Source organism: Heterodontus francisci, chromosome 11 (genome assembly GCF_036365525.1).
Source record: "Heterodontus francisci isolate sHetFra1 chromosome 11, sHetFra1.hap1, whole genome shotgun sequence".
Classification (NCBI taxonomy): Eukaryota; Metazoa; Chordata; class Chondrichthyes; order Heterodontiformes; family Heterodontidae; genus Heterodontus; species Heterodontus francisci.
The window spans coordinates 111,067,742-111,211,920 of NC_090381.1; the positions used below are offsets into that span (position 1 = coordinate 111,067,742).

General features: G+C 45.1%; 2 protein-coding genes across 5 annotated transcripts in view; both read right to left on the minus strand.

Annotated features, from left to right (window-relative positions):
* Positions 1-5,261: 5,261 nt before the first annotated feature.
* LOC137375466 (AP-2 complex subunit mu) lies at positions 5,262-77,911 on the minus strand. 4 transcript variants are annotated; one of them, XM_068042753.1, is made up of 11 exons: positions 77,817-77,911; positions 59,503-59,621; positions 52,542-52,807; positions 43,758-43,840; positions 39,859-39,994; positions 37,431-37,572; positions 30,202-30,321; positions 28,890-29,025; positions 13,553-13,650; positions 10,138-10,249; positions 5,262-6,606 (listed from the first exon to the last, which is right to left on the minus strand). In XM_068042753.1, the coding sequence occupies exons 2-11, from the start codon at positions 59,574-59,576 to the stop codon at positions 6,472-6,474; spliced, it is 1,302 nt and encodes a 433-aa protein (XP_067898854.1). In that variant the 5' UTR covers positions 59,577-59,621; positions 77,817-77,911; the 3' UTR covers positions 5,262-6,471. The 4 variants fall into 4 exon arrangements, with proteins under 4 accessions (XP_067898854.1, XP_067898855.1, XP_067898857.1 ...); XM_068042754.1 differs by having other exon boundaries at positions 77,813-77,888; XM_068042756.1 differs by lacking the exon at positions 77,817-77,911 and adding an exon at positions 74,037-74,059.
* A 25,702-nt stretch (positions 77,912-103,613) lies between these two features.
* The window catches only part of LOC137375468 (segment polarity protein dishevelled homolog DVL-3), a 154,566-nt gene continuing 114,000 nt past the window's right edge, over positions 103,614-144,179 (minus strand). The window contains exons 7-15 of the mRNA XM_068042757.1: positions 137,265-137,334; positions 134,553-134,692; positions 133,118-133,194; positions 130,484-130,551; positions 123,965-124,114; positions 122,014-122,145; positions 121,332-121,499; positions 119,886-120,104; positions 103,614-105,315 (exon numbers count right to left, since the gene is read on the minus strand). Coding sequence (XP_067898858.1) covers positions 104,867-105,315; positions 119,886-120,104; positions 121,332-121,499; positions 122,014-122,145; positions 123,965-124,114; positions 130,484-130,551; positions 133,118-133,194; positions 134,553-134,692; positions 137,265-137,334 — 1,473 coding nt within the window. The 3' untranslated portion in view covers positions 103,614-104,866. The remainder of the gene's footprint in view (positions 105,316-119,885; positions 120,105-121,331; positions 121,500-122,013; positions 122,146-123,964; positions 124,115-130,483; positions 130,552-133,117; positions 133,195-134,552; positions 134,693-137,264; positions 137,335-144,179) is intronic.

Here is a 144,179-nt window from a genome sequence, read left to right on the forward strand (position 1 = left end):
CCACACACAGATTGCCACTTTGGTCCTGAATGGGCCCTACTCTTTCCCTGGTTATCCTCTTGCCCTTAATATACTTATAAAATGTCTTGGGATTTTCCTTTATCTTGTCTGCCAGTGTTTATTCGTTTCCCCTCTTCACTCTCCTAATTACTTTTTTTTAAAGTAATCCTCCCCAATAGCACAAGCAAATCGCCCCAGAAGGAAATTTGTCACAGCTCCGTTCGGGTGCAACCCGTCCGGCCTGTACAGGTCCCATCACCCCAGGAATCTAAAGCCCTCCTGCACTTCCTTTCCAGCCATGCATTCATCTGCACTATCCTCCTATTTCTATTCTCACTTGCATGTGGTACTGGGAGTAATCCGCGATTACTACTTTTGAGGTCCTGATTGCTAATTTCTTACCTGGCTCACTCACCACTTTCTACAGAATCGCATTTCCCTTGCTACCTATATTGTTGGTACCACTGTCGACCACGACTGCTGGCTCTTCGCCCTCCCCGCTCAGGGTGCTCTGCTGCCTTTCAGTGACATCCTTGACCTTGGCAATTCATCTTTAGAAACTTGACAGTTTTCTCTTCCACAGATGGAATTACGCTGATTGGCTCCATCTCCCTTTATAAAGTTGGTCATTCTTCAATCCACTGGAACTCACCCACCCTCAATATACCTAGAGCCTTAGCATAGGGGTGGAGAATTCAAAAGATTTGCAACACAGAATGAAGAAATTTCTCCATCTCAGTCCTAAATGGCCGAGCCCTCATCCTGAGACTGTGCTGCTAATTCTCAGACGTCCAGCCAGGGGAAACAGTCTCTCAGCAGGTCGAGCTTTCTTTTCAATGTGATCACCTCTCATTCTTCTAAACTTGAGAGTATGGGACCATTCTATTCAATCTCACCTCAGGACAATCCTCTCATCCCAGGCATCAATGGAGTGAACCTTTGTTACATTCCCTCTAAGGCAAGCGTATCCTTTCTTGGGTACAGGGACCCCAATTTCAACACTACTTCAGGTTGGTTCAGCTGAAGCAAAACAAAGACCCAGGACCTGATGATGCATCTGAGAATCCTGAGGGAGATGACAGCGCAAATTGCTGAGGTTCAGGAAAGTGGAGCTCAGGTAGATCATGCATGAGCTTATTGAATGGTTGAGCAGGATCAAGAGCCTATATGGCCTTCTCCTAGTCCTATTTGTGTTAACTTAGCTAAAAAGTTTCTTTGAGGCACAGTGTAATCTGGAGTATAGATGAACAAATCACAAAGTGGCAACAGAGGTTAATAAGGCCATAAAAAAACAAGAGCACTAGAATTCACTTCTAGAGAAATAGAATTGAAGAGCAGTAAAGTTGTTAATCTTATATAGAACCTTGGTTAGATCAGACAGAGGACTACGAACAGTTCTGGTCTCCATATTATAGAACATCGAGGCACTGGAGAAAGTGGAATTTTTTTTTACTAGAACAAAGAACAGTACAGCACAGGAACAGGCCATTCGGCCCTCCAAGCCTGCGCCAATCTTGATGCCTGTCTAAACTAAAACCTTCTGCACTTCCGGGGACCGTATCCCTCTATTCCCATCCTAGTCATGTATTTGTCAAGATGACCCTTAAACGTCGCTATCGTACCTGCTTCTACCACCTCCCACAGCAGCAAGTTCCAAGTACTCACCACCCTCTGTGTAAAGGACTTGCCTCGCACATCCCCTCTAAACTTTGCCCCTCGCACCTTAAACCTATGTCCCCTAGTAACTGACTCTTCCACCCTGGGAAAAAGCTTCTGACTATCCACTCTGTCCATGCCACTCAACTTTGTAAACCTCTATCATGTCACCCCTCCACCTCCGTCGTTCCAGTGAAAACAGTCCGAGTTTATCCAACCTCTCCTCATAGTTAATGCCCTCCAGACCAAGCAACATACTGGTAAACCTCTTCTATACCCTCGCCAAAGCCTCCACGTCCTTCGGGTAGTGTGGCGACCAGAATTACACACAATATTCCAAGTGTGGCCTAACTAAGGTTCTGTACAGCTGCAGCATGACTTGCCAATTTATATACTCTATGCCCTGACCGATGAAGGCAAGCATGCCGTATGCCTTCTTGACTACCTTATTCACCTGCGTTGTCACTTTCAGTGACCTGTGGACACAAACAGCAAAGGTCCCAGCACTGATCCCTACGGAACACCCTAGTCACAGCCCTCCATTCAGAAAAGCACCCTTCCACTGCTACCCTCTGTCTTCTATGACCGAGCCAGTTCTGTATCCATCTTGCCAGCTCACCTCTGATCCCGTGTGACTTCACCTTTTGTACCAGTCTGCCATGAGGGACCTTGTCAAAGGCTTTACTGAAGTCCATATAGACAACATCCACTGCCTTTCCTTCATCAATCATCTTCGTCACTTCCTCAAAAAACTCAATCAAGTTAGTGAGATACGACCTCCCCTTCACAAAACCATGCTGCCCCTCACTAATAAGTTCATTTGTTTCCAAATGGGAGTAAATTCTGTCCCGAAGAATCTTCTCTAATAATTTCCCTACCGGTGATGTAAGGCTCACTGGCCTATAATTTCCTGGATTATCCTTACTACCCTTCTTAAACAAAGGAACATTGACTATCCTCCAGTCCTCTGGGACCTCACCTGTTGCCAATGAGGATTCATAGATTTCTGTCAAGGCCCCAGCAATTTCCTCCCTTGCCTCCCTCATTATTCTGGGGTAGATCCCATCAGGCCCTGGGGACTTACCTACCTTAATGCTTTGCAAAACACCCAACAACAACTCCTTTTTGACAACGATATGACCCAGACTATCTACACTCCCTTCCCTAGACTCATCATCCACCAAGTCCTTCACTTTGGTGAATACTGATGCAAAGTACTCATTTAGTACCTCGCCCATTTCCTCTGGCTCCACACACAGATTCTCTCCTCTGTCCTTCTGTGGGCCAACCCTTTCCTTGGTTACCCTCTTGCTCTTTATATACGTATAAAAAACCTTGGGATTTTCCTTAATCCTGTATGCCAATGACTTTTCATGACCCCTTTTAGCCCTTCTGACTCCTTGCTTATGTTCCTTCCTACTTTCTTTATATTCCTCAAGGGCTTCGTCTGTTCCTAGCCTTCACGAATGCTTCCTTTTTCTTTTTGATTAGGCTCACAATATCCCTCGTTATCCAAGGTTCCTGAAACTTGCCAAACTTATCCTTCTTCCTCACAGGAACATGCCAGTCCTGGATTCCAATCAACTGACGTTTGAAACACTCCCACGTCAGATGTTGATTTACCCTCAAACAGCCGCCCCCAATCTAAATTCTTCAGTTCCTGCCTAATATTGTTATAATTAGCCTTCCCCCAATTTAGCACCTTCACCCGAGGACTACTCTTATCCTTATCCACAAGTACCTTAAAACTTACGGAATTATGGTCACTGTTCCCGAAATGCTCCCCTACTGAGACTTCGACCACTTGGCCGGGCTCATTCCCCAATACCAGGTCCAGTACGGCCCCTTCCCTAGTTGGACTACCTACATATTGTTTCAAGAAGCTCTCCTGGATGCTCCTTACAAATTCTGTTCCATCCAAGCCCCTAGCACTAAGTGAGTCCCAGTCAATATTGGGGAAGTTAAAATCACCCACCACCACAACTCTGTTACCTTTACATCTTTCCAAAATCTGTCTACATACCTGCTCCTCTACCTCCCGCTGGCTGTTGGGAGGCCCGTAGTAAACCCCCAACATCGTGACTGCACCCTTCCTATTCCTGAGCTCCACCCATATTGCCTCGCTGCATGACCCCTCCGAGGTGTCCTCCCGCAGTACAGCTGTGATACTACCCACCTAAAGATTTTATATCCATCAAGAAAGATTGAATAGACTGGCATTCTTTCCTGTAGGAGACGCAGGGTGACCTGATGGAAGTCATTATTAAGGAGTTTGATAGGTTAGACAAAGGCATTCCACTTGAGGGCTAAACAAAACTGGGGCCCATAAATATAACATTCACTAATAAATCCAATAGGCAATTCAGGAAACACCTCTACCAAGGGAGTGGTGAGAATGTGAAGCAGTTAAGGCAACTCGCATAAATTCATTTAATTGGAAGCTAGATAAACACGGTGGGGGGGGGGGGGGGGGGGGGGCGGGCACGGTAAGGTTAGGAGGAGGCTCTTGGGGAGCATGAACACTAGCGTGAACCGGTTAATGTTTCTGTACTGTAAATGCTATACAATTCCATAAGATTGCTAATCTCTCTCAACTATCCTTTGTAAAGATCAAAGCAAAGTATCTGCCATTTTTGATTATCTGGAAATTGACAATCCTCTCCAAGTCTTATCTGACTTAACACCTTTTACTGATATACTTGTAAGATACTTAGGATTTTTTTGACAACTTTTTCCCTCAGACTCCATTTTAGCTTTCTATATCCTATTATTTTCTTACTCCCTTTAGTTTTCATCGCTATGGTCCTTATAGACTCTCAATTTTAATTGATCCCTAACCCATTATCGACCTATGGCAACAATAAAACATGCATTTACATTGCCATTAACATAGGAAAACATCCAGGGTGCTTCACAGCTACATTATTAAATCCAACATCAAGCAATATAAGGAGATATCAGGACTGTTGACCAAAACTTGGATAGAGCTACTTAAGGAGCATCTCACAGGAGTAAAGGTAGAGACAGCGAGGTTTAGGGCAAACAATTAGATCCTTTTTTTTAAAAAAAAAGGAATATACTTCTGTACTTTTGCCCCCTTTTCAAAAGAAAATCTCACCTGTTGCTCGATAGTCCTAATGACAGGAGAAGACAGGATCGAGGCTCTGTTCTGATGCATCCCATAAGTAGCCCACTTGCAACAATAGCCAGTTGAGCAAGATGAGAGGACCATCAGAAATCAAAGGCTTCAGACGGGAAAACACATCCACATTCATTATAGCTTCTTTCACTTTACCAAATCTCCCAAGTTACTTTTAGAGTGTCGGAAATAGGAGAGTTCGCCATTCAATCTGACCATGACTGATCAGCATCTCAACTCAATTTTCCCTCTTCTGCTCCATGTCCCTTGATACCCTTATATAACAAAAATCTCTCCATCATAATCCTGAAGTTCAGATGACTGAAGGGCACTGAAGAGGAAAGTACTGAGGAGGTCTTTGAAAAGTAAAATGAGGCCAAGAGGGTTACTTTAAACTGCAGAGCATAGATTAGAAAATAGAATGAATTCCCAAATTCACATCTTAAAAAAAAAAAATCACAATCTGTACTGATTCTGTATGGTTTATTAAGATTAACTGGACGATCACAAAAGTTGCCAAAGAGCGATCACACCATCAAGCAAAAGGATTTACAGGCGACAGTCTTCCACATTTGTCCTTTTAAGACTTTCCTTCTCTAAAAATGGTGCAGGTTTAGGTCACAGATTGACCAAAATCGCCATGATCACACACACACACAAAGAGCTCAGGCCTGTCAGCAGACCTGTGGAGGAATACGCAACTCTCGTGCTGTAATGTAAAGTTATGTGCACCAACTAGTTCCATGAAGAGAGGGCAAACAAGTGAAAACCAGAGTAACAAATTTAAAAAAAGAGAGAAAATGTAATGGACTGGAAAGGACCACCAATGAATCAACCCTTTTTTAAAAATTGTGTCACTCTGGCTCACTTTGTCCTTCCTGAATAAAGGTCCTGGTCATTACACTTGGGATTAGTTAAGATGTCTGAAGCTTATTATTTTTCGAATGGATAAAGTACATATTGCTCCTCTCAAATCAGCTAACTTCATATAGAAATACCCTTGGGCCATTCCCCAAATACTTCGGATTTTAATCGTTCATGATGTCCTCATTTATGATGCCATCTGCCGAATACACCCCTTGCCCAGTGGTCGTCACTGCAAAAAGTCGCTTGTGATTTCACAAATAAAAGTCAGTGAACTGACACTCTCTCACCATCGCATCAACCAAAGATAAGTAACAACACTTTTGATAACAACCTTTTGGTCACAAGAAATAATTAAAAAAAAGACACTTCGGCAACGCAACCACAGGTTGAAGGACCAGCAGTGCCTCTTGATTGCACAGAACATTCATTACAACATTGCTATCAGTACACAGTTCAATCTCTACCAGGAACGTCCAGTTACATTCTATGTTCTATGAAACTACAATACGCATACATAGTTGGAAAATACATTTTATGAGGTGAATGTGAAGTAGGACATGGAACAGGAACTGCTTTGAACGCTGGGCATCGACAATGGGGGAAGTACAATAAAAATCAACCGAAGTGAGGCAAAAGCAGGATTGTGTGTCAACTGGGTCTCCGTTGTTGGTGGTGTAGCCACAACCTTATAAATGGAGCTACTGCCATCTCCTGGGCAATGTCAAGTGCACGGTGTAGTGACCAACAAGGAGAGAGTGTCCGATGTGTTTCAGTAGGTGCCGCGGGGGGCTGATGAATAAGCCCTGCTCTCAGCATCTGGTCTCGTAGATCCCGCTTCGCCCAATGTACCGGACCCATTTGATCACATCGTGATCGCTGTAGTTCAGCTTTGGCTCAAACACTTTCAGATACCGCACCTTCAGTCCAGATGGAGCAAATGGGACCTGCATAGAGTAACAGGACAGGTTGAATACATAAAACTGGTAGCAGTTAAAAACAGCAAAGCTTATCTTGGCCAGCAAAGCAAGACATTTACATAAGACTGCTGTGACAGCAGAGAGAAATCACCAACACCTTGCAGGAAAATGGCAATATGAAAAAAAAAACAAGGAATATAAAGCGAATAGCAAAAGTTTTTATGAATATATTGAGAAAGAATGGTAAAAGAAAATATGGACCCATTAAAGACAGATGCAGGCAGGAGTCTACAAGGCAACATAACCTTAAAATTAGAGCTTGCTCATTTAGGGGCATGTCTTCACACAAAGGGTAGAGGGAGTCTGGAACACTCTTCCCTCAAAAGAGCCATCAACTGAAAATTTCAACGGATTGTTAGGCAATGGTATCAATGGTTACAGAAGCAAGGCAGGTAGATGTGTTAAGATCAGTCATGGCTGAAATGAATGGCAGAACAGGCTCAAGGGCTGAATGGCTTACTCCTAGTCTTATGAAGCTGTAATAGGCAATAAGGAAACGACAGACTCTGAAATGTGTACTTTTTTAATTCATTTCCTCAAAGTGGAGACACAGGACAAAATCCCAGCAGTACAAGAGAACCTACGCTTTGAGAGAAACAGTGGATTTAATGCAAATTTAAAAGAATATAATGGGAAAAATATGATTTAAGATATACTGGGAATTCTGCTGGGTATTAAGCTTGGACTTCTGTGGCAAGTAACTCATCTCCTGACTCCCCCAAGCCTGTCCACCATTTACAAGGCACAAGTCAGGAGGCTCCCCATTTGCCTGCATGAGTGCAGCTCCACACGCTAGAAATTTGACACCATTCAGGACAAAGCAGCCTGCTCGATTGACACCCCATTCATCACCTTCACCATTCTCCAACACCAATGGCTGCAGTGTGTACCATCTACAAGATGCACTGCAGCAACTCACCAAGGTTCCTTCAACAGCACTTTCCAAACCTGCAACCTCTACCACCTAGAAGGACAAGGGTCACAGAAGCATGGGAACACCAGCACCTGCTAATTCCTCTCCAAGCCACACACCAACCTGACTTGGAACTATATCGCTGTTCCTTCACTGCCACTGGGTCAAAACCCTGGAACTCCCTCCCTAACAGCACTGTGGGTCTACCTAAACCACATGGACTGATGTGGTTTAAAGAAAGCTGCTCACCACCTTCTCAATGGTGATTAGGAATGTGCAATAAATGCTAGCCAGCAACACCCACATCCCATGAAAGAATTAAAAAATCTCCAGGACCTGGTGATTCCCATCCCAGACCATTAAAAAAAGTGAGGAATTTACAGGTGCATTGGTGATAATTTTCCAAAGCTCTCTAGATTTAGAGAACTGTGCCCTTGGATCGGAAAATTGCAAATGTCGCTCCATTATTTAAGGGAAGGAGGGAGAGGGAGATCAAGTGGTTGAGGACTGGATTGGGCTCAACTATGTTGCCTTCACAGAAAGTCTTGATGCCTGCTGCCTCTGCTTTCACACACATTAGAAAACTGATATCTTAAGGATAGGAGGAAAAGAGCGAAAATTTTAAGTTAATAAAACACGTGAGTACTGTGAGGAGCTGCATCTTTACAGTGAAATAGCATAAATTGAACATTCATTTGTACTACAGAATTCACAATTCAATAAAAATTACTTTAGTGCCCTGCAACCAAAACAGAAAGTGCTGGAAATACTCATCAGGTCTGGCAGCATCTGTGGAGAGAGAAGCAGAGTTCAAGTTTCAGGTCTGTGACCTTTCATCAGAACTGGCAACGGTTAGAAAAGAATTAGGTTTTAAGCAAGTGAAGGGGAGGGGGTGGGGTAAGAGAACAAAGGGGAAGGGGTTTGATAGGGCAGGAGAGATTAAATAACAAAGCTGTCCTGGGACAAAGGCAAAGCGTGCGTTAATGCTTGTGGTGAAAGACAAAGCATTAGCCGAAAAACAGTGTAAATAGCGGAATACTGAGCAGCTCTAACATGAACATGAAAAGCAGGCACATGGTTAAAAAAAAATTTTAAAGGCCTGCCAGGCTCTGAAGTTCTGAAGGGTCACTGACCTGAAAAGTTAACTCTGCTTCTCTCTCCACAGATGCTGCTAGACTTGCTGAGTATTTCCAGCATTTCTTGTTTTTATTTCTAAAGTTATTGAACTCCATATTCAGTCCGCAAGGCTGTAGAATGCCTAATCGAAAGATCAGGTGCTGCTCCTCGAGCTTGCCTTGATCACTGGAGCAGGCCAAAGACAGAAATGTTGGCATGAGAGCAGGGGGAAGGGGGGTGGTGAAGTGTTGAAATGGCAAGAAACCGGAAGCTTGGGGTCATTCTTTTGAGCAGAGAGGTGGTGTTCAGCAAAGTGGTCACCCAATCTGCATTTAGAGGAGATCGCATTGTGAGCAGCGAATACTGTATACTAAATTGAAAGTACAAGTAAATCGCTGCTTCACGCGTAAGGAGCGTCTGGGGCCTTGGATATTGACGAGAGTGGAGGTAGAAGGGAAAGCAGTATACACCTCCTGCGATTGCATGGGAAGGAGACAAGGTGTTGGAGGTAATGGAGGAGTGGACCAGGGTGCCGCGGAGGGAACGATCCCTACAGAATGCTGACAGGGGAGGGGAAGACGCGCTTGGTGGTGGCATCACGCTGGAGGTGGCGGAAATGGCAAAAGACGATCTTCTGGATATGGTGGGCTGGAAAGTGAGCACAAGGGGAACTCTGTCGCAGTTCTAGGAGGGGAAGGCGTGAGGGCAGAGGTGCAGGAAATGGGCCAGGCATGGCCGAGGGCCCTGTCAGCACAGTGGGGGGCTGGGGGGATCCTCGGTTGAGGAAAAAGGACATAGAGACGCCGTTTTGGAAGGTTGCATCATCAGAGCAGACACTGAGACAGAGAAACTGGGAGCATGGAATGGAGTCCTTACAGGAGATAGGGTGTGAAGTGTAGTCGAGGTAGCTGTGGGAGTCGGTGGGCTTGTAATGAATATTAGTGGACAGCCTATCCCCAGAGATGGAGACACAGAAGCCGAGGAAGAGAAGTGTCAGAGATGGACCATGTAAAAGGTGAGAGAAGGGTAGAAATTGGAAGCAAAGTTGATTAAGTTTTCCAGTTCGGGGCAGGAGCCGAGAACGACACCGATACAGTCATCAATATTCCGCTATTAACACGCTCTCTCGACTAATGCGGTGTCCATCACCACAAGCATCAACACACGCTTAGTCTTTGTCCCAGGACAGCTGTTATTTTAACCGCTCCTGCCCTCTGCTCTATCAAACACCATCTCCTTTGTTCTCTCCCCCACCCCCTTCCCCTTCATTTGCTTAAAACCCAATTCTTTTCTAACCTTTGCCAGTTCTGATGAAAGGTCACAGATCTGAAATGTTAACTTTGCTTCTCTCCACAGATGCTGCCAGGCATGCTGAGTATTTCCAGCACTTTTTCTTTTTGTTTCAGATTTTCAGCATCTGCAGTATTTTGCTTTTACTTCAGTGCCCTGTAGGCTATAATCATACTTGCCTCAAAGTTCATGGAGATGGGTGGACGAGCCCATTTCTTTTTGTCATTAGTAGGTAGAAGCTCTATCTCGGCACTGATCTGCGATTCCTTCATTCCTGCCATACGTTTTATCCTGCAGGGGGTGTAAGTAGGGGAGGAATTGATAAATGGTAACCTTCTGGTTTCCAAATAACACAACTTATGAGCTACCGCAGCTCATGACGGGGCAATTTACAAAGCGTGCCACCATGTAGAACTATAGCCATCTAACTTCCAGAACACCAAAAAGTACGAATATTCCAGATTTGCTCGCCTTCATCAGCTGAGGCATTGAGTACAAGAGTTGGGACGTCACGTTACAGTTGTACATAATGTTGGTTAGGCTGCATTTGAAGTACTGTGTGCAGTTCTGGTCGCCGCACTGCAGGAAAGATGTGATTAAGCTAGAGAGGGTGCAGAACAGATTCACAAGGATGTTGCCTGGTTTTTTGGAGAGCTTGAGTTATAAAGAGAGATTGGATAGGCTGGGTCCGTTTTCCCTGGAGTGAAGGAGGCTGAGAGGGGACATGATAGAGGTATGTAAATTATGAGGGGCATAGATAGGGTAGATAGCCAGAGTCTGTTTCCCATGGTAGGGGTGACTAAAACTAGAGGGCATAGATTTAAGGTGAGAGGGAGGAGGTTTAAAGGGGATCAAAGGGATACATTTTTCACACAAAGAATAGTGGTTATCTGGAATGAGCTGCCTGAGGTGGTGGCGGAGGCAGGAACAGTAGCAACATTTAAGAGGCAGGTACTTGAATGAGCAAGGCATAGAGGGATATGGAATTAATGCAGGCAGATGGGATTAGTATAGATAGGCATTATGGTCGGCATGGACGCGGTGGGCTGACGGGCCTGTTTCTATGCTGTACGACTATGACTCTATAATGCCCTGGCTTCTAGAGTAGTTCATGGATTGGAAGGTAGCAAAAGTAACCCTGCTATGTGAGGGGCATGGGGAGAGGGGGGAGGGGCAGGATAGGCCACTTAACCTGACATCAGTGGATGTGAAAATGCTAGAATCTTAAGGATGTGACTAGAAGGCACAAAAAAAAAAATCAGTGGGGGGAGGCAGTTGTTTAGTGGTATTGTCACTGGAGCAGTAACCCAGAGACCCAGGGTATTGCTCTGGGGACATGGGTTCGAATCCCACCACAGCAGAAGGTGGAATTTGAATTCAATTAATAAATCTGGAATTAACCTAACTAGTCTAATGATGGCCATGAAACTATTGTCGATTGTTGTAAAAACCCATCTGGTTCACTAACGTCCTTTAGGGAAGGAAATCTGCTGTCCTTACCTGGTCTGGCCTACATGTGACTCCAGACCCATAGCAATGTGGTTGACTCTTACATGTCCTCTGAAATGGCCTTGCAAGCCAGTTAGGGCAATTAGGGATGGGCAATAAATGCTGGCCGAGCAAGCAACACCCACATCCCATGAATGAATAAAAAAAAAAATGAGCCCGCATGGATTTAAGAAAGAAAATCAGGTTTCACAAATCTAAGTTTTTTGAGGATGCAACTAGTATAACAGATAAGGTGGAACCAGTGGACGTAGTGTATTTAGATTTTCAGAAAGCATTCAATAAGCTGTGGTGAGACTGGGAATATTGGTATGTAGAGGGATCTGGGCAACCCTTGTACATGAATCAAACAGTTAACATGCAAGTACAGCAAGCAACTAGAAAAACAAATTGTCCGTTAACATTTATTGTAAAGGTATTGGAGTAGAAAAGTAAAGAAGTCTAACTACATTTGTATAGAGCCTTGATGAGACCACATCAATTATTGTGTACAGTTTTGGAAGGACCTAACTGCCTTACACTGAGCGGCACAAAGATTTGCCAGGATGATTCCTGGGATGAGGAGATGGTACTATGAGGAGTGTGTGTAGACTAGCCCTACATTCCATAGAATATTGAAAAATATAAAATTCTTAAGGGCCTTGACAGGGTACATGCTGGGATATTGTTTCCTCTAGCTCAGAAGTCGAGAACTAGGACGCATAAATCTTAGAATAAGGGGTTAGCCATTTAGAACTGAGATGAGAAATTTCTTTACTCAAATGGTTGTGAACCTTTAGAATTCTCTACTCCAGAAGGCTGTGGATGCTTTGCCATCGAGTATATTCAAGTCAGCAATCGACAGATTTTTGGAATCGCAGGATATGGGGATAGTATAGGAAGGTGTAGCTGAGGTAGATCAGCCACGATCTATCGAATGGCAGACCAAGCCAAATGGCTCATCTCTGCTCCTATTTCTTATGGTCTACATAATACTGTTCCCACGATTCAAGTTACCTTAATATATTAGGCTTGGCAATATAGCTCGTCATTCTAAAAAGGACAAGGGGTAGTTGCTTTGAATACTTCGAGTGTAAACAGTAGAGCTATCACTACATCTGCCAAATACCCAGACTTCAAACTGAATGTTGCTTCATATGATCCAACACTGTCACTGTTCATCTGCAGAAATGTCCGTAGACAGTGTAAGATTCTGCTTCAAACAGCAGCACTAATCTGCATTTAACATTACTTTCATTATACTTGAAGCTCAACCTGTCCACTTAAAAAGATCTTCAAGCATCTTTAAACAATGCACACAAGGATTCAAACCTATTCTCTATGTGTCACAACGATAATCTTAAAAACTTTTGTGAATTGTGTGCTCAGAGGGATTTTAGTGCATTGTGGACACACATCCGTATTAAACAATCCAAGATCATGGGCGAGCTGCACAGCAGAGCCTTTGACTGGATTGCCTACTTGTGCTGAATTTGAGAACAGTTTTGCACAGTAGGTACATGTCCACAAGGAACTGTAACGAGAACTATCTAGTGTTAACTTGACTCCATTAATTCTGTAACAAAGTAACCATGACGGAATATCCATCTGCTGGCCATCAGCATATCCATGAGTCCAGTTACATAAAATCCTTTCTAAATATTTTAAGGATGAACTAGGAGCTGCGGTGTGCTTTGACCTCAATAGCCAGAGTTCAAATGCAGAATGGAATGAAGGTTTCTGGGTGTGCTGGCTATCCAAGGTTCCATGTAAAAATGAACTTGAGAACATTCTCGGTACAGTTCCCAGTGGGCATGCACCCGGAGTCCGAAAGTGCCTCCCAATTCAGCACAGGTAGACAATTCAAAAGGTCCCCAAAATGTAGGAAATTGAAAAATGCTGCACTGGTGCAGTAGAAGTTGCTCTTCTGCTGGACAAGTTTAGAAAGAGCTTGGGTCTACATCTGATCCATGCTATATCTACCTAAACTTGATATTTTCACTGGTTATAATACAAACCTTTTAACTCCTGGTAAGCTATTTTATGACTGCTGCACGACAAGTAAAAAGGCAATATTTTAAGATTTAAAAACAGTTTAAGATCACTTACTTCCAGACAATTGCATTCTCACTAGCCTTGTACTTGGCTTTCCCTTTCATGCAGATGACCTGCACTCCACTGGTGTTGAGTGGGGTTGGAATACGCACCTGCAGGATAGAGCAGAACTTCTTAGCATAGTAAACCCAGTGAGTTGGTGGGTGAGGAGAAATGATTATGTATTCCCAGTCATGGACTACCTTGGCTAGAATCGATTTGATACTCAAACTCAATATCAACTTCATCTGTCACGATTCAAGACCCATCTTTGGTTTCTTTACTTATCCTGTTGCCATGTCCTTTTGTCCGGCACCAAATTAATCATTTAATTTCTCCTGCCTTCCACCCATCACAGACCATCCGTTTGATTCCCTCCCCGTGCCCCCCACCCCCATCTTTCTTGCCTCCGTATTTGCTTAAAACTAGTTACATCTCTAACTTCTTCCAACTTTGACAAAAGGTCATCGACCCAAAATGTTTACTTTTTCTCTCCACAGATGCTGTCTGGCCTGCTGAGCATTTCTGGCATTTTCTGTTTTAGTTTCAAGGACAGAGATGTTGGGGAATGTGATCTTTCCACACTCAGTACAGACTTGGATCCATCATATCAGGACTGCATTTGCAACCAGTAGTAATTCATTGAGACACCCGATTTAGTAGTAAAAATGGGAAAGCAAAACTGCAATTTAGTAAAGGAAAAAAGTGATCTTAACATCAAAAACACTGGAAATACAAGGCCAGTTAGTACCTGTAAAGTCACTGACATTTCAGCTGTGTAATATTCATTGGAGCTTCAGAGTTTCTTCAGTTCTGTGAAGTGACAAACCTGAGCCCTCAGACCCTGCCTTTCCTACTTACAGAAACTGAATGACCTATGCATTTCTAGCATTTTGCTTTTATTGTAGAGTTGAAGATTAGATGGACTAAAGACAGGTGGAACCGGCCGTGACTGCAGGCTGATGACAGGTACAGGACGTTTTGCACTGCACCTCCTGTTAAACCTACTGGAATACAGCCCGCCTATTGTCAAGTATTAATGAAAGACCATAACAAAGGGCTAAGTCCTATAGAACAACACAGCTGAGAGAGAGGAGGTACAAGTGAGTACAAGGTCAAGTCTGGGTCTTAGTGGCCTGGAAATTGTATGAGGGCAGGAAAGAATGCAGTAGCACCAGCTAATCTGGAGCTCGGACACGGAGAGCGGACCTGTGCGAGAAGGGCAGCGGGAGATAAAAACGTGGGGCAGGGAGGGAGACCCAGCACACGGAGAGCGGACCTGCGTGAGAAGGGCAGAAGCGGCAGGAAATAAAAACCGGCCACAGAGAGGGAGGCCCAGCACACCGAGCGTGGACCTGTGAGAGAAGGGCAGCAGGAGATAAAAACGTGCGGCAGAGAGCCCCTTCTACCTGTTTCTACGTGTCAGAGCCGAAGCGTGGCGTCACAGAAAAACAGCTAAGTGATTGGTGGGCATCTCTTCCGTGTCTCTTTTGATTGGTCAAGTGGTTTAAATCAAGAGATGTTTTTACAGCTGAAAAGTACAGTTAAGAAATTCACTTTTAAAATATTTAACATCCAAATTAATTAATTAAATAGAAGAGATGGCTAGGCAGGCGATGTGTTGCAGCTGTAGTATGTGGGTGCTAGTGGACGCCAGTGCGATCCACGGTGACCACATTTGCAGCAAGTGTTGGCTGCTCGAGGAACTTCGGCTCAGAGTTGATGAGCTGGAGTCCGAGCTGCGGACACTGCGACGCATCAGGGAGGGGGAGAGTTACCTGGACACCGTTTCAGGAGACAGTCACACCCCTTAGATTAATTACATCAAATTTGGACCGTGGTCAGGGATAGGAGGGTGTGACAGCGAGTGAGGCAGGTATGGGGATCCAGAATTTAGCTTTGAAGGAGTCTCAGCCAGTGCCCTTATCCAATAAGTACAAGGTTCTTCCTCCTGGTGTGGACGAGGGCACAGACTGCAGGGAGAATGAGTGAACTGACCACAGCACCGTGGTTCAGAGCGCCATTCAAGTGGGGGGGGGGAGAAACAAGAAATGTAGAAGTAACAGGGAATAGCATAGATAGGCGAATAGACGCTGTTCTCTGCAGTAAAGACAGGGAGTCCCGAAGGCTGTGTTGCCTACCTGGTGCCAAGGTAAAGGACATCTCCTCTGAGCTGGAGAGGAACTTGGAGTGGGAGGGGAAGGATTCAGTTGTCGTGGTCCACGTAGCTACCAACGACATAGGTAGGACTAGGCAACAGGTTCTGCTGAGGGTCTATGAGCAGCTCGGGGCTGAATTAAAAAGCAGAACCTCAAAGGTAATAATCTCCAGATTACTACCTGAGCCACGTGCAAATTGGAGTAGGGCAAATATGATTAGAGGTAAACGCGTGGCTCAAAGATGGGTGTGGGAGAAATGGGTTCCGAATCATGGGGCACTGGCACCAATACTGGTGAAGGAGAGCTGTTCCATTGGGACAGGCTTCATTTGAACCATGCAGGGACCAGTGTCCTGGTGAATCGTATAACTAGGGTTGTAGATAGAACTTTAAACTAGGGTTGGGGGGTTGGGGGGTTGGGGGGGGGGGGGGGGAGGGGGGGGGGGGCGTGGAAAGAGAAGGGTTCAATTGAAGGGAAGTTTTAAAAAATCAAAAACAAGAGTGCAGAGGTGTAGGGTAGTGAAGAGGCAAACGGTAATCAAAGTACGACAGGAAGGGGCAGAAAATATAAGCAGCAGAGTACAGCATAAATTAGAAACAGAATGAGTAATAATGGTTAAAAAATCAAAGCTTAAGGCTCTTTATTGAATGCATGCAGCATTTGTAACAAGATAGATGAGTTGATGGCACAATTAGAAATAAATGAATATGACCTGTTAGTTATTACAGAGACGTGGTTGAAGGGTGACCAAGTCTGGGGAATCAATATTCAAGGGTATTCAACATTCTGGAAAAATAGGCAAAATGGAAAAGGAGGTGGGGTAGCTTTGTTAACAAAAGGAAGGTATCAGTGCGGTGGTGAGTAGTGACATAGGTTAACTAGATCGTGATGTGGAATCAGCTTGGGTGGAAATAAGGAATAGCAAGGGGAAGAAGTCTCAGGTGGGAGTCATCGAGAGCCCTCGAAGAATTGCCTCACTGTCGAACAAAGTATAAATCGGGAAATAACAGAGGCGTGTAAAAAGGGCGCTACAATTGTCATGGGTGATTTTAATCTGCATATTGACTGGATAAATCATTTGGCAGAGGTAACATGGAAGACGAATTTGTAGAGTACATCAGGGATTGTTACTTACAGCATTACTTTGAAGAATCTACCCAGGAACAGGCTATTTTAGATCTAGTAATGTGTAATGAGGTAGGATTAATAAGAGATATCGAAGTTAAGGATCCTCTAGGGGGTAGCGATCACAACATGGTAGAATTTCAAATTCAGTTTGAGGGTGAGCAACTCTGTTCTCAAACCAGTGCCCTCAACTTAAACAAGGGTAATTACAGAGGTATGAAGACAGTTGTATAAAGCAGGCTGGGAAAACAGACTCAAGGAGGTCAGTGGATGAGCATTGGCAGATATTTTATAACTTCAAAGATTTATCCCAGTCAAAAAGGACTTGATGAGAAGGATGAACCACCCATGGTTAACAAAGGCGGTCAAGGAGAGTATCCAATCAAAAACTAAGGCATACAAAGCAGTGAAAACTAGCGGTACGCCAGAGGATTGAGAATTTTTTTTTAGGAACCAGCAACGGATGACTAAAAAGCTAATAAAGAGTGAGAAAATTGATGAAAGTAAATTGGCAAGAAATATAAAAACAAACAGCAAGAGCTTCTACAGGTATATAAAAAGAGTAGTTAAAGTGAGCATGGGACCCTTGGAGGATGCGACTGGAGAATTGATAATGGGGAACAGGGAAACAGCAGATAATTTAAACCAATAATTTGCACCAGTCTTCACGGTGGAGGACACAATAAACATCCCACAGATACCAGATAAGCAAGGAGCTAATGGGAGGAAAGATCTTGTAACAGTCTCTATGACGAGGGACAAAGTATTTGACAAACCAATGGGACTAAAGGCAGACAAGTCGCCAGGATCTGATGGTCTGCATCCAAGGGTTTTAAAGGAAGTGTCTGCAGAGATAGTGGAGGCATTGGTCAAAATATTCCAGAACTCACTGGAGTCTGGGAGGGTCCCAGCGGAATGGAAAACCACTAACATGATGCCCCTGTTCAAGAAGGAAGGGAGACAAAAAGCAGGAAACAAGAGGCCAGTCAGCCTAACATCGGTTGTTGGGAAAATACTAGAGTTCATTATTAAGGAAGAGATAGCAGGACATTTAGAAAAGCTCAACGCAATCAAACAGAGTCAACACGGTTGTGTGAAAGGGAAATCATGTTTGACTAATTTGCTCGAGTTCTTTGAGGATATAAATAAGCAGAGTTGATAAAGGGGAACCAGTAGATGCAAGGTATTTGGATTTCCAGAAGGCATTCAATAAGGTGCCACATAAAAGATTATTGCACAAGATAGGAGCTCCCGGTTTTGGGGGTAATGTATTAGCGTGGATTGAGGATTGGTTAACTCACAGAAGACAGAGAGTCAGGATTAATGGGTCTCTTTCAGGTTGGAAAGACAAAACTAGTGGAGTGCCACAAGGATCAGTCCTAGGGCCTCAATTATTTACTATCTATAGTAATGACTTGGAGGGGCAGAGTGTAATATATCCAAATTTGATTATACAAAAATAGGCGGCAGCGCATGTTGTGATGAGGACATAAGGAATCTGCAAGGAGATATGGATAGGTTGAGTGAATGGGCAAAAACTTGGCAGATGGAGTTTAATGTAGGAAAGTGTGAGGCCATTTTCAAACTTTGGAAGAATCAAAAGGCAGATTATTTAAATGGAGATAGATTTCAAAAAAGTGCAGCACAGAGGGATCTGGGTGTTCTTGTGCATGTAACACAAAAACTTAGCCTGCAGGTGCGGCAAATAATTAAGAAGGCAAATGGAATTTTAGCCTTTATTGTTAAGGGTTTGGAGTTTGAAAATAGGGAGGTCTTGTTACAACTGTACAGCGTGTTGGTGAGGCCACACCTGGCGCACTGTGTACAGTTTTGGTCCTCGTACTTAAGAAAGGATATACTGGCTTTGAAGACAGTTCAAAAGAGATTCACTAGGCTGATTCCTGGGATAAAGGGTTGACTTATCAAGAACAGCTAAACAGATTAGGCCTTTATTCATTAGCATTTAGAAGAATGAGGCGTGATCTTATTGAAACGTACAAGATTCTGAGGGGGCTTGACAGGGTAGATGTTGAGATGATGTTTCCACTAGTGGGGGAAACTTGAAATAGTGGACATAGCTACAGAATAAGGGGACACTCATTTAAAACTGAGATGCGAAGGAAATTCTTCTCTGAGGGTAGTGAATGTCTGGAATTCTCTACCCCAGTGTGTTGTGGAGGCTAGATCACAAAGTATTTAAAGAGGTAGATAGATTTTTGAAATATCGGGGAGTTGAGGGCTATGAGGAGCTGGCATGAAAGAGGAGTTGAGGTCTGGGGCAGATCAGCCAGGATATTAAATGGCAAGGCAGGCTTGAGGGGCCAAATGGCCTACTCCTGCTCCTATTTCTTAGGTTCTTATGACATGCTGGGAAAGTAGTAGTTCAGATTTGGAGTGGGCATATGTGATTTCAACAGAGCTTAATAAAAATTACCATGGAGTTTGTTTGATGGATCTATGCTTTCTACCCCTCTTATCCAAACCCCCCCTTGGCATCAAGCCTCCCTATCTCTGCAACCTCCCCCAGCCCTACAACCCTCCAAGATCTCTATGCTCCTTCAATTCTGGCCTCTTGCACTCTCTCAATTATCAGCACATTTCCACTAGCAGCCATGCTTTCAACTGTCTCAGCCCTAAGCTCTGGAATTCCCTCATTAAATCTCTCCCCCTCTCTCATTCTTTAAGGTGCTCATTAAAACTTACCTCTTTGACCAACTTGAGAGTCATATGGCACAACAGTTCCTTATGTGACTTGGTGTCAAATTTGTTTGACAATGTTCTGGTGAAGAGCGTGCTGTATAAAATGTAGGTGATTGTTATTATAATTGGTGGTATTTGACTCAGTGTCTGGACTAGTCACTTGGAGAATTTTAACGCAATTGTTTCACGGAATATACTTCACAACGTTCAAAACATTTTCTCAGTTTGATGTCCATTACCAACATGGACACAACCTCCCCCCTCCAACCCCATGGGCACCCAGATCAGAGATAAGTGGAATCAATTAAAATAAATTAAAAATCCTTCCAACATTCTTGCTACAAAAAGTTCATAATGTAGACACTGCAAAGTACTGAAGTTATATATAGTCTCCAAATTTCCCAAGTCCCAATACTTCAGGACAAATACCCTCAAGTATACAAGGAATGCATGGGTCCTTCAACAAAACCCAAGGCACATTTGACATCTCCAAGCTTTCCAGTAGCAATTTCCAAGTGGTTCCAGTATTAAAACAATATCGAACAGCTCTTTTCACTGCCAGCCCAATTCATGCACAAGTCAAGATGAGACTCCTGTGTGAATCCCAGAAACTAATACAAGAGGCTGCCACTGGGTCTGTCATGTTGGACCCGAGCTATCGTGCCAGATACCATTTCCCTGCAGGGATGGTCAGGTGAAATCTTCTTAACCATCACCGTTCTTCACTGTCACTGGGTCAAAATCCTGGAATTCCCTCCCTAACAGCACTGTGGGTGCACCTATACCAGATGGACTGCAACGGCTCACCACCACCTTCTCAAGGGCAATTGGGGATGGGCAACAAATGCTGGCCTTGCCAGCCATGCTCACATCCCAAGAAAGGATAAAAAAAAACAAAGTGACAATACTTTAAAAGTAATTCACCGGATTTGAAAAACTTTACAATATCTTGAGTTGTGAAAGACACTAAAATACACATCAGCCTCTCTTTACAGTCACAGTCATTTACAGCACGGAAGGAGGCCATTTGGCCCAATTATCTATGCTGGCTCTCTACAGAGCTATCACAGCACAGCAGTCAAGATTTTAGCTTCCTTTATGTAACCAGACTTGCTTCATCACCTCCATCTTAGCACTGTCCAATCTGAAGCCCTTATTAAAATGTAATAATTTTTCTTACTAGCCTTTCTCAAACTGGAAACTATACTGGCAGAGGAAGCTCTTTGCTCTGTCCAAAATGTTTTTCCCCTTTTATATATTTTTACCAGTAATAATGGTACTTACTGGAAGAGTTTCAGAACAGCTGGCTCCAGCACTAATTCCACAGCTGCCCAATCTCCCAATCCGCCAACATTAAATCAACAAATATTTTAAGAAATTGCAGCTATTCATAAATAGAACTGTTTGCATATGAAATAATGCAGCTGGTAGCAAGGTGGCTGCTTCAGCTCAAGCAGGAAACCGAGCTATTAAGTGACAAGTATTGTTAGAGACTAACAGAATTGTCACTTAAACCTCAATTTCCTGCTTCAGCCCAGGGGCCAACCTTTCTCTTCACCTGCTGCACTCCGCAGACTTGCTGCTCTGTTCCAAGCACCTCTAGGCCCCCAGGTACTGCTTGCTTGGCTGTGCAACACTGACAAAGCTCGGATGCAGTGTGGCTCCCAGTTTCTCACCCTCTGGCCAACGAGGCACGGTTAGCCTCACTTCCACATAATAGGTGGAAGTGACCCACTAAAACAAGAACTATATGTGTCCTCTTCAGTGTGTAAATACCAACCCTCCACGGCAGCACACTGTGAGCAACAGCAGTCCCAGACTCACGTCAGCTGCAGTGATGGGACATTAGGATTGTGACCCTCAGGAAAGTGCTAGTAATAGAATTACATAGAACTTAGTGAACACAAACAGTGCATTCGCCCAACAGGTCTATGCCAGTGTTACGCAGGCCTCCTCCCACCCTACTTCATTGTATCCCATCGACATAACCACTTACTCCTTTGTCCTTCATATACTTATCTAGCTTCCCCTTACATACATCTATTCTAGTTGCCTTGACTACTCCTTCTGGTAAAGAGGTTGCTCTGAACTGTCCCCCTCATATTTACAATCCTTGTTTTGGACTCCCCTACAAGTGGAAACATCTCTACATCTACCTTATCAAACTCTCAATTTATAGACCTCAATCAGGTCACCCTCAGTCTTTTTCCGAGAGAAAAAGAACCTCAGCCTTTACAGTAAAGCTAGAGCTTTTGTTTAAATTCAAACATATTGAATAACATTTCACTCTCTCTCACTGGGACCTTTTAAATACTTGTAATGCTTGGCCAGGATGTGTGTCTGTTATTCAGGATAAACGGATTGTGTTTTCTCTGTTCTGACAGCCCCGAGCGCTCAGTACAGTAATCATCGTCTTTGGATCCTGAACAAAAACTTCATCCAAACATCTTGATTGCAGAAGATTTAATAAAGATTGAACCTAAAAAGGGGTATTTTTCCTCCCAGAGCTGTTCACAAATATTTGGCCACTTGTTATTTGTAATTGAACGCAGGAAGGAAGCTTGCACCGGATTGATATTAGAAAAAGACTTGTATTTATCTAGCATCTTTCACGGCCTCAGGACATCCCAAAACACTTTACAGCCAATGATGTACTTTTGAAATGTAGTCACTGTTGTGATGTGCAAAGTGTGGCAGCCAATTTTCACACTGCAAGCTCCCAAAAACAGCAATGTAATAATGATCAAATAATCTGTGCGATGCTGATTTTGAGGGACAAACATTGGCCAGGACATCAGGGATAATTCCCCTATTCTCCTTTGAAATAATACCATGGGATCCTATACATCCACAGGGGTCAAATGGGGCTTCGGTTTATTGTCTTATCTGAAAGATGGCACTTCTGACAGAAGTGTCAGCTTTGATTTTTGGGCTCAAATCCTCAAGTAGGATTTGAACTCACAACTTTCTGACTCAGAGGTGATTATGCTACCAACTGAGTCATGGCAGACATTATAGATTTTGTAGTTGTCCTCCTTTAGTAGCTTTGGTGCTTACAACATATATCAAGGCACACTATGTGGAATTTAAATAGATGAGCAGCATAAACAAGTCATGGGGAGCACTTTTATATTGGGAAATTAGTGCTGCCTTCAACTTAACACACTATTAAACAAATGCTAGATTATACTCAGCAGATGCTTTCATCTATTCTGGAGCAAGACCAGCAAACTATTGGACAGGTAGGTATCAATAGATCAAGGGCAGTAATACAGGATAGGTCCCTCATTCAACCTGGTTATTAAAACCCCAACCTACAGACTATTTGAATACTAGCACAAGACACTGATGCGTTTTTTTGTAAAGCTGTTTGGCAACGAGATAAAAAATGCTACAAGCTGCTGATTAATTGAGTATCACTGACTGCTCAAAATAATGAACTGTACTTAGACCAGATCACAAGATGCAAATGGGCGAGGCAATCCATTCACCATCTAGAAACAACCTGCAGTCTCCCTCAATACAATGCTCAACGGTTTCATAAAGCACCTCCCTTACCTTTCCACTGCACTAGCGAATCAATGAGTGTAAAGCATTTCCTGATATCAGCTCTAGATTTACTTTTTGCCATTTTGAGCCTGTCTCCTCGTCTTAGGTCATGGTCTAAATTGAAATAATGCACCAGGTTTTCCAATTCATTGGTTTAAATATATATATATAATCTACATTTTAAAAAAAATATTTATATCTATCTGTCTTGCCTTTATCAAAAAAATCCCAAGGCATCAGAAGACATTTGGCAACATAAATGCTGAAGCTCTCAACTGAACCAAAAGCAAAAGATGCAGTGACCGTCCAACAATGACATTCATCCAAGCTCCATACTTCTGAGGATCACAAGATCAGGTTCCCCCCACTACAATGAGGGCTGGGAGAAGGGAGGGAGAGAAGACAAACAAGGAGGGAGAAGGGCACAGACTGAAATGCAACAGCAGCTATTCAACTCCTCAAATGGTACCACTTCCTGCCTCAGACACCATTCAGGGCATTGCAAGACTTGAAACTGGACAGACATGTTGGGGGTAGGTGACACTGACACAGCCCACATGGAGAGAAAAACAGGACAAACCAGCAATCTTTAGACTTTGAAGAACCTAAAAATGAATCAGAAGAAATGGGATAAAAAAATTTGAAATCTGAAATTGAAAAAAATGTAAACATGCAATAGGTGTGAATTCTATATTACATGTTCAATTGCAAGCAGAGGGTGGGCATTAACTTGGGTTCACTTGTGCTCCTATAAATAGGAACAGACTGAAACAGTGGTGGCGGTGCTTGGAGGTGCACGTTTGAGATATGTAGCTCTGTAAATAAAAGCTTACAGAAGTGTATAAAGATTAGTATCCTTCACGGCCTGGCTTTGGAGAATAGAGCAATAGGTCAGCCAGCATCTGCAGACAGAAAAACAGACTGCAGATTTAGATGGAGATCCTTTGTCAGGAATATGCTGACAAAAGGATTTATACTCAAAACACTAACCCGAACATCTGCCAGCAGATTTGCTGTGTATTTCCAGCATTATCACTTTTTAAAACAGGAAATCAGATTGGGCTTGAGAACCCATGTGTTGCCAGTTGTATATTTAATCAAAAACACAAGACTGAGCTTCTGGACACGTTTTACTTTCATGCAAGCAGCACATCCGAGGATGAATCCAAACAGAGCTTAGCGTTGTAAAAACTGGCAAGTGTCAAACTATCTGGCTCCATAAAACAGAAGTATAAACTTTCTGTAATGGGAGCTCTCGAGGAAAATGAAATGTAGTAAGCAGCTCACTGCAGGATCTGGATTTTAAGAAAAATACTTTTTCAGATTAGTCCTGCTGTTTCGCCCAACACTGACCATCAAATATAAAAACAGAAAACACTGGAAATAGTCAGCAGGTCCAGCAGCAACTTGTGGAGACAGAAAGAGTTAACGTTTCAGGTCTGTGACCGTTCATCAGAATTTGGCAATCAGAAATGCAATAGGTTCTGAGCAAGTGAAAGTGACCAGCAAATGATGCATAAAAAACGAGCTTCAACTGCCTCTACTTAATCCCAACACAACGTCCTCCAAACCACCTGCCAAGACATTTTCCTTTCCAAATGTACATGCTGTTTGAGACTTCCTCAGTGGCTCAGCTGGTTAAGTCAGAAAGTAAACTGAGCCACGCACTAGACGATCTCAACTGGGTGGTACACAATCCCTCAACAGTGCCATGATTCATGCTCCTAGTTAATAGCCCGGTGAACATCTGTGGATGCTGGATATGAACAGGATTAGACTCAGCTGTGGTACACCCCCAGAAAACCGCCTGCCAGCACTTACCGCTCAGACCTGAAATGGCCACTGGGATGATGTACTGGGACAATACCCCATTGAGAAATCCATGTTTTCAAGAGTGGAGTGGGAGGAAATGAAATTGGTAGCAAAAATGATGATGGGAGGGAGAAGATGGCCAATGCAAATGGAGCAAAAATATCTAATGCCCTTACCTGGTCTGGTCTACCTGTGACTCCAGACTCCCAGCAATGTGGTTGACTCTTAACTGCCCTCTGAAATGACCTAGTAAGCCACTCAACTGTCAAGGGTAATTAAGGATGGGCAACAAATGCTGGCCTTGCCAGTGATGCCCACATCCCATGCAAGAAATTTAAAAATCTTGAGTTGCACTGGGCATGTCATTCACACTGCAAAATTAAGGCACATGTGCACCAGTAATTAATGTACTACTCAAAAGAGTCAGGAAATATCGAGATGACTTAACTAAAAGATGTTGCTATGGAAACAGTGAAGTGGCCTATAATCTGCATCATTTGATTCGCCTTTAACAGCTAAAATTTTACCTTTAGCTTTTTATCATTACTTTGGCATAAAGTGAATGGGCGAAGGGCTTCTGCTGGTCATTAACCTCAAAGGAATGCACTAATCACCCACTGTAGAATGGACCACTGTGAGTATGCTGCTCAACTGTTTAAATTACACCTATTGTACATCTTCATTTTTCATGCCATTAAATTTAATCCCAATTTTAGCTGGTGGTTGCCACTGCTTGCCACACCAGCTGCAGCGATTATCTGAATTCTTTAAGGTGATCATGCCAAATTGTAGTCCCCTGGTAATACAGACCTCCAAGGCAAAGGAATTCAGTCATAGATCATAGAATCATACAGTACAGCAGGAGGCCATTTAGTCCATCATGCCTGTGCCAGCTCTTTGAAAGAGCTACATTTAGTCCCACACCACGAGTCTCTGCATAGCTCTAAACTTTTCCCTTTCAAGTACTTACTCAATTTCCTTTTGAAAGTTATTGAATCTGCTTCCACCACTCTTTCAGGTAGCGCATTCCAGATCACAACTCACTGCGTAAACAAAATTTTCATCTCTTCCCCACCTCCCATCCCCCCACCCCCGCAGTTCTTTTGCCAATTACCTTAAATGTGTGTCCTCTGGTTACGGACCTTCCTGCTAGTGAAAACAGTTTTTCAATTACTTTTTCAAAACCCCTCAATTTGAGAAACGCCAAGCTCCCCATAACCTTCTTTGCTCGGAGGAGAACAATCCCAGCTTCTCTAATCTCGCCACATAACCAAAGTCCCTCAGGCTTGGTACCATTCTGGTAAATAGCCCTATTCGTACTTATTTATTGGTTTGTTCCATTTGAATTTCAAAGCCCCGGAGGTTTAGAAAGACTTGTTTTTAGCACTGTTAACGCGCCAGTGGATGCATCTTAAATCGGAACACTGAGATAAGCAACTTAAGATATAAAAATTAAAGAGAAACATGCATATTTTGAATGCAATTAAACTTTGCATGCAACCCGAAAACTCCACAGATTGCACTTATACCCTCCATGAAGCCAAAACATTAGACATCCATATCTTAGTTTTAAAAGAAGTAAACTGGGATTATTTTAGCAGCAAGTCCCCTCAATAATCAGTAGAGCTGGAGAAGGGTGCTCATATTCAGATAACTGTAAACCTCTGTCTTCTTGTCTGATACTGGAAGTACTGAAACATTATGGTGCCTTAAGAAAGTGAGATAGCAAGTATTAAGATTACTTAGCTGCAACAGATAACCTAATTAATGCCAATTTTGACCCTTACTGACTTTTAAACATATTTTTCAGTAGATATCACTGGACAAGGGCCAACAAGAGTAATAGCCAATTCTTTGCTGCCTCATCCATGGAGGCTCAGAACGTTAGTGACTGCGAGTCAAGCGATTCAGTTACAGCAAGCAGCACAGCTATGCTCATGTCTAAAACACCCACCCACCCAACCCTCGGATCCAAGCATGCATACACACCCTGAGCATGCATGCAAGATCTAAGCATCAGAAACTCAGTAATCCAGGAAGTAGGGTAACAATGGCAAAACATGGCAATTATTCAAAATGCAATTAGATGGGAGAGTAAAAGCACTAGAGGAATGAGCTTCAATGTGATGAATGGCATCTTCTCATGCTGATCTTATAGGTGAAGCTGATCACACAATAAACTAAAGAACAGCATTTGGGGCAGCAATACAGAAGTTTACTTAGCGTGCAAAGCATGTACAATCTGGCTTCAGTCTGTGAACCCAGGCAGCTGCCAAGAAATAGAAACTGTCTGCAGCTCCTTCCCAACATATGCTGATTCCCAACATATGGAACCAATAACGTTTATGGAGACTGAGCGAAATCAAAATGTCGCGATTTGCCAAGAATGCTAGACATTCAGAATCAAAGAGTGCGGCTAGGATTATTATAGCGAGGTCCTGACTCACTTCTCGATTAAGATTAATAACCAATAGAAAATCAGCTCTTCAACTCAGACACAATTAATACAGCTTTCCTGAAACACTTTATCCTGCAGCAAATCTAACACATCACACAACTGATCTTTGCTATGAACCCCTCAAAACTGTGACATACTGGCAAAATTACCCTATGACCAAATCAAGTGCCCCCTTCGACAGAGGGCTAAAAGTACTGCGTAAAAAAATTCTTACCTCCCCTCTGGCTCTATTGCCAATCACCTTAAATCTGCATCCTCTAATTACGGAGTTGTCTGCCATTGGAAACAGTTTCTCCTTATTTACTCTATCAAAACCCCTCATGATTTTGTGCACCTCTATTAAATCTCTCCTTAACCTTCTCTGCTCTCAGGACAGCAATTGCAACTTCTACAGTCTCTCATCACAAAACTGAAGTTGCACATCCCTAGTACCATTCTGGTAGATCTCCTTTGCACCCTCTCCAAGAACTTGATACCCTTCCAAAGGGATGGTGTTCATTAGGTCAAGTAACATTGGCAGGAATACTGGAAAAATGCTCCATTATGAATTATAACGAAGAGGAGAAATACTTGCATTTGTTTAACACTTTTCAGGACACCCCAAAGGGCGTCACAAACAAAATACTTTTGAAGAGTAGCAGCCCTTGTTCTGTAGGCAAATACGGCAGCTAATTTGCAACAGCAAAGTCCCACAACAGCAAAGAGATTATGACCAGTTATGGTACTGGGCTTGGCTCAATGGTAGCACTCTCACTTGAGCTGGAATGTTGTCTTTTCAAGCCCCACTCCAGAAACTTGAGCACATAATCCAAGCTGACACTCCAGTGAGAGAGTGCTGCAGTGTCAGAGGTCCCTCTCTCGGATGAAACGTTAAACCTATGCCCTGTCGGCCTTCTCAGACAAATGTAAAAGATACCATGACACTATTTAAAGAGCAGCAGCGCTCCCCCAGTGTACCAGCCAATATCTATCCCTCACTGAAGATAATCTAGTTTTTTTTTTTCATTGTTGTTTGTGGGAACATTGTGCGCAAACTGGATGCTGCTTTTCCTACAAGTGACCACAATTCAAAAGCATGTCACTAGATGTAAAGTGCTTTGTCAAATCCTGTGGTTGTGAAAGGCACAGTATAAGTGCAACTTATTTTGTTATTTGTTCTGGTGGCACGATTGAGGGACAAACATTGGCCAGGATACGGAGATCTTTTACAACAGACTGAACGGGCAGAAAAGATAGGGCCTCAGATTAACATTACATCTGGGGGTTGGCGCTTCTTACAATGCAGTACTCCTGTCACAACTATCAGCCTAAATTGTGCACTCAGGTCTTGTACTGGGGTTTGAATGCACAACCTTTTGACTAAGGAAGTGTGTCAACATTGCAGGAAAATGAAAAATGGTCAAACCTTGCCTGGATTGACAGAGTGAGCTATATCTATTATACTGTACTTTTGAGAGATCAATACCTAGTTGCCCAGAGCTTGTAAGGAAGTGCACAAAGATGCTAAGGAAACAGGAGAAAACAGTAAAGCGGTTTAGAAATACTTCACCTCAATCTTCTGAGCCAGCAGGGATGGTTTGAAGTTCGATTTAATCACAACTTTCACTTCAAGTTTAGTGCGACCTACTTCTCTTACCAATGGGATCACACGGAATGGCAGGATGATATCTTTAGTGGTTCGGTACCTGAAGAAAACAATTCAATCTTTTGCAAACAGACCAAAATAAATGAACACTGTTTTCTCCTCTCGACCCTGCTCTCAAAGGTTTAGAGGCATGTGTTATTCAAATCACAGAGGCTTGAAGCCAACACAAATTTTCTTGCTCCATTTCCAAATCATCATGTGTGATACCAAACCCTATTTAATGGCCTCATGGGTTACTATCAGCAGAGCAAAGCACTGCTGGTGAAGGTAGATAACGCTGACTGCACATCCAACAAGTCAAACACTTTCAATCACTGCCAGTGAAGGCAGTAACTAGAGTGACTCAACAGATGGTTAGATACAGTGGGGAATGGTGGGTCTCCATAACAGAGCTAAAATATCACCCTCATCTGTACTTAACCTCATTACTCTGGCTATGGGAGGGCTGAGCCTGATGCATAGACTAATAATGCATTGCTGTCATTGTTATGCAAGGGAGGTTATACATCTTATGCTCATGTCAGAGGGAAAACCTCAATATTGGAACTTACCAACGATATACTGAATACAAAACTGTAATCCCAACTTTGCTAAGCCATGCTGTAATCTTAGATTGCAGACGTAACTATTATTAATTAAAGCCCATCTGATCACCCATATTTTGCTAAACGGAAATGACTGCAGTGTCTATGATTCAGGTTCTTCAGATTAGTATTTAATGCCCAGCCACTTAAATCCTCATTACCTTGTGATGGGCAGTAACTGTATCATAGATGTTAAATGGTGTTAGTTAACGCATCTGTGTCCGACTTCCTCATTGATGGCTCTATTAAGTAGGAGTTAACCAACACTTCAGTATTGAATTCCAATCCCATCGTAATTAATGCTGGCTGGTTAATTAGTAATATCTTTTAGACTGGAGTACATGAGCCAAAGGCAAACTCATTTATGGATCTTAAATCTCTAACTGAATCTTGAGTATGCTGGGAAAAGGGAAAGATTGATCATATATCCTTGAATATAAGTTACTTACTGGAATTTGAAATCCAATATTTTACATAGCAAGTGGGATTTAGCATTCATTTACTATGCAAAAGGCAGTCCAATTCTAGGAATCAGCTGAATAAATGAGACAAAATTGCTTTGGAAATCTGAAGCCAGTCCCCGTGCATGCTTTCACTGCCCCTCTTTGTTCTGCACATTGCTGGGTACTTACCTCATGAGTTCATATTCTCCATCTGGTGGAATGAAACTAATGCTCCTTTCAGATTCAAACTTGCTGAGTCGTACACATTGGTGGAACGTGCAGTCATCAATTGCTATAGACTGTTTACCACTGCAGAATAAAAAGAGGGATCCAGATTTAAAATATAATTTGATTAAAAAATACAGACCAAGTTAAATATCATGAAAGGGAAATCATTTTTGACCAAATTGTTAGGAGCTTTTTTTTTGAGGATGTTACTTGTAGCATAGATAAACGAGAACAAGTGGATGTGGTGTATTTGGATTTTCAGAAGGCTTTTGATAAGATCCCACACTAGTGAACAAAATTAAAGCACATGGGATTGGGGGTAATATACTGGCATGGTTTGAGAACTGGTTAAAAACAGAAAACAGAGTAGGAATAAATGGGTCATACACAGGATGGCGGGCTGCTACTAGCAGGGTATCACATGGATCAGTGCTGGGGCTACAGCTGTTTACAATCGGCATCAATGATTTGGATGGGGGACCAAATGTAATACTTCCAAATTTGCTGATGACAAAACGAGGTGAAAATGCAAGTTGTGAGGAGGATGCAAGGAGGCTTCAAGGGGATTTGGACAGCCTAAATGAGTGGGCAAGATAATGGCAAATGGAATATAATGTGAATAAGTGTGAAGTTAACCACTTTGGTAGAAAAAAAAACAAAGACAGCATATTTCTTAAATGGAGGCACTCTGGGAAGTGATACCCAAAGCGACCTGGGTGTCCTGGTTCATGAGTCACTAAAAGCTAGCACGCAGGTACAGCAAGCAAATAGGAAGGCAAATGGTAAGCTGGCCTTCATCGCAGGGGGTTTGAGTAAAGGAGCAAAGAAGTCTTGCTGCAATTGTATTCAGCCTTGGTGAGATTGCAGCTGGAGTGCTGTGGACAGTTTTGGCCTCCTCATCTAAGGATGGATATATTTGCCATAGAAGGAGTGCAACGGGGGTTCACCTGACTAATCCCTGGGATGGTGGGATTATCTTATGAGGAGCAATTGAGGAAAATGGCCCTGTATTCTCTCGAGGTTCAAAGAATGAGAGGTGATCTTATTGAAACTTAACAAAATTCTTACAGGGCGTGACAGGATGGATGTAGATAGGATGTTTCCCCTGGCTGGTGAGTCCAGAACCAGAGGATATCGTCTCAGAATGAGTGATAGGCCATTTAAAACGGAGATGAGGAGGAATTTCTTCCGAGGGTGGTGAATCTTTGGAATTCTCTACCCCAGAGGGCTGTGGAAACTCCATCATTGAGCACGTTCAAGACAGATATCGACATCAAGGGATAGGGGGATAGGACAGGAAAGTGGTGCTCAGATAGATGATCAGCAATGATCCAACAGAACAGTGAAGCAGGCTCAACATGCTGAATGGTCTACTCCTTTTTGAACAGCGGTAGCAGTGAGAGTGCGAGCCAGGGGGCAGCTGGGAAGGTAAGTTTCAGTATAAAGTACTTACCTAGCGAATCGACGGACGCAGACACGGGGACTGCTGGGTAAGTGAACTTATATATTCGGGCAGTGGCTAAACCCGAAACACTACACTTGTAGTGTCTCCCACCCATCCTCCTCCTCTAACCAAAAAGAAAAAGGACTCTTGTGTGGAGGGTTTGGTAAGGTAAGGTTTTCCTTTATTTTTACTTAATCTCTGTCAATTTAGAGCAGAGGGGATGGAAGCTAGGGCAGTTGCATGCTCCTCTTGCAGGATGTGGGAGGTAAGGGTCACCACTTGTGTCCCTGCTGACTTCACCTGCGAGAAGTGCACCCAACTCCAGCTCTTCACAGACCGCGTTAGGGAACTGGAGCTGGATGAACTTTGGATCATTCAGGCGGCTGAGGGGGTGATAGAGAGCAGTTATAGGGAAGTAGTGACACCTAAGTTACAGGATAAAGGTAGCTGGGTGACCGTCAGGGGAGGGAAAGGGAATAGGCGCACAGTGCAGGGACCCCCTGTGGCCATTCCCCTTAATGATAAGTATACCGTTTTGGATACGGCTGGGGGGGGTGGTGACGGCCTACCATGGGATAGCCACAGCGGCCAGGTCTCTGGCACTGAGCCTGGCTCTGTGGCTCAGAAGGGAAGGGGGGACAATAGGAGAGCGATAGTGATAGGAGATTCAATGGTTAGAGGAACAGACAGGAGATTCTGTGGTCGCGAACGAGACTCCCGGATGGTATGTTGCCTCCCGGATGCCAGGGTCAGGGATGTCTCGGATAGAGTCTACGATATTCTTAAGGGGGAGAGGGAGCAGCCAGAAGTCGTGGTACACATCAGTACCAATGACAAAAGTAGGAAAAGGGATGAGGACCTGAAAAGTGAATATAGGGAGTTAGGTTGGAAGTTAAAAGGCAGGACGAGCAGGATAGTAATCTCAGGATTGATACCGGTGCCACGTGCTAGTGAGGCTAGAAACAGAGACTGAGTGCAGCTGAACACGTGGCTACAGAGCTGGTGTAAGAGGGAGGGCTTCAGATATGTGGATCATTGGGATACCTTCTGGGGAAGGTGGGACCTGTACAAGAAGGACGGGTTGCATCTGAACTGGAAGGGCACCAATATCCTGGGCGGGAGGTTTGCTAGCGCTCTTCGGGAGGGTTTAAACTAGTTTGGCAGGGGGATGGGAACCGGAGCTACGGATCAGTGGATGGGGTAGCTGTTGAACAGGCAGATACAGAGTGCAGAGAGTCTGTGAGGAAGGTTAGACAGTTGACAGGGCAAAGTTGCAGCCAGTATGATGGGTTGAAGTGTGTCTATTTGAACGCAAGAAGTGTCAGGAATAAGGGTGATGACCTTAGAGCATGGATCAGTACTTGGAGCTACGATGTTGTGGCCAGTACGGAGACTTGGATATCACAGGGGCAGGAATGGATGTTGGATGTTCCGGGGTTTAGATGTTTCAAAAGGAATAGGGAGGGAGGTAAAAGAGGTGGGTGAGTGGCATTGCTAATCAGGGATAGTATCACAGCTGCAGAAAGGGAGGTCGTCGAGGAGGGTTTGTCTACTGAGTCATTATGGGTGGAAGTCAGAAACAGGAAAGGAGCAGTCACTTTATTGGGAGTTTTCTATAGACCCCCCAATAGCAACAGAGACACGGAGGAACAGATTGGGAGGCAGATTTTGGAAAGGTGCAGAAGTAATAGGGTTGTTGTCATGGGTGACTTCAACTTCCCCAATATTGATTGGAACCTCCTTAGTGCAAATAGTTTGGATGGAGCAATTTTTGTCAGGTGTGTCCAGGAAGGTTCCCTGATTCAATATGTAGATAGGCCGACTAGAGGGGAGGCTATGTTGGACTTGGTGCTTGGCAACGAACCAGACCAGGTGGCAGATCTCTCGGTGGGAGAGCATTTCGGTGATAGTGATCACAACTCCCTGACCTTTACTATAGTCATGGAGAGGGACAGCAGCAGACGGGATGGGAAAATATTTAATTGGGGGAGGGGAAATTACAATGCTATTAGGCAGGAACTGGGGAGCATAAATTGGAAACAGATGTTCTCAGTGAAATGCACGACAGAAATGTGGAGGTTGTTTAGGGAGCACTTGCTGCAACTGCTGGATAGGTTTGTCCCGATGAGGCAAGGAAGGGATGGTAGGGTGAAGGAACCCTGGATGACAAGAGATGTGGAACAGCTAGTCAAGAGGAAGAAGGAAGCTTACTTAAGGTTGAGGGGGACCTGGTCGTTTGTGAGGACAGCGTGAAACAGGCTGATATGCTCGAACAGGTTGATGTTAAGAGGGAGGATGTGCTGGAAATTTTGAAAGATATGAGGACAGATAAGTCCCTGGGGCCAGACGGGATATACCCAAGGATTTTACGGGAAGCAAGGGAAGAGATTGCCGCGCCTTTGGCGATGATCTTTGCGTCCTCACTGTCCACTGGAGTAGTACATGATTGGAGGGTGGCAAAATGTTATTCCCTTGTTCAGGATAACCCTGGGAATTATAGACCAGTCAGTCTTACGTCAGTAGTGGGCAAATTATTGGAGAGGATTCTGAGAGACAGGATTTATGATTATTTGGAAAAGCATAGTTTGATTAGAGACAGTCAGCATGGCTTTGGAGGGGCAGGTCATGCCTCACAAGCCTTACTGAATTCTTTGAAGATGTGACAAAACACGTTGATGAAGGAAGAGCAGTGGATGTGGTGTACGTGGATTTTAGCAAGGCGTTTGATAAGGTTCCCCATGGTAGGCTCACTCAGAAAATAAGGAGGCATGGGATACAGGGAAAGTTGGCTGTCTGGATACAGAATTGGCTGGCCCATAGAAGACCGAGGGTGGTAGTAGATGGAAAATATTCAGCATGGAGCTCGGTGACCAGTGGTGTTCCGCAGGGATCTGTTCTGGGACCTCTGCTCTTTGTGATTTTTATAAATGACTTGGATGAGGAAGTGGAAGGCTGGGTTAGCAAGTTTGCCGATGTCACGAAGATTGCTGGAGTTGTGGATAGTGTGGAAGGCTGTTGTAGGTTGCAACGGGACATTGACAGGATGCAGAGCTGGGCTGAGAAGTGGCAGATGGAGTTCAACCTGGAAAAGTGTGAAGTGATTCATTTTGGAAGGTCGAATTTGAATGCAGAATACAGGCTTAAAGACAGGATTCTTGGTAGTGTGGAGGAACAGAGGGATCTTGGGGTCCATGTCCATAGATCGCTCAAAGTTGCCACCCAAGTTGATAGGGTTGTTAAGAAGGCGTATGGTGTGTTGGCTTTCATTAACAGGGGGATTGAGTTTAAGAGCCGCGAGGTTATGCTGCAGCTCTTTTAAGCCCTGGTTAGACCACATTTGGAATATTGTGTTCAGTTCTGGTCGCCTCATTATAGGAAGGATGTGGAAGCTTTAGAGAGGGTGCAGAGGAGATTTACCAAGATGCTGCCTGGAGTGGAAGGCATGTCTTACGAAGAAAGGTTGAGGGAGCTAGGGCTTTTCTCATTGGAGAAAAGAAGGATGAGAGGTGACTTGATCGAGGGGTACAAGATGATGAGAGGCATAGATAGAGTGGATAGTCAGAGACTTTTTCCCAGGGTGGAAAGGGCTATCACCAGGGGGCATAATTTTAAGGTGATTGGAGGAAGGTTTCGGGGAGATGTCAGAGGTAGGTTCTTTACACAGAGAGTGGTGGGTGCGTGGAATGCACTGCCAGCAGTGGTAGTAGAAGCAGATACATTAGGGACATTTAAGCGACTCTTGGATAGGTACATGGATGATAGTAGAATGAAGGGTATGTAGGTAGTTTGATTCTAGAGTAGGTTAAAGGTTCGGCACAACATCCTGGGCCGAAGGGCCTGTACTGTGCTGTTCTATGTTCCAGGTTTCTCCCTTTGCACCAAGTGAAAGCCTTACACTGTGGATCTAAAGATGACAAGCTTGTACATAAACTATCTGGGCCACAGTGCAGGCTGTATCCAAACCTCAACCTCAGAATGGATATGTAGCTACTCAATTATTTATTAAGCTTAGTTCCCCTTCTCACCTCCGACCCTACCAGCCTCCATACTCAAGTAGTAGTTCTGATGAAAAGTCATCGATCTGAAACGTTAACTGTTTCTCTCTCCACAGATGCTGCCAGACCTGCTGAGTATTTCCAGCATTATCTGTTTTTATTTCAGATTTCCAACAGCCTTGTTATTTTGCTTTTGTATTGATATATTTGACTTGTTCGATTGCACATTGCTCGATTAATGAGAATCGTGAGCACTTCAACCAATTGAATGAAACTTGAAGGTAAAGTACCTGGAGTCACATCAAACATCCAGTTCCTTTGATCCCCTCTCCACTCAATTCCTATTTGGCCTCCATTCTTTCTGACATTGTCAATGGCTTAAGGCCCACCCATTTTTTTTGAAAGCCATCAAAACCCTCTTCTCTAGAAGAGGAGTTCAACCCATCAATTCCACCCCCCCCCCTTCCACACCTCTAACCTCCATACCCCTGGATGGTTCTCCAACAGATTACTGGCTCTCTCAGAACTAAGTGTTCTAATCCCTTCAGCCTAGCCTTCTGCTCTGCTCGCAGCATTAACTCCCCTACCTAAAGTAGTGAATGACATCCTCTGTGCATTGAACCTCCCTGCCGTCTTTGATGCAGTTAACTACACAGTCCTCTTCAACTGCTGCTCCTCCACTTGGGCTCAATTTTTCTAATACCTTGCATTCGGCCTCCTCCATAAACTGTAACTTGTTTTACTCAGCTATCTACTCGTTCCTGTATTAAATCGTGCTCACCTATCAGTTTTTTCCTCAGTCAACAGCACTGTCTCCCTTCACCCTCATGTAAACAATTTAAAACCTCTCATTTTCAAATGACTCCTAAACTGCTCCAGGTATTCTCCTGTACCTTCAACTCATTTCCACTCATCCCACCACTGGCAGATCTCTGGTCAGACATAGGCTCAAAATTCATCTCATTTCAACTGAGTGAATAAAGGCAAATGTGAACAAAACTAAAGATCTCTCCATCGGTATGCTATCGCCAGGTACTTCAACATGGTTTCTCATGCTGGCTCAGTAGAGGCAGTGAAGGTCACTCAGCTGTCTGCTTAGATACATATGGCAGCAAAGGAATTTCCTATTTTCACAGATAATACCATGATACAGATTAGAGGAATGTTTCAATCTCAGACATTGGAAACTCTCACTGTTTTTACCTCCCCACTAAAGTGCCAAATATACATGATATTGCAGATTTCTGCAATAATGACTGTCCAAGATGTATGCATGAACCATAAGCAACAAAGTGACTTGGCTCCATCTTCAACAAAGCCAAAAAATAAACCTACAGGGGGACAAGTAGTTTTGATTTTTCTTCTTGGCAGAGATGCACAGACCTTGGAAGCAAACTGCTACAGGCACAACTCCTTGGGCTGCTGTTAAACATCCATTAGCCAAGGGATGGCCAAGCTTTTTATCTTCAAAGACCACGTGGATTTGCATATGGAGCCTCCGGGACCACATGTAAAACTTATTAAACATCATATACCATATGCTCCTCATTTTAACAGATTTTGGGTTTCTGATTTAGGATTTATCTACCAATGAAGGAATACTAAGAACAGTCTTTTCAAAACCTCCATACTGTCAAATTTCACACAGGACAAATCAGCCAGCAAAGAGAGAGCTGCCCGTACAAAACTGCCAGGGCTCGATAGTTACACGCAGTTTGGATTATTAGTCAAACGTATTTCTTATTCCTCACCTCTTCGCACTCTCGTCAGCAGTTCCTTTGCCTTGTTTCTCGATAACAATCTTGTCATTCATCCCAAACTTGCACTCCGGCATTCCGCTCAAGTAACTCTTCATTACTACCCTGCCCGAGACATGAGCACTTAGAACCTGACCTGAAACATAACACACACAGGTTTCACAGTGGGAAGCAACACATCCTAATAAAAAAAACCCCACAAAGCTCAGGAGGAGGGGGCGGGGGAGCCGTTACAACAGGTGACATCTTAAAGTACAAAATAGATTAGCTAAAACAATTAGCTAAAATAAAAAAAAAAATACTGGAAACAGTGTGAAGTCTGTGAGCACCTGGGAAAGACCTATTAACATTTCGGATGCAGACCTTTCATCTGAAATTAATCTTCATCCTCTTTTCAACTGAGGAAAATTCCCAGCAAATTTTTCTTAAATTTCATATCTTCAGTTTTTGCAGCTTTTTCTCTTCTCTCTACTGGTCAACACTTTGGTGAATACGTTTTCTAATTTTATGCTTTCAGCACAGGTGATGTGGCTTTAACTGGACCTTGAGCTGAGTTTCAAATCCCCAAATCCAGACCGTCACCAAGATTGCTTTCTTCCACCTCCACATCATTCACCTCAGTTCTCACCACCACTGAAACCTTCATCTATGCTGTTGCTGCCTCTGGGCATAACTCCTCCAGCACTAGACTTGCCAGCCACCCAAGCTCATACGTACACAAGTCCTAATTCATGTAGATCTACACCACACACATCCAGTGCCAATTGCAGCCTTGCTCACTGATCTGTTCTGATGATGGGTACATCACTTGAAATGTTATAACATGCCTTTTCTTTCTACAGTTGCTGACTGGCCTGCTGTGTATTTCCAGCAATATGCATTTATTTAAAACAAGCATCATACTCAAACTAATATAATGGGCTTGATTTGGTATCCTGGCACTTGGTGTGAGCCACATTCAGTAAATGCTATCTGGACAAACTGGGGTAGAAATTAGTACACGTTTCGCCTGTTTTTGGGGCATGAAAAGGTGCAATATATACCAATTTCTGGGTGAGACCCCCACATTGCTCCTCAGTTTGTTTTTGTATAAAGGTGGCCCTGACAGCTGCCTGAAATTAGCTTTGGATCAATTTAAATTCAGTGAAGGATTCTAACTGTGCCCCTCCCACACCCCCAGTCCCGATCTCCCAACCACCAATCCCCAGTCTCTGCTCACTCTCTTTCATCCCAGCCCAACTCTCACTTCTCAGCTCCGCCTCTCTCTCCTGCCTCAGCAGCCGGTTCTATTTCTGGTCACCACTAAGTGAGTGCCAGCAGGATGGGGAAGACACCAATGGTGCGACTTAAAAGGTTCAGTTGTCCTGGGCTGATGGAAGCAGTGGCCAGAAGACTGCACTGCACACCATAGGTTGGCTGAAACTGTTCTGCTGAGTCATGCATTTGACACTGTGATATCGAATAAATTTAGCTGGACCCCCAGCGATACTATAACAGCCGTGGAATTAAGAATGTGCTCTGCCAACTTACAGAACTAACTAAATGTTATGTAGAATAATGTTCTGAGAAAACCTAGTCTTACATCTCTGTATACATATGGAGTAAGGTGCTTCCCTGGAAAACAGTTTAAATGCCAATGAAAACCTTAATTTAATTCATATCAACAAATCAAAGTTCAACATCCTGGGACTTGCAATGAGCAGATCATTCACATCGGACAAGATCAACTTGTATTTAACTCGACTAAATTTACGCAAGATGAATTTAAAAATATTCACTTTTAAAAATCCTTTGAAGCCAACATTGGGGGTGGGGGGGAAAACAGCCCAATGAAAAATATTTTAATTATTTCCAATAGTTTAACTGGTTAAAGAAATTAATAACAGAATCATGCAGATTAGCAAGGTCTGGGTTCAGTTTCCAGCAAATCTGTTGCATATAGCTTGTCTGGCCAATATACATCTCTCAGCAATGTGGTTGCCTCTTAACTGCTTTTTGAAATGGCCTAGCAAGCCATTTGGCTGTCAAGAAGGCTGTTCACCACTGTAACAAGTGTAATTAGGGATGGGCAATAAATGCTGGTCTTGCCTGTGACATCCACAACCCTTGAACGAATAATTTTTAAAAATGCCCTGGACTAGAGGAGAAGCCAACCCCCCTCTGACCACTATCCTGTTGAAATGTGTGCAGGATGGGGTATCAGGCAACAACAGAGTCCAGCTTCTCACAGCCAATAGCTGGTCTACAACAAAGTACAGAGATGTATTCATGAAATATTCCCCAGAAGAATGTCAGTACTTGGGGCTGATGGGGCGGGGGAGAAGGGGGTGTGGTGGTGTGTCAAAATTGACAGATGAATGGGGAAGGAACTACTCAATTTCACCCCTCGACAGTACTGCGGCAGCACCTATTTATTACATACCCTGAGGTGACATTAACAGATTGACACTCTCCAAAACATCCAGGAAAAGCTCATTTCGACGGTACTTGATCCCTTCGCGTCTCCATCCGATCTGTCCAGTTACCTGGCTCGTAATCTGTGACTGTTCTTCCTTAGTCTGGAATAAGGAATATTTGCCTGATCTCAATTCTAAGGGTTAGAACTGAACTCCAATTAAAAAAAATATTTGAAGTGACACCAGGTTACAAACACATTGGCAGAACAGTCAATTGCGATTAAATCAAAGTAACTTGGCTATAAACCCACAGCATAACATTACACTGTACAAGGTCTCAGCACTGACTTTCCCCCACTTCTTTAGAAAACTAGATTCAGAGATAGATAATTCAAGACATTTCCACAGCCAGTTTTAAAGTCCTCTCCCCCAATAAGCAAAGCAGAAGCAGGCAGATTCTCCTACCTGGTGCTATAAATCAGGTCGCCAGTCACAGGTGGAGAAAGAGAAAGTATTACAGCAGGATTAGAACCAGGAGCGCCACACACAGGGTTAACAGGCAAGCAGTCAGTGCACAGAAGAGTTGATTAAAAAAAGGAGAAAACAAGTTAGCTATGAGAGCAGGTGCAACACTGAAAATAAATGACTTGTATTGATACAGCTCTTCATGTCTCTCAAAAGGTCTCAAAGCACTTTGTCTGCAATTAACTACTTTGAAGTACAGTGACTTTTACATAGGCAAATGCAACAGCCCCAGTTACAGCGACATTTAAAGCAAGGATTGCAATTACACTGACAGGCAATGTCCTGTTATATAACTTCTCCAAATTTATTCTAACACTAACAATCCCATAATTTCCATTGCGACTATGTCACTACAAGTTATTAAAGACTCTAGGAAATTGCACCTTCAGAAAAAAGTTAGATTTCTAGTACCAGACCAACGTAGCTGCATTATTTTACTGAATGGCTGCAGAAGATGTATTTTACAAATACATTATATTTTTTAAATCTGGCAAGTATTTAAATAGCGCTGTTGGACTGGAATAAGCTCCCGTTAGATGACACTCTTGCCTTCCTCACTTTTGTTAAAGCAGAAACTGAATCTTCCACTCACTCCACTGATTTAGCATACTTGTGTGAAATGGAGGGAGTATCTGCATCCAGAACCCAATGAAACAGGGTCCCACTCGCCTGTAAAAAGTCAGGCATGATTTCCCACCAAAAGACATATTACTATTGGGATAGAAAAAGGCCAATGGATCAGGCCTGGAGTCCAAAAGGTGCAGCTCCTTCTTTTGAGCCTTTTCTCGCCTGTTTAGCTTTTACATGGTGAAGGGTGATCCCTGCCTCTGACACAGCTGTATTTCCGTCAATGTGGTTGCTCACTCAGTTAAAATTCCCTGTTGCAGGGTTAGGAAAATCTATTGATCTCCACATTGCATGAGCATGGAATTTGTCCTGCAGTACCAGTAACAGTTTGTCCCTGGAACCATGGCAGGAATTCCCTTTGGGCTTGGCCATTTCTTAAAACCTTCAGTAAGAACACAGGAATTGCTAGGTGGTAAAAAAAGACTACAGTCCATTTCGTTCACCTACAACCATCCCAGTAGTCGCATGAAACAATAATGGAGCAGTTGACTACTCATAGCCTTTTTCTGCCCAAGCATGCTATACTTGTGCCATGTCTCAAATTACTCATATGCTGCAACCCAAAATTCTCTGGAGGAAAACTATATAATATTGATTCATTCCAATGCAAATTAACTGCTTTACCATCTCCCTAGGGAGTCGGCTCCATTGATTGGGCACTCGCTCATTGAAATTTTGTTTCTGCAGCACAATCTCCACTGCAACACCTATTCTGGCACTGCAAAGTCAGATGCACTGCCTAAAATTCAGCTGGTGAACTGCCAGGAAAATTCCTGTCCTATGGGCTGACCGGTTTTGTTTGTTTTCACCTCAGGCACCACTGGTCCTGAAGATACGATCACAAAAATAAAGCTGAGCAAATACAAAGAATAGTTTTATAACTGTACTTAAAGCCAAGCTACTGAAAGAAAAAATTAAACTTAATGCCAATTCTCCTCAAACTACTGTCCCCATTTCCTGCTCATTTGGTCTTTCCATTCTTTGTTTGCCTCATTTTTCAACTCTTTCTATTTAAATGGAGCTAAATTTTGCAACCTTTCCCCCTCAAAAAATGGCATTTAAAGCATTCACTTGCCCTGAGCACCGCAGCCTCACAGCTCCAGGGACCCGGGTTCGATTCCGGGTACTGCCTGTGTGGAGTTTGCAAGTTCTCCCTGTGTCTGCGTGGGTTTTCTCCGGGTGCTCCGGTTTCCTCCCACAAGCCAAAAGACTTGCAGGTTGATAGGTAAATTGGCCATTATAAATTGTCACTAGTATAGGTAGGTGGTAGGGAAATATAGGGACAGGTGGGGATGTTTGGTAGGAATATGGGATTAGTATAAATGGGTGGTTGATGTTCGGCACAGACTCGGAGGGCCGAAGGGCCTGTTTCAGTGCTGTATCTCTAATCTAATCTTATCTATGCATCTTCCATTCTCAGTTTAAAAGTGGAACAAGTTTAAAAAAAAAATCTTTTTAAGTGCCTGAAAATGATTTTTAAAGAACTTTTTTTTTGCAAAACAAAAAACTTGGAACTTGGAAAATGGCTCACGGTTGTTGCGGGGCGGGGGGGGGGTCGAGGTCGAGAGAGAGAGACTATTGGACCGCGAGGATATCACATCTGATCCTTCCCCTCTCTTCATCTGGCCCGAGTCCTACTGAAGAGAGTGTGCACAATAACCGTGGGGGAGGCTGATGATAACCCCACCCTTCCTCCCTCAAACATTAAAGACAGTGGAAAGATGCAAGTCAGACTCATAAAAAAATAAAACTGGTGTGAATGCAAAACTGTTTGCAACAACAAAAAAACTCAAAGCTCTGCACTTAATACTGAGCGACTTCCTGCTGAATCAGGCTGAGCACGTCTTTGTGACTGCAGAGGCAGCAAACGTGGGACACATCCCATACCACTTCAGAGTCCATCAACAACAAATAATCCTATCTGCACCAGCCAGCCCCTCCAAATAGCAACTGTTATCAGCAGTACTGGCACCAAGCCCCTGCCTTAAACTTCCTGGAAGACTGCTATTACACCACCGCACTGCTGGAAATACAAACATGGAGCACTCCACTAAAGGACAAGGCTCATCAGAAAGTGCACACTATGTAAAGAATGCCTTACAGCACAACACCCATTGCCAACAAAGGCTACTTTAATTTCTCATTCAACAAGTAAAAGAAAAACACAGCATTTGTTTTTAGTAAAGAATTATTTCCAAGTTAGCTGATCTCAGCCAGAGTGGAGTACAATAGGCTCTAACACTCCAGCACTGTGGTGGGGTGGGGAGGTTGAATCATCCAGGGATCATGCTCTGCACTCAGTGACTCCCACTAAAAGTGAGATGCACAAGGTGAAGACAAAACATGATCAGGTGCAATGCCCTCAAAGTCAAATAGCCGTACATCTACTGTTACATATGAAGAATAGACATTTGGGTGAGGGTAGTCAATGTCAGAGTGGTAGCCAAGCAAGAGATACCGTCTTCAAGAAAGGAAGAACAAAAACTTGAGGGATTAAAAAATATTCACTATAATTGTTCCTCCATCCCAGTGACACCCAATAGGCTTACTAGGATTAAAGCCAAGTCTTGGTGGATTTGGTGGGGGGTTGCACTGTCTTCACAGAAAGTGGTGTTAAAGCTGCTTTATAATTAACTCTTGGGTTTAAATATAGTCATCCTGTAATCAGTGGAAAATTGCTGATTGTAATTCTAGCCAAAATGCACAAATAACTCCATGCCAATAGCTTTAAACACTGGAGTGGTTTGCTTCAGGCTGTCTTGGTGCTGCTTACCTGACTTTTGATTCCTTGTTGGGTAATGAATGTTTTCAGTGCTCCAGTCTCAGAATTTTGTGGATAGCCAAAATCCAGGATTTCTGTGCAAACAAAAAAAACCTCTTTCAACTACAATGCCCGGAGGAAAACACTGAAATTAAGAATAGGACATTCAAACTTACAAACTTTGGGACAGAACACAAGTCAAAGACACTCACTCCAATACAGTAATAAAACTCAATCTGATCTTTAAAAAAACAAAGTGATTCCTGACAACGCAGCCAGCCACTGACGTCATCAGGCTGCACCAAGGTGCGCACATGCGCAGATGGGCTCCTGCGCTCTGCGCGTGCGCTGTGTTTCAACATGCCAGGACTGGTTAGCACATGCGCCAATGACGTCATTGCGTGACGTGAGCATCTTCGGGCAAGGCGCCTGGTCGGCCTTTGCACATGCACTTTACGCGTACAGCAATGCAACGTCAACGGGTATTTACCCATGTGTCAAGCTCTGCTTCGCCCTCGCTGCTCTCTCCGGCTGCTCCGCTATCCCCCTCGCTGCTCTCTCCGGCCCGCTCCTCACCCCCCCCACCATTGTGTGCTGCCATGTGTTTAGGTTAGGTTGCCTTCGTGTGATTATTTGAGCAGCGCCATCTTTAGTCCTGGCAGTTGCCTGAAGTCGCAGACTGACGTTTTAGTGGCACATGCTGCATTTGCGCATGTGCCACTGCAGCGCCACCGAGTGGTAGCGTTGTCTGCAAACACAGCCTTAAAAAAAATGAAGAAAATTTAGTTTCCCCTTAAAGTAGATTCACCTCCGGTTAGCTTCCCTTTAATACCTCCAGTACCCTTCCGACAGGGTCATTCTTCAAGTGGGAGCTCAGTAAGCAGCAGTCAGATATGTAATTCTTTGGGGAACTGCAGGTGTTGTGTCCTGGCACTGACCAGCAGTTAACCCCGAGAGCAACTCCACTGTGTGGCTCAACTATGCATTGCTTTTACTAATGGAGCCACTGAGGACTAGGCAACCTTATTTAATGGCTTCTACACTCAAGGTCATGGGACACCCTGCACTCAATGGTTCCCAGTCTGGCAACTCCAATTAAAAATTTCTCAGCCATATATTCAAATTCCTCCATGGTCTCATCTCTTCCAGCTCCACAGTCCTCAGAGGTCTCTACATTCCTACAATAAGGAGATGGCAACATAGTGACAGCGTTACTGGACCAGTAATCCAGAGGCCTGGACGAATGGTCCAGAGACATGAACTCAAATCCCACCACAGCAGCTCCGGGAATTTAAATTCATTTAATTAATAAAAATCAGGAATAAAATGCTAGTCTCATTAATAATCATCATGAAACTACCGGAATGTCGTAAAAATCCATCTGGTTCACTAATGTGCTTCAGGAGAGGAAATCTGCTGTCCTTACACTGTCTGGCTGACATGTGACTCCAGACCCACAGCAACGTGGTTAACTCTAACTACCCCACAGCAAGCCACTCAGTTGTATCAAACTGCGACAGAAAAGTCAAAGAACAATAACATTGGACGGATCACTCAGCATCAATCTAGGCACTGGAAACAAAAGCACAGCCTGCCTAGCCAACCTCATCTTTTTTTGGGGACTTATGCCAAAATCAGGAGGCTGTCCCACAGAATACAGCAAAAGCCTGACAGTTACACACTCCAAATCATACCTTACAGCCAATTTCCCAGACTCCTCCATTACCATTCCTGGGTATGTCCAGTCTCACCAGCAGGACAGACCCACCAGAGTGGTATACAGTCAGGACAGAGTGGCCCTAGCAATTCGGACTGCATTAAGTCTCATGGCAAACGCGGGCAAGGAAACCTGCAGATGACCACCTACCACCCTCCCTCAGTTGATGAATCAGTCGTTCCCCACACTGAGCACCACTTGCAAGACAGACTGAGGGTAGCAAGGGCACAGAATGTACTCTGGTGATGAACTTCAATACTGACCAAGCTGGCCTAATCCTGAAAAACATAATTGCCAGATGGGGCCTGCAGCAGGTAGCGAGAACCAACGAGAGTAAAACCTACTGACCTCCTCATAAATCTACTTGTCACAGATGTATCTGTTCATGACAGCATTGGTAAGAGTGACCTTGCACAGTCCTTGTGGAAACAAAGTCCTGTCTTCACAGAGGACACCCTCCATTGTGTTGTGTGGGACCATCACTGTGCGAAATGGGATCGACTCAAAATAAATTTAGCAGCTCAAAACTGGGCATCCGAGGTGCTGTGGGCCATAAGAATTGTATTCAACCACAATCTGCAACTTTGTGGTCTGACATATCCCTCACTCTACCATTGCCATTCAGCAACAGGCCCAATCTTGGTTCAATAAGAACAGTAAAAGAGCATGCCAGAAGCAAAGAACAAAGAATAGTACAGCACAGGAACAGGCCATTCGGCCCTCCAAGCCTGTGCCGATCTTGATGCCTGCCTAAACTAAAACCTTCTGCACTTCCGGGGACTGCAACCCTCTATCCCCATCCTATTCATGTATTTGTCAAGATGCCTCTTAAACGTCACTATTGTAGCTGCTTCCAACACGTCCCCCAGCAGCAAGTTCCAGGCACTCACCACCCTCTGTGTAAAGAACTTGCCTCGCACATCCCCTCTAAACTTTGCCCCTCTCACCTTAAACCTATGTCCCCTAGTAACTGACTCTTCCACGCTGGGAAAAAGCTTCTGACTATCCACTCTGTCTATGCCGTTCATAACTTTGTAAATCTCTATCATGTCCCCCCTCCACCTCCGTCGTTCCAGTGAAAACAATCCGAGTTTATCCAGCCTCTCCTCATAACTAATGCCCTCCAGACCAGGCAACATCCTGGTAAATCTCTTCTGTACCATCTCCAAAGCCTCCACGTCCTGCTGGTAGTGTGGTGACCAGAATTGCACGCAATATTCTAAGTGTGGCCTAACTAAAGTTCTGTACAGCTGCAACATGACTTGCCAATTTTTATACTCTATGCCCCGACCGATGAAGGCAAGCATGCCGTATGCCTTCTTGACTACCTTATCCACCTGCGTTGCCACTTTCAGTGACCTGTGGACCTGTATACCCAGATCTATCTGCCTGTCAATACTCCTAAGGGTTCTGCCATTTACTGTATACTTCCCACCTGCATTAGACCTTCCAAAATGCATTACCTCACATTTGTCCGGATTAAGCTCCATCTGCCATTTCTCCACCCAAGTCTCCAACCGATCTATATCCTGTTGTATCCTCTGACAATCTTCATCACTATCCGCAACTCCACCAACCTTTGTGTTGTCCGCAAACTTACTAATCAGACCAGCTACATTTTCCTCCAAATCATTTATATATACTACAAACAGCACAGATTCCTGCGGAACACCATTAGTCACATCCCTCCATTCAGAAAAGCACCCTTCCACTGCTACCCTCTGTCTATGACCGAGCCAGTTCTGTATCCATCTTGTCAGCTCACCTCTGATCCCGTGACTTCACCTTTTGTACCAGTCTGCCATGAGGGACCTTGTCAAAGGCTTTACTGAAGCACCAGGCATACCTAAAAATGAGGTGCCAACCTGGTGAAGCTACAACACAGGACTACATGCATGCTAAGCAGCAGAAGCAGGAAGTTACAAGCAGAGCTAAGCAATCCTACAACCAACGGATCAGATCAAAGCTCTGTAGTCCTGCCACATCCAGTCGTGAATGGCGGTGGCCAATTAAACAACTAACCAGAGGAGGATACTCCACAAACACCCTGATCCTCAATGGAGAGCCCAGCACATCAATGCGAAAGTCAAGGCTGAAGCATTTGCAACAATCTTCAGCCAGAAGTGTCGAGTGGATGATTCATCTCGGCATCCTCCCGAGGTCCCCACTATCATAGATGCCAGTTTTTGATTCACTCCACCTGATATCAAGCAACAGCTGAAGGCACAGGGTACAGCAAAAGTTGTGGGTCCTGACAGCATCACAGCTGTAGTACAGAAGACTTGTGCTCCAGGAATAGCTGTGCCCTTAGCCAAGTTGTTCCAGTACAGGTACAACACTGGCACCTACCTGACAATGTAGAAAACTGCCCAGGGTATGTCCTGAACACAAAAAGCAGGACAAATACAATCTGACCAATTACCATCCCATCAGTCTACTCGCGATTATCAGTAAAGTGATGGAAGGTATCAACAGTGCAATCAAGTAGCACTTACTCAGCAACAATCTGCTCACCAATGCTCAGTTTAGGATCCGTCAGAGCCACTCGGCTCCAGACCTCATTATAGCCTTGGTCCAAATATGGACAAAAAAGGTGAATTCCAGAGGGGAGAGTGACTATCCTCGACATCAATGCAGCATTTGATCAAGCGTGGCTTCAAGGATCCCTAACAAAACTGGAGTCCATAGGAATCAATGTGGTGGTGGTGGGGGGGGGGGGGGGGGCAGAGCTCTCCATTGGTTGGAGTCATACCTAGCAGAAAGATGGTCGTGATTATTGGAGGTCAATGTTCTGGCCCCAGGACATAGCTGGAATTCCTCAGGGTAGTGTCCTAGGCCTAACCATCTTCAGCTGCTTCATCAAAGACCTTCCCTTCAACATAAGGTCAGAAGTGGGGATGGTCACTGCTGATTGCAGTGTTCAGTACCATTCGCAACTCCTCAGATACCAAAGCAATCTGTGCCTGCATGCAGCAAGACCTAGGGGCAACATTCAGGCTTGGGCTGATAAGTGGCAAGTGACATTTGCGTCACATAAGTGCCAGTCAATGACCATCTCACCCAAGAGAGAATTTAACCTTTTCCCCATGACATTCAACGGCATTACCATCGCTGAATCCATCATCATCCTGGGAGTTACCATTGACCAGAAATTGAACTGGACTAGCCAATATATGCTGTGGCTTCAAGACCAGTCAGAGACTGGGAATTCTGCAGCAAGTAATTCACCTCTTGACTCCCCAAAGCCTGTCAACCATCTAAAAGTGCACAAGTCAGGAGAATGACGGAATATTCTCCACTTGCCTGGATGAGTGCAACGCCAACAGCCAAGAAGCTCGACACCATCTAGGGCAAAGCAGCCCACTTGACTGGCATCCCATCCATCTTAAACATTCAGTCCCTCCACCACCGGTGCAGTGGCTACAGTGTGTACCATTTACAAGATGCACTGTAGAAACGTACCAAGCCTCCTTCAACAACACGTTCCAAACCCATGAACTCTCCCACCTAAAAGGACAAGGGCAGCAGATGCATGGGAACACCATGCTCCCCTTGAAGTCACTCACCATCCTGGCTTGGAACTACAACTACACTGCAGCTGGGTCAAAATGCTGGAACTCCCTCCTTAACAGCACTGCGGGTGTGCTTACACATGGAGGTTCAAGGTGGCAACCAAGCACCACCAATGCAAGGGCAATTAGGAATAAGCAATAAATGCAAGTCTTGTCAGTTATGCCTGCACACATCTGATGAATAAAAAAATTCTGCCCTCATGTGCAGCCCTGATTTCCATTGTTTCACCACTGGTGGCAGTGCATTCAGCTACCTGGACACCAAGCTCTGGAATTCCCCCTCTACCTCCCCATCTCTCTCTTCCTTTAAAACACTCCTCAAAACCTAATTCTTCAACTAGCTCTTGGTCACCTGTCCTAATATCTCATGTGGCTCGATGTTAAATTTTGTTTGATGACGGTGTAAAGCGCTTTGGGACATTCAACCATGTTAAAAGGAGCTATATAAATGCAAGTTTATGTTAAGGTGAAAGAAGCAAGCTCTGATGTCACCTCCCCCTGTCAACTCAGGTATATCTGCTTTATACAAAATGTATTGCCTTTCAGTCTATCTTATTGCAATAATACTATAATTAAATCATTGGTCAGTGTTCCGCTTCAAAGAAATATAGCATCAGAACAAATGTAATTGTTGAACATAAAATTAGAACACTCCAGCCAAGATCATCTAACACCACAAGATGTAGACTGCTCCTGGAAACTCATCTACATGGCATAGCTCCTCCCGCATTAAATATCCTAAGCCACTGCGGCAATATAGTTTTTTTTAAATCATCGCTTACAAGTGAGCACAAAGACAATTCAACTCCTCTTAAAGACTATGATTTCTAGTTCAGCTTTGACAGCAAATCGCCCACCCCACCATGTTCAGAAATTTGCACATTTGTTAAAATTTATTCTTGATAGGGGCACTGCTAGCAAGGTCAGCATTTGTTCCTCATCCCTAGTTGTCCTTGAGAAAGCGGTCATGGGCCGCCTTCTTGAATCACTGCAGCCCGTGTGAAGAAGGTGCCATTAGGTAGGGAGTGCCAGGATTTTAGCCCGGCGTCGATGAACAAAATCAATAGAAACTTTAAGAGCAAACAGGATTACTAAATATATTTGCTTTTCACATGCCTCTGAAATGGAACATAGTGAGCAAGCTAAGGTTATAAAATTCTGAATCAGACATGTAGAAGAAAAGTGCAATACTACTTAGAGTTGGTCACTTTTTGTTTCATTTGTTCATGGGATGTGGGCGTCGCTGGCTGGGCCAGCATTTATTGCCCATCTTGAATTGCCCTCAATAAGGTGGTGGTGAGCTACCTTCTTGAAACGCTGCAGTCCATGTGGGGTAGGTACACCCACAGTGCTGTTAGGAAGGTAGTTTCAGGATTTTTACCCAGTGACAGTGAAGGAACAGCAATATAGATCCAAGTCAGGATGGTGTGAGGCTTGGAGGAGAATTTACAAGTGGTGGTGTTCCCATGCATCTGCTGCTCTTGTCCTTCTAGGTGGTAGAGGTTGCGGGTTTGGAAGGTGCTGTTTAAGGAGCCTTGGTGCATTGCTGCAGTGCATCTTGTATATGGTACACACTGTTGCTACTGTGCATCGGTGGTGGAGATAGTGAATGTTTGTGGATGGGGTGCCAATCAAGTGGGCTGCTTTGTCCTTGATGGTGTCGAGCTTCTTGAGTGTTGTTGGAGCTGCACCCATCCAGGCAAGTGGAGAGTATTCCATCACACTCCTGACTCATGCCTTGTAGATGGTAGACAGGCTTTGGGGAGTTACTCGCCGCAGGATTCCGAGCCTCTGCCCTGCTCTCGTAGCCATGGTATTAATATGGCTACTCCAGATCAGCTTCTGGTCAATGGCAACCCATCCCCCACCCCCCCACCAGAATGTTGATCATGGGGAATTTAGCAATCCTAAGGCCATTGAACATCAAGGGGAGATGGTTAGATTCTCTCTTGTTGGAGATGGTCATTGCCTGGCACTTGTGTGGCACAAATGTTACTTGCCACTCATCAGCCTAAGCCTGAATATTGTCCAGGTCTTGCTGCATTTCTACACAGGCGGCTTCAGTATCTGAGGAGTTGTGAACGGTGCTAAACACTGAGCAAGCAGTGAACACTGAAGGGCATTTGGTCCATCAGGTCCATGTCGACTCTCCACAGAGCTAAGCGGTCAGTCCCATTCGCCAGCTTGATCCCCAGATCTATTTCTCTCAAATCTATTTCTCTCAGGTGGCCATTCAACTTCCTCTTGAAGTCATTGATCGCCTCCGCCGCATGGAATTATTGAACGTACAGCACAGAAACTGGTCTGTGCCACTGTTTTTGCTCCACATGAGCCTCCGCCCAGTCCTCTTCATCCAACCCTGTAAGTATATCCTTCTGTTCTTTTCTCCCTCATGTGCTCATCCAATTTGTCTATACTACTCACCTCAACAACTCCATGTGGTAGCAAGTTCCACATTTTCAACACTTCCTGGGTAAAGAAGTTTCTCTTGAATTCTCTGTTGGATTTATTATTGACTATTTTAGATCTACGGCCCCAAATTTGGTCTCCACCACAAGTGCAAACACCATCTCTACATCTACCCAATAAAACCCTTTCATGATCTAACTTCTGGGGCGGGCAGGGTTATAGAGTCACAGAGTGACACAGCACAGAAACAGGCCCTTCAGCCCATCGTGTCTGTGCCATCAAGCACCTATCCATTGTAATCCCATTTTCCAGCACTTGGCCCGTGGCCTTGTATGCTATGGAGTTTCAAGTGCTCATCTAAATATTTCTTAAATGTTGTGATGCTTCCTGTCTCTCCCACTCCTTCAGGAAGTGTGTTCCAGATTCCAACCAACCTCTGGGTGAAAAATCTTTTCCTCAAATCCCCTCTAGACCTCCTGCCTCTTACCTTAAATCTATTCCCCACTGGTTATTGATCCCTCCGCTGAGAAAAAGTTCCTTCCTATCTAACTTATCAATGCCCATCATAATTTTGTATACCTCAATCAGGTCCCCTCTCAGCCTTCTCTGCTCTAAGGAAATCAACCCTAAAAAAGACCAACAAGCATTCACATCATATAACCATCCACAGGTGGATTATGTGGGGGAAAATGATCTAAGCAGTGTGGTATTGCAGCTAATCCATGAAAATCCCTATAAACTCACCTGGAAAGTCAGCATTTTTCATTTTACTCCACTCCCCCAGGTTTTTAAAAAATTCACTCTTAGGATACGGGCATCGCTAGCAAGGCCGACATTTATTGCCCATCGCCAGTTGCTGTTTGGGTGGTGGGCGCCTTCTTCAACCACATGTTGGACTCTAACAATAGCAGTTACCCTCCGCACAGACTAATGAGCATATTAGTGGAACAATATTAAGAGATGAATGTAAAACCATGCAACTGTTTTCAAATCATGCTCAGAGATATTGATGTGCTGTCTAATAATTCAAGAGTTGTGTTTCTGCCTCACGTTCTGCAGTCCACACTCGTGCTTTCCATACCTGCAGATTTCACTTACCGTCCAGCAGCTCATAAATAAGGACAAAGTTGTTCTTGATGTTTTCCTCACTGATCTTTCCGAAATAGGAGGTCATGACATCACACATTTTGTACAGGAACTCAAAAACCATGGCCGCGTTAACATTCTGCTTGGTGACAGCAGCTAGCCAGATGTTGGAACGCTTAACATGGAAGAAGCTGGTACGTGCGATGTTGGTCACCGGTGAGCGCACTTGCTGCCTTGCATGGATGACATTGACACGGAAAGCATCCACTGCGTTCCGTCTAAAAACAAAAGAATAGCAACCAATCAAGCCACTTCGAACAAGTTGTCATTTAAATATGTACCTACATTCAATTCCATTGACACACAAGAAACCTTACTATCTCAGGTGTTGCCATGCAGCTTGCATACTGTTATACACTATAGGAAATATCACACTTAAGATACTAAGTTTCTTTTGTGATGCTCATAATCAATCACTTCAAATTGCTCCGATCTAAAATGACGGAGCTGTAGCTAATACCACACCCTAGTTATGTAACTCTCCGTACTCTCTCCGAGCACAGCCCTCATGTGAGGGATATGGTACAAAGATCATATTTGTCATCATATTTCAGTAAAATCCTGACAATTCTGGATTCAATTCAATATTTACATTTCAACAAAGGATGCAATTCCTTTCCAATAACATGTTGCAATTCTTAGTTTCTATCAGTTGAGGTTACCAGCGAGCAATGCCATACTCTAGTGCTAGAGTAAGGTACTGCAGCATATTTACTCCCTGACCCACCCTAAAATGAAGACAGATTTTATGTTTTCAAAAGTCCAAGTGATTTTGTTTTTAGTTCAATGATATCTACCTTAGCCCATTTGCCTCCACTATACAGCACCTAGAAACAGGAGATGATGGTAGGCGTACAAGAACAGGTCTTTCAATCCACCAGTCTTCAAAACGGCAGTCCTGGAGTACAGTATCTATTTAATTCTACTGATATGCAGTTTGTTTCCAACTATAACCCAATATAAAAGGAGGCAAACTCCATACCTTCAAATGCAGCCTGACTTACAGGATCACAAGCAGAAGATACTCCCTTTTTCCCCACTGGGCCTCCAACTGGCCCCACAGTCAGTGACTCTAGCAAGTTAAAAAGGGTAAGTTTTGCAGTCAAAAGGTTTCTGCTTGGCTGTGGCTCCTGCATCAATGCAAAAGCAACTTTTGGAGAGCTACATCAGTTTGTTCCAGGTGGGAAGTGCTGGCAATTCAACAAAACAGCGAAGAAAAGCAAACCTAACTCCATCATATGTGATCCTTTACCGCAGGGATTAGCTGTAGAGCCCAAAGCATTTTTAAGGGAAAAGTAGGAAGCAGAGGATGACACAGGGTAATAGTGAGAGGGGGCAGAGAGATTAGTTTTAGACTGGTTACCGAAGAGATTCTGTAATCCCTGCAATATGCAGCACTACTGCAATGCCAGTTTATTTACAAAAGAATTCATAAGCAAGTTCAAAGAATACATTTCTGTAGAAATATGGTCATACAATACACAACCACTTAAGCTAAAACAAATGTTCCGGCAGTTTAACAAGTTATCAAACCATGCAGTTTTATGAATCCGTAACACCACCTGAAAACTGGACAGCCAGACCGGAGAGAGATCAGGAGAACATAGCTACTGGCAAGGGAATATTGTTCACAAGCCGTAGATGCCTCTGATGGATGAAATGTCCTTCTGAGGTCAGGATTCACTCCTCTCCAGAGCGCAGCAACAGACAGGTGTGAATCACGGTGCACTAATACTGAACTTGGTCTAGGGAAAAAAAACATTTATATAGGTCCTGAACAGCAACACTTAGCTAAAAAGCCAGCCCTGCAACTGATCCTTGCAACACACAAACACACACTTCTAGTACAGAAGGGATTGAGAGGAATGAGCCACTGGATAGGATAGCATTCAGGAGCAAGAACCCAAGCTTATCTGCTTTCCCCTAACCTGGGTGAGAGGGTGGGGTAAGACCAATTGTGGCAACCGATTACCACTCCATCGCAGATTAGTTAAGTTGTGATGTATAGAAACCAACTAGTGTCTCTGTAAGCTTTCACCAGATTTTTATATTGCTCTTGTGCAGCAGACGACAACTAAATCACTGGATGTTTCAGTACCAGCTGTTTGAAGCCGCCCCCCTCCTCCCACCCAACCATTTTCTTTGCTGGGTTCCCTAAAAACTGCTGGTTTTCCTGGGCCCAACTAGCACCCCGCCCTGGCAGCAGTGCTACCAGCAAATGTCGATGCATTGAGACGACATCACGACATCAGTACATAACACATACACACCAAGCAAGTGTTCACAGCCAGTCTGCAAATGAGCCAGATACTGGGATTTGCTCTGGAAGCTGGAAATCGACTGCTGTACTCAACCACAAGTACAGGAGAACTGGCCATTTAGCTCATTCTCCAGAGGCAGAGTGTGCAACATTAATACACGTAATGGCTGGGAACCAGGAAGCTGAAACAGTCAAGAGACAGAAATCTTTCTCTGCTTTGCAATCAATTAAGTTTGATTTCCTTGTCTGGGAGTTTTTTTGGGGGGGAAGAGAGAGGGAGGGATTTACTTAAGAGTTAGATCAAGTCTACAGTATAGGAATAGATCATTCAGCCCAACAAGTCCATGCCGGTATTTATGCTCCACATGAGCCTCCCCTCAACTCCTCTTCATCCAACCCTATCAGCATACCTTCTGTTCCTTCCTCCCTCATATGCTTTCTCCTAAATGCAATTAAATCTTGTGAACTGAAGTTCTTTTAACTGATGTGAAGTCACTGCCAGTTAACTGCTGCTCAAAGACACTTCTTTCCACCATCACCTCCGCTCCCCGATCTGCCCCTTAGTTAAATCACTTCAGCTGTAATTCAATTTTACAACTTTTAATATGACCAAGATAAAGCTTACAGGTCAAATCACCAGTTAATTAGTACAAGGTGACAAATGACTCTTACCTATTCCTAGTGCAGCCAATGAGCACATGATGAGATGAGGAAAAATGAGACGTCAGCAAGGAAGGGGAAGTGACAGACCAACGAGAGAGAGGGTTAGAATACACAAAGCTCAGAAAGAAAAAACACAGATGAGAACACAAAGGACTATTCACAGACATCTAAAGGAGAACAATGGACAACTGCGAGGTGCTAATCACCAACATATACAAAAGCATTACAAAACAGTCAACAGATTAACATCTCACTTGTGCCTCATTCACACTGGCTTTGTGAACCCATGCATATTGGATTCAGGCTTTACTAACAAGTGCTCACCTCAAAGTGTTTTTACTTTTGGCACTGGGTCAAAATCCTGGAACTCCCTTCCTAATAGCACTGTGGATGTACCTACCCCACATGGACTGCAGCGGTTCAAGAAGGCAGCTCACCACCACCTTCACATGAGCAATTAGGGTTGGGCAATAAATGCTGGCCTGACCAGAGACGCCCACATCCCATGAAACGAATAAAAAAAACGTCAGTGCTAATTGGAGGGGAGCAATGTCCATGTGCCCAAAGTACCTCTGGGCGGCACAGTGGTTAGCACCGCAACCTCACAGCTCCAGCAACCCAGGTTTGGTTCTGGGTACTGCCTGTGCGGAGTTTGCAAGTTCTCCCTGTGACCGCGTGGGTTTCCGCCGGGTGCTCCGGTTTCCTCCCACAGCCAAAGACTTGCAGGTTGATAGGTAAATTGGCCATTGTAAATTGCCCCCAGTGTAGGTAGGTGGTAGGAGAATTGAGGGAAGGTGGGGATGTGATAGGGAATACGGGATTAATGTAGGATTAGTATAATGGGTGGTTGATTGTCGGCACAGAGTCGGTGGGCCGAAGGGCCTGTTTCAGTGCTGTATCTCTCTAGGACTCTATGGTCAAATCAAGTCCAGCATGCCATCACAATGCACGTACACCCGTGTTTTTGTGGGTGTAAGATTTTGCCATTGGGATAAAGGAGCCAGTTTTCAAAGTATTAGCTCAGGGTGCAAATATTGCTCTCCCACAATCCAAACTGAGCAAGTGCCAAATGAAAACGTGCCTTCAAGTGGCAGAAAGAAAGCCTTTATCAAGGCCACGTGTACTAGGAGAGCAGGTCACAATGGCAAACCCCCTCACCTAAGCAGATTGCAAGGTGTAGAAACCAAAGATGTTCTCTGCATCAGTACCTAAACCAATAAGATTTAGGATGGGCATTGCTACCTGTTGACACTGCCAAGTTCACTCTCAATTACACAGATGCTTAACTTTAGGATGGAGAGAGATAAAATAAAGCAACCTTTTTGGCACCATTCTCCTATTTATTCAGCACCTTATCCCCCAGGCTTCAGTCAGGCCTGGAGTTGATCAACTCAAGGTATCATGAGGGCAGTTGTTTCACAGCAACCCCCAACAAACTAATGATGGATTTTAAAAACAATTTTAACAGGTTATCAGCATATGGAATTCCTTGCTAGAAACAGTGGAATAGTTTTAACAGGGAACTAGATAAATATTTGAAGAAAAATTATAAACGGATACAGGAAAAAAGGCAAGGAAACGAGACTAGTGGACAGTTCTTCCAGAGAATGTGCACGGGCACACTGGGCCAAATGGCATCCTCTGTGCCGCACCATTCTATAACCTCAGCCAATTGCTAGTTTTAGATCACTTTGGCCCATGAATCACAGGGTGAAAAAGTCAAGTGCAACACCCGGTGACTATTCAGCTATGTGCAGGGAGACAGCGCATAAGCGCAGGAACAGCAAACATACACAGATGCAGATGAGGAGGGGGCTGGCTCAATTCCCAATCGATTGCTGTCATGACTCATGAGAATGGCCATTTGGGAAACGGCAGCCCAAGTTGCATTAAAATTGATTTCAAAATTATAGAAATGACTAATTCAGAAATTAGCTGAACCTACAGAACTTTTAGACATTAGGCTAATTAAACAATGTGATTCAACCTGGTGACAGGGTTAGTTAATAAATTATCAGTTTTTTGGATGCGCTCTAAAGCCTCTCAAGAACAAAAACATATTTGGCATTCCTCTTCACTACCCATCCCTCCTCTTCTGAAGATGCTGACCCACCAGAGGGTGTGGTCCTACAAGGTGGCAGCCGATGTACAAGACCTTATTCAAATAGCAACCCTTCACGTGCCAGCCTGGATACAGAGTACCAGCGGATCACAACCACTGATGCTGGTTGTAGTCTAGCATGACCTTGCCTTCACCTGAGGTGCCTGTTACAAACAGAAATCCTGGCTGATTACTTCCTCACCCTTCCCTAAACAGGGGACACTGAAGGCTCAGCCACAGACCCATGTCAAATGGCCATCAGCTAACTCAGTAGGTCATCAGGGATGAAACCTGAGATCCTTCCAGTCTGGACAGGCCAGATCCACATTATAGTGTAAACAACTCACTGAGCTCTCAATCACACAGCACAAAAGGAGGGCAATCAGCCCATCGTGCCTGTGCAGGCTCTTTTGAAAGTTAGTCCCAATTAGTCCCACTATCCTGCTCTTTTCTCATAGGCCTGAAATTTTCCTCTGCAAATATTTATCCAATTCTCTTTTGAAAAGTTACTAATGAATCTGCTTCTACCACTCTTTCCAGCAGTGTGTTCCACAAAACTCACTGTGCTAAAAAAAAAATTCTCATCTCCTCTGACTCTTTTGCCAATTACCTTAATTCTGTATCCTCTGGTTACTGACCCTCCTGCCATTGGAAAGTTACTCCCCATTTACTCGAACAAAATTCCTCAATTTTGAACATATCTATTAAATCTGCTTTGTGCTGAGAACAATCCCAGGTTCTCCGGTCTCTCCAGAGATTCTAGTAAATCTCCTCTGCACCCTCTTCAAGGTTTAAGTCTTTATTCTCCCTTCAGGGTTAATTTCCTATTGTACAATCAGTCTAAATGTTTAACTTGCTTTAGCCAGACTGCTGCAAGGCCAAACAGCCAAAAAAGTTTATGTATCACACTTTACTTTAGCCTGTGGAAAACCTGAAAACCCATGAGAAAACAGTGAAAACCAAAACACAATGCAGGTGGGGGAAGGAGAAAGGTGAGTTGAAACAAGACTAGGTTTGCAACAGCTCAATTTTTTGTACACAGGCTAAAATACTACACAATTTTGCTTAAAGCAAGGCTGTGGTAAAGCAAGAACGTGAAAGGTTCAGCTCATTTCCACACTGGAATTAGAAGGCAGGATGTGTTGCTTCAGTCAACAGGAATTACCCCCCTTCTGTCAATTTAGGCCAGCTTACAAATTAACTGACTGTGATTTTGAACTCTGTTGGTTGAGAAAATTTGAAACCCAGAGGACAGTAGCTGAATAAAGTTCAAACACCACACAAAATTTAGTGATTTAAAATCAGCATGTTGGCTGCACAGAAAAAAGGTTAGTGTGAATATCTTAACGATCACTGGGACCAGTTACAGAGCTGAGAGACAGTTGCAACATTTCATTTTACTTCCTTGTTCATGTTCCTATCTCTTCAGTTTAACAAAATTGATATTATATATATATATATCTACAGTTTAACATATAGCACAACTAATGTATACTGCAAGTATAACATTTATTGGAGGAAGTTCTGCCCAATCTGTCCCACTTACAGTGCAAGCATACACAACTGCTTTCAAATTGCAAGTCACCACAGAGCTCTGGCTGCTGGTCCTTGAAGGTTGGGGCAAGGTCAGTCCCCGTCAATAAGCAGAAAACCATTCTGTTGGCTTTTATTAACAAGTCCAATGGCCATCCACCCAAACATTGGTGGCATGTGTTACTTGAATATGGTGTCCATAGAGCTGCTGCTTCCACAAAAGCCCAAGAAAAATCAGTTCGAGGTGGCTCCCCACCTCTCCTAAGGCATTTCACAATAGAATGTAAACGTACCTTACAGATAAACTGGCTACTAAAACAAAAAGCTCTCCAGTATCAAATGGAAAAGGTACTTACCCAATGTCATCCCTGTAGACTCGGGAGATGAGAACTTCCCCCTTGTGGTTGTAAATGAATAAGCCTCCAATCATGATAGAACCTCAGTTAATCCTCCCTTCCCATGTTGATTAAAAGACCTGAAACAAAGTAAAGAAAATGTCATTAAAGGTACAAATTTTGATCAAAACCAAGTTGTGCCCCTTCCAATTATCAAGACATTAGGAAGGAGTTGGATGGAACTTGCTCCTCAATGAACAGAGGCCACAAATTTAGAACAACCTTCAGATCACAGCATGTTATACTCCAGAAGGACAGAACTGAAGCCAATCTTTACACATATATTTAGTTATACATTACAAGCATACACCTCCTAACCTAGCAATCACGGTTTTAGACTTTTTCTTATTCCTTCATGGAATGTGAGCCTTGCTGGCAAGGCCAGCATTTATTGCCCATCCTAATTACCCTTGAGGTGGTGTTGGTCAGCTGCCTTCTTGAACCACTGCAATCCATGTGGTGCAGGTACACCCACAGTGCTGTCAGGGAGAGAGTTCCAAGAATTTGACCCAGCGACAGCGAAGGAACAGTGATATCACTAAGTCAGACTTGGAGGGGAACTTGCAAGTGATGGCGTCCCCATGTCTCTCCTCCCCTTGTCTTTGAGATGGTAAAGGTCATGGGTTTGGAATGTGAAGATGAAGCCCTTGCAAGTTACTGCAGTGCATCGTGTAGATGGTACACTTTGCTGCCACAGTGCGCTAGTGGTGGTGGGAATGAAGGTTTAAGGTGGTGGATGAAGTGACAATAGTGGATCTTATAGATGGTGGACAAGCTTTGGGGAGGTAGGAGCTAAGTTACTTGCCACAGAATTCCCAGCCTATGACCTGCTCTTGTAGCCACAGTATTTATATGGCTGGTCCAGTTAAGTTTCTAGTCAATAAGTATCCCTCAGCATGTCAACAGTTATAGGGGCTCAAGCAAATCCCCACCACCTGCATACAATTAAACAGAATTAATGAATAATTAATGCAAGTAACATTCATGCCACACAAGTGCCAGGCAATGACCATCTCACAGAAGAGAGAATCTAAACATCTCCCCACGACATTCAATGGCATTACCATTGCTGAATCCCCCACTATCAACATCCTGGGGGGCTTATCATTGACCAGAAACTGAACTAAAGTAGCCATATAAATACCGTGGCTACAAGAGCAGGTCAGAGGTTAGGAACCCTACAGCAAGTAACTCACCACCTGACTCCCCAAAACCTGTCCACCATCTACAGGGTAGAAGTCAGGAGTGTGACGGAATACTCTCCACTTGCCTAGATGGATGCAGCTCCAACAACACTCAAGAAGCTCGACACCATCCAGGACAAAGCAGCCCTCGATTGGTATGTCCAGAAACATTCACTTCCTCCACCACCACCAATGCACAGTGTCAGCAGTGTGTACCATCTACAAGATGCACTGCAGCAATGCACCAAGGCTCCTTAGACAGCACCTTCTAAACCCGCGACCTCTACCACCTAGAAGGACAATAGCAGCTGATACATGGGGACATCTCTATCTCCAGGTTCCCCTCCAAACCAAGCACCATCCTGACTTGGAACTCTATTGCCATTCCTTCGCTGTCGCTGGGTCAAAATCCAGGAACTGTCTTCCTAACAGCACTGTGGGTGTACCTACCCCGTGTGGACCGCAGCAATTCAAGAAGACAGCTCACCACCACCTTCTCAATTAGGGACGGGCAATAAATGCTGCCCTAGCCAGCGACGTTCATCACACAAACGAATAAAAAAAATTAACAGCACAGTGGCAAGATTGTAATAGTGACCTGCTGTAGGAACACACAACCTGGTCCCCTTTTCCAAATAAAATGCAAACATCTCACTTCACTAGAGGCCTGCAATCTCTCAACCCGAAGAAGCAACGACAGCTGCCCAGTACTCGGCAGTATGTGACAGTTTGCAATTACATATCAGATAATATAGCAAACGGTCCTATTTCATGGGAAATAGGAGAGGAAATCCAACACAAGACAACAAAAGTTAGGTGATGACCAAAGTGGTGGTTGAAAAGATAAGTTTTGAAGAGGCTTTTGAAGGAGGGGAAGGGGAAAGCAAATGTAGTAAGGAAAAAGGGAGTTTAGTAAGAGAATTCTAGAGTCAGTGAAATGACAAATGAAGGATCAGAAGGAAGGGCAAATCTACTCGGATGTCACAGGTGGAAAAGTGAGGTTGCACACTGGCACTTAAACAGGAAGGGGTTGCAGGTGTAGGGTTGAGCAAAGAATAAGGGATTGATAAGTGAGCATTTTTAACGCATGGATTTGGGAGTGAATAGGCAGCGGACGTCAACGAGGACGTGGGTGATGGGCACATGACAGAATGCATATTTCAGATAAGTTGAGTCTATGGGTGATACTGAATCAAGAGATAATGGAAAGCTTGGGTGAGGCAATGTTTTCAGTGTGAATAAGCTACCATAATGGTGTATAGTAAGCATGTGGGAATTTGAAGCTCAGCTAACAAACATGGAATAAGAAAAGGTCATTCAGTCCATCAAGCCTGCTCTCACAGACCATGCACAACCTAACATACGTCCACTCACTTCACCTCCAAAGAGGTGATTTATAAGTACTCTCTGAACTTTACCATAGCTCAAAGCTAAGCTATTCCCCCATTCTTGCACCTGAACGATTCAACTCTGACCTGCATACCTCCAGGCCAAAATCAGCTTTCGCTCCCTATTGTCACCGGAACTATTAATATGGCATGAGCCCTGTGACACTAGGTAAAAAAGCTCCCATAGCCTCAAGACAGTACAGAAGACTTCTAAGTGAAGCATTCCCCTGGTATAAAAAAAATCCATTTGTACATGGCCTCCAGGCTATATGGACTTTCTAAAACTATTCCTACATTACAACAGTGACTACACTTCAAGAGTATGTCAATGGCTGTACAGTACGTTGAGATATTCTGAAGTCATGAAAAGACTTGTATTTATTCAGCACCTTTCTAAATCACATGCTTTCTCTCCTCCCTGCACTCTCACTGCGCTGAAATATAGTTTCATACAGTCTCCTACTCTCATTAATTCTCTCCCAGAATATCAGATCTGTGAATCTCTTCATAACCTCCATTGTTCCTTTCATCTCATAAATATGCTTTTCAAATCCAAGCTGGCTTCCATCTAACCACAATTCACTTCATCTGTTCTACTGTTTCCAAATGTAGAACTGCCCTGCACTAATGGGGTTTGCCTCAGCACCTGGAATCTCCTCAGAAAATAAACATCCAAAGAAAAGCAGCCTAGTTTAAACCACAGGACCATTTTCTGGCATCATTTACAACCCTTTACTGAAACATCTGTAGTATTCTTGGCTGGATGGTTTAGTACATACAGTCCAGCATGAGATCAGTAAGACTTTATCCTTCCTCTAAGGCACTGAAATCATATTTGCACAGAACATGAACACACCACCAGGTAGCAGGGCTAAAATATCCGCAGCCAAAAAGATCATACCAGCGTATACATGTTAAAAGTCCACAGACAAATCAAACCTGTAAAAAGTAACCCAGCTATGGGTTTTTACCACCACTAGATATATTGTATCCCTCCAGAAACTAAAAACATTTCACAAATGCCATATCAATACACAGGCCAGTTCAATGCTGGGATTAGACTCCAAATTAGACCATTTAACTCTGGCTTTGCTACATCACCTGAATACAAACTACACACTTAATGCAGTACTGTACATTCATTTTCATCGTTACAACGTACCACTTCCAGAAAAATACTGGTGCACCCTTTCAATGGAAATCCGGCTCAATTCGCCGCACGTCCCGCTCGCAAACACCTGCTGGTAAAGTCATCGCCTATCTCCACAGAGCCGAGAAGTTAATGAAAGAGGTTGGATTGTTAGAGGGCGGTGGCTTCATGTGAATGCAACGGGATAACGGTCAGATATCACAGTAATGTCCTGCCTCTCTGGTGCTGATAAGGAGGTTGTAGCAGCCTTGCTTTGCAATGACTTCGTTTTCCTCTCGCTGCTTCTATCCGTTTGCGATGTGGCGTTTGTCTTAAATGTGCAAGCCCGGGCGTGGTCTGCTCCCGGGGAAAACAAAATCTGCAATGGCAGCTCCGGAAAACTGAAGTCTGCAATGCGACAAAGCAGCCCTGCCCATTCAGTGGGTATAAGCAAGCTGCCCAAAAGCAGCAATACTAGTTACACACGGCGGGCTCTCAAATCTTTGGCACGGGTAAGATTCAAGTCCATCACAAAATATATTCGCGTAAAGCAAATGATCCCTCCTGCCCCCACCTGTCAACACCACAGTATATTTCAGAAGGCACAGTGCAGAGCTGGCAATACCTGATAGTATTATGTCGAGACTTCATTTATCCTAATCACTGAGTTTATGTTACAGCACAAACCAGCCCCGCCTATTCAGGAGGGACAAGCAATTAACAAAACCTCAACTGTTAACCCCAACTCATGCCTTTTTGGCAAGGAAATCCTTATCTAGTATGGGCCGGGACGTGACTCCAATCCCATACCAATGTGACTGACCCTTAACTGGCTTGTGAAGTAGCCCACTCAGTTGTATCCAGACCACAAAATATAGACTGAGCAGTTCAAGGCAGCAGCCTATCACCACTTTCTCAAGGCAACTAGGGATTGGCAATAAACAGGAGGTGTAGGTAATATGGACCCTCTGCTGTTCAATAAGATCACAGCTGATCCATCTCAACGCCACTTCACTTTCCCACTCTATCCCCACTGATTGCCATAGTACCCATAAATCTACTGATCTGAGTTTTGAATATATATATATATATATATATATATATATACATACACACACATACATACACACACAGACTCAGTGGGCCGAAGGGCCTGTTTCAGTGCTGTATCTCTAAATAATAAGAATACCTGAGGCTCCACAGCTCTCTGGGGTAGAGAATGCCATAGATTCACAATGCTCAGTGAAGAAATTTCCATCTCAGCCCTGATGGCCATCCCCTTATCCTCAGACCATGACCCCAAGTTCTAAAACATTGATAAATGCCAGTGTTGCCAGCGATGGCCACACCCCAGGATCAATAATAAATCTGGCGTTGGATCCCAAGCTGACCTCAGATTGAAGTGGAAGGAGAGTCTCCTGCTTGGCTCTAAAGTGACTCCATTGTAGCCTCAATTAAGTAAAAAGTGAATCCATCTTGCAGTGATGCAACAGTTCTGTAAATGTCACTATTCACAAATGTCAGAAACCCCCAAATGATTCCAGGTAGAGGGGACTGGTCAAATGTTAGAGATCCTCCCAGGTCAGAATAACAAATCTCCCTCTGCTTTAACATCTGCCCAGTGCAGTCAGAAGAGTATTCCTTCCTACCTGCAGTGTTTGTCTGCTGAGAATTGTGAATTTTGTACTAAATTTGGAGCAGTTGAGTGCTTTGAGCCCATACTTACTGGGAACCAAAGCATGACTCGCTAAATTTATTTAGTCTCGGGATGTGGGTATTACAGACATTCATTGCCCATCTCTAACTGCCCTGAGAAGGTGGTGGCGGGCCACTTCCTTGAACTGTTGCAGCTTGGATAAATAGCTTGCTTGGCCATTTTACACGGGTTGGTGTGGGACTGGAGTCAAATATAGGCCTGACCCAAAAAGGATAGGCTATTCAAGCCTCACAACCAGCACATAGGGGAAACTTCCATCCCACCAGTCTGAATTGCATTCAAATTCAGGATCCTAGAGGTGAAAACCCACTGCATCACACAATCCTCCTTACATCTACATTTATATTGGCATTTACTATTGTTGGATAATCCTGTATGCATTATATTCTACAGCTTTGTAACACTCTCAAGCATCTACTGCCATTAGGACCTAGCATAAAAAAAGTTACTCCTCACTCCATTTCAGTCATACAAGTGTATAAAACCACGGGGTGGTGCTAGCCAGTCTCTAGTGTGTTTTTTATTCAGATATTACATGTACTTAAAGTTCTAATTGAATTTCTTTGACACACCAATGAATTTGACAATGATGCACATGATTGATTGTGGACCAATCAATGCCTCACAGGCTCCAGATGTCCCTCATGGGAACATGTAATGCCAGAATTATGGAATGGTCAAGATCACATATTTTATACTGAGGAACCTTAGACGTGCCTGGCACAGCATGTTCCAATGCATCTGCAGGAAAACTATGCACAAAGCAATGAGTCAAATCTTCCACTAAAAACTTACTTAATCTAGCAGAAGAAACTGCTGCACAAGTCTCTAGTGGATTTTTGGAGCAGGTGAGAAATGGAAGATAGAAGAGAAGCAACTAAACTTACTTGGCTCCCTGCGGACAGCAGAGATCCAGTTTTTCAGGGCACGTACACCAACTCTGCTCCTACCTAATAACTCAAACAGTGCTGTTGGGTGAAGTGTAAATGGAGGGATACTGATGGTGGCAGTCATTAGAGCAATTTGATGTGATGAACTAAGGATCTCTCAAGCAAAGCATGATACAGTAAAGTGTATTCATTTAAAGTGATCGTTTCCTAGGTGTTACTGCTAATATAAACAGCAACAGCACTGTTAAACAGGACTGGAAGAGCTGTGGGTGGGAAGAATTAAGTGTTAGGAATTACCTACTAAGCAGGGATTCTAGACAAGCCTTTAGTAATAAACCCCTTACAATGGAATCTAGCCAACAGGCCGATGAGTAACTTTCAAAGTTAAGACCTGTGGATCCACCGTCAACTAGTCACTTAGTACAAGGAACATCTGTGCTGCTACAAACAACTCGCATTGAGCAGACAACTTCAAAATGCAGTCATGTGTTTTTAGGTAAACCTGGAGCCATGCTCAATGGATGATGCCAGATTCAGAATGCAGCACAAAGAGAAAGGTAACATTATCCCCTCAACTATGAGTGTTTCAGATACATTGCACTAATTGGAACTACTTTGACTTCCATTGCACACACCAAGATCAGCAATGAGATGAATGAGCAGTTCATCTGTTCATGTGTTGAGGGAGGAATATTAGTCAGGACACTGGGAGAACTCTGCTCTTCAAAATGTCATGTGATCTTTAATATACACTTAGCAAGGCCTCATGTTTCATCCAAAAGATAGTATTTCTGACAATGCAGCACTCCCCACAGTACTGCACTGAAATAGTAACTAGATTACATGCTCAAGTCCTGAAGTTTGCCTTTAACCCATGACCCTGCGACTCAGACTGTGTTAAATTCCTGAAATAAAAACAAAAAAAGTGCTAGAAATACTCAGCAGGTCAGACAGCATCTGTGGAGAGAGAAGCAGAGTTAATGTTTTAGGTCTGTGACCTTTCGTCAGAACTGGCAAAGGTTAGAAAAGAATTAGGTTTCAAGCAAGTGAAGGTGGGAGGGAGGGGTGGTTGGTAGGGAAGAGAACAAAACAGAAAGTGAGCGATAGGGCAGAGGGCAGGAGGAATTAAACAAATATGTTATAGGACAAAAGCAAAGAGTGTTAATGCTTGTGGTGAAAGACAAAGCATTAGTCCACAGAACGTGTTAATGGTAGATTAATGCGCAACTCTGTCCAACAGTACAAACATGAAAAACAGGCACATGGTTGAAAAATAAAACAAAACAAAAGAATTGAAAGAGAGAAGAAAGGCCAGTCATGCTCAAATTATTGAACTCAATGTTGAGTCCACAAGGCTGCAGAGTGCCTAATCGAAAGATGAGGTGCGGCTCCTCGAACTAGCGTTGGGATGTTCACTGGAACACCTGTAGTAGGCCAAGGACAGAAATGTAGGCATGAGAGCAGGGGGGGGGGGGTTTTGAAATGGCAAGCAACTAGGTGGTGTTCCACAAAGCGGTCACCCAATCTACAATTGATCTCCCCAATGTAGAAGAGACCTCACTGCAAGCAGTGAATATACAAAGAACAAAGAAAATTACAGCACAGGAACAGGCCCTTCGGCCCTCCAAGCCTGCGCCGATCCAGATCCTCTATCTAAACATGTCGCCTATTTTCTAAGGGTCTGTATCTCTTTTCTTCCTGCCAATTCATGTATCTGTCTAGATACATCTTAAAAGACGCCATCGTGCCCGCATCTACAATCTCCGCTGGCAACGCATTCCAGGCACCCACCACCCTCTGCGTAAAGAACTTTCCACACATATCCCCCCTAAACTTTTCCCCTTTCACTTTGAACTCGTGTCCTCTAGTAATTGAATCCCCCACTCTGGGAAAAAGCCTCTGGCTATCCACCCTGTCTATACCTCTCATGATTTTGTACACCTAATATAGCAAACTAAATTGAAGGAAGTACACGTAAATCACCTGGAAGTAACATTTGCTTGGATGGTGAGGAGACAGGAAGTAAAAGGGCAGGTATTACACCTCCTGCGATTGCATGGGAAGAGGACAAGGTGTCGGGGGTAATGGAGGAGTGGACCAGGGTGTCGCGGACGGAACAACCCCTTCGGAATGCTGACGGGGAGGGGAAGGGAATATGTGTTTGGTGGTGGCATCACGCTAGAGGTGACATAAATGGCAGAGGATGATCCTTTGGATGTGGAGGCTGGTGAGGTGGAAAGTGAGGACAAGGGGAACCCTGTCACGGTTCCAGGAGAGAGGGGGAGGGGTGAGGACAGAAGTGTGGGAAATGGGTCGGACATGGTTGAGGACCCTGTCGACCACAGTGGGGGGGAATTCTCGGTTGAGGAAAATGGAAGACATGTCAGAAGCGCTGCTGTGGAAGGTTGCATCATAACAAATGCATTGGAGATGGAGAAACTGGGAGAATCGGATGAAATCCTTATAGGAAACAGGGTGTGAGAAAGTGTAGTCAAGGTAGGAGTGGGTGGCTTATAATGATTATTAGTGGACAGCCTATCCCCAGAGATGGAGACAGAGAAGTCGAGGAAGGGAATGCAAGTGTCAGAGATAGACCATGTAAAAGTGAGAGAAGGGTGGAAACTGGAAGCAAAGTTGATGACATTTTCCAGTTCGGGGCGAGAGCAGAAAGCGGCACCGATACAGTCATCAATGTACCGGAAAAAGAGGTGAGGGACAGGGCTGGAGTAGGACTGGAGCAAGGAATATTCGACATATCCCACAAAAAGACAGGCATAACTGGGACCCACGCAGGTACCCATAGCAACACCTTTTATTTGAAGGAAGTGAGTGGAGTTGAGAGAGAAGTGTTTCATTGTAAGAACAAGTTCAGCCAGGCAGAGGAGGGTGGTGGTGGTGGACGGAGACTGGTTGGACCTTGGTTCTAGAAGGAAGGGGAGAGCCCTCAGACCATCCTTGTGGGGGATGGAGGTGGAGATAGATTGGACATCCATAGTGAAGAGGCAGAGGTTAGGGCCAAGAAACTAGAAATTGTCAAAATGACGTAGGGTGTCAGAAGAGTCACAGATGTAGGTGAGAAGTGACTGAACCACGGGAGAAAAGATAGGAAGAAATAAGTTCAGTGGGGCAGGAACAGGCTGAAACGATGGGTCTATCAGGACAGTTCTGTTTGTAGATTTTGGGAAGGAGGTAGACGTGGACTGTCCGGGGTTGCGGGATTATGAGGTTGGAAACTGTAGAGGGAAGATCTCGGGAGGAGATGAGGTCAGTGACAGTCCTGGAGACAGTAGCTTGATGTTTAGTGGTGGGGTCATGGTCCAAGGGGAGGTAGGAAGAAGTGTCTGAGAGTTGGCGCTCAGCCTCTCCAAGGTAGAGGTCAGTTCGCCAGACAACAGCTGTCAAATGAGGCCCTATGGGCTGAGCTCAGAAATAAAAAAGGACAGCCACACTACTAGCAGTGTACGACAGACCCTCAAATAGTGGGAGGGAAATGTAGGAAAATTTCTGAGTGCAAAAACTATATGGCAATAGTTGGGGGGGTTTCAACGACCCTAATATCAACTGGGATACAAAGCGTGAAGGTCAGAGGGCACAAAATGATGGAACTGCATTCAAAATAACCTTTTTAGCCAACACGTAATAAGTTTTTTTAAATTTCCAAAATATACTTTATTCATAAGTACGAGAGGGGGTACAATTCTAGATTTAGTCTTCAGTATTGAAGCTGGGCAAGTGGATGACCATTTTGGAGATGGTGACCATAATACAGTTAGTTTCAGCATAATCAAGGAAAAGGTCAAAGATAAAACAGGGGTAAAAGTTCTAATTAAGGAGAAGGCAAATTTTACGAAGCTGAGAGGTGATCTGGTGAAAGTGGACTGGACACAACTACTTGAAGGAAAATCAGTGGCACATCAGTGGGAGGCATCCAAAAGCGAGATTTTAAAGGCACAGTGTAGACATGCCCCCACAAAGATGAAAGGTGGAACGGCCAAATCTAGAGCCCCCTGATTAAGCATACAGGGCAAGATAAAGCAGAAAAAGAAAGCTTATGACTGTCACAAATATCTTAATACTTTAGAAAGCCGAGAAGAGTATAGAAAGAGAAGTAAAAAAGGAAGTTAGGAAAGCAGAGAGGACATGAAAAATTATTGGCAGGTAAAATCAAGGAAAACCCAAAGATGTTTTATCAGTACATTAAGAGCAAGAGAATAGGGTAGGGCCTATCAGAGATGTACAAGGGAACTAATGCATGGATGTGGAAGATGTGGGTAGGGTTCTTAATCTGTTTTTTGTCTCTGTCTTCACAAAGGAGAGGGATAATGCAGACATTGTAGTGAGAGAGAAGTGTGAAATATTAGATACAATAAACACAATGAGAGGAAGTACTAGAGGGTCTGACATCTTTGAAAGTGGATAAATCGTCCAGGCCGGATGGCTTGTATCCCAGGTTGTTGAAGGAAGCCAGGGAGGAAATAACGGATGCTCTGAGGATCATCTTCAAATCCTCACTAGATACAGGTGAGATGCCAGAGGGTTGGAGGTCTGCGAACGTTGTACCATTGTTTAAAAAGGGTGCGAAGGATAGGCCAAATAATTACAGGCCAGTCGGTCTGACCTTAATGGTGGGTAAATTAATCAATTCTGACAGACAGGATAAACTGCCACTTAGATAGGCACAGATTAAGCAGGGATAGTCAGCATGGATTTGTTAAGGTAAGGTCGTGTTTTACTAAATTTGTTGACTTTTTTGAAGCAGTAACGAGGAGTGAGGAGGGTAGTGCAGTGGATATGGTCTACATGGATTTTAGTAAGGCATCTGACAAGGTCCCACTTGGCAGACTGGTCAGAAAAATGAAAGCCCATGAGATACAGGGGAATGTGGCAAGTTGGACCCAAAATTGGCTCAGTGACAGGAAACAAAGGGTAGTGGTTGACGGATGTTTTTGCAAATGGAAAGCGGTTTCCAGTGGCGTTCCACAAGGCTGAGTGTTGGGTCCCTTGCTGTTAGTGGCATATATTAATGATTTGGACTTAAATGTGGGAGGCACAATTGGGAAATTTGCAGATGACACAAAAATTGGCCATGTAGTTGATAGTGAAGAGGACAGCTGTAGACTCCAGAATATCAATGGTTTGGTTGAGTGGACGGAAAATTGGTAAATGGAATTCAATCCGGAGAAGTGTGAGGGAATGCATTTGGGGAGGGCAAACAAAGCAAGGGAATAAACAATAAAAGGGAGGAAATGGAGAGGGGAAGTAGTGAGAGACCTTGGAGCGCATGTTCACAGGTCCCTGAAGTTGGCAGGACTGGTTAAGGCGGCATATGGAATGCTTTCCTTTATTGGCCGAGGTACAGAATACAAAAGCAGGGATGCAATGCTGGAACTGTATAAAACATTGGTTAGGCCACAGTTGGAGTACTGCATACAGTTCTGGTCACCACATTACAGGAAGGACATAATTGTTCTGGAGCGAGTACAGAGGAGATTTAAAAGAATGCTGCCACGGTTTAAAAGTGGCAGCTCTGAGGAAAGATTGGATCGGTTTTCCTTAGAACAGAGGCAGCTGGAGGGGGTGACTTAATTGAGGTGTTCAAAATCATGAAGGGTCTGGACAGAGTAGACAGGGAGAAACTGTTCCTGTTGGCAGAAGAATGGAGAACCAGAGGGCACCGATTTAAGGTGATTGGTAAGATTAGATTAGATTAGAGATACAGCACTGAAACAGGCCCTTCGGCCCACCGAGTCTGTGCCGAACACCCATTTATACTAATCCTACACTAATCCCATATTCCCAACAAACATCCCCACCTGTCCCTATATTTCCCTACCACCTACCTATACTGGTGACAATTTATAATGGCCAATTTACCTGTCAACCTGCAAGTCTTTTGGCTTGTGGGAGGAAACCAGAGCACCCGGAGAAAACCCACGCAGACACAGGGAGAACTTGCAAACTCCACACAGGCAGTACCCGGAATCGAACCCGGGTCCCTGGAGCTGTGAGGCTGCGGTGCTAACCACTGCGCCGCCCCTAAAAAACGAGCAAAGGAGACATGAGGAAAGACTTTTTCACTTTTGTTTTATGCAGCGAGTGGTTAGGATCTGGAATGCACTGTCTGAATGTGTGGGGTGGACGGAGATTCAATTGTACCTTTCAAAAGAGTGAACAATTATCTGAAGAGAAAAAGTTTGCAGGGTTACAGGGAAAAGGCAGGGTAGTGGGACGAGGCGAGTTGCTCTTGCACAGAGCCAGCACGGACACAATGGGCCAAATGGCCCCTTCTCTGCTGTAAACATTCTATGGTTCTAAATCTACAGACCGGTCTGTATCTAAAACAGGATAACCAAAAAATGCAGCAAAATACAAATCACAAGCTTTGCTGTTGCACTGTGCTAGTTTTAATCTAAACATGAGCAAATGGTCAAGTTTTTTTTTTAATAGTTATCTTTCATATGCATTCTAAATTTCAGCTATTGCTTTTCTTGTTTTTTTCCATTCACTATTTGTTCTGTGGAAGCCTGATTAGCTATCTCTCAGGCAAATACAAAATTCAAACCCTGAAACAAGGACATCACATACAGTTATCTGTTACAAATAAGACTTATGCAGGTCATTCATCCACTGGTACCAATACGCTATACAGCATTTCAGCCAAAGTATCATTCTGTCTACTGTTTTTGATTCATTACATCAAACCTTTCTCCCCACCTGTAACAGGTCTTCTACCAAACTGTTCTTCACCCTATTATACAGCTCGAAATTCTCCCTCCAGATACAGGTAAACGGGTGGGCAAGATTTGCCTACTTTGCTCGCGATCCCCATTTGCTGAGAATTATTTTTTATAAATAAAAGTCCAAGCTTGAAGGAAAAAATAATCTAGAATTGTATTCCCAGTTGTTTCAAATGGTCAAAGAATGAAAATTTTCACAGCAAAATTATATTACTGAAGTGCCAGTGATAAAAGTCATAAATTGAAGAGATAGGCACGCGATAAGACAGGCCAAGGACAATCTACCCCACTTCACAAAGGCAAAAAAATTACACAAAAGCTAAATACTACGGATGCTGGAAATTTGAAATAAAAACAGAAAATGCTGTAAACAGTCAGCAGGTCTGGCAGCATCTGTACAGTGTGCGTGTTTCAGGTCTATAACTGTTCATCAGAACGGGAAAAAAATGCTAAGTGTCTTAGTGCGCCCCAAATTTTAATCAAGCAGAACTCAGGAAATATACTTATCCAATCAATCTATTTGAGCCTGGCAAATTGTTTTCCAAAAGGCAACCATTCCATTGCTCAAGTTTGAAAGAAATCACCACTTCCTGTAGACCACAATCATATCTGTAGCTACAACATTCAATCCTCTTCCTAACCAGATATCTATGCAGCCTTATTTTAAGAGACTAATCAATGCAATTTTCACAGGGAGATTGTAGGACATATCCACCAACCTGTGGTACAGGGAGACAAAATTCTGAACTTAGTTTAGACTGGTTAATGTTATACTCTGGTCATCTAGTTGTATGCTATAAGTAGCAAGCTAACAAGTTGCAAAAGAGGTCAAATCTCCCTCAAGGCTGAACCAAGGATAAAATGTATTGAGCAATTAGGAATCCACACACAATTTTAATCCTATTACTCATCTTAGAGCAAGTTCAGGCTGTTAGAAATGTTGTAACTGCACTGAACAGAGGCAGAAACACACTCTCAACTTCATTTTCCCTAAAACATAAAGCAGACTGTATAATGTTCAGACTGGCTACCAAGACTAATTATGGACTGCAATCAAGTCTAAAATCAGCTAGGTAAGTAACTACAGTCAGCTTTACTGCTTAAATGAATGAAGTCATGTTATAATTTCCTATCCTGGCAAAAACCAGAAATCTCAGCCCAATAACAGAAGCAGAATTAAACCTGTGACCATGGGAACTTGACTTGTGACAAAGCAACTCCAAACTAGTCCAGTCGCTGTGAATAGACTGATGTCACACAGTGGGACCAACACAGTATCAGAAAAATTCAAGCTGATGAGCTTTAAGCAAGTATCAATATCATATCTAGCAAAATGGTCTGAATTTAGCTAATATTACTCCTAGCACCAGTACTCCACCCTGGTATTATACAGCTCAAAACCCAAATTTGTGCAGGAAAAACCCACAATTATACATAAGAAAAGGCTTACGGCAAAAGCTGAAAACAGAACAGTCAGCAGATCCATCAGCAATCATGAAGAAATAAAAAGTAATCGACCTCTTGTGACATTGCCTTAACTGACATGTGAGCTCCTTTAAAGGTTGTCCTCTAAGCAAGCAGCCAGAATCAATGCAGCTGCTGAGGTCATTCAATTGATACTTGTAAATTTCAAGCTCCAGGTCAATGACTGTTTTTCTCTTTAAAAATAATTTTCACATGCAAAGTGCAGCATCTTGATTGTGATGAACACAGGTTAGATACTATCAGATACAAAAACAAGTTACTGCTTCAAATGCAGTCCATCCATCAGAACTGTACTGTATTGCTAGGTGTCTTCCACTATTCAAGTGGATATGGTATGAAAAGCCTACAGAACCATTACACAGTAGTGACGTTGAGTGTGAATTTCGTTTGGCACAGTAAATATACAATGCAATGTGAAGTTGTTGTATTACATTCAGCCTGGATATTGAAATTAACGGCTTCCAAACCAATTTTATACTTTAATGGTACAAAAAAAAAGTGACTGAAATTAAAAACTCACAATCAATCTGCCATCACTGAATGCTCACTTACATCAATATTTTGTGGATTTACAGAATGTCACTTCTCTGCTTTTAATACACTACATATTACAATTACAAACATATGAATTAGGAGCAGGCCACTCGAGCCCGCTCCACCATTCAATAAGTTCATGGCTGAACTGATTACTCCACATTTCCACCTACCCGATAATCTTCCACCCCCTTGCTTATCAAGAATCTATCTACCTCTGCCTTAAAAATATTCAGACACTCTGCTTCCACTGCCATTTGACGAAGAGAATCCCAGACTCACAACCTTCAGAGAAAAAATTTCTCATTTGTCTTAAATGGGTAGCCCTTTATTTTTAAACAGTGACCCCTAGTTCGAGATTCTCCCACAAGGGGAAACATCTTTTCTACATCCAGCCTATCAAGACCAGTCAAGATCTTATATGTTTCAATCATGTCACCTCTTTCTCTTCTAAAGACAGCCCACCCATTCCAGGTATTAGTCTAGGAAACCTTCTCTGTACTGCCTCCAACGCATTTACATCCTTCCTTAAATACGGAGAGCAGTACTGTACACACAGTACTCCAGATGTGGTCTCACCAATGCCCTGTATAGCTGAAGCATAACCTCCCTACTTTTGTATTCAATTCTCCTGGCAATAAACGATAACATTCTATTAGCTTTCCTAATTACAATTGGAAGTTGTGATGCAATCACATAGGTAAATAAATTACACAAGGATCAGGGCAAGTTTATGACCCAATGTATGAACTACACCTTCAAGTAGGCTTCAACCTGCTTAGTCAAAGTTAACCCAATATTGTGATTTGCTTAGATCTCAAAGGATCTGATATTCCACTGTCTACGTAATTACAGAAATTAGCCACGTATATAAATATGATGCAGATATACTATACTAAAATCTGCAATAAAGTGTACATTATAATACAAAACAGGAGTTAACATGCTGTTTTTATGTCAACAGAATTAGTGAACCTAATTTCAGCATCTCTAAACTGATTGCCAAATACAAACAGAACTCAAGTTCAAATCATTCACCAGTAATAAGATCACAGGTAAAGTGTGTATATATATATATATATATGGAGTAGTACTAAACCAGAGATCAGGTGGTTATAAATTGGATCAGGGTGATTTGGACAAGTTGAGTGAGTGGGCTAATGCATGGCAGATGCAGTATAATGTGGATAAATATGAGGTTATCCACTTTGGTAGCAAAAACAGGAAGGCAGATTATCTGAACGGCTATAAACAGAAAGGGGAATATGCAGCAAGACCTGGGTGTTCTCGTACACCAGTCGCTGAAGGTAAGCATGTAGGTGCAACAGGCAGTAAAAAAGGCAAATGGTATGTTGGCCTTCATAGCGAGAAGATTCGAGTACAGGAGCAGGGATGTCTTGCTGCAATTATACAGGGCCTTGGTGAGGCCACACCTGGAATATTATGTGCAGTATTGGTCTCCTTATCTGAGGAAGGATGTTCTTGCTATAGAAGGAGTGCAGCGAAGATTTACCAGACTGATTCCTGGGATGGCGGGACTGACGTATGAGGAGAGATTGAGTCGGTTAGGATTATATTCGCTGGAGTTCAGAAGAGTGAAGAGGGATCTCATAGAAACCTATAAAATTCCAACAGGACTTGACAGGGTAGATGCAGGAAGGATGTTCCCGATGGTGGGGGAGTCCAGAACCAGGGGTCATTGTCTAAGGATATGGGGTAAACCTTTCAGGACTGAGACGAGGAGAAATTTCTTCACCCAGAGAGTGGTGAACCACTACCACAGAAAGCAGTTGAGACCAAAACATTGTATGTTTTCAAGGAGTTAGATATAGCTCTTGGATCAAAGGGTATGGGGCGAAAGCAGGAACAGGCTACGGGTTGGACAATCAGTCATGATCATAATGAATGGCGGAGCAGGCTCGAAAGGCCGAATGGCCTACTCCTGCTCCTAATTTCTGTTTTCTATGGATCACTCATCTGTGCTGAACTACAATTAAGACTCCCTCAGCAAGGACAGGGAAGAGAAGTGAATTGGCTAGCATGCCTGCTCCAAATCAGAATCAGAGGGTTGTGGGCGTCTGCAACTCCCTGTCTGAAAGGGAGGTAGAAGCAGAAACCCTCATCACATTTGAGAAGCACTTGGATGTGCACATGAGATGCCATAATCTACAGGGCTACACACAAAGAGATGGAAGGTGAGACTAGAAGGTTCTTTTTTGGCCAGCAGACATAATGGGCCGAGTGGCATCCTGTGCCCTAAATATTTCTGTTAAGCCATTGCTGAGTGGATAGCACTCTCACGCCAGACAGATGGCTGTGGGAGCAAGTCTGCTCCAAAGAATCGAGCACAAAATCCAATTTGCACACACAGCCAGATCCCACAAATAACCATGAAATACATGTGGTTTTCTTTTCTTAGTGGCATTGTTTGAGAGGGGGAAGCAATGGCCAGAGACCTACAATGCCCTGTTGTTCACTGAATAATGCTATGGTATCTTCAACACCCACTGAAGCAGGTGGATGGGGTATGGGTTTAACACTGGAGGGCACCTCAGCCAGTGCTGTAGGCCCTCAATACTGAATATAGCCACGAAGCTCTCACCCAGGGAGTGCTGCTAACTGAGCCAAACTACTGCCTGGACTAAAAACAAGAAATGCTGGAACCACTCAGCAGGTCTGGCAGCATCTGTGGAATGAGAAGCAGAGTTAACGTTTCGGGTCAGTTTCTTCGGAACTGACAAATATTAGAAAAGTCACAGGTTATCAGCAAGTGAGGTGGGGGTGGGTGGATACAATGTCCCTGAGGTTGGTGCAATCTCTCTGCGGTTTATCGATGCCAACACAATATAATGACTAGCCCCACCTTCAGTGAGGGCCCCGGGACAGCAATCTTCACTTGATGCCCACACCCCCGATCAGTGTTCAGTACCTCAGCTACCAGGCAGGGTATGGACACACAGCTGCCCGGCAGCTCCACTTGCCAGGTCTCCCCTCCTCCTCTGCCACCCCTGTAAACCCCCTAAAACCTGGGGCCGCCCTTCACAAAATGTCCGCCACCCCTCCGCCTTCGCGGCCGGCACCATGCTCGCATAGTGCCACCTCGGGCTGCAGCCGCTGTGCCTCTCCACCCTGGGCGGCCGGGGGAGAGGAGGACGGCAGCTCCCAGCAACGGCAGCCCGCCTGCCACCTCCAGAGCGCCGCTCTCACCTACCCGCTGCTTCCGGCTACTCCTCACAAAATGTCCGCCGCTGCTTTCCTGCCTCAGCCCAGCTGCTGCGCAGGTCACATGACATGGCACGCAGGGCGCGTTGCGTCATAACGCACGTGGGATGGACATCATGTGACCGTGCCCCGCTCTTTATGAATGAGCGGTGATGCCCATTCATCAATCGACAATGGTGTCAGCTCTCTGCAAGAGCAATTCAGCTAATCCCACTCCACCACCCTTTCCCCATATTCCTGCAACTTTTTTCTCTCCCGATAACTATCCGTTTCTCTTTTGAAACCCACACCCTCCACCACACTCTCAGGCAGTGCATTCTAGATCCTAACCACTGGCTGTGGAAAAAAGTTTATCCTGGTATCACCTTTGTTTTTTTTGCCAATCACCTGAAATCCTTTGGTTCTGGATCCTTCTGTCAATGGGAACAGTTTCTCTTTCTCTACTCTGTCCAGACCCCTCAGGACATCTCTAACAAATATACTCTCAACTTTCTCTTCTCCAAGGAGAACAGTCCCAGCTCCTCCAATCTATCCACGTAACTGAACTCCTCCATCCCTGGAACCATTCTTATGAATCTTTTCTGCAACCTCTCCAAACCTTTCATATCTTTCCTAAAGTGTGGTGTCCAGAACTGGACACAATATTCACTCACGTTGATGAACTCCTGTCTCCCCCAAGCCATCTCTAATCTTGAGACCTACCTCCTGCTCCCTTGATCCTATTCCCACCCAATTTCCCTTCCTGGCTGCCATGTTAGCTGATAAGTGGCCCGGATTTTGCGGTCAGCGACGGAAAAACAGCACTCATCGCTGACCTTGAAGAAAGCTGCCCACAAAAGCTAATGATCTCTGGTGTGCTTTCCCTTTTTCCTGATGACAGTTTAAAAACATTCCAGTAATAGCTGTAAATTAGGAGGTGGAAGGAAGAGAGGAACTTGGTGAAATTACAATCACCTGCGAAACGGTACTGACCAAACTGATGGAGCTGCGGGCTGACAAGTCCGCAGGTCCTGATGGGCTTCATTCTAGGGTCTTAAGAGACGTGGCTAATGAGGTAGTAGATACGTTGGTGTTAATATTTCAAAATTCACTAGATTCTGGAAAGGTTCCATCAGACTGGAAAATAGCAAATTTCACCCCTCTATTAAGAAGGGGGTGATGGTGGAGGGAAGGCAGAAACAGGTAACTATAGGCCAGTTAGCTTGACGTCTCTCGTGGGGAAGGTGTTAGAATCGACCATTAAGGAGGTTGTAGCTGGGCACTTAGAAAAACTCAAAGTAATCGGGAATAGTCAGCATGGTTTTGTGAAAGGGAGATCATGTTTAACCAATTTATTGGAGTTCTTTGAAGGAGTAACATGTGACGTGGATAAAGGGGAGCCCATTGACATACTGTACTTGGATTTCCAGAAGGCATTTAACAAGGTGCCACATAAAAGGTTATTGCGCAAAGTAGGAGCTCATGGTGTAGGGGGTAACATATTAACATGGATAGAAGATTGGCTGGCTGGCAGAAAACAGGGAGTATGCATAATTGGGTCATTTTCTGAGTGGCAGGATGTGGCAAGTGGAGACCCGCAGGGGTCCATGCGGGGGCCTCAACGTTTTACAATTTATATCAATGACTTAGATGAGGAGAGTGATGGCATGGTAGCTAAATCTGCAGAAGACACAAAGATAGGTAGGAAAGTATGTTGTGAAGAAGACATAAGGTACTTGCAGACCAATATAGATAGGTTGAGTGAGTGGGCAAAAATCTGGCAGAGTATAATGTGGGAAAATGTGAAGTGCTTCTCTTTGGCAGGAAGAATAAAAAAGCAGAGTATTACTTAAACAGAGAATGACTGCGTAACTCCAAGGTACAGAGGGATCTATCTCTTCTAGTGCATGAGTCACAAAAAGTTAGTATGCAGGTGCAGCAAGTAATAAAGAAGGCTAATGGAATGCTACCCTTGATTATGAGAGGAATTGAAATGAAAAGTAAGGATGTTATGCTTCAGTTATACAGGGCACTGGTGAGACCACATCTCGAATACTGTGTGCAGTTTTGGTCTCCTTATTTAAGGAAGGATGTGAATGCGTTGGAGGCGGTTCAGAGGAGGTTCACTAGATTGTGTTTAATTCACTAGATTGATACCTGGAATGAGCGGGTTGTCTTATGGGGAAAGATTGGACAGGGAAAGACTGGGCTTGTTTTTACTGGCATTTAGAAAAATGAAGGAAGACTTGATTGAAGTATATAAGATCCTGAACAGTCTTGACGAGATGGATATGGAAAGGATGTTTCCTCTTGTGGGTGAGTCCAGAACAAGGGTGCCCCCTCATGATGGCCAGGCTGTGGAGAATGCGCATACCAACACGAATCGGGAGACCTCCTGCGGCAAGTACTGGAGGGCCTCTCCAGAGCGGTTGAGGCAGCAAACCTTTGCTTCAGCACCCCAATTATCGACTTGATGATATTTCTCGTGGCAGCATTGCTGCCATTATTTATGTGCTGGCCACATGTGGTTGGATTGCGGAGGAGAGTCACGAGTCAGGTAGAGAGTGGGTAGCCCTTGTTGCCCAGTAGTTACCCCCTTGTTTTAAAATTAGGTGTCGCCCTTTAAGGACAGAGATGAGAATTTTTTTCTCTCAGAGGGTTGTGTTACTTTGGAATTCTCTGCCTCAGAAGGTGGTGGAGACAGGGTCATTGAATAATTTTAAGGGGGAGGTAGATAGATTCTTGTTAGGCAAGGGGATCAAAGGTTATCGGGGGTAGATGGGAGTGTGGAATTTGAGACACAAACAGATCAGCCATGATCTTATTAAATGGCGAAGCAGGCTAGAGGGGGCGAATGGCCTACTTCTGCTCCTAATTCATATGTATGTACGTATGTAGATTAGAAGATACAGCTGCTTAAGCCCTAAGCTATTAAAATCCCTCCCTAAATATCTCTGCCTGTCTCTCCTCCTTAAAGATGCTCTTTAAAACCTACCTGTCCTAATACCTCCTTATGTGGCTCTTGTCAAATTTTGTTTGATTGCTCTACGTTAAGCCGGCATGGACTGGATGGGCCAAATATCTTCCTGCTGGCTGTAATGACTCTTTGACTCCGAATAAACACCTTCAGATGTTTTGCTATGTTTAAGGCACTGTATAAATGCCAGTTGTTGTTGTTAAAGAACACATATCCAATTAAAGAATAGTAATTTCCATACATGAACACCCACCCCATTAAAGAAATGTGTTCTCTATTAATGAAAAGTCATCCATATTTTACACCATTCCTCTCCTGAAGATGTTGCATCCAGCAGAGGTACAGCTTCAGAAGTAGCTTCCACCCCCTCTCCCCAGGACCATTCTACGTGCATCAACCCCAGGTGTAGCTAAACCATTGAAACTGTTAGCCGTCAACTTCACTGAAGGGGGAAAAATTAATTGTTCAAGGCTCACACTCTGGATCACTATCCAGTGTGACCTCTGCTGCATGTGTGTGTGACAAGTGAGGGTGGTGGTGAAGATGCGGGTTGGGGCATTGAGTACAGGAACAGGAAGTAAAATGGTCAGCCAACACAGGTCAGGCTTGCTGGTGAAGAACAATTAGCTAAGCAAGGTGCTGAAGGGCAACCAGCACCAGTGGAACTAGTGTATATATAGTCCAGTAAATCTTAGTGCATTCAGCAGAGAAGAGGAAAACATTACAGCAAAAGAGGCAGCAAAGATCTATGATGATGCATGCTTCATGCATCATATGTGGTGGTCATATACTCCATCAATTGCACTCACCAGCAGTAAGAATGGTTTTACTGTAGGAACCATCTATGCAGAAACATGCATTATGCTTCACCGGCAGCTTTAACTTATAGTTTGTATTAAGACCATTCGACCTGCTTGATCTCGTCCTTACTGACTATCCACTCTACCCTCTTCCCATTAGAACAATTAGATTGCTTCTTAAATGAGTTAAGTGTCCTGACCTCGACTGCACTTCCCGGCAACATTGTTCCAGCAGTTGATCTGTTATGTATAGAAATATTTCATGGGACAGTTATAAACTTTCGTTTCACAGGCCTATCCCTTCTTAGTCTGTTGCCCCAGAGTGCAATAAAGTATGCGGGTTTATTTTGTCTATCACATTAAGTACCATAAATATCTTTATGAGGTTTCCTCTGAGTTGCCTCCATGAGAACAAAGAACAAAGAACAGTACAGCACAGGAACAGGCCATTCGGCCCTCCAAGCCTGCGCCAATCTTGATGCCTGCCTAAACTAACACCTTCTGCACTTCCGGGGCCCATATCCCTCTATTCCCATCCTATTCATATATTTGTCAAGATGTCTCTTAAACGTCGCTATCGTATCTGCTTCCACCACCTCCCCTGGCAGCAAGTTCCAGGCACTCACCACCCTCTGTGTAAAACACTTGCCTTGCACATCCCCTCTAAACTTTGCCCCTCGCACCTTAAACCTATGTCCCCTAGTAACTGACTCTTCCACCCTGGGAAAAAGCTTCTGACTATCCACTCTGTCCATGCCGCTCATAACTTTGTAAACCTCTATCATGTCGCCCCTCCACCTCCGTCGTTCCAGTGAAAACAATCCGAGTTTTTCCAACCTCTCCTCATAGCTAATGCCCTCCAGACCAGGAAACATCCTGGTAAACCTCCTCTGTACCCTCTCCAAAGCCTCCACGTCCTTCTCTTAGTGTGGCGACCAGAATTGCACGCAATATTCTAAGTGTGGCCTAACTAAGGTTCTGTACAGCTGCAACATGACTTGCTAATTTTTATACTCTATGCCCCGACTGATGAAGGCAATAATGTCGTATGCCTTCTTGACTACCTTATCCACCTGCGTTGCCACTTTCAGTGACCTGTGGACCTGTACGCCCAGATCTCTCTGCCTGTCAATACTCCTAAGGGTTCTGCCATTTACTGTATACCTCCCACCTGCATTAGACCTTCCAAAATGCATTCCCTCACATTTGTCCGGATTAAACTCCATCTGCCATTTCTCCGCCCAAATCTCCAACCGATCTATATCCTGCTGTATCCTCTGACAATCCTCATCATTATCCGCAACTCCATCAACCTTGGTGTCGTCCGCAAACTTACTAATCAGACCAGCTACATTTTCCTCCAAATCATTTATATATACTACCAACAGCAAAGGTCCCAGCACTGATCCCTGCGGAACACCACTAGTCACATCCCTCTATTCAGAAAAACACCCATCCACTGTTACCCTCTGTCTTCTATGACCGAGCCAGTTCTGTATCCATCTTACCAGCTCACCTCTGATCCCGTGTGACTTCACCTTTTGCACCAGTCTGCCATGCGGGACCTTGTCAAAGGCTTTACTAAAGTCCATATTGACAACATCCACCGCCCTTCCCTCATCAATCATCTTCGTCACTTCCTCAAAAAACTCAATCAAATTAGTAAGACACGACCTCCACTTCACAAAACCATGCTGTCTCTCGCTAATAAGTTTGTTTGTTTCCAAATGGGAGTAAATCCTGTCCCGAAGAATCCTCTCTAATAGTTTCCCTACCACTGACGTAAGGCTCACCGGCCTATAATTTCCTGGATTATCCTTACCACCCTTCTTAAACAAAGGAACAACATTGGCTATTCTTCAGTCCTCTGGGACCTCACCTGTAGCCAATGAGGATGCAAAGATTTCTGTCAAGGCCCCAGCAATTTCTTCCCTTGCCTCCCTCAGTATTCTAGGGTAGATCCCATCAGGCCCTGGGGACTTATCTACCTTAATGCTTTGCAAGACACCCAACACCTCCTCCTTTTTGATAATGAGATGACTGAGACTATCTGCACTCCCTTCCTTAGGCTCATCATCCACCAAGTCCTTCTCCTTGGTGAATACTGATGCAAAGTACCCATTTCCTCTGGCTCCACCCATAGATTCCCATCTCTGTCCTTGAGTGAGCCAACCCCTTCCCTGGTTACCCTCTTGCTCTTTATATATGTATAAAAAGCCTTGGGATTTTCCTTAATCCTGTTTGCCAATGACTTTTCATGACCCCTTTTAGCCCTCCTAACTCCTTGCTTAAGTTCCTTCCTACTGTCTTTATATTCCTCAAGTGCTTCATCTGTTCCTAGCCTTCCAGCCCTTACAAATGCTTCCTTTTTCTTTTTGACTAGGCTCACAATATCCCGTGTTATCCAAGCTTCCCGAAACTTGCCAAACTTGTCTTTCTTCCTCATAGGAACATGCTGGTCCTGGATTCTAATCAGCTGACGTTTGAAAGACTCCCACATGTCAGAAGTTGAGGTTGAGGAACCTTGGCTTAGCAAGTCATTCTGCATTCAGTTGTGCCAGAGATGCTAAATATCCTTTGCTACCTAACTTAACTTTTCGATTCAGTACCATTGGGATAGACTTCACCTGGACTGTGCGGGGACCGGTGTTCTGGTGAGTCGTATATCTAGGGCAGTAGAGAGGGCTTTCAACTAAATAGTGAGGGAGAGGGATCAAGTGATGGGAGATGTGGTAAATTAAAGGGAAAAGACAAGGCGATAGTACAGGCAGCGACATGGGTAATGATAACCAGAGTGTGACAGGAAGGGAAAGAGTACAAATTTAAAAGAGCACAGCTGAGAAGGCTAGAATTTGCAAAAGTGATAAAAAGACAAAATTAAAGGCTCTGTATCTGAGTGTGGCATCGCATTCATAACAAAACGGATGAATTGACAGCTCAAATCGAAATAAATAGGTATGACCTGACAGCCATCACAGAGACGTGGCTGCAAGGTGACCAAGGCTGGGACCTGAATATTCAAGGGTACTTGACATTTCAGAAGAACAGGAAACTAGGAAAAGGTAAAAGCAAAATACTGAGATGCTGGAAATCTGAAATAAAAATACAAAGTGCTGGAAATACTCAGCAGGTCTGGCAGCATCTGTGGAAAGAGAAAAACAGAGTTCACATTTCAGGAATGTGTGACCTTTCATCAGAACTGGCAAAGGTTAGAAATGTAATGGGCTTTGAGCAAGTGAAAGTGAGGGGCGAGGGGGAGAAGAACAAAAGGGGAGATGTGTGATAGGGAGAGGGCAGGTGTTGCAGCCAGGTGAGGAGGGGGTCTCAGGCTGCACTTTCGCCCTTCCTCTTGTTTGACCGCAACAGGATTTAGTCCTTTTTAAAAACAGTGGTTGTGCTTACCACCTCATTGAATGTGTTGCCCTTTTCCCTCTAAGGTGATTGCAAAAGAACCAATCGGACAGGTATTCTTGAGTTTAAACAAGAGGTAAGTTTATTACATTGAACACTCTAACGTGATATAAAATGCTAAAAATATGCTACACATTCACGCACACATTCACACAAGAGTCACACACACACACAAATAGATTACTGAGGGAAACAGATTTTGTGGTTGGATTAAAGTCCAGAATAAATGGAACTTAAATACAGTCTGTAAATCCAGTAATCCTCGGCTGAAGCTGTAGTCTTGAAGTCCTCGCTGCTCCCTGTGCGCTGTGGTTGGCTTCCTTTGCTCAGGACTCCTAAAGGTAGAATTTGTTGTTGATTCTCTTCCCCTGTTTGCTGGCTGTAGTGATCTGCAGGCTTAGAGGGAGTCCCCCAGTCACAGCTGGTTCTTCTCTTGACATTTTCTGAGGATAGAGAGAGAGAGGGGGGGGGGGAGACACCAGGGAGCAGCCACCTGCTTCGTTGCTGTCTTTTCAGTTACTGCCTGTCTGCAGTCTGTGTGACAAAACTTCCAGTTTCTTCAGAGCTGTGCAAGCAGTCACATGGTTCTATCAATCACTTTTGTTTTTAATGAGGTCCAAAGTCTAAAACCCAAAACTCCTCTTGCGGGAGTGGGGGGGGGGGGGGGGGTGGGGGTGAAGGGGAGTTGCCAGTGTGTATCCCCCCTCCCCCGCCCCTCCCCCGGAGAAACATCTCCACTTATGAATTCCTCAGCGTGCAATTCTGGTCGCCACACTACCAGAAGGATGTGGAGGCTTTGGAGAGAGTACAGAGGAGGTTTACCAGGATGTTGCCTGGTCTGGAGGGCATTAGCTATGAGGAGAGGTTGGATAAACTCGGATTGTTTTCACTGGAACGACGGAGGTGGAGGGGCGACATGATGGAGGTTTACAAAGTTATGAGCGGCATGGACAGAGTGGATAGTCAGAAGCTTTTTCCCAGGGTGGAAGAGTCAGTTTCTAGGGGACATAGGTTTAAGGTGCGAGGGGCAAAGTTTAGAGGGGATGTGCGAGGCAAGTTTTTTACACAGAGGGTGGTGAGTGCCTGGAACTTGCTGCCAGGGGAGGTGGAGGAAGCAGGTACGATAGCGACGTTTAAGAGGCATCTTGACAAATACATGAATAGGATGGAAATAGAGGGATACGGTCCCCAGAAGTGCAGAAGGTTTTAGTTTAGGCAGGCATCAAGATTGGCGCAGGCTTGGAGAGCTGAATGGCCTGTTCCTGTGCTGTACCGTTCTTTGTTCTTTGTTTATGACTTGCTAACGGGGATCATCTGGTTAATCTACTCAGTTAGCCAAAGCATTGTTCTGGCTAGGCCTCTTGTTAGAATCTGTCTCCAGTTCAATCTTCTGGTGTTTCAAATGTAAATTGCAGTGGCCATCTTGGCTGCTAGTTTTTTTTTAAAGTTAACTTGTAGGATTTTTTCCATTAAAAGTCTATGTATGTTTCCAACCAATGAAATTAATATGTCCCATTTGGCATGTCGGGTTTTCCTGACACCTATATACCATGCAGAATGAAATGCGATGATGGGAACATTTCATGAAGGGGATGGTAAAGAAAAAAAGGAAAACACACATTCATTTTTCATTCACTCCCAAATTCATTCATGAATCTTAGAATTGTTCCAGCTGTTTTTTCTCTGCAATAGCAATGCCAATTTAATTTTCTTTTCCTTGGAGTTTGTCTGGGATGGTTATGTGTTGTCAAATGGAGTAAATGTTTCTTTGGTATCAATTTGTAATACCCTGGGGATGGGCATCTCAATAAACATGTGGTAGTTGGGGAAGCTTGTGGTCTGCAAATTTCCAGTGTTGTCTAAGGCAAGTTCTCCTGTTTTAACCCCTAAGCTGCTGTTTTTACGACATGTGGTTTTAACCATTCAGGTTCCAGCACGCTGTCAATCTTTCTCCCTGTAGTGGTAGTGGGTGTCTGAAATTTCCTCTTGCGGGAGTCTGAATTGAAGTTGTTGGATTTGATTAACTTTGGCCTTGTTCCCACATCATTTGGGCTCTTCAGTTGGTAGATCCACCCTGATCTCACTTTTAGTTTTCTTGTAAGTCATTTAAGTGCTGTTCACCTTAGGGCATTTTTGTTTCCTTTTTTCCTTTACTGTGGGGAGGGTCTCTTTGTTAATCTGCCCCATGTCCTCTGGGGCATTCCTGCTTGCAGGTATATGTCCAGTTTTCACTGCACACACATCAGCATTTCAACTCGGTGAGGCATCACTATCACTGTTGCTTTGTCTTTTTGGGAATTTTCCTTGGCCCTGCAGGTTTCTGTAAATGCTGTTAGCAAGCTTGGTAGAGTGCTTCTTTGACCTGCATTTATGTAGGAGGGTGTGGGGTCTAATGTTTCCAATATTTCAGGGTTGGCTAACTGAACAGTTGGGGGTTCCATTTAGGAAGCCTCCCGGCCTTCTTTTAACCTATCGTCACTGTCCTTTTCGTCCCCTTCCTTCCTGTGTTATGGACACCGGTTAAAATGCTAAAATACACCACACATTCACGCACACATTCACACGAGAGTCAGACACACACACAAATAGATTACAGAGGGAAAACAGATTTGGTGGTTGGAATAAAATCCAGAATAACTAATTTAAATACAGTTTTGAGTCTCAAGTCCTCAGCTGAAGTTGTATTCCTGAAGTCCTCACTGGGCCACGTACACCGTGGTGGGTTTGTTTGTCTCAGGGCTCCAGAAGAGGGGTTCGATCCTTGTCCCTGGTTTCTGGCTGTGGCAGTTTGTAGGCTTAAGCAGCCAGGTCTTCTCTTGATATTTACTGGGGAGTGAGAGAGAGACCTGCTTCATTGACAGCTTTTCAGTTGCTCTGTCTCTGCTTTCTGTGTGACAAAGTTTACAGTCTCTCCAGAGCTGCGCGGGCAGTCACATGGCACTATCAAGCACCTTTGTTCTGTTAACGAGGTTTTTCTGGAATCTTCTCTGAGATTCAAAGTGCTACACCTCAAGATGTCCAGTCACACTGGGAGGGGATTGGCTCTTTCAAAATCAATGGGTGTAGATCGTCCTGATGACAGGTTTGATCAGGCCATTCTCGGTAATTTAATCAGAGTGCACCCCCATTGTTTTGGCTAGGTTACCGGGTATTGGGATGAGGAGTGCAAGTAATTTGAGGTAATAAGATAAGGCTGAAGCATTTGCAACAATTTCAGCCAGAAGTACCTCCTCCTAAGGTCCCCAGTATCACAGATGCTAGTCTTCAGCCAATTCGATTCACTCCGCGTGATATCAAGAAACGACTGAAGGCACTGGATATTGCAAAGGCTATGGGCCTTGACAACATTCTGGCAACAGTACGGAAGACCTGTGCTCCAGAACTTGCCGCGCCCCTAGCCAAGCTGTTCCAGTACAGTACAACACTGGCATCTACCCGGCAATGTGGAAAATTGCTCAGGTATGTCCTGTACACAAAAAGCAGGACGAATCCAAACCAGCCAATTACTGCCCCATCAGTCACTTGACATTTTCTGGGGAGAGGGGGGGAGACACCAGGGAGCAGCCGCCTGCTTCGTTGCTGTCTTTTTAGTTGCTGCCTGTCTGCAGTCTATGTGACAAAACCTCCAGTTTCTTCGGAGCTGTGCAAGCAGTCACATGGTTCTATCAATCCCCTTTGTTTTTAATGAGGTCCAAAGTAACCCAAAACTCCTCTTAGGGAGCTGTGGGGGTGGGGGGTGAGGGGAGGGATTGGGGGGGTGGGAAGGGGAGTTGCCAGTGTGTACCCCCCGGAGAGACGTCTCCACTTATGAATGCCTCGGGATGACTTTGAATGACTCGCTAACGAGGATCATCTGGCTAATCTACTCAGTTAGCCAGAGTAAAAGCAAAATACTGCGGATGCTGGAAATCTGAAATAAAAACAAGAAATGCTGGAACCACTCAGCAGGTCTGGCAGCATCTGTGGAAAGAGAAGCAGAGTTAACGTTTCGGGTCAGTGACCCTTCTTTGGAACTCCGAAGAAGGGTCACTGACCCGAAACTTTAACTCTGCTTCTCTTTCCACAGATGCTGCCAGACCTGCTGAGTGGTTCCAGCATTTCTTGTTTTTATTTCAGTTAGCCAGAGCATTGTTCTGGCTGGGCCTGTTGTTAGACTCTGTCTCCAGTCCAATCTCCTGGTGTTTCAAATGTAAATTGCAGTGGCCATGTTGGCCGCTAGTTGTTTTTTAAAAAGTTAACTTGTAGGATTTTTTCCATTAAAAGTCTAATGTATGTTTCCAACCAATGAAATTAATATGTCCCATTTGGCAAATAGGGTTTTCCTGACAAGGAGAGATTAAATTACAGAGATGTCTCGGAATAAAAGGGAAAGGGAGTGCTACTTTGCCGGTTCAGATGAAAGGTCACAGATCTGAAATGTTAACTCTGTTTCTCTCTCCACAGATGCTGCCTGCCCTGCTGAGTATTTCCAGCACTTTCTATTTTTAGTTTAGCGAAGAAAAGGTGGTAGGGTAGCTCTGTTGATTAAGGATGACATTAGCACAGTAGTGATAGATGACCTTAGTTCTGAAAACCAAGATGTAGAATCAGCTTGGCTAGAGATAAGAAATAGCAAAGATAAGAAGTCACTTGTGAGAGTAGTTTATAGGTTCCCCAACAGTAACTACACTGCAGGGCAGAGTATACAGGAAGAAATAATGGGGGCTTGTAAGAAAGGTATTGCAATAATTATGGGTGATTTTAATCTACATATACATAAAAATATAAGAAATAGGAGCAAGAGTAGGCCATTCAGCCCTTCGAGCCCTTTCCGCCATTCAATGAGATCATGGCTGATCTTCTACTTATACACCATTTTCCTGCACTATCCCCGTAACTGTTGATATTTTTAATACGTTGAAATCTATCGATCACAGTCATGAACATAATCAACAACCGAGCCTCCACAGCCCTCTGGGACAGAGAATTCCAAAGATTCACCACCATCTGAGTGAAGAAATTCCTCCTCATTTCAGTCCTAAATGGCCTGCCCCTTATTCTGAGACTGTCCCCTTGTTCTAGACTCCCAGCCAGGGGAAACATCCTTCCTGCATCAACCCTGTCGAGCCCTGTAAGAATTTTGTATGTTTGAATGAGATCACCCCTCATTCTTCAAAACTCCAGAGAATAAAGGCCCAGTTTATTTAATTGTTCCTCATAGGACAATCCCTCCATCCCAGGAATTAGTTTGATGAACCTTTATTGCATTCTCTCTATAGCAAGTATATCTTTACTTCGGTAAGGAGACCAAAACTGCACACAATATTCCAGGTGCGGTCTCACCAAGGCTCCAGATAGTTGCAGTCGACATCTTTATTCCTATACTCAAATCCTCTTGTAATGAAGGCCAACATACCATTTGCCTTCTTAATTGCTTGCTGTACCTGCATGTTAGCTTTCAGTGACTCATGAACAAGGACGCCCAAGTCCCTTTGAAGTTCAACACTTCCCATCCTCTTATCATTTAAGAAATACTCTGTATTTCTGTTTTTGCTACCAAAGTGGATAACCTCACATTTTTCCACATTGTATTCCATCTGCCAATTTTTGCCCACAGGCTTAGCCTTTCCAAATCCCCTTGAAGTGTCTTTGCATCCTCCTCATAACTCACACTTCCACCTAGTTTTGTGTCATCTGCAAATTTGGAAATATTACATTTAGTCCCCACATCCTGATCATTTATATAGATTGTGAATAGCTGGGGCCCAAGCAGTGATCCTTGCAGTACCCCACTAGTCACAGCTTGCCAACTTGAAAATAACCCATTTATTCCTATTCTCTGTTTTCTGTCCATTAACCAGTTTTGAATCCATGCCAGTATACTCCCCCAATCCCTTGTGCTCTAATTTTGTTCACTAACCTCTTGTGTGGGACATTATCAAAAGTTTTTTGAAAATCTAAATATACCACATCCACCAGTTCCCCGCTATCTATTCTGCTAGTTACATCCTCAAAAAACTCCAACAGGTTTGTTAAACATGATTTCCCTTTCATAAATCCATGTTGACTCTGCCCAATCCTACCATTATTTTCTAAGTATCCTGTTATCACATCCTTTATTATAGATTCTAGCAATTTCCCTACGACTGATGTTAGACTAACAGGTCTGTAGTTCCCTGCTTTCTGTCTCCCTCCTTTCTTAATTAGTGGGGTTACAACTGCCATCATCCAATCTGCAGGAACCAGTCCAGAGCCTATAGAATTTTGAACAATGACCACCAATGCATCTACTATCTCGACAGCCACCTCTTTCAACACTCTGGGATGTGGAGCATCAGGTCTAGGGGATTTATCTACTTTAAGTCGCATTAATTTCTCTAGTACTTTTTTTAAACTAATATTAACATCTTGCAGTTTCTTGTTTACAATAGTCCCTGGATTCTACATTATTTATGGGAGATTTTTAGTGTTTTCTTCCGTGAAGAAAGACTCAAAGTATTTGTTTAGTTTCTCTGCCATTTCCTTATTCCCTACTATAGAGTCTTCTGACTGCACTTGTAATGGACCCAAATTTGTTTTTGCTAATCTTTTCCTTTTTACAAACCTATAGAAGGTTTTACAGTCCATTTTTATGTTTCTCACTAGTTTACTTTCATATTGTATTTTCCCTTTCTTAATCTTTTTCTTGGTCCTCCTTTGCAGAATTCTAAAATGCTCCCAATCCTCAGGCTTACCATTTTTTGGCGACTTTATACGCCTCTTCCTTTGATCTAATACAATCCTTGATTTTGTTTGTTAGCCACAGTTGGAACACTTCCCTTGCTGGGTTTTTGAGTGTTAAAGGAATGTATTTTTGTTGTAAACTATGTATTAATTATTGTTACGATCAGGTGAGAAAGAGGTCTAGGGTTCCCTTTCAGCCTTCACCTGGTCTTACTGTAACAGGGTTTAATTTTAAACACACCGTGTTTTTAGCTCCCCCTTGGTGAATCCTTGTTTACCACTTTCCAATTATAAGGCAAAGAAACCAGCACAAACAGGCTTTCTTAGGTTTAAAAAAGAACAGTTGAAATTTATTAAACTTACACTCTAATTCGATTAATGCCTACGGATACACGCGCGCCAGAAAAGAGCAGAAGAAAAATAAAGTGGAAAAATTTGAGGCAGTATCTGAAGAGTTGTTGTTACGTTTCTTCAAGCTCACTGTAGAGTCCTTGATTGTAGGTACATTTTGCTTTTCGTTGGGGCCCAGTATTGTTCTTAAACCTTGTTCGCTGTAGGAGACTTTTCTCTCTTGGGATTCATGTGTCTTCAGTGGATTCAGAGGCTTGTGAGAAAGAGATAGGAACAGACAAGAGAGAGATCTTCTCAGTCCAGGAGCAAACAGCTTTCTGCAAGCTTTCAGTTCAAACTGTACAATTCAGAAACCCCCAGGTTGTCAAGCAGGTTAGTCATGTGACTATCTGGTCTGACCATGTCTTGGCTCTGTATATTGTATAATCTTAGCAGAGAATGGAATGTGCTTCCCTGCCTTCAATGTCTGTTAGTATGTAAATGTGTTTTTTCCAGCCAAAGTCTGGCAGTCCTTGTAACAGGCTTTCTCTTCTTCCCAGCAACAATTTGTAATTCAATGTCCATGTGGCAAAATTAATATGCCTCATTCTTGGCAGGTGGGGGCCTGCATGACAGTTATTTAAATGTTAGCCATTGCCTGTCTCCTGTCGTACCATTTAATGTAGTTTCCCAATCCATCATAACCAATTTGCCTCTCATACCTTCGTAGTTTCCTTTGCTTAGATTTAAGACTCTAGTTTCTGATGGAACTACATCACTTTCAAACTTAATGTAAAATTCGATCATATTATGGTCACTCTTTCCTACAGGCTAAAATATAGATTGGAGAAATCAGATTGGCAAAGGTAGTTTGGAAGATGAGTTCATAGAGTGATTGGGGACAATTTCTCAGAGCAGCATGTTCTAGTTGCAACCAGGGAGTATGTTATTCTAGACCTTGACATGTGCAATGAGACAGAATTGATTAATGATCTCAAAGTGAAGGAGCCTCTAGGGGTAGCAGCGATCATAACACGATTAAATTTCGCATTTAATTTGAGGGTGAGAAGAGTTGGTCTAAGACTAGTGATTTAAATTTAAATAAAGGCAATTGCAAAGGTATGAAAACAGAGCTGGCTAAAGTAAACTGGTAAATTAGGTTAAAGGGTAGCACAGTAGAGATGCAGTGGCAGACATTTAAGGAGATATTTTATAACACTCAGAAAAGATACATTCCAGTGAGAAAGAAAGACTCTAGGAGAAGGATGGACCATCCTTGGCTAATTAAGGAAGTTAAAGGTCATATCCAATTGAAAGAAAAAGTGTACAATTCTGCAAAGATTAGTGGTAGGCTAGAAGATTGGACAGAATTTTAAAACCAGCAAAGAATGGCTAAAAAAAAGGAATAAAGTAGGAGAGAATGTTAACTCGAAATGTAAGAACAGATAGTAAGAGTTTCTACAAGCATTTAACAAGGAAAAGAGTAACTGAAGTGAGCTTGGTCCCTTAGAGTGAGACTGAGGAGTTAATAATGGGACTAAGGAAATGGTGGAAGTGCTGAACAGATATTTTGTGTCTATCTTCACTGTAGAAGGCACAAATAACATCACAGAAATAGTTGTAAATCATGAGGTGAAAGGGCAGGAGGAACTTAAAACAGTAACAATCATCAGGGAACGGGTGCTGAGAAAACTAGTAGAATTAAAGGCTGACAAGTCCCCAGGATCCAATGGCCTGCATCTTAGGATCTTAAAAGAAGTGGCTGCTCAGATAGTAGATGCATTGGTTGTAATTTTCCAAAATTCCCTAGGTTCTGGAGAGGTCTCATCAGATTGCAAAATAGTAAATATAACTCATCTGTTCAAAAAAGGAGGGAGACAGAATGCAGGAAACTACAGGTCGGTTAGCTAACATCTGACATACGGAAAATGCTAGAATCTATTATTAAGGAGGTTTTAGCAGAGCACTTAAAAATTCTTAATACAATTAGGCAGAGCCAACATGGTTTTGTGAAGGGGAATGGTGGTTGACTAATTTATTAGAGTTCTTTGAGGAAGTAATAAGCAAGATGGATAAAGGGGAACCTGTAGATGTGATGTACTTGGATTTCCAACACATTTGATAAGGTGCCACATCAAAGGTTACTACACAAAATAAAAGTTCATGGTGTAGGGGGTAATATATTGGCATGGATAGAAGATTCGTTAGCTAACAGGAAGCAGAGAGTAGGGATAAATGGGTCATTTTCAGGTTGACAAGCTGTAACTAGTGAAGTGCCACAGGGATCTGTCCTGGATCATCAACTATTTACAATTTATATCAAAGACTTGAATGAAGGGGCAGAATACATGGTTGCTAAATTTGCTGATGACAAAGAATAGGCAGAAGAGTAAGTTGTGAAGAGGACATAAGGAGTCTGCAAAGGGATATAGATAGGTTAAGTGAGTCGACCCAAATTTGGCACATGGAGTATAATGTGGGAAAATGCGAACTTGTCCACTTTGGCAGGAAGAATAGAAAAGCAGAATACTATTTAAATGGAGAGAGATTGTGGAACTCTATGGTGCAGAGGGATTTGGGTCTCCTGGTACATGAATCACAAAAAATTAGTAAGCAGGGACAGCAAGTGATTAGGAAGGCAAATGGAATGTTGTTATTGCAAGGGGCATCAAATATAAAAGTAGAGAAGTTTTGCTACAGTTGAGACCACAGTTTTGGTCCCCTTACTTAAGAAAGGATATAACTGCATTAGAATCAGTTCAGAGAAGGTTCACTCGACTGATTCTAAGGATGAAGATGTTGTCTTATGAGGAAAGGTTGAACAGGTTGGGCCTGTATCCATTAGAGTTTAGAAGAATGAGGCATAATCTTATTGAAACATATAAGATCCTGAGGGGAGCTGGTAGGGTGAGAGGATGGTTCCACTTATGGGAGAGATTAGAACGAGGGGACATAGTTTAAAATAAGAGATCTCCCATTTAAAATCGGGATGGGGAGAAATTTGTTCTCTCTGAGGGTCATTAGTGGAATTCTCTTCCCGGAGAGCAGTGGAGGCAGAGTCACTGAATATTTTTAAGGCTGGATTAGATAGATTCTTGATTGACAAGGGAGTCAAAGGGTATCGTGGGTAGACAGGAAAGTAGAGTTGAGGCCATAATCAGATCAGCCATGATTTTATCGAATGGCAGAGCAGGCTCGAGGGGCCGAATGGCCTACTCCTGCTCCTATTCAAATGTTCATATGCATGTAACTGCCTATTCTTCATGCGTGAGATGCAGCCAAAGTCAATATTATCAAGAAGCAGTGAGGCGGCCCCTTCCATATAACAATAATCAGTGCACTATAAAATAATCCACTGTGTGAAGTGCTTTGACCCATTCAGTGAGTTAAGGTGCTATATAAATGCATCGATTGTTATCACTCTGACAATGGGGAAGTCACATTGCCCAGCTTACATTGCTGTTTGTGGGATCTTGCTGTGAGTAAATTGGCTTCCACATTTCCGACATTATAACAGTAATTCACTTCAAAAGGACAACTTGGCTATAAAGCATTTTGAGATGTTGTGAGGTTGTGAATGGCACCACTTAAATGCAGGTTTGTTCTTCATTATACCAGATTATACAGAGTACTGTAGCATAACTCCTGGGTCTTTGAACACAACTTATTTGGCAACGTAACCAGTTTGCTTCGAAGAGATCTGATCAGTTGTACAAATTGTCGTCAGCAGAAAGCTTAATCATGAAGAAGAAGAGCTTAAATTTAGCTCGGACTGAATTTGTTAAGCACAGAAAATATACTTAGCAAATTTTTACAAGCTAAAAAGCAATGGGTAAATATAAATAAGGCCACTTGATCACGCTTAATAAATGTGGAGAAAAAATTCTGAGCACAATGGAACTTCAATTAAAGTAGCTCCATATCCCAACACACCCACCCCACCAGCCAATGAAACACAGTAGAGCTTAATAAATATTTGGGAGATAGTGTTGAGGAAGCTTTACTCTGTACCTAACCGGTGCTGTATCTGCCCTGGGACTATTTGATGGAACAGTCTAGAGGGAGCTTTAGTCTATCAAAACAACCCCCGCCGTCCCTATTCTGGGAGTATTTGATGGGATAGCAGAGAGTTTTATTCTGTATTCATCCCCTTTTTTTTGTTTATAACCAGTGCTGTAGCTGCTGAGGGAGTGTTTGATGGGGACAGTGTAGAGGGAGCTTTACCCTGTATCTAACCCCGTTTTTTTTTTTTTCTTTTTTTTTCTAACCCCGTTTTTTTTTTTTTCTCTTTTTCCACAAGGTGACCTTTATACCCCAGGCCCCTTTTATATTTTTCACATCGAGGGGGCCTTTATCCCTCAGGCCCCCTTTATGTACATATTTACAGTTTTAAAATAACTTTATTAAAACAGATAAATAAACAAAAAACTCAAATTAAAATGCCATTCTCGGCGTCGACGATGCACTCCAGTCCCTGCGGTGCCCACCGGTCGCGGAAGGCCTCAAGCGTACCGGCGGACACCGCATGCTCCTTTTCCAGGGACACCCGGGCGCGAACGTAACCGCGGAAGAGGGGCAGGCAATCGGGGATGACGGAACCCCCGACGGCCCGCAACCTGGACCTGTGAATTGCCACCTTGGCCAGGCCCAGGAGCAGACCGACGAGGAGATCCTCCTCCCGGCCCAAGCCCCTCCGCACCGGGTGCCCAAAGATCAGGAGCGTGGGACTGAAGTGCAGCCAGAATTTGAGGAGCAGCCCCTTCAGATACTCAAATAGGGGCTGCAACCTCGCACACTCCGTATAAATGTGGAACACGGACTCGTCCAGGCCGCAGAAAGTACAGCTGGCCTGGGAGTCCGTGAACCTACTTAAAAGCCTATTGCACGGGACTGCTCTGTGCAGCACCCTCCACCCCAGGTCCCCGATGTAAAGGGGGAAGACTCCCGCGTAGAGAGACCTCCATCGGGGTTTCCCCTCGCCGCCAGATGGCAACGCGGATCGCCAGGGCGTGTCCGGCCGGCTGACGAGGGCGAGGAAGTGGAGAGTGTGCAGGAGCAGCCCGTACAGGAAACCCCTCCGCGCCGATTGGAATGGCACGGAGGGCATTTCCGAGAGGCGGCTCGGGTTGTGCGGGACCGGCTCCCGAGGAGGGTTTCGGGGCCTGGGTCCGATGAGCAGTTCCGGCCGAGCGGGGCTCAGCTCGGCCGGGATCGCTCCGCGCTCCCGAGCCCCCTCGCCACCCGCAGTGAGGGGCGTCCCGGGGGTTTCGGCTACTCCTCCGCCCGCCGGACCGTCCCCGGAGTCGGCCGCCCGGACAGCCGAGGCGCTCTCCTCCGCCGGCGGGGGAGCCCCCTGACTGGAGGCGACCGTGTTCCAGACTCGGAAAAGATCCCGGTAAAAGACAGGCAACTCCCTCAGAGAGGCGCGGCTAACGGACTCCACCGGGAGCTGCGTGTCGTCTTGAAGGCAGTGACACTGGCGGAAAAAATACGTCGCCAGCGCACACCATCTGGGAGGACGCTCGACGTACAGGTATCTCTGCAGGGTCCGAAGGCGGAGAGTCGCAGCCTGGGTGCGGACGCACACCAGCGACTGACCGCCCTCCTCGATCGGGAGACTCAGGACCGCGGCAGAGACCCAGTGTTTCCTCTTGCCCCAGAAGAAATCGACGAGTTTCTTCTGGATCTTGGTGGCAAATACAGGGGGCGGGGCCAAAGTGACCAACCGGTACCACAGCATGGAGGCCACCAGTTGGTTTATGACCAACGCTCGGCCCCTGTAGGAAAGCACTCGGAGCAGTCCTGTCCAGCGCCCCAGCCGAGCGGTGACTTTCGCCTCCAACTCCTGCCAGTTTGCCGGCCAGGCTTCCTCAGCGGGGCTAAGGTGGACTCCCAGATAGAGGAGGTGCGTGGTGCTCCACGCAAAAGGTGTCATCTCCTCCGGCAGGGAGTCCACCCGCCACTGACCAACCAGGAGTCCGGAACATTTCTCCCAATTGATCCTCGCGGAGGACGCGGCAGAAAAGGTCTGCTGGCAGTCGCGCATCCTCCGCAAGTCAACGGGATCTGTGATTGCGAGGAGCACGTCGTCGGCGTAAGCCGAGAGGACGACCCGCATGGCCGGCTCGCGCAGAGCCAATCCCGTCATCCTCCTGCGAAGCAGGCACAGGAAGGGCTCCACGCAGATGGTATACAATTGGCCGGACATGGGGCACCCCTGACGCATTCCTCTCCCAAATTGAAGGGGCGCCGTCAAGGACCCGTTAACTTTGACTAGACACTCTGCGGCGGCGTATAAAAGTCGGACCCGGGCCACAAAATGCGGCCCGAGTCCGAAAGCGCGCAGAGTCCCGAAAAGGTAATCGTGATCCACCCTGTCGAACGCCTTCTCCTGATCGAGGGAGAGAAAGGCGACCGACTGACCAGTCCTCTGGGAAAGATGGATCAGGTCCCGGACCAGGTGGATGTTGTCCTGGATGGACCGGCCCGGGACCGTGTAGGACTGGTCGGGGTGGATCATGTGGGCCAGCACGGAGCCCAGGCGGGTAGACATAGCCCGGGCAAAGATCTTATAATCCGTGCTGAGGAGGGAGACCGGACGCCAGTTTTTAAGCAGGCGGAGATTGCCCCTCTTCGGCAGCAGGACGATGACCGCCCTGCGCCACAAGAGGGGCATCTCCCCGGTCGCCAGGCTTTCCCCCAGGACCCGCGCGTAATCGTCCCCCAGGACGTCCCAGAACACCCTGAGGAACTCCACGGTCAACCCATCCAGCCCTGGGGATTTGCCCCTCGAGAGCTGGTGGAGGGCGCCAGTCAGCTCCGCCAACGTGAGCGGAGCCTCCAATCCTTCGGCGCCCTCCGGGCTGACCTGCGGCAGGTCCTCCCACAAAACTCTGCGCGCATCCTCGCTGGACGGATCCGGAGAGAACAACGCACTGTAATACGTCCGGACCAGGAGGCCCATTCCCTCCGGATCCGTGATGGAGGATCCGTCGTCGGCCAGCAGCTCGACGAGCTGCTTACGGACCCCCCGCCATTTTTCCAGCGAGTAGAAGAAGGGTGAGGCGCGGTCCAAATCTTCCAGGATCTGGATCCGCGACCTCACGTACGCGCCTCGGGACCCTATGAGCTGCAGGTTCCTCAGCGCGCCCTTCTTCTCTTTGTACGCCTGCCACAGGGCCGGGTCCGCGACGGCATGACCGAGGCGGGATTCCAAGTCGAGCACCTCCCTCTCAAGGCGCCCGATCTCGGCTTCCCGCCTCTTAGTCGACCCCTTCGCGTACTCCTGACAGAAGACGCGGATGTGAGTCTTGCCCACATCCCACCATAGCCTCAAGGAGGGGAAGCCCCCCTGCTTCCTTCTCCAGTCGGCCCAGAATCGACAGAACGAGTCCCGAAATCGCACGTCCTCCAGCAGCCGGTTGTTAAAGTGCCAGTACGCGGACCCCGCCCGCGTGCGGAGTGGAGTGAACTCCGCCCACACCAGGCGGTGGTCCGAGCACGGCACCAGCCGCATGGAGGCCGCCGAAACGCGGGAGACGTACGCCTGCGAAATGTAGAGGCGGTCGATTCGCGACCCCCCTCCTCCAGACCTCCACGTGAAGGCGCTGGAGTCGGGATGGAGATTCCGCCAGACGTCCACCAAGTTAAGGGAGCTGATCAGTCCCCTCAACTTCTCCACCGACGCTTGGCCGCGCTGGGGACCGGAGCGATCCCCCACCTCGAGGGTGCAGTTAAAATCCCCCCCGAGGATGATGCACTCGCCGCTATCGATGGAGCTCAAGAGAGCGGACACTTCTTCAAAGAAGCGCGCTTGCAAAGCGCCGGGCCTGGGCGCGTACACGTTCACAAAGTGGAGCGGCACGCTACCCAGGCGAACGGCGAAGTGGAGCAAGCGGCCCGGCACTAGCTCCTTGACCCCCAAGATCTCCGGCTGAAAAGTCAGGGCCAACAAGATAGCCACCCCACTAGAAATAGGGGTGAGGTGACTCATGTAGACCCCACCCTGCCACTCCAGGAGCCAGGTGGCTTCGTCTCCCGGAACGGTGTGGGTTTCCTGCAGAAAGCTCACCGCGTATCTCCCTTCCCTGAGGACTGAGAGATTGTGAAATCTGCGGTGAGCCCCTCTGCTGCCGTTGATGTTGAGGCTGGCTATGGTTATCTTCATGTCAAAGGTAATTAAAAACCCGTCACAAACACCTCACTGTGAGGAGGGAGTGGAAGTGCACCTGGCCCTCCACTCCCCCAGCAACCCATTGAGGAACACATTAAAACGGCGCCTCTCAACCAGTTTCACGTCCGCGCGCTTGCCCGCTATCTTAAGGGCGGCACGACGGACTGTATGATCAGCGCCAGATTCGACCAACGGTCGAGGGCCAGCTGAACTTTATTGCGGCAACCCCTGCAAGCCGCGAGGAAATCCCGGAGTTCCGCCGTGGGGATGAGAGGAGATTCGGTGGGAGGCATGAGGGACTCCACCACCTCACTGGCGATGGAATCAAGATCATCCTCCGTGCCCCGCACCGAATCCCCATCCTCCTCCGGGTCGTCACCGCCAGCGGCCGACACATCCACCACACACTGTGGGGCGGACGTCCCGGCCGCGCCAGCTGGTCCCGCCTCCGTCACGATCCCACCCCCAGGATCGATGGCGGAGGAGTCCTCTCTGGGTTCTATTGTGAAACTGGAGCCTGTAGGCACCAGCGGTTCAGGACCCCCCTCCACCTCCATCCCCAGGCCAATGAGTGGTCCAGGGGAGACAGAAGTTCCGGACTCCGGGAAACCAGCCGGAGCCGAGACTGGAGGCGGCGAGAGGAGGCCATCTCCCGCTCCGCCAGCACCCACAGGCCCAGCAGATGGGGCAGCATTCTCAGTTATAACTGGGTCGGGTGTCTCCTGGTTGGTGGTGGACTCCGGCTGGGAGGCCCGACCCTCTGGGGCCTCGCCCTCCCCTTCATTCAGGGCACCTGACCCAGTAGCAGTGGCGGAATGGGCGGTTTCCCCAGGCTCCCCCACCACAAGCAGGGCCCCACTTACTCCTTCAGGAGGGGCCTCAAGTACCGGGGCCATCCCCTCCCCTCCATCCTGAGGAATAGAGTGCTCCTGCCCGGACTTTGCATCCTTGGTGGTGGCAGTAGGGGGAACCTGAGGACCAGAAACAGGAGGCAGCTCCCCTCCAACAGATGGGCCCTGCACCTCAGGGCCCTGTGTTATTTCTGTGGAGGGGTGCCTTCTCCTCTTTTTCGCACTTGGGCGCGGAGACTCAGAGACCTCCATGTCATCAGAGGCCTCCGCCTCCGCACCCTTTTTTCCCTTTTTAGTCACCCTGGGCCTGAGCCCAGCCCTGGGACAGGTGGATTCCATGGGAATGGGCTTTGGGCTGAGCTCAGGCTCGGGTTGAGTCAAAGTGTCCAGGGGACGCGCCTCAGGATGTTTCTTTTTTCCCCGCGTCTTCCTTCCGCTCGGACGGACGCTCCCCTCCCCGCCAGAGGCTGTGAAAACAACAGCCTCCGGAACCGACTGAGCGGTGTCTGTTGGATCTGCGGGGGGAGTGGGAGGAGGTGCTGTGGAACCACTCTGGGCCGCCGAGGTGGAGCTGGCGGCCGGGAGGTTGGGGCAGTTCTTACGAACATGCCCCACCCCCTTGCAGACGTGGCACCGCGCCCCGTCCGAGGTCCAGAAGACGCGGTAGGCCGTCCCCTGGAACTCCACATAAAATTGGCCCTCCATGTCCTCCTCCCGCGCCAGCTGCATAAATAACTGGCGGCGGAAGGAGTAGACATGTTGGAGGCTGTGCTCCCGAAGACCAAGCCGGACTGGGGTGATCCCCGACCTCACCTCCCCCAGATGGTGCAGGTGGGGGAGGAGGAGCTCACTGGGAATGAAGGGTGGGACGTTGGACAACATTATCCGATGCGCAGTGGCCCCCAGAGGGTCCACTGGCAGGAAGGTCCCCCCCACAGTGAGCCCTTTACTCAGGGCCAGGGACACCGCCCGCTCGGTCTTCAAAAAGAACACAGCCTTCCCATACATCTTTGAGGCCGCAACAATGGCCGAGGGGCCGACAACCACGGCCATTGCCTTAACGCAGGCCTCAATAGACATGTTGGGGTGGGGATAGCTCTTCACCCCATGGCTGCATGTCAATAATTTAAAGGGTGACGGGGCCACGTGGGCAGCCACAGAAGCTGCAGCTGCGTAGGTAGTAGAGGGCCCCGCCACTGGTGATGAAGGGCTTGCCATGGGTCTAAGAGCTAAACCCACCCCAAATTGTGGACTTGCACACTAAATAACAGCGATTCACAGAAAAATTTGAAAAGACAAACAAACAAACAAACAACAGGTTAGTGGAGAGGCTGAGGTAAGAGAGGAGAGGCAAAGGCAGGCTGGAAGGGATGACTTGCTTTCTGGAGGTGGTGCTCACAGTACACTTAAAACAAACAGTCTTTGAAGTTGGTCTTCCGGTCTTCTGGTTGGGGGAGTCGTCTTCACCTGGGTCAGCTGAAGCTGCCCAGGCACTATCTATCCCCTTCCGTCTGTTTAGCTGGGCAGCTTCAACTGACCCAGGCTTGGCAATTGGGGTGGGGAGGGAGCTTCCCTGTGTGCTTTTGCAGCAGCACAGATTCCTGTTGAATTGGCAGCCCCACCCCTTGTTGTTCCAGCCACTTGTTCCTCCCCCAACAGTCCAAAGTAAATTACTGGTGTTCAGCACCCACCTCCAGACAAAGCCTTGTTTCCAAAAAATGTCTGTTTCTTCTCTTTAATGGAGACTGTTGTTGGAGTTTTCCTCTGCTTGTTGGTAGCTGCTCTCCCTTGCTCAGTGCAGCTCCTCTCTCCACCTCTGCAACCTCCAACTGCCACCAGCACTCTCAGCTGCACCTCGTTGAGGCTCTCAACACTCAGGCTCCCAAATCAGAGAGCAGCCAATCCCAGTGCTGTACCTGTCCTGGGAGTGTTTGATGGGGACAGTGTAGAGGGAGCTTTTTTCTGTATCTAACCCCATTTTTTTTTGATGGGGACAGTGTAGAGGGAGTTTTACTCTATCTAACCCAGTTTAAAAATTTTTTTTTTTAATTTTTCTTGTCAGCTGCACCTTGTTGATGCACTCTGGAGTCCCAAATAGGAAGCAGCCAACCCCAGTGCTGTACCTGGCCTGGGAGTGTTTGATGGGGACAGTGTAGAGGGAGCTTTACTCCGTATCTAACCCCATTTTTTCCCCTTTTTTCTCACCCCGTTTTTTAACTCTGTATCTAACCCATGCTATACCTGTCTTGGGAGCTTTTGATGTTGATGCCAGATCTTGAAATAGAGGGTTTCTTCCCCTGCTGTACACACACTTCATTAATAAAGCAGACTCTGAATAAAGTCTCCTTGATTGTAACGTGCACACACAGAAGCAACAATATAGTGAGTTTAAAGGATTTAGGAGCACATTTTGACATTGAGACACAAATTCAATTTTAACAGCAAATGCAAGTATATGGATTTTCACTGTCTGCTACAGTGCCAGAGACCATCGAGGGTGAGTTACAAGACAAGAAAATGGATAATGAATCTACAAATCTTGTCTTTCAATTGATCAAATGAGTTGATGTAAATAAATCATCTAGAACCATTTTATTAAAGTATACAACTTTCAGCTACAAAACCATCATTCAGATTCATATCTTGTCTCCAAATGATATATTTCTCTTATTCAATTTAAAGATTCAGTAACCGAATGGAGAGGTTTACAGATTGAGAGTTATTAGTGCAGCTGGCTTCTGTTCTCTGATGGGAGTCTTCGTTCTCCACACTGAGACTCCAATGGATTGTTTCTGAAGGGATCTGACTCTACGATATTTCTGCTGTGGCTCTGACTGTAGTGAGACTTCCCCATTCATTAGGTACCTTTTATTATTGATCTGGAAAGGGGTGGGGAGCAGGACAGGGGGTGGGGTCTGGGATGTCAGTGTTTGTGCTTTGACCCAAATTGATTTTGTGTGGATTTCCAACATACTCAAGCCAGGTAACACGACTGATAAAAGGAGATGTTAGACGTAACACAAATTTCAGAAGCTCTACAATGTGGAATCATTGTTGGACAGTTTCTTTTGTTTCTGCATGAAATATAAGGCTTGCGGTGTTTCCTCGAGGCTTGATGGGTTTTTGTTGCAATTCATAACCGTGTACTTAATGACTGTATTTAACATAAAAAAATAAAGCAAATCTTCCACTCTCCTCCTTGGACTGTCTAGGACTGCTCATTTTCTCCTTCTGTCTGGTGTCCAGACTTTAAAAAAAAAACTATCGTGCCAACCACACAGGAAGTGACACAATCCGGTAGATGACCTTTCAACGCTCTGCACCAACTGCTTATCAGTTGACGTCAGAGGAAGTCAAACACCCCATAATTCTTTGCTGCATGACAAGGAAAGAAACACACAACAGGTTTAGGAAATTAGTTCAGAAGAAAAGAAGATGGGAAATGATTACAGTTTCATTTTGTTTTCACAACACACTCAATAGATGCAGTATTTTGTTTTCTTAAAAAAACGAAAGAAAACTTAAAATGGAAAAGGTATTAAAAGAGGCAGACAGACAGGCTGTTGTCCACACTCACACACAGTCCAATCTTGTGAGGGGAGTGGGAGAGGGAGGGAGCGGGACAGTGGTGCGGGAGAAGCAAAACAAATGGTTTTTGTTTATAAATCTTGCAGATTAGTGCTGAATAAATACAGTCCTGCTCACACTCCAAATGTGCTACTCCATCACAAACAGGGCTTCAGTCCAGTTTTTAGTTGTTCTGTTTTAGTAACAAGACAGAATAGATGATGCTTTCTTTACAAAAATTAAAAGCAGTCACATGACATCGACAAAGAACTCACTGGGATTTCCCATCGCCATTCTGAAGGACTGTCTGCTCGCCGTGAGTTCTGGGGGCACTGATGCCAGGTCGCGGACTGGTGGCGCCCCCGGGGGCGCCATTGCAGACTGTGGGGGCATCATCATGATTGGTGGGGTGTAAAGGGGCGGTAAACCGGGGGCCCCGTAGGACTGGTGCGTGTGATGGCTGCGGACACTGGCGGCCATGGAATGGTGGCTCCGGTGACTGAGGTTGCTGTGGTGACTGTGCTCGCTGGCAGGAGCCGAGCGCTCGCTTCCCGCCCGCTCCCGTCGGATGCCACTCCGCGTGGTGTGATCAGATTCGCTGCCACTGCCCCCAGACTTGGCATCACCCGCTTTGGCCTCCTTCTCTTTCCCTCCTCTTCTTTCGCTCCCACTGCGATTAGATCCACTGCTTCGACTTCCTGCAACAGACAACCAAAACAAAGAAGCATTAGAATGGTGCCGGGGAAGGGGCTGGTGGGGGGAGGGGATGTGGGAGGGGCTGGTGGGCCAACAAGGTCACTCCCCACCTCCCCCGATGGCCACAAAAGAAAATAGAGAGAACTTGCATTCAAATAGCACCTTGCACAACCTCAGGATATTCACATCTGCTACTCCATCATACACAGTCCAGTGTTTAGTTGTTCTGTTTCAGTAAGGAACAGAATAGATGATGCTTGCTTAACAAAAAATGTAAAAATAGTCACATGACATCCACAAAGAACTCACTGGAATTTCCCATCACAATTCTGAAGGACTGTCTACTCTGTGTGGGCACTGAGACCAAGTGGCAGACTAGCGGTATCCCCAGGGGTGCTTCATAGACAATTAAGTACTTCTGAAGTGTAGTTCCTGCTGTAATGTAGGGAGGTGCAGCAGCAAATTTGCACACAGCAAGATCCCAGAAATAGCAAAGAGATAAATGACAAGAAAATCTGTTTTTTACTGACATTGGTTGAGGGACAAATATTGGCCAGCAAACTGGTGAGAACTCTTTTCCCAACTCTGATGAAAGGTCATCGACCTGAAACGTTAACTCTGCTCCTCTCTCCACAGATTCCAAAGGGATCATTCCCTCCGCGACACCCTGGTCCACTCCTCCGTTACCCCCAACACCTCGTCCACTTCCCATGGCACCTTCCCATGCAATTGCAGGAGGTGTAATACCTGCACTTGTACCTCCTCTCTCCTCACCATCCAAGGCCCCAAACACTCCTTTCAGGTGAAGCAGTGATTTACTTGTACTTCTTTCAATTTAGTATACTGTATTCACTGCTCACAATGTGATCTCCTCTACACTGGGGAGACCAAATGCCGACAGGGTCAGCGCTTTGCGGAACACCTCCGCTCAGTCCGAAAGCATGACCCCGAGCTTCCGGCTGCTGGCCCTTTCAACACACCACCCCCCACCCCCTGCTCTCATGCTCACATCTCTGTCCTGGGATTGCTGCAGTGTTCCAGTGAACATCAACGCAAGCTCGAGGAACAGCATCTTCATTTAGGCATGCTACAGCCTGCCGGAATGGACATTGAGTTTAATAGTTTCAGAGCATGACGGGCCCGCCTTTTTATTTTTAGTTATTTTTTCTTTTTATTTTATTTTACTTTGTTTCATCATTCATTTTTGTTTTACCATGTGCCTGTCCACTTTTTTTTTCATGTTTGTGCTTTGGGCTAGGGCTATTCATTTTTCTATCAATTAACACCCTCTCTGCACTAACGCTTTGTCTTTCAGCACACCATTAACATACCATTTGCCTTTGCTCCGTGACCTTCTTGTCAGTTATTCTCCGTAACCCTGTCCTATCAATACCTTCCCTTTTGTTATTTCTTGCCCCACCCCTGCTTTATTTGCTTAAAACCTATTACATTTCTAACCTTTGCCAGTTCTGATGAAAGGTCACTGACCTGAAACGTTAACTCTGCTTCTCTCTCCACAGATGCTGCTAGACCTGCTGAGCATTTCCAGCATTTCTTGTTTTTATTTAAGTAAAAGGCTCAGTTTTGTCCAGCAGTGGTCAGCCCCTTCAACAGAGGTAGGTATACGGAAGAATGTGAAAAAAAAAAAATCACAAGACTACTTTGAGGTGTACAAAATCATGAGAGGTAAAGACAGGGTGAATAGCAAGAAGCTTTTTCCCAGAGTGGGGGATTCAATTACTAGGGGACATGAGTTCAAAGTGAAAGGGGAAAGGTTTAGGGGGGATATGCGTGGAAAGTTCTTTACGCAGAGGGTGGTGGGTGCCTGGAACACGTTGCTAGCGGAGGTGGTAGATGCGGGCACGATAGCGTCTTTTAAGATGTATCTAGACAGATATATGAATGGGCAGGAAGTAAAGAAAATAGGCGACATGTTTAGATAGAGGATCTGGATCGGCGCAGGCTTGGAGGGCCGAAGGGCCTGTTCCTGTGCTATAATTTTCTTTGTTCTTTGTTTACTTTTTTCTCACTTTTTCAGATTTTTGGCTGTTTCTTAAAGATCACGAGTGGCCTGGCTTCAAATAAACCTGTTTTATCTGTTGATCACCCTGTGTTATGCACTTTATCGATTCGCCCTTCACAACTCTGACTATATGCTTTTTTGTATTCAGGATGAAGGTGATGCTTGCCAGGCTGTATTAATGATCTTATCTAATAATTGCTCACCATCTCAGAGAGCATTGAGATGCAATGTGGGTCTAGAGTCACCTGACGGCCAGTCTGGATAGGGTTGTAGCTTCCCTGAAGGACATCATTGAACCTGTTGGGTTTTTGCAGCAAGTTTTCATGATCATTTTTTTTTGGTGCCAGCTGGCAAATTACCAGATGGTGGAATTTGAACTCTTAACCTCTAGGTAGCTAGTCCAACATCATAGCCATTACACTAGTGCACCCTGTGCTTCCATGTTCTGCTGCCCAGGCACAACTGAAAGCAGATATGTCAACACTCGCAAATTGATTGCAAGATGCATGATTTCTCAGTCAAATTCAGCCTCACTCCTGATCTCACGAGAGGGCTGTAAAATCTCGGGACTTTTCTGCTGCTGACATTTCCTTGGGTCAGGACCAGATTTCTGAATCTCTCTGACTGCTGAAAGGTGACTTGGTTACAGAGAGCACCTCTGCAAGGCCCTGAAGCTACTTATGTTTTAAAAAAAAAGAGTTTTAAGTATCCTGCATGGGAAAGGCTGGAAAGGGTGAGCTGATGGAACTGTATAAAACGCTAGTTAGGCCACAGCTGGAGTACTGTGTACAGTTCTGGGCACCACATTATAGGAAGGATGTGATTGCACATTCAAACAACTCCAGCAATTCCAGCAGTAACATGCCTGACTGATGTCTCGATCAGTGCTGCTAGGCAAATATGCATCCTGAATAGGCAGTGGTTTAACGTGCATGCTCAGTAGGTGATATAATGAGCATACTCAGATGGTGATATACTGTGCATGCTCAGTAGGTGATATAATGAGCATGCTCACTCCCTCTTAGCTTGGGCAGTATGGAAGCCCTAGGGAGTTGACTTAAAGTTTTGACCTAATTTTCAATCTCCTGCATGCTCCCTCCACTCCTCTAACACCAGGCCTCTGTTTTACAGTTTGTCACGATTGATGGCCCCTCATTTAGCCGCTACAGTCTTGCCCTCTCTATTCAGTTCTCTCCAACCTCTCTGCTTTGAAAAAAAACTCCCAAAATTATTTTCCTTTTATTGTGCCTTACATTTCGCAACCTCTTTATTTTTAAACTTTCTCCTGCTGCTTAGCATCCACTATCTTGCATTCCTCAATGTAAAGTACTTTGAGCGATGTACCTGCGTAAAAAGTACTGTCGGATTGGGACATGTGGGTTTGGATTTATTCTATAAACAGATTATCAGAGTCATAGAGTTATACAGCACAGAAACAGGCCCTTCGGACCATCGTGTCTGTGCCAGCCATCAAGCACCTATCTATTCCAATCCCATTTTCCAGCACTTGGCCCATAGCCTTGGATGCTATGGCGTTTCAAGTGCTCATCTAAATATTTCTTAAATGTTGTGAGGGTTCCTGCCTCTACCACCCCTTCAGGCAGTGTGTTCCAGATACCAACCACCCTCTGGGTGAAAACATTTTTCCTCAAATCCCCTCTAAACCTCATGCCCCTTACCTTAAATCTATGCCCCCTAGTTATTGACCCTTCCGCTAATGGAAAAAGTTTCTTCCTATCTATCCTGTCAATGCCCCTCATAATTATGTATACCTCAATCAGGTCCCCCTTCAGCCTTCTCTGCTCTAAGGAAAACAACCCTAGCCTTTTCAGTCTCTCTTCATAGCTGAAATGCTCCAGCCCAGGCAACATCCTGGTGAATCTCCTCTGCACCCTCTCCAGTGCAATCACATCCTTCCTATAGTGTGATGCCCAGAACTGTACACAGTACTCAAGCTGTGGCCTAACTAGCGTTTTATACAGCTCCATCATAACTTCCCTGCTTAGGTCATTATTACATGCTGTTCATGGGAGCTTGCTGTGCACAATAATGGCTGCTGCATTTTCATAGAGTACTACGGTGAGTACATTCCAAAAGTACTTCATGGGCTTTAAAGCATTTTGGGATATCCTGAGGTTGTGAAAGACACTGTATCAATGCAAGTCCTTATTTTCTTTTCCATATTAAACTATGGTTTGCCACATTGAGCAACAAGAAATGAAACTAAAAGGTACACAGTGTTGATCCACTGCACAAACCCCCCCCCAAGTTCAGATCTACTCATTTTGACAATGTTACCAGAGTCAATTTTCCTGGGGTAAGTGTGCTACACCCTAATTGAAGCTATGCATTCCTTGCCTTGGGAATTAAGCAATGTGACAAAATCCTAAAATCACACAGCACACAAGGAGGCCATTCGGTACATCATGCCTATGTCAGCTCTTTGATGACGCTATCCAATTAGTCCACTCGCCCGCTCTTTCCCCCCAGCCTGAAAATTCCTTTTCAAGTATTTATCCAATTCCCTTTTGAAAGTTATTATTGAATCTGCTTCCATTATTTTTTTAGGCAATGCATTCCAGATCAAAAGAACTCGCTATTTAAAGCACAGGAACAGAGTAGGCCATTTAGTCCCTCAAGCCCGTTCTGCCATTCAATGAGATGGCCTCAACCCTCCCTATCTCTGTAATCTCCTCCAGCCCCACAATCCTCCAAGTTATCTGCGCTCCTCTAATTCTGGCCTCTTGAGTAACCCCTATTTTAATTGCTCTCTACCTCACTTTCCTCTTTTAAGACACTATAAAATCTACCTCTTTGACCAAACTTTTGGTCATCTGACCTAATAGTTCCCTATGTGGCTCAGTGTCATGTTTTATTTAAGCTCCTGTGAACATTTTAAACATTTTGAACATTTTATTATATTAAAGGCGCTATATAAATATAAGTTCATAGAATCATAGAAATTTACAGCACAGAAGGAGGCCATTCATCCCATCATGTCCACGCCATCTGAAGGAGCCATCCAGTTCTATCCCACTTTCCATCTCTTGGTCCGTAAACTTGTAGGTTAGGGCACTTCAAATGCACATTGAAGTACTTTTTAAATGTTATGAGGGTTTCTGCCTCTACCACCCTTTCAGGGAATAAGTTCCAGATCCCCACCATCCTATGGGTGAAAACATTTCCCCTCAAAACCTCCTACCACTTACCTTAAATATATGTCCCCTCATTATGGACCCCTCAACCAAGGGGAATAGGGCCTGCCTATTCACTCTATCCAGACCCCTATAACTTTCAACACTTCAATTAGGCTTCCCCTCAGCCTCCTCTGTTCCAAAGAAAACAAAACTAGCCTAATCAATCCTTCCTCATAACTAAAATTCTCCAGTCCAGGCAACATCCTTGTAAATCTCCTCTGTACCCTCTCTTGTGCAATCACCTCGTTCCTATAGTGCGGTGACCCGAACTGCACACAGTACTCCAGCTCAGGCCTAAATAGTTTTATACAATTCCGTCATAACCTCACAGCGCTTATATTTTATGCCTCAGATCATAAAGGCAAGTATCCCGTGTGCCCACTTGACCACCTTATCTACCTGTTCAGCCACCTTCAGGGATCTGTGGACATACACTCCACGGCCTGTCTGTTCCTCTATCCTTCTCAGTATCCTACCATTTACTGTGTATTCCCTTGCCTGGTTAGCCTTCCCCAATTGCATTACACCACACTCCTCCTGATTGAACTCCATTTGCCACTGTTCCGCCCACCTGATTAATCCATTGATATCTACAGCTTACTTTTTCATTATCAGCATAGTTAATTTTTCTATCATCTTCTTAATCATACCTCTAGATTCAAGTCCAAATCATTAACGTAAACCACAAAAAGCAACGGAGCCCTGTGAACCCCAGTGGAAATAGTCGTCCAGTCACAAAGAGATCTATCGACCATTACCCTTTGCTTCCTGCCTCTGAGCCAATTTTGGATCCAACTTGCCACTTTGCCTTGCATCCCATGGGCTTTTACCTTTGTGACCAGACTGCCATGTGGGATCTTATCAAATGCCTTGCTAAAATCCATGCAGACTACATCAAATGCACTACCCTCATCAACCCTGCTTGCTACCTCCTCAAAAAATTCAATCATGTTAGTCAGACACGACCTTCCCTTAACAAATGCATGTTGACTGTCTTTGATTAATCAGTGTCTTTCAAGATGAAGACTTATCCTGTCCCTCAGAACTTTTTCCAATAATTTTCCCACCACCAAGTTTGGCGGACTGGCCTGTAGTTGTTCAATCTAACACTTTTTCCCTTTTTAAACAATGGTACAACGTTAGCAGTCCTCCAGATCTCTGGCACTATACCTTGAGCCAGAGAGGATTGGAAAATGAAGGTCAGAGCCTCCACTATTTCTTCTCTTGTTTCCCTTAACAGCCTAGGATACATTTCATCTGGGCCTGGGGATTTATTGACTCTCAAAGATGGTAAATCCCTTAATATTTCCTCTCTCACGATGTTAATTTCATCTAATATTTCACCCTCCTCCCTGATAGCAATTGACTATTGTCAGTCTCTTACATGAAAACAGACACAGGTATTCATTAAGAAACATCATCAATGCTTCATCAATGACATTCCCTCTGTCATAAGGTCAGAAGGGGGCGTGCACAATGTTCAGCGCCAGTCGCGACTCCTCAGATACTGAAGCAATGTGTCCAGATACAGCAAGACCTGGACAACATTAAAGCTTGGGCTGATAAGTGGCAAGTTACATTTGCGCCATACAAGTGCCAGGCAATGGCCATCTCCAACAAGAGAGAATCCAACCATCTCTCCTTGACATTCAATGGCATTACCATTACTGAATCCCCCACTATCAACATCCTGGGGGTTATTATTGACCAGAAACTGAACTAGACCAGCCATATTAATACCGTGGCTGCAAGAGCAGGTCAAAGGCTGGGAATTCTGCAGCAAGTAACACACCTTCTGACTCCCCAAAGCCTGTCTACCATTTACAAGGCACATGTCAGGAGTCTGATGGAATATTCTCCACTTGCCTGGATGTGTGCAGCTCCAACAACACTCAAGAAGCTCGACACCATCCAGGACATAAGAACGTACTTGATTGGCACCCCATCCGCCACCACCACCAACATTCACTCCCTCCACCACCGACGCACAGTGGCAGCAGTGTGTACCATCTACAAGATGCACTGCAGCAATGCACCAAGGCTCCTTAGACAGCACCTTCCAAACCTGCAAGCTCTACCACCTAGAAGGACAAGGGCAGTGGATGCATGGGAACACCACCACCTGCCGTTCCCCTCCAAGCCACACACCAGCCTGACTTGGAACTATATCGCTGTTCCTTCACTGTCGCTGGGTCAAATTCCTGTAACTCCCTTTCTAACAGACCTGTGGGTATACCTACCCCACATGGACTGCAGTGGTTCAAGGAGGTGGCTCAACACCACCTTCTCAAGGGGAATTAGGGATGGGCAATAAATGCTGGCCTTGCTAGCGATACCCACATCCCATGAAAGAATAAAATAAACATACCAACGTCCTCCACCTCCACACATAGATTACCCTTATGGTTCCTAATAGGCCCTAATCTTCCTTTAGTTATCCTCTTGCTCTATGTATTTATGAAAAAGCTTTGGGCTTTCTTTGATTTTACTTGCCAATATTTTTTCATGCCCTCTCTTTGCTTTCCTAATTTCCTTTATAATTTCACACCTACACTTTTTATACTTCTCTAGGTTTTCTGAAATATCGAGTCCTCGCTATCTGTCAAAAGCTTCCTTTTATATCCTCTCCTTTAAGCCCCTTAACATCCAGGGTGCTCTGGAATTGTTAGTCCCACCCTTTTTCTTTAAGGGAAGTTGCTGTAAGTCGTTGAGATCACGGCTGAATTGTGACCTAGAACATAGAACAATACAGCACAGTACAAAGAACAAAGAAAATTACAGCACAGGAACAGGCCCTTCGGCCCTCCAAGCCTACGCCGATCCAAATCCTCTATCTAAACCTGTCGCCTATTTTCTAAGGGTCTGTATCTCTTTACTTCCTGCCCATTCATGTATCTGTCTAGATACATCTTAAAAGACGCTATCGTGCCCGCGTCTACCACCTCCGCTGGCAATGCGTTCCAGGCACCCACCACCCTCTGCGGAAAGAACTTTCCACGCATATCCCCCCTAAACTTTTCCCCTTTCACTTTGAAATCGTGTCCCCTTGTAATTGAATCCCCCACTCTGGGGAAAAAGCTTCTTGCTATCCACCCTGTCTATACCTCTCATGATTTTGTACACCTCAATCAGGTCCCCCCTCAACCTCCGTCTTTCTAATGAAAATAATCCTAATCTACTCAACCTCTCTTCATAGCTAGCGCCCTCCATACCAGGCAACATCCTGGTGAACCTCCTCTGCACCCTCTCCAAAGCATCCACATCCTTTTGGTAATGTGGCGACCAGAACTGCACGCAGTATTCCAAATGTGGCCGAACCAAAGTCCTATACAACTGTAACATGACCTGCCAACTCTTGTACTCAATACCCCGTCCGATGAAGGAAAGCATGCCGTATGCCTTCTTGACCACTCTATTGACCTGCGTTGCCACCTTCAGGGAACAATGGACCTGAACACCCAAATCTCTCTGTACATCAATTTTCCCCAGGACTTTTCCATTTACTGTATAGTTCACTCTTGAATTGGATCTTCCAAAATGCATCACCTCGCATTTGCCCTGATTGAACTCCATCTGCCATTTCTCTGCCCAACTCTCCAGTCTATCTATATTCTGCTGTATTCTCTGACAGTCCCCTTCAGTATCTGCTACTCCACCAATCTTAGTGTCGTCTGCAAACTTGCTAATCAGACCACCTATACTTTCCTCCAAATCATTTATGTATATCACAAACAACAGTGGTCCCAGCACGGATCCCTGTGGAACACCACTGGTCACACGTCTCCATTTTGAGAAACTCCCTTCCACTGCTACTCTCTGTCTCCTGTTGCCCAGCCAGTTCTTTATCCATCTAGCTAGTACACCTTGGACCCCATGTGCCTTCACTTTCTCCATCAGCCTACCATGGGGAACCTTATCAAACGCCTTACTGAAGTCCATGTATATGACATCTACAGCCCTTCCCTCATCAATCAACTTTGTCACTTCCTCAAAGAATTCTATTAAGTTGGGAAGACATGACCTTCCCTGCACAAAACCATGTTGACTATCACTGATAAGCCCATTTTCTTCCAGATGGGAATAGATCCTATCCCTCAGTATCTTCTCCAGCAGCTTCCCTACCACTGACGTCAGGCTCACCGGTCTATAATTACCTGGATTTTCCCTGCTACCCTTCTTAAGCAAGGGGACAACATTAGCAATTCTCCAGTCCTCCGGGACCTCACCCGTGTTTAAGGATGTTGCAAAGATATCTGTTAAGGCCCCAACTATTTCCTCTCTCGCTTCCCACAGTAACCTGGGATAGATCCCATCCGGACCTGGGGACTTGTCCAGCTTAATGCCTTTTAGAATACCCAACACTTTCTCCCTCCTTATGCCGACTTGACCTAGAGTAATCAAACATCTGTCCCTAACCTCAACATCCGTCATGTCCCTCTCCTCGGTGAATACCGATGCAAAGTACTCGTTTAGAATCTCACCCATTTTCTCTGACTCCACGCATAACTTTCCTCCTTTGTCCTTGAGTGGGCCAATCCTTTCTCTAGTTACCCTCTTGCTCCTTGTATATGAATAAAAGGCTTTGGGATTTTCCTTAACCCTGTTTGCTAAAGATATTTCATGACCCCTTTTAGCCCTCTTACAGGCCCTTCGGCCCACGATGTTGTGCCGAACCTTTAACCTACTCTAAGATCAAACTACCTACCTACCCTTCATTCTACTATCATCCATGTACCTATCCAAGAGTCGCTTAAATGTCCCTAATGTATCTGCTTCTACTACCACTGCTGGCAGTGCATTCCACGCACCCACCACTCTCTGTGTAAAGAACCTACCTCTGACATCTCCCTGAAACCTTCCTCCAATCACCTTAAAATTATGCCCCCTGGTGATAGCCCTTTCCACCCTGGGAAAAAGTCTCTGGCTATCCACTCTATCTATGCCTCTCATCATCTTGTACCCCTCTATCAAGTCACCTCTCATCCTTCTTCGCTCCAATGAGAAAAGCCCTAGCTCCCTCAACCTTTCTTCGTAAGACATGCCCCCCAGTCCAGGCAGCATCCTGGTAAATCTCCTCTGCACCTTCTCTAAAGCTTCCACATCCTTCCTATAATGAGGCGACCAGAACTGAACACAATATTCCAAGTTTGGTCTAACCAGGACTTTATAGAGCTGCAGCATAACCTCGCGGCTCTTAAACTCAATCCCCCTGTTATGAAAGCCAACACACCATACGCCTTCTTAACAACCCTATCAACTTGGGTGGCAACTTTGAGCGATCTATGGACATGGACCCCAAGATCCCTCTGTTCCTCCACACTACCAAGAATCCTGTCTTTAAGCCTGTATTCTGCATTCAAATTCGACCTTCCAAAATGAATCACTTCACACTTTTCCAGGTTGAACTCCATCTGCCACTTCTCAGCCCAGCTCTGCATCCTGTCAATGTCCCGTTGCAACCTACAACAGCCTTCCACACTATCCACAACTCTAGCAATCTTTGTGTCATCGGCAAACTTGCTAACCCAACCTTCCACTTCCTCATCCAAGTCATTTATAAAAATCACAAAGAGCAGAGGTCCCAGAACAGATCCCTGCGGAACACCACTGGTCACCGAGCTCCATGCTGAATATTTTCCATCTACTACCACCCTCGGTCTTCTATGGGCCAGCCAATTTTGTATCCAGACAGCCAACTTTCCCTGTATCCCATGCCTCCTTACTTTCTGAATGAGCCTACCATGGGGAACCTTATCAAACGCCTTGCTAAAATCCACGTACACCACATCCACTGCTCTTCCTTCATCAACGTATTTTGTCACATCTTCAAAGAATTCAGTAAGGCTCGTGAGGCATGACCTGCCCCTCCAAAGCCATGCTGACTGTCTCTAATCAAACCATGCTTTTCCAAATAATCATAAATCCTGTCTCTCAGAATCCTCTCCAATAATTTGCCCACTACTGACGTAAGACTGACTAGTCTATAATTCCCAGGGTTATCCCTATTCCCTTTCTTGAACAAGGGAATAACATTTGCCACCCTCCAATCATCTGGTACTACTCCAGTGGACAGTGAAGATGCAAAGATCATCACCAAAGGCGCGGCAATCTCTTCCCTCGCTTCCTGTAATAACCTTGGGTATATCTCATCTGGCCCCGGGGACTTATCTGTCCTCATGTCTTTCAAAATTTCCAGCACATCCTCCCTGTTAACATCAACCTGTTCGAGCATATCAGCCTGTTTCACGCTGTCCTCACAAACGACCAGGTCCCTCTCACTAGTGAATACTGAAGCAAAGCATTCATTTAGAACCTCCCCTACCTCCTCCGACTCCAGGCACAAGTTCCCTCCACTATCCCTGATCGGCCCTACCCTCACTCTGGCCATCCTCTTGTTCCTCACATAATTGTAGAACGCCTTGGGATTTTCCTCAATCCTACCCGCCAAGACTTTTTCATGTCCCCTTCTAGCTCTCCTAAGTCCATTCTTCAGTTCCTTCCTGGCTACCTTGTAACCCTCTAGAGCCCTGTCTGATCCTTGCTTCCTCAACCTTAAGTAAGCTTCCTTCTTCCTCTTGACTAGCTGTTCCACATCTCTTGTCATCCAAGGTTCCTTCACCCTACCATCCCTTCCTTGCCTCAGCGGGACAAACCTATCCAGCAGTCGCAGCAAGTGCTCCCTAAACAACCTCCACATTTCTGTTGTGCATTTCCCTGAGAACATCTATTCCCAATTTATGCTCCCCAGTTCCTGCCTAATAGCATTGTAATTCCCCCTCTCCCAATTAAATATTTTCCCATCCCGTCTGCTCCTGTCCCTGTCCATGACTATAGTAAAGGTCAGGGAGTTGTGATCACTATCACCGAAATGCTCTTCCACCGAGAGATCTGCCACCTGGCCTGGTTCGTTGCCAAGCACCAAGTCCAACATAGCCTCCCCTCTAGTCGGCCTATCTACATATTGAGTCAGGAAACCTTTCTGGACGCACCTGACAAAAACTGCTCCATCCAAACTATTTGCACTAAGGAGGTTCCAATCAATATTAGGGAAGTTGAAGTCACCCATGACAACAACCCTGTTACTTCTGCACCTTTCCAAAATCTGCCTCCCAATCTGTTCCTCCGTGTCTCTGTTGCTATTGGAGGGTCTATAGAAAACTCCCAATAAAGTGACTGCTCCTTTCCTGTTTCTGACTTCCACCCATAATGACTCAGTGGACAAACCCTCCTCGACGACCTCCCTTTCTGCAGCTGTGATACTATCCCCGATTAGCAATGCCACTCCCCCACCTCTTTTCCCTCCCTCCCTATTCCTTTTGAAACATCTAAACCCCGGAACATCCAACATCCATTCCTGCCCCTGTGATATCCAAGTCTCCGTAATGGCCACAACATCGTAGCTCCAAGTACTGATCCATGCTCTAAGTTCATCACCCTTATTCCTGACACTTCTTGCGTTCAAATAGACACACTTCAACCCATCATACTGGCTGCAACTTTGCCCTGTCAACCGTCTAACCTTCCTCACAGACTCTCTGCACTCGGTATCTGCCTGTTCAACAGCTACCCCATCCACTGATCCGTAGCTCCGGTTCCCATTCCCCTGCCAAACTAGTTTAAACCCTCCCAAAGAGCTCTAGCAAACCTCCCGCCCAGGATATTGGTGCCCCTCCAGTTCAGATGCAACCCGTCCTTCTTGTACAGGTCCCACCTTCCCCAGAAGGTATCCCAATGATCCACATATCTGAAGCCCTCCCTCCTACATCAGCTCTGTAGCCACGTGTTCAGCTGCACTCGCTCCCTGTTTCTAGCCTCACTAGCACGTGGCACCGGTATCAATCCTGAGATTACTACTCTGCTCGTCCTGCCTTTTAGCTTCCAACCTAACTCCTTATATTCGCTTTTCAGATCCTCATCCCTTTTCCTAGCTATGTCATTGGTACCTTGGGACCTAACTCAATAAAACTCCATAAAAGAAATTCCCCTCATTCCCCCTTCTGGTTCTTTTGTCAAATACCTTCAACGTTTTATTACATTAAAGCCACTAAGTACCAGTTAATGCCTATTTGTGTCATCTGGTTAATGACCCTCCTGCAAATAGAACTGCTTTCTCCCTATCTACTCTATCAAAACCATTCAAAATGTTAAACACCTCTATTAAATCTTGAACCTACATTGCTCTAAGGAGAACAACCCCACCTTCTCTAGTCTCTCCACATAACTGATGTCCCTCAGTACTGAAGTCTCCTCTGCACTCCCTCTAAGACCTTGACATCTTTTCTCAAGTGTGGTGCCTGGAATTGGATGCAATATTCCAGCTGTGACCAAACCAGTGTTTTATAAAGGTTTAGTGTAACTTCCTTGCTTCTGTACTCTATGCCTCTGTCTATAAAGCCAAGCATACCATTGGCACAGTGGCGCAGTGGTTAGCACCGCAGCCTCACAGCTCCAGCGACCCGGGTTCAATTCTGGGTACTGCCTGTGTGGAGTTTGCAAGTTCGCCCTGTGTCTGCGTGGGTTTCCTCCGGGTGCTCCGGTTTCCTCCCACAAGCCAAAGACTTGCAGGTTGATAGGTAAATTGGCCATTAGCAATTACCCCTAGTATAGGTAGGTGGTAGGGAAATATAGGGACAGCTGGGGATGTGGTAGGAATATGGAATTAGTGTAGGATTAGTTTAAATGGGTGGTTGATGGTCGGCACAGACTCGGTGGGCCGAAGGGCCTGTTTCAGTGCTGTATCTCTAAAACAAAAAAAAAAACGAAAACTAAATAGTCTATACTCAATGAGTTACCTCATTGCTGGAAGTTAACAATGAGGTGATGGCCTCACCTACTGCCTGGAGCAAGATCGCCTGCAGTCGTGGCTTCCGCCCCTCTGAAGCAGAAAGTCCTGTCTCCAAGAGCTGCCAGCCAATCAGATTATATTGATCAAGCACTATATAATGGCCCTGAATTTGCTGGAGTGGGGCATCTTGCCACCTGAACCATTGTTAGACTTTCTCCCTCACCTTTCAGCTTAAAATGATTTTGTCCCCGTCAGTTGCCTCTCTGCTTCTCTCTCCTCCTTCAAGATGTTCATTAAAACCTCGCTCTTTGACTAAGCTTTTGATCATCTGTCCTAATACCTTTTCATGCAGCTCGATGTCAAATTTAGTTTAATAACGCTCCTCTAAAGTGCCTTGGGACATTTTACTGTATTAAAAGGTACTATATAAATGTCAATTTGTTGTTGCTGAAGAGTGAATTGATAATAATAGGGCAACTGGGACCTTGGTGAACGTTCTAAAGTGTGGTACCCAGAATTGGACACACTACAATGCAATGGCCCTTATGGTTAATATCGGTCTCTCACCTTCACTAGGCTGGCTGCCGGCACTGCCCCCTCCGTAAGTGAATCCAGTGACGTCGTGGTAGCCTGGTGGATGTGGGTTGTATGGGTGCTGTGGTGGGTACTGGTACGGGAAGGCAATGGGCCACGGTGCCGCTCCTGGGTGGGGGAGGGGTGCCAATGTGTCTTGATCTGAAGCGCCGCTTGATCCATCGTGGTCATTCAGGGTTAGATTAGCCATGTCTGCAGAAATGGAAGTATTACAGGCTGTTAATTCTGTCAATAGTAGTGCAATCGCTGTTGGCAGACACCAAATGTCTGGTCATCCTGTGACATGTGGTCTTACTGCAGGTCCCGACGCACTGCCTCATCTATGATCAATGGGAGCAAGTGTCTAAGGTCCAACGCTTTTCAACCTCCAACCCCTTCTCTGCACACCTTAATTTAACTTACCCCATTCCCCTGAAGACTCTATTTCAGCTGTTCCCATTGGTATGATCAGTCGCTGGGTACCAAGTGGCTTCATATTCCACTGTGAGAGTCATCACATCCGATCCTGATTCTGTCCTCACCCAGCATCTACATTCAGCTGGGGAGGGGGGGGTGGGGCGGGGGGGATTGGTTGGGAGTGGCTATTGTCACTGGGTAGCAGTCAAAAGTGAAAGGGCCAGACTGCTTCCTGTTCCTGAACCCAGGGGCACCACTGAGAGGAACAAAGGCATTCTACAGCCTCCTATTCTGAAAGCCTACCGGAGATTATATGTCTGCGGGGGTGGGAAGCATTTAGTCACCATGTTCAGGCCATCATGGTGTGTGGGGCAAGCTTAGTAGGCCATTTCCTGCCCGTCAGTTTTGTAGGTTTGTAAATATTCTTGGCAGGTTCTAAGCTTTGGAATGCTCAGTCTTCACATCGTCCTAGAACCTTTAGGCTTTAAATCCCAAATTTGATGTCACTAAATCACCACCTCATCTTCTGTCTGACTCATCATAATTTGCCTTGACCTTCACCATGTTAGCTCAGTAACAGATACAGCAGCAACGAACATCTTCAACATGGAGAGAACTCCTAATCTTCTGACGACATTTACAAACTGCACTCTACTGCCAGTTCCCCCGAGAGGGATTGCAGGAGAGGTTACTGCAGTACTTAGTGACTGGTCACACGTGTGTACCGAAGAGCTCACTCAGTGTTGGGTCATCGTGTGTGTACAACTCTGCTCTGTGTACAACTCTGCCCTGTGTACTAGTTAGCTCAGCGATGGGTCACACCGTGTGTACAGCACTGGCCTGAGTACCAGTTAGTTCAATGATGTACCACAATGTGTGTGTACAACACTACCCATTCCCTCCACTGTTCCTCTAAGTCTGGGGGGCTGTTATTGCAGCCAGTTTCTGGGGTACAGCAGAGGGAGGATGAGCACTGCAGGTTTGAGATGCCGCCACGCCACAAAGACTGAGTTAGCGACTCACTGCCACAGAGGTTCCCGAAGATGTAGTAGCACTGCTCTGAGAAGGTGATTTTGTTGACTGTGTGTCGGATATAACCTGCTTTGAGGAGATTGCTGGCGTATTTTCGGGCCTCGCGCCGGTCTGGAAAACCTTCAACGTGATTGTAAAGCCAGTCAACCACGTCAGAACCTGGGGAAACAACATAGAATGATACAGCACAGAAGGAGGGCATTTGGCCCATCGTGCCTGTGTCGGCACTTTTAAAGAGCTATCCCATTAGTGCCCCTCACCACCCGTGCCCCCCTGCCCATGCCCCACAGCCCTGCAAATTTTTCCCCTTCAAGTATTTGTCCAATTCTCTTTTGAAAATTACTACTAAATCTGCTTCCACCACCCTTTCAGACAGTGTGTTCCACAACAATCTTCGATACTGAAGGGAATACAATCCCAGTCTATTCAAGCAGTCCTCCATAATTTAACCCATTTTAGCCCCAATATCATTCAAGTGCTACTTGTTAGTGGCACAATAATTGGGGCAGTGGCTGGAGGGGAACCTACAAGTTTTTGCAAATGGATGAGCTGAGGTCACTAAGGCCAATCTCCCTCTTCCCTGTTTATCTCGTGATCAGTCATCAAGGACATTGTTGTCAAAACTGGCCATAATCCAGGCAGCTCGCTCGCCAACTGGTTGGGTCCTACATACCTATAAAAGCATTGGGGATCGTTATTTTAAGCCACATCCGGTCGCGGACTTCCAGACCCGATTCAGGTGACGCCATGGCCTTGACAATGGTGAGTATATCACTGTGGATCGATAAATGAAAATCGTCGAACCCTGAAAAGAAAGAGAACACAAACAAATCCTACCTCAAATAATGAAAAACACAGAGCAGTGCAGTGCTGGGCTGAGAGTCTAGGGGTGGGGTTGGTATGGAGTGGAGAGAACAGGCCATCCTCAATTGGCCTAATTTATAGTAAGCATTATTCATTTCAGCACACCATAGCACTATTAAGGATTCCAATTTTTGGCTTACTTGAACTGCTCCATGAACCAAAGCTAAATTATATAATATTGGGTTCATAGTCCATAGAGGCACTTGATGCAATTTACATTTTTTGTCAATAGGTGTCACTGTTATAGATAAAACAACATTCTATAAAACCCTGCCAGCGACACCTACTGGTTAAAAAAAAATCAATGATACAGCAATTTCACACTAAATATGGCAAACTTAAAACTTTCTTTTTCCACTTTTCCTTCCTTTGGGTCTCTAAATATAGGTTTGATTCTTTCTTGGCACATGGATTGCCAGGTGTCTTGAATTTTTCATGGCTTCTGTGATTGGCTGAGATAGGTTTCTCTGCTGAAAGCCATTAAAACCTATCCACTATGGATAGGTGCATTGAACTATCAATGGCTCACAAGATTCTGGGCTGGGATTACGACACACTAAACACTTACTAACTTATTGGGTTTCCACTGCTGATGCATGCCTTAAAGTTGGAAACTTCAAAGGCACAATGGATTCGAGTGATCTGGGATTTATTACCTATTTGTTATTCAATTAACCTCACAAACTCCTTAGACTTCAAATGAGCTCCCACATCTGCAGCACTAAAGCTGCCTCCAAGAGGTTCGGGCACATTTTGTTGACAAATGTTTTCTTTCCTCTCAACAACATGCAACACTTTTAAAAATGTGAAAGCATCAGTGCTTGAGGAGGCTCTGTTAAAATCTGTCAAGCTCCTGAGGAGGATACGAAGAAAACAGAAAACAGTAGGCAGCCATTCAGCCCCTCGAGCCTGTTCTATCATTCAATTAGATCATGGCCAATCTGCATCCCAACTCTGTCCATCCTCCTTGATTCCGTAATCCTTAGTACCCTTGCCTAACAAAAATCTATTAATCCCAGTTTTGGAATTTTCAATTGACCCCAAACGTGAAAAGCTTTTTGGGGGAAGAGTGTTCCAGATTTCCACTACCCTTTCTTGTTTCATTTCTCACTGTCAGGTCTCTGCATCTGTTATGGCATTTGCCTCTCTTATTTGATCAATACTGTGCTTCAATCCACTTACCATTCTTCTTCATTTGAAGATGCAAATACTCTGTATTTTCCTCCCTACATCTTTTCTGTGCTGAAATCCAGACTCGCGCCTTATCTTCATCTCCAACTCTTTCATTCCCAGGGCCTCAGAACTGTGGAACTCCTCACCTTGCTTAGTTTTCCCTTCCTTCCAATAGTTTTAGGCTTGAGTTTGGAGTCAACTAATCCTGGCTTCATAATTCACCTCACCTTCCATTTAATTCTTGTCAATCTCTGTGGTGCCCTGCACTATACTCCTTGACACTTCAGCTTGGTTGCTCAATTAAAAATTTTGTGCTGATGCACTGAATTTTTAAACAACCTGTTCTCTTTTTTGCTCTGTGGTGTGTTTTCCCTGTCTATGGTGCGAAAATCAGGTCAATGGTCAGATGTTACCAAGTAGAAATCTCTTTGTATTTCTGGTGTTAAAGCACTGCACCCTTCCGGGGACACACAAACAACACAGGTGAAACAAAATAAAAATGGTACAAACTGAGAGAAAAGCAGCTCGGTGATTGGGAAGCCATGCTGTGTAATGTCAGGCAATGGTCACGTGCGGGTGGAACTTACGTTCGGTTTCTGGGATGGAGCTGGTGATGGAAGAGCTGGTGGAAGTAATGGTGCTCATGGAGGGGCTCATACCATATGGTTGATACGCTCCTGTCATAGCTGCTGTATGCGACACCCACGCCGCAGGGTCGATGGGGCGAATGGGCTCACCTGAGGGTGGGGGGGGGGAAAGAAACAAGGAGACGTTAGTACTAACCCTGTGACAGCCTCTTTATGGCATTAGGGGTCTTATTACAACTTCAAACAGTTCTGAGTAAATCAACTAGTGTGTGCATATATGTATGTGCCTCTATGTGTATCCATGTGTGCATATGAGAGTCTGTATGTGTATGTGCATCTGTGGGCATGCATGTGATTCATCAACCTCACCCAATGAATTCACTTTGTTCATTCGTTGGTGTCATCTTCTTACCAGAATTCACTTAGATTAACGGTGATAATACATGGCAGTGTCGGGTTACACAGCGTACTGTAACTAAGGCAGTCTTTATTCTCCTGTCAAACAGTGGAACCTTGATTATTCACAATCCCTGTTATCCACCATCTCAATTATCTGCAAGGATTTTCATGGGAGTTTGGGGCTTAGTTTTGCATAAATCTAGCACAAAGGAAGATAGTTGTGGCTGTTTGAGGCCAATCATCTCAGCCCCAGGATATCCTCAGAGTAGTCCCCTACGCCCAACCATCTTCAGCTGCTTCATCAATGATCTTCCCTCCATTGTAAGGTCAGAAGTGGGGATGTTAGCTAATGATTGCACAGTATTCAGTACCATTCACAACTCCTCAGATACTGAAACAGCCCGTGCCTGTATGCACAAGACCTGAATAACATTCAGGCTTGAATTGATAAGTGGCAAGTAACATGCATGCCAAACAAGTACCAGACGATGATAAATACAAGAGAGAATCTAACCACCTCCCCTTGACATTCAATGACATTGCCATCGCTGAATCCCCCACCATCAACATCCTAGGGGCCAACATTAACCAGAAACCTAACTGGACCAGCCACATAAATACTGTGGCTACAAGAGCAGGTCACAGGCTGGGAATTCTGCAGCGAGTAACCCACCTCCTGACTCCCCAACGCCTGTCCACCATCTACAAGGCACTAGTTAGCAATGTGATGAAATACTCGCCATGTCTGGATCAGTGCAGCTCCAACACCACCAAAGAAGTTTGCACCATTCAGGACAAAACTTCCCACTTGACTGGCACCCCATCTACCAACTTAAACATTCACTCTCTCTATCACTGGCGCATCATAGCTGCAGTGTGTACCATCTACAAAATGCACTGCAGCAACTCACCACGGCTCCTTTGATAGCACATTCCGAACCTGCGACCTCTACTGCAACAACAACTTATATTTATATCGCACCTTTAATGTAATAAGACAACCCAAGGAGCATTATAAAACAAAATATGACACCGAGCCACATCATGAGATATTAAGTCAGATGACCAAAAGTTTGGTCAAAAAAGTAGGTTTTAAAGAGTGTCTTAAAGGAGGAAAGCAAGCTAGAGGGGCAGGGAGGTGTAGGGAGGACATTCCAGAGTTTAGAGACCAGGCAACTGAAGGTGATTCCGCCAATGGTGGAGCGATTAAAATTGGGGATGCACAAGAGGTGAGAATTAGAGGAGTGCAATTATCTTGGAGGGTTGTGGGGCTGAAAGAGATTACAGAGATAGGGAGAGGCGAGGCCATGGAGAGATTTGAAACAAGGATGAAAATTTTAAAATGAAGATGCTGCCTGACCGGGAGTGTTGGTCAGCGAGCACAGGGATGATCGGTGAACGGGAATTGGTGCAAGTTAAGACATGGGTAACAGAGTTTTGGATGACCTCAAGTTTACAGAGGGTAGAATGTGGAGACCACCCAGGAGCACACTGGAATAGTCAAGTATACAGGAAATGAAGGCACGAATGAGGGTTTCAGCAGCAGATGAGCTGACACAGGGGCGAAGTCGGGCAATGTTACAAGATAGAAATAGGCAGTCTTACCGATGCCGTAAATGAGGTCGGAAGCTCATCTTGGCATCAAATGTGACACCAAGGCTGTGAACAGACTGGGTTAATCTCAGATTGTTGCCAGAGGGAAAGATGGAGTCAGTAGCTAGGGAACGGAACTGGACTGGGGAATGAAAATGATAGCTTCAGACTTCCCAATATTTAATTGGAGGAAATTTCTGCTCATCCAGAACTGGATGTCAGATAAGCAGCCTGATAGTTTAGCAGTAGTGGAGGAGTCGAGAGAGGTGCACAGAGGCAGCACTGTGTACCATCTAAAAGATGCACTGCAGCAACTCACCAAGACTTCATCGACAGCACTTCCTAAGTCAGCAACCTCTACCACCTAGGAGGACAAGGGCAGCAGGTGCAATAAAAACACCACCATTTGTAAGTTCCCCTCCAAGACACACACCTTCCAGATCTGGAAATATATTGCCAATCCTTACTCGTCGCTGAGTCAAAATCCTGAAACTCCCTCCCTAACAGCAATGTGGGAGTACCTACACCACACAGACTGTAGCGGTTCAAGACAGTGGTTCTAGGCACCACCTTACAGAGGCACAGTGGCGCAGTGGTTAGCACCGCAGCTTCACAGCTCCAGCGACCCGGGTTCAATTCTGGGTACTGCCTGTGTGGAGTTTGCAAGTTCTCCCTGTGTCTACGTGGGTTTTCTCCGGGTGCTCCGGTTTCCTCCCACAAAGCCAAAAAGACTTGCAGTTGGTAAGTAAATTGGCCATTAGCAATTGCCCCTAGTATAGGTAGGTGGTAGGGAAAAATAGGGACAGGTGGGGATGTGGTAGGAATATGGGTTTAGTGTAGGATTAGTATAAATGGGTGGTTGATGATCGGCACAGACTTGGTGGGCCGAAGGGCCTGTTTCAGTGCTGTATCTCTAAACTAAACTAAACCTTCTCAAGGGGCATCGAGGGATAGGCAATAAATGCCAATCTTGCCAGCGACACCCATATACAGAGAATGTATAAAATAACACTGCTCATGTGTAACAGTATACCAAATAACTTGACGCTGTCATGTATATCAGCTTAGCCTGCAGGCAAATTGTATGTGGCGAGCGATGTGGTACACATTAATTTAATCACAGTCTGTGGTGCCAGTTGCTTAGGTTTTACCCTCCTTCAGATTATAATTTCTGTCACCACAGTTGGTATTTTTGGAGATTTCCCCACGCCACCACATTACATTCCTTTGTCCAGCACAATGCTGAACTCTGCCTAGAGTGGGACCAATGTACAATTTCCAGCTTGTACTTAACATTCCATAACCATCATTCCAAGGGCCCTACACACAACCACCTCACAGAGGGTGTGGAGAGGTGGGGGAGTGGTGGGAGGGGAAGAGGGCTCAAATTAGAGGTTGTTGTTTTAGTGATCTGCCTCGGGCAGGTCCTCTGCTCATTTCTCCATGTCTCGCAGTCTTGCACTTTCTTCCCTCCCTGCCAGACACGATACAAGCGTTTTGTTAGTCCTGTTAGTCTTATACCTTTGACTTGTGTTAGCCATGAGCAAGAAACTAGAGAAAAGAATACATGAGGTAGTTTCCCATTGCCTTCCTCAAAGTGCCATGTAATAATGCACAAAAGTTGATTGTACATCTCACGTCGCCCGCCCCACACCTCACCCGCGTCACTTGCTCCATAACATCAACAAGTTGCCTGTCCCACTCTAAGAGAAACTGAGGGTTGGAGAAACTCAATTTCGACTGAGGCTAAAAACAAGCAGGAGCGGATTGGCCAGGCTTTATACAACCCCACTATATTTTCTTTTCCCATGACTTCCAAGGATTAGAAAGTCAGACGGTGCTTGCTCCTGATCGTTATCCAGTGATCATTAATTAGAAAGTAACAGTGTAAGTGAGTGGCAGAGAAACGGAACACTTCAGGTGAAGATTGGATAGGACTATGCTGTGATGCTCCCCATGATTCATGCAGCATAGTCACAAATGCACACACAGTAGACCATCATACCGCTGCTTCTTCACTGATGTAAAGTGATTTCCGATGCACCAAAACTGCACAACTACACCAGAAGTCGTTGATTTAGCAATAGCAATAGCTGTTATAGTACCCCAATTGGTCAAATGTATAGACAGATATTTGAGCATTCAGGTGGCATGGCATCTGGGTTCTGTGCAATCTTGGGGACGGGCATAAACCAATACTGTAGCTGAACAGATGGACAAAATATGATCGGCTCCTGATAATCCAAATTTTTTTTGGTGTCATCCAACAATTTGAATTAAACTATTTGGAGTTGAGAGTAGACCATCACTTGTTTCAATTATTTTTTCTTGGCATGAGGCAAGGATGGCATTTGTTGCCCATCTCTGATGGTCCTGAGAAAGTTTGTTGGGTCTTCCTCTTCAACCCGTTTGATACACTGACTGGTTGTTTGGCCACTTCAGAAGGCAGTTAAGAGTCAACCACATTGGTGTGGGACTGGAGTCACATATAGAACCAGACCGGGTAAGAACAGCAGTTTTGATTTGCTAAAAGTACATGAATGAAACAGTTGGATTTTTGCAACAATCTGATGGCTTCACGTGACTTTCTGTATCTGCTTTTTTTTCCCAAAATTTAAAAAATGAATTGAGAAAAAAATAAACAAAAATCATGCATTTCTTTCATGCCTTTCACAACCTCAGGACATCCCAAAGTACTTTACAGCCAATGAAGAGCTTTTGTGAAGTGTAGTCATGGTGGTAATGTAAGAAACATTGCATGCAGCATATTACACATGTTACATTTTCTTAACTTTCAGAGGACATTTTAAAAGGCTAATTGATCTCCTGTGGCTTTGCACATGGGGAGTTAAATCCAATCGGTTAGAGGCCAAGGGATAGTTGGACCACAGTGTGCATATATAATTCAGCCTGTCTTTTTAAAGTTGCCTATTCTGTCTCGTTTTAACATTTTCCATTATAAGGTCCTTTTTTAAAAATTCTTTCATGGGATGTGGGCGTCGCTGGCCAGGCCAGCATTTATTGCCCATCCCTAATTGCCCTTGAGAAGGTGGTGGTGAGCTGCCTTCTTGAACCGCTGCAGTCCATGTGGGGTAGATACCCCCACAGTGCTGTTAGGAAGGGAGTTCCAGGATTTTGACCCAGCGACAGTGAAGGAACGGCGATATAGTTCCATGTCAGGATGGTGTGTGACTTGGAGGGGAGCTTGCAGGTGGTGGTGTTAGATTAGATTAGATTAGATTAGATTAGATTAGAGATACAGCACTGAAACAGGCCCTTCGGCCCACCGAGTCTGTGCCGAACATCAGCCACCCATTTATACTAATCCTACACTAATCCCATATTCCTACCAAACATCCCCACCTGTTCCTATATTTCCCTACCACCTACCTATACTAGTGACAATTTATAATGGCCAATTTACCTATCAACCTGCAAGTCTTTTGGCTTATGGGAGGAAACCGGAGCACCCGGAGAAAACCCACGCAGCCACAGGGAAAACTTGCAAACTCCACACAGGCAGTACCAGGAATCGAACCCGGGTCCCTGGAGCTGTGAGGCTGCGGTGCTAACCACTGCGCCACTGTGTTCCCATGTATGTGCTGCCCTTGTCCTTCTAGTTGGTAGAGGTCGCGGGTTTGGAAGGTGCTGTCTAAGGAGCCTTGGTGCATTGCTGCAGTGCATCTTGTAGATGGTACACACTGCTGCTACTGTGCGTCGGTGGTGGAGGGAGTGAATGTTTGTAGATGGGGTGCCAATCAAGCGGGCTGCTTTGTCCTGGATGGTGTCGAGCTTCTTGAGTGTTGTTGGAGCTGCACCCATCCAGGCAAGTGGAGAGTATTCCATCACACTCCTGACTTGTAGATGGTGGACAGGGTTTGGGGAGTCAGGAGGCGAGTTATTCGTCTCAGGATTCCTGGACTCTGACCTGCTCTTGTAGCCACGGTATTTATATGGCTACTCCAGTTCAGTTTCTGGTCAATGGTAGCCCCTAGGATGTTGATAGTGGGGGATTCAGTGATGGTAATGCCGTTGAATGTCAAGGGGAGATGGTTAGATTCTCTCTTGTTGGAGATGGTCATTGCCTGGCACTTGTGTGGCGCGAATGTTACTTGCCACTTATCAGCCCAAGCCTGGATATTGTCCAGGTCTTGCTGCATTTCTACACGGACTGCTTCAGTATCTGAGGAAGTCACGAATGGTGCTGAACATATGAAAAGGAAATGACCTGTAAACTAGTCATGGTGTAACTGTACCCACCCGCCAGCAGTGATGCTGTAGCCCCCATTCCCCCCCCCCCCCCTCCCCCGACACTGGCAGGAGGTGGTAATTACAGAGTGACAAGTTTACATAGCCTATTCCCACAGGACGCTGGAATTTACAATGGAAAGATGTTGCCAAATCGTGGCAACCATGAGATTTTTAATATAGTAATGCAAATATTTAACCCCATTCCTTTTCTCGTTCGCTTCCTTTTAGCTCCTTCTCCTTATTTGAGACCAATGCACCACTGTGGAAGCTACTTACTTCTGGGGAGTGTGAAACAGGCGCGAGGTGTTGGATCCCAGCATTTGGCAACAGTCAGCGTGATGGGCCTTAAGGAAACAACACAACAGAACTTAGGACATCCACACACCAAGTTAATAAAACCCTCTTCAAAACTCTAGAAAGTAAACAGTTAAGGGAAACATCAGGATTTCCGCATCTTTTCCTCTTTGAACAGCCATCCTGAAAACTGACAGCTGCTGAGAGACTAGCCTGGTTTAAGAACAAAACGACCTTAACGATTAAGGAAGTCTTAACAATGCACTTAGAAAAGCACAGTATGATTATAACAAGTCACCGCGGTTTTACTAAAGGGAAATCCTGTTTGACAAATTTATTCCAGTTTTTTGAGGATGTAACGAGTAGGGTAGATAAAGGGGAATCAGTAGATGTAGTATACCTGGATTTCCAAAAGGCATTCGATAAGGTGCCACACAAAAGGTTAATAGACAAGATAAGGGCTCATGGAGTTGGGAGTAATATTAGCATGGATAGAGGATTAGTTAACGGACAGCAAGCAACGAGTGGGTATAAACAGGCATTTTCAAGTTGGCAGGCAGTAATTAGTGGAGTGCCACAAGGATCAGTGCTGGGGCTTCAGCTATTTACACTCTATATTAATCACTTAGATGAAGAGACAGAGAGTAATTTATCTAAGTTTTCTGATGATACAAAAGGTAGGTGGAAAGGTAAGCTGTGGGGAGGACAGAGAGAGGCTGCGAAGAGATATAGACAGGTTAATTGAGTGGGCAACAAAATGACAGATGGAGTATAATGTAGGGAAGTGTGAAGTTTTGCACTTTGGTCGTAAGAATAGAAATGCAGAATATTTTTTTTAAAAGGTGTGAAACTTGTGAATGTCGATGTTCAAAGAGATTTGGGTGTGCTTGTACAAGGATTGCAGAAAGTTAACATGCAGGTACAGCAAACAATTATGAAGGCAATTGGCACGTTAGCCTTTCCTGCAAGGGGATTGGAGTACAGGAATAAGGAAAAATTGCTACAATTGCACACGTTTTTGGGTAGACAACATCTGAAATACTGTGTGCAGTTTTGGTCTCCACATTTAAAAAAGGATATACCTGCATTGGAGGCAGTACAGTGAAGGTTCATTAGACTGGTCCCTGGCATGAGGGAGTTGTCCTATGATGAGAGGCTAAGTAAACTGGGCCTGTATTCTCTGGAGTTTAGAAGAATGAGAGGGGATCACATTGAAACATATAAGATTCTAAAGGGGTTGGATAGGGTAGACACTGAGAGATTATTTCTGCTTGTCAGGGAATCTACAACATGGGGACACAGTCTCAGGATAATTTAGGACTGAGATGAGGAGAAATTACTTCACTCAATGGGTTGTGAATCTTTGGAATTCTCTACCCCATAGGGCTGTGGATGCTCCATTGTTGAATACATTCAAGGATGGGACAGACAGATTATTAGTGTTTAGTTTAGTTTAGTTTAGAGATACAGCACTGAAACAGGCCCTTCGGCCCACCGAGTCTGTGCCGACCATCAACCACCCATTTATACTAATCCTACACTAATCCCTACACTAATCCCACACCTGTCCCTATATTCCCCTACCACCTACCTATACTAGTGGCAATTTATAATGGCCAATTTACCTACCAACCTGCAAGTCTTTTGGCTTGTGGGAGGAAACCGGAGCACCCGGAGAAAACCCACGCAGACACAGGGAGAACTTGCAAACTCCACACAGGCAGTACCCAGAATTGAACCCGGGTCGCTGGAGCTGTGAGGCTGCGGTGCTGACCACTGCGCCACTGTGTCTCAGGGAATCAAGGGATATGGCGAGCGGGCGGGAAAGTGGAGTTGAATCCCAAGATCAGCCATGACAGTTTTGAATGGCGGAGCAGGCTCGATGGGTCATATGGTTTATTCCTGCTTCTATTTCTTGTGTTCTTAAAAAAAACAGATGAGCTGCATTCACTTTCTGCCACACTGCACACATTTCACTGTTATAAATTTCAGGGGATATTTTGAAAGAATACTGATCAATTTCCTGTGGCTTTGTACATGGGGAGTTAAGTCCAAAAGGTTACTCCTCAAACTGTTTATTTCCCAACTACAGCATTAGAACTCAAAGAAATGAAAGAACTTGCATTTATATAGCACCTTGCACAATATCAGAACGTCCCAAAGCACTTCACAGACAATGGAGTACTTTTGAAGTGCTTTCACTGTTGTAATGTAGAAAACTTGGCAGCTAAATTACGCACAGCAAGCTCCCATGAACAGCATTGCTATAATGACGCGATCATTTGTTTTTAGTGATCTTGGTTGAGGGATAAACATTCGCCATGATACTGGGGAGAACTCCTCTGCTCTTCAGAATAGTAGCCATGGGGTCTTTTACATCCACCTGAAAGGACAGACGGGGCCCAGGGCTAACTCTTTCATCCAAAAGACAATATCACCAATAGTGCAGCACTCCCTCAGTACTGCACTGGAGTTCAGCTGAGATTAAATGCTCAAGTCTCTGGAGTGGGACTTGAACCCATGACCTTTTGACTCCGAGGGGACAGTGCTACCCACTGAGCTCAGGCTGACAACTTGATCAGGTCTGTGACAGTCTGTGAGGAATTACTCTCTTACCCTGGTTTGTGAACAATTTCTCTCAGAACTCGCACTGCATCGTCATTGCTCATGTTCTCAAAGTTTATGTCGTTGACCTGAGATGAAGGAAAAGCCACAATTATTCATCATGAGAACATAAGCAAGTCCCTCATGGAGGAGATCGCAGACAAGCTGAACCCAGCATTGATGTGTGGACTTTTCAGCAGGGATTGCGAGATGCTGATCAGAAGCAGTTAAGCTGGCTGATTCCGTCAGGATCAGGGATGTTGAGACCTTGTTGGCCCCCAACTGCATCCCGGTCTCACACCAACTAACTCCACACAGACCAGAGTACAGAAGGACATAAAAACAGAGATAATGTTTTAGGTCTGTGATCCTTCATCATTTGTCTCTCTCTCCACAGATGCTGCCTGACCTGCTGAGTATTTCTAGCCTTTTCTGTTTTCGTTACCGAAGAGAACTCCCCTGCTTTTCTTCAAACAGTGCCCTGTTATTTTTTTACATCCACTTGAGAGAGCAGATGGGGCATCGGTTTAGCATTTCATCTGAAAGACGCACCTCCAACAATGCAGCACTCCCTCAATGGAGCGCAGCCTAGATTTTGTGTTCAGGTCTCTGGAGTGGAACTACACCCACAACCTTCTGAGTCAGCTGGGAGATTGCTACCCAGTGAGCCACAGCTGACACGTGAAAAGGGATCTTTCGTGTTGCCGAGGTACTTTAATCTGACTGAGCGACGGGAGATGCTGACAGGGACATTCACCTGCCCAGGTCACAAGGGCAGCACAGCATGATTGTTGAGTTGCCCTACCAACGACAGGCCTCTGCTTCTGGGTCCAATCTGAGGAATATTCTGGAACAGAGTTACAAGAATGATATTTGAACTGCCAAGAGTACAGCTATCAGAAAAGACTGAGTAGACTGAGGTCCTTTACTCTACAAAGAGAAGACGGTTGGGTAACCCGATAGAGGTCTTTAAAATTATGAAAGGGGTTGACATGGAGAAGATGTTTCCAATTGTGGAGGGAGAACAAAGCCAAGGACTGTCAATATAAGATAGTCACTATTAAATCCAACAGGGAATTCATGAGAAATGTCTTTACCCAGAGAATGTGAAACTCACTACCACATGGAGTAGTCGAGGTGAACAGAAATGAATGCATTTAAGGAAAATCTAGAAAAACACAAGGGAGAAAGGAACAGAAGGACATGCCGATAGGGTGAGATGAAGGAAGGTGGGAGGAGGCTTGTGTGGAGCATAAACACTGGCACATATCAATTGGGCTCAATGCCCTGTTTCTTACGGTGTAGATTCTTTGTAACACCAGTTCACTCCAATTTTACATCCATGTTTCACCCTCGACCAGCCCCCTCCCTCTCCCCGAGCTGGGTGAGCAAGCCACTTGGCAACCCCTGTTCCAATGAATCGAACGAGCATGACCCAAGGACCCACCTGTAGCAGCATGTCTCCGGGCTCGATTCTGCCATCTGCTGCCACGGCCCCTCCCTTCATGATTGACCCGATGTAAATCCCTCCATCGCCTCTCTCGTTACTCTGCCCCACAATGCTGATTCCCAGGAAGTTGTATTTCTCTGAAGGGAAAAATGTGAACATCAAAGTATTATGAAGTATTTGCAGCACAGAAACAGGCCATTCGGCCCAAATGGACCGTGCTGGTGTTAATGCTCCAGACGAGCTTCCTCCCACCCTACTTCATCTCACAGTATCAGCATATCCTTCTATTCCTTTCTCCCTCATTTCTTCATCCAGCTTCTCCTTAAATGCATCTATGCTTTTCACCTCAACTACTCGTCCACGTTTTCGCTTTAAAGACCTCTGCAAATGCGACATGAAGTCCTGTGACATTGACCACAAGTCGTGGGAGTCAGTTGCCAGCGATCGCCAGAGCCGGCGGGCAGCCATAAAGGCAGGGCTAAAGAGTGGCGAGTCGAAGAGACTTAGCAGTTGGCAGGAAAAAAGACAGAAGTGCAAGGGGAGAGCCAACTGTGTAATAGCCCCGACAACCAATTTTATCTGCAGCGCCTGTGGAAGAGTCTGTCACTCTAGAATTGGCCTTTATAGCCACTCCAGGTGCTGCTCCACAAACCACTGACCACCTCTAGGCGCTTACCCATTGTCTCTCGAGACAAGGAGGCCAAAGATAAGAGAACTCATTGTGGTAGCAAGTTTCACATTTTCGCCACTCTGTGGGTAAAGAAGTTTCTGCTGAATTCCCTATTGGATTTATTAGTGACTATTTTATATTTATGGCACCTAGTTCTGGTCTCCCTACAAGTGAAAACATCTCTACATTTACCCTTTCAACCACTTTCATCATCTTAAAGACCTCTATCTGTTCACCCCTCGGCCTTCCCTGAGCATCAACCTATTCAATCTTTCCTGATGGGTAAAGCCTCTCACTTCTGGCATCATTCTAGTAAATCTCTTTTGCACCTACTCCAATGCCTCTATGTCCTTGTGTGGTCTAACCAAGGTTCTATACAAGTTCAACATAACTTCTCTGCTTTTCAATTCTATCCCTCTAGAAATGAACTCCACTGCCTTGCTTGACTTTTTTTTTAGATCTTATGTATCTGTGTCACTACTTTTAGTGATGTGTATCTGTACCCCCAGATCCCTCTGTTCCTCTACCCCATTTTGACACTTTTTTTCCAAGGAATATCTGGCCTCCTTATTTTTCCTACCAAAATGTATTATCTCATTCTTATTTAAATTGAAGTTCATTTGTCAATTTCACACCCATTCTGCAAGTTTGTAAAGGTTTTCCTATATTTTGTCGCAGTCCTCCTCTGTATTAACTACACCCCCAATTCGGTATCAGCTGCAAATACTGAAATTGTACTTCCGATTCTTGAGTCTAAATCATTTGTGTAAATGGTGAACAACAGTGGTCCCAGCACCGATCCTTGTGCAACACCACTTCCTACCTTTTGCTAGCCTGAGTATCTACCTTTAACCCCTACTCTCTGTTTTCTGTTTTGTAGCCAGCTTGCTGTCCAGTGACTCCACATGTTCTGACTGTAGTCATGAATCTACTATGTGGTACCTTATCGAAGTCTTTCTGAAAATCCAAGTATATTTTGTCTATTGCATTAACCTTGTCTAATCTTTCTAGCATTCCTTCAAAGAATTCAATAAGGTTTGTCAAGCATGACCTTCCCTTTTGGAATCCATGCTGACTATTCTTTATTGTTATTTTCAGTTTCTGGATGTTTCTCTGTCACATCTTTGAGTGAGGATTCCATTATCTTTCCTAACAATGACATTGAGCTAATAGGTCTCGAGATCCCTGCACCCGTTCCTATCTCTTTTTAACATAAAGGAGTCACATTGCTGTCCGCCAGGCAGATGGTATTATTCCCTTTTCTAGTGATTTTTTTAATATATATATAAGGTTTTTGCTATTTCTTCCCTATCTTTGTTTAATATGGGCAGATGCAATCATCTGGACCAGGAGTTTTATCCTCTTTGAATTTGATCAGTTTATTAATTATCACCCTACTTTCTATCTTAAATGCCTTTATATCTTTTTGATCTCTTCTTCTAATGTCACGCCCACCATGTTAGATTCCCAGGTAAATACCGAGGCAAATTTATGATGTCATATAGGAATGTTTTGCGGAGATTGGGAGGGGTGAGGAAGAGAAAGAAATAAAGTCTGAAGTGATAGATTTAAAGTGACTGGCAACAGAACCAGAGGTAGATAAGGAGAATTCTTTTTACACAGTGAGTTGTTATGACCTGGAATACACTGCTCGAAAGGGTGGTCGAGGCAAATTCTACAGTAACAGAATAAGACAATTGCACATGTATGTGAAGAGGAAAAATGTGCAGGGTTATGGTGTTAGAGCAGGGGAGTGGAACTAATTGGACAGCTTTTTAGAAGAGCTAGCACAGGTAAAATGGGCTGAATAACCTCCTACTGTGTTGTACAATTCTATGTCGCTTGTGTTCGTTCTAAGACCCAAGTATTGTAACATGTGCTGCAAAATTTTGCTATGCATACCTCAGTGTTTAACTTACTAATAGGATGATTCTTGCAAAACAGCCTGAACCAATTCCCCACCACCTCATCAGTTCACGCAAACCCCCTCGCTAATAACGACCGTCCTCACCTCCCGAGATAGAGAACTGGACACTTACCCATGTTTAAAGTGACGGTGATGATGTTGAGGGACATGGTGGAGTCTGTGATGCTGCTAAACGAGGAGGACTGAAAGAGAGCAGAAACATCCATCACCTTCCAGCAACACTTTTCGAGAGCACGGAGCTAACACAGACCCTCCCTATGGTCTCCTTAAGGTACAGAGGAATTGGACCACACTCTGAATGAGAAGAGCTGGATGATTTCACCGCACATGGACAGCGTGCTTAAGAGCTCAGAGCATTTTTCTTGTGCATGTTATTTCACTGCACCTCCCTCCCCGAAGGGACTCGCATTGGCGAAGCATTCAATGAGTGCCAGGCAATCTCATTATCACCATATTGTACGTCTGTGCCCAGTATCAGCAGGCAATTTGACCAAAGCAAACCGGCAGATGAGCCAGATCCTGTCCTCACCCAATGTCCCCAGTGCAGGCTTTCAAACAGGACACCAATAGAGACCAGAGGGAGCTTTACTCTGTATCTAACCCCTTTTTTTTCCCGCCTTTATACCCCAGGCCCCCTTCAGATATTATTTGTCAAGGGGGCTTTTATTCCTCAGGCCCCCCCTTATAAACAATTTATAAAATAACTTTATTAAAATTGAATAAATAAAACAAAACTCAAATTAAAGTGCCATTCTCAGCATTGAAGATGCACTCCAGCCCCTGTGGTGCCCACTGGTTGCGGAAGGCCTCAAGCAAACCGGCGGACATTGCATGCTCCTTCTGCAGGGACACCCGGGCGCGAACGTAACCTTCCAAGATCTGGATCCGTGACCTCATGCACGCGCCTTGGGGCCCTATGAGCTGCAGGTCCCTGAGCACGCCCTTCTCTTTGTACGCCTGCCACAGGGCCGGCTCTGGATCTGCGACGGCCTGACCAAGACGGGTCTCCAAGTCGATCACCTCCCTCTCTAGGTGCCCGATCTCGGCTTCCCGAGTCTTGGTCGACCCCTTTGCGTATTCCTGACAGAAGACACGGATGTGAATCTTGCCCACATCCCACCAGAGCCTCAAGGAGGGGAAGCCCCCCTGCTTCCTTCTCCAAGCGGCACAGAATCGACGGAACGAGTCCCGAAATTGCTCGTCCTCCAGCAGCCGGTTGTTAAAGTGCCAGTACGCGGACCCCGCCTGCATGCGGAGCGGAGTGAACTCCGCCCACACCGGGTGGTGTCCAAACACGGCACCAGCCACATGGAGGCCGTCGTGACGTGGGAGACGTACGCCTGCAAAATGTAAAGGTGGTTAATTCGGGACCCTCCACTTCCAGGTGAAGGGACTGGAGTCGGGATGGAGATTCTGTCAGACGTCCACCAGGTCGAGGGAGCTGATCAGTTCCCTCAACCTCTCCATCGCGCTTGGCTGCGCTGGGGACCGGAGCGATCCCTCACCTCGAGGGTACAGTTCACATCCCCCCCGAGGATGATGCACTCGCCACTATCAATAGAGCTCAAGGAAGCGGACACTTCTTCAAAGAAATGCGCTTGCAACCCGCCGGGACTGGGCACGTACACGTTCACAAAGTGGAGCGACACACTACCCCGGCAAACGGTGAAGTGCAGAAAGCGGCTCGGCACAAGGTCCTTGACCCCCAAGATCTCCAGCTGAAAAGTCGGGGCCAACAGGTTAGCCACCCAACTAGAAATATGGGTGAGGTGACTCATGTAGAGTCATAGAGTTATACAGCACAGAAACAGGCCCTTCAGCCCACCGTGTCAGCGCCGGCCATCAAGCACCTATCTATTCTAATCCCATTTTCCAGCACTTGGCCCGTAGTCTTGTATGCTATGGCATTTCAAGTGCTCATCTAAATACTTCTTAAATGTTGTGAGGGTTCCTGCCTCTACCACCCCTTCAGGCAATGTGTTCCAGATTCCAACCACCCTCTGGGTGAAAACCTTTTTCCTCAAATCTCCTCTAAACCTCCTGCCCCTTACCTTAAATCTATGCCCCCTGGTGATTGACACCTTCGCTAAGGGAAAAAGTTTCTTCCTATCTACCCTATCTATGCCCCTCATAATTTTGTATACCTCAATCAGATCCCCCCCTCAGCCTTCTCTGCTCTAAGGAAAACAAACAAAAAACAAAGAACAGTACAGCACAGGAACAGGCCATTCGGCCCTCCAAGCCTGCGCCGATCTTGATGCCTGCCAAAACTAACACCTCCTGCACTTCTGGGGCCCATATCCCTCAAACAACCTTAGCCTATCCAGTCTACCTTCAAAGCTGAAATGCTCCAGCCCAGGCAACATCCTGGTGAATCTCCCCTGCACCTTCTCCAGTGCAATCACATCCTTCCTATAGTGTGGCGACCAGAACTGTACACAGTACTCCAGCTGTGGCCTAATTAGTGTTTTATACAGCTCCATCATAACCTCCCTGCTCTTATATTCTATCCCTCGGCTGATAAAGGCAAGTATCCCTTATGCATTCCTAGCCACCTTATCTACCTGTGCTGTTGCCTTCAGTGATCTATGAACAAGTACACCAGGTCCCTCTGACCTTCTGTACTTCCTAGGGTCCTACCACACATTGTATATTCCCTTGCCTTGTTAGTCCTCCCAAAATGCATCACCTCACACTTCTCAGGATTAAATTCCATTTGCCACTGCCCCGCCCATCTATATCGTCCTGTAATCAAAGGCTTTCCTCCTATTTATGACACCACCAATTTTTCTGTCATCTGCAAACTTACTAATCATACTTCCTATATTCACATCTAAATCATTAATATACACTACAAGCAGCAAGGGGCCCAGCACCGATCCCTGTGGTACACCACTGGTCACAAGCTCCCAATCGTAAAAACAACCCTTGACCATTACCCCCCATTTTTCTGCCACCAAGCCAATTTTGGATCCAATTTGCCAAATTGGCCTGGATCCCATGGGCTCTTACTTTCTTAACCAATCTCCCATGTGGGACCTTATCAAAAGACTTACTGAAGTCCATATAGACTACATCAACTGCTTTACCCTCATCTACACATCTGGTCACCTCCTCAAAAAATTAAATCAAATTTGTTAGACATGATCTCCCCCTGACAAAGCCATGCTGACTATCCTTGAATAATCCCTGCCTCTCCAAGTGGAGATTAATCCTGTCCCTCAGACCTTTTTCCAATAGTTTCCCTATCACTGATGTTAGACTCACTGCCCTGTAATTATCTGGTTTATCCCTGCTACCCTTCTTGAATAATGGTTCCATATTCGCTGTCCTCCAGTCCTCTGGCACTTCTCCTGTGGCCAGAGAGAATTTGAAAACTTGTGTCAGAGCCCCTGCTATCTCCTCCCTTGCCTCACATAACAGCCTGGGATACATCTCATCTGGGCCTGGGAATTTATCCACATTTAAGCCTGCTAAAACAGCTAATACTTCCTCCCTTTCAATGCTAATTTTTAAAAGAATATCACAATATACCCCCCTGATCTCTACACCTACATCGTCCTTCTCCATAGTGAACACAAATGAAAAGCAATCATTTAAATCATTACCTACGTCCTCCAGCTCCACACACAGATTGCCACTTTGGTCCTTAACGGGCCCTACTCTTTCCCTGCTTATCCTCTTGCCCTTAATATACTTATACAACGCCTTGGGATTTTCCTTTATCTTGCCTGCCAGTGTTTTTCATGCCCCCTCTTTGCTCTCCTAATTACTTTTTAAAGTTACTCCCCCCTACACTTTCTATACTCCTCTAGGGCCTCTGGTGTTTTCAACCCTCTGAATCTGCCATCAGCCTCCTTTTTTTTCCTTATCCAAACCTCTATATCCCTTGACATCCAGGGTTCCCTGGACTTACTGGTCCTACTGTTCACTTTTACAGGAACATGTTGGCCCTGAACTCTCACTAATTCCTTTTTGAATGACTCCCACTGGTCTGATGTAGACCTTCCTACAAGTAGCTGCTCCCAGTCCACTTTGGCCAGATCCTGTTTTATCATATTGAAATCGGCCTTTCCCCAATTCAGTACCTTTATTTCCGGTCCATATTTGTCCTTTTCCATAACTACCTTAAATCTTAGAGTTATGGTCACTATCCCCAAAATGCTCCCCCACTGACACTTCTACCACTTGTCCGACTTCATTCCCTAAGATTAGGTCCAGTACTGCCCCTTCTCTTGTAGGACTTTCTACGTGCTGGCTCAAAAACCTCTCCTGGATGCACTTTAAGAATTCCACCCCCTTTAAGCCTTTTGCACTAAGACTATCTCAGTTAATATTGGGGAAGCTGAAATCCCCTACCATTATTACCCTATTATTTTTGCACCTCTCTGAGATCTGCCTACATATCTGCTCCTCTATCTCTCCCTGACTGGAGGCCTGTAGTACACTCCCAGCCCAGTGATTACCCCCTTTTTGTTTTTAAGTTCTACCCATCTGGCCTCATTTGAGGAACCTTCTAAGATATCTTCCCTCCTACTGCAGTAATTGACTCCTTGATCAATAGTGCAATGCCACCTCCTCTTTTACACCCCCCCAACCCCCCGTCATGCCTGTAGATTCTATACCCTGGAATATTAAGCTGCCAGTCCTGCCCTTCCCTCGACCATGTCTCTGAGATAGGATATCATATTCCAATGTGTTAATCAACGCCCTCAATTCATCTGCCTTACCTGTAAGACTCCTTACGTAAAAATAGATGCAATCCAGCCTTGCGTTATTCGCTTGTGCCTTAAGAACTCTATATTTACTCTGCCTTCCAGACTGACTTAGTTTCTCTTCTATATTTGGCTGTACATCACCCTCTACTGTACCTCCACTCTGTATCCCATTACCCTGCCAAATTAGTTTAAACCCCCCCCCCACCCCAACAGCACTAGCAAACCTCCCAGCAAGGATGTTGGTCCCGTTCCGGTTCAGGTGCAACCCATCCGACTTGCACAGGCTCCACCTTTGTCAGAAACAGACCCAGTGATCCAGGAAACTTAAACCCCTCCCTCCTGCACCATCTCTTCAGCCACACATTCATCTGCTCTATCCTCCTATTCCTACACTCACTAGCACATGGCACCAGGAGTAATCCAGAGATTACAACCTTTGAGGTCCTGCTTTTTAATCTGCTACCTAGCTCCCTAAATTCTTGTTGCAGGACCTCCTCCCCCTTTCTACCTATGTCGTTGGTACCAATGTGAACCACGACCTCTGACTGTTCACCCTCCCGCTTCAGAATGTCCTGCAGCCACTCCGTGATATCCTTGACCCTAGCACCAGGGAGGCAAAAACCATCCTGGAGTCATATTTGCGGCCATAGAAATGCCTATCTGTACCCCTTCCAATAGAATCCCTTATCACTATCATTCTCCCACTCTTTTTCCTCCCCTCCTTTGCAGCTGAGCCACCCGTGGTGCCACAGACTTGGCTCTTGCTGCATTCCCCTGAGAAGCTATCTCCCCCAACAGGATTCAAAGCAGAAAATTTGTTAGAGAGGGAGATGGACCCAGGGGACTCCTGCAATACCTGCCTAGTTCTTCTACTCTACCTGGCAGTCACCCATTCCCTTTCTATGACCTTTCTAGACCCCACCGTGCCACTCCAGAAAGCTCAACGCATATCTCCCTTCCCTGAGGACTGAGAGATTGTGAAATCTGCAGAGACCCTCTGCTGCCGTTGATGTTGAGGCTGGCTATGGTTATCTTCATGTCAAAAGTACTTAGAAAGCTGTCACCAACACTTCACTGTGAGGAAGAAGCAAAAATGCACCTGGCCTTCCACTCCCCCAGCAACCCATTGAGGAACGCTTTAAACCGGCACCTCTCAACCAGTTTCACGCCCACGCCCTTCCCACCTTCTTGAGGGTGACAAGGACGGACTGGATGATCAGCGCCAGATTCGACCACCAGCCAAGGGCCAGCTGAACTTTATTGGCGCGAGGAAGTCCTGGAGTTCCGCCATGGGGATGAGAGGAGACTCAGTGGGAGATACGAGGGAGACCATCGCCTCACTGGCGATGGATTCAAGGTCGTCCTCCATGCCCCACAGAGTCCCCCATCCTCCACCAGGTCGACACCGCCAACAGCTGACACACCCACCACACACTGTGGGTCAGACATCCTGGCTGTGCCAGCTGGTCCCAACTCCGTCACGATCCCTCCCCCAGGATCGACGGTGGAGGAGTCCTCTCTAGGTTCTTCTGTGGAAATGGAGCCTATGGGTGCCAGCAATTTAGGACCCGCCTCCACCTCCATCCCCAGGCCAATGAGCAGCCCACGGGAGACAGTAATTCCCAACTCCAGGAATCCAGCCGGAGCCAGGACTGGAGGCAGAGGGAGGAGGCCATCTCTTGCCCCGCCAGCGCCCACAGGCCCAGCAGACGGGGCAGCATTTTCACCCATAACCGGGTAGGGTACATCCTGGTCCGAAGTAGATTTTGGCTGGGAGGGCCGACCCTTCGGGGCCTTGCCCTCCCCTCCACTCAAGGCACCCGATGTAGTGGCAGATGGGAAGGCTTCTCCAGAAGCGTCCCCAGGCTTCTCCACCACAAGCAGGGCTCCACTTGCTCCTACAGGAGAGGCCACATGTACAGGGGTCTCCCCCTCCCCTCCATCCTAAGGGGTAGGGAGCTCCTGCCCAGGCTTTACAGCCTCGATGTTGGTGGTGTCAGGGGGAACCTGGGGACCCGAATTAGGAGACAGCTCCCCTCCAGCAGATGGGCTTTGCACCTCAGGGCCCTGTGTTACCTTCTCCTGTTTCCCACTAGGGCGCAGAGGCTCAGAAGCCTCCATGTCATCAGAGGCCTCCGCACCCTCCTTTTGCTTGGTGGTTGCACTGGGCCCTGGGGAGGTGGGTTTCCTGGGTTCGGGCCTTAGGCTTAGCTCAGGCTCGGGTTGTGCCACAGTAATTCAATACAATTCCACAGTATCCAGGGGACGTGCTTCTCGGTGTTTATTCTTTCTCCGCGTCTTCCTTCCAA

Bases quoted from the DNA above. Each gene is read 5' to 3' on its own strand.
- LOC137375466 (XM_068042753.1), bottom strand. From the start codon at position 59,576: ATGATTGGAGGCTTATTCATTTACAACCACAAGGGGGAAGTTCTCATC. The intron at 30,322-37,430 runs GTGAGGAATAAG...TTTATTCTGCAG, and splicing joins GCTGACGAGAGTGCGAAGAG to TGGTAAACAGTCTATAGCAA. The intron at 29,026-30,201 runs GTAAGTACCCAG...TGTTTTCTTCAG, and splicing joins GGAGAATATGAACTCATGAG to GTACCGAACCACTAAAGATA.